Below are 142,477 nucleotides of genomic sequence, written 5' to 3' on the forward strand. Positions count from 1 at the left end.
ATTATTCGTATGATTTTTTTTTAAATGAGTGTATTTGTAAATTAAAGAATTATACCTTTCCAAGCCTTCTTAAGAATTTCCTAACTAGATATTAAAACCATCTTAATTAGGATATAATTGGTCACAAAATGAAATCCTCATTTTTCTTTCTGCTGGAAGAATGGTACTTATCTTTACTTAGAATTGGATGAAATTGGAGTCTTGACCAAAAATATTAAGAACTGAGTGCACATAGAATCTGAATAAGCATGAGAGTAGAGTGGAGTATGGAATTAGAATCACTTTGGTCGGCCTCTTATGAAAAGATATGAACTACTTATTAATACTCAAAAGAAGGCACAGTTAGAGTGTTAATGAAGACACGAATTTGTAACATATATCTTAAATATATATTATACGTTGTTGACCTATTATTGTCTTAAGATTCAACAAAAAGTATTCTTGAATTCCTTTTCTTAGAGAGAAAGAAAAAAGAAAAGAAAAGAAAACCCTCATCATGCTGGTATATGCATCACTACAAGTTGTAAAATATCTAGTTTATGGGTTGATATACTCAATTAGGGCAATTCTCCATGAATTATACTCCTGTTTTAATTGGGTTCTTTAATTACGTTACATGTGCTTACTTTAATCATTGAGTGATGTTATTCTCACCCCAATATCTTATCTTCCCACCCACCTTTTAATGAATTTTTAAATTACAAAATGACTGATAAGGACATTGATTATCTTGTTTTGCTTAATTTAAAATTAAAAAAAAATTGGGCGTGGGAGATGATTTGTCCACCTTAAACCCTAACTCACATTTTCATTTCCTTTCATTCAAAGAAAGTAAAAAAATATCAATGGACTTAGAAGATGACTTTTTCATTGAAGAGGTAGAAGATGATGCTTCTACGGAAGAGGTAAAAAATTATGTTTCCATTGAAAAGGTAGAAGAATAATTTGTGTGTGGGTCATTTGAATTTGTCGAACGTATTTTTGAATTTGTCGTTGTTGAATTCTTTTGAATTTGGATACCTCTGATGTTTTCATTTGAATTTGCAGACCTTAGTGGTTTTCATTTACATATTATTTGTTTATATTTTTTAAGAGACAATTTTATAATTTCATATGTATGTATATATTAAAGGTTATTTTGAGAATAATAGTGGGTGGGGAAATGACATTTTAATTTTTTAACCTTTTAAGATGAGTGGGATTATAACGTGGGTGGGAAAATAAGACAATGGGGGTGAGTCTAGTAGCTCTCTAATCATTTTGTCACACTTCTATTTGTTTGACACATAACAAAAATCATAAATTTAAAAAAAAAAATTGATGACCAAAATGGAACATAAGTACACATTCGGAAAGTAGCAATGTTGTAGTAAATTTTAATACGCGAGGGCTCCTCATCATCTCCAAAGTAAAGATTTTTAACCCCTTCGGCGACCCACCTGTTCCTGCTCGAAGGGGGCACCTTGAAAGTTCTAGATTTCCCCTTCAATTCCTAAATTTCATCAAATTATGCAATTTTTCAATCGAGTAATGAAAAACTATTAAAGTCATGAATAAAGAATGAACAATGCATACACAAGAATAAACTAGCTGTGTGAGTACCAAAATGTGTTGTGGCCCGCGACGCTCCCAAGGGACTTTGGCAGCGCAAAGATAGGCGGCATGGCCATTTTATTGCAAGTGAAAATTATATGACCATTTCACCCAAAAAAAATTATATGACCATTGGTACTATCATAGCAATTCTTGCTGCCACCTCCGTTGTGTCCAATATTTCACAGTATGATTATTGATGGTCCTAAATCGCGCAACTATTGTTTGCTTGAAGATCAAAGAATCCCAGTCGCTGATTCTCGAAAAAACACAAGCAAGTTGAAGGCCTCCATGCATGATCACTCCTATTACTACCACCCCTCTTGCAATCATCTATAAATACTTTATTCAGCACATAAGAACAAATTAATAATGTGAAGCATTTCCATTCGTGGGTTAAGTCAATTGATCAAGGCATTGACCCGCGTCATCCTCATTGAGCCCAACTTCGAATCCCTCTTCCCCATAAATCAAAGCATTTTAGAATATTTTTGTGAAAGAAACAAAAGCTGGAACTCATTTTCAAGTGAAAAGCACATTGCATATGATCAACCAAAGAAAAACTATTCAATCACGCCGCCAATAGGATCAAATAAATTTCGATTTAAGTCTGGAAGCGAATCGATTTCCATGATTGAATGTGCTTCAATGTGGCCCCAATTTTCGGCGTCGCAGTTTCCAATGCAACAATTCAAAATAAAATTACAATCCATGAGAATTTCTAATATATTATCTTGGTGGAGGACTCTAGTGTATAACTGTAGAAGTATTTGAACTTATTTGTTTAGATTTAAATTCTTTAGTTTAGGTTTTATATTGTTGTTTTTAGAGTGTTTAAACTTGAATTATAATATATTTTGCACCAAAAATTACATTTTGTGGAACGGAAAGACGAGTGTGGTGTATGGCAAGGAAAAAAAAATACAAATAACAAAACAAAAAAGGAAATTAAAAAAAAAAATCGAGATGGAGGGGATCAGTAGCGTAGATTTTCATGCTTGTAGCCCAGGTTTTAATCTAAGGCCCAAATTGGTACTTCTGACCCAAACAAAATCAATTTTCCTGCTCCTTTGCTTCATCTGCTTCAAGCTTTGGCTATGGCTTCTCTCTTCATCTGCTACTTTGCTTCATCTGCTTCAAGCTTCAGCTAATTTAGACACGTTACAAGACGGTGAGCAAGGTCATGCAATTGCGGTGATATGTGGACTAGAACTGACAACGAATTTCCGGAGTCCTCTTATGGATTTTTATTCCACGGTTGGTTTGATTGAGGATGCTGAATCGGTTTTTAATATGATGCTTCAGAAAGATGTGGTCACATGGAATTTGCTCATATCTGGGTATGTGCAAAATGGGGAGGTCGACAAAGCACTGAATGCGTGCCGTCTAATGCGACCCAAAAACTTGAAGTTTGACTCTGCGACTCTTGCAACCTTAATGTCTGCTTTTCCAGAAACGTGTGCAGTTTGCAATTGGGTAAGGAGGGACATTGCTATTGTATAAGTGTTGAGAATGAATCTCACATTAATGGGATGAGAGACCTTGAATGAGCTTATAAAAGGTTAGGGTTACGCCTCATATTACCAATTGGTTTTATGGTACAATCTCAACTTTTTTCATGGTATTAAAGTAGGTTGTCCCACGGATGAAGCTAAACAGTCACACATGTTCCACGTCATCCTGTTGTGTTGTTCATATGTTAGGCTTAAAATTCACCACACGTGAGGGGGCGTGTTGAGAATGAGTCACAAATTGATGGGAGGAAGGACCTTACATGAGCTTATAAGAGGTTTGATTACTCATCACATAGCCAATTAGTTTTATAGGAGAACCTCAACTTTCTTCATGATATCAGAGCAAATTGTCCAACCTGTGAAGCCAAACAGCCACATGTGCTCCACGACTTATAAGAGGTTGGGCTACTCCCATATTACCAATTGATTTTATTGTGAAACCTCAAATTTCTTCATAAGTAGCATCGTAGTTATGTATGCCGAGAAAATCGGTTGTGCAAGACGAGTTTTCAACACTTTGATAACAAGAGATCTTATTCTGTGGAACACGATGCTGCCTACTTTGGCAGAATTGGGTCACAGCGGTGAGGCCTTAAATTTGTTCCATCAGATTAGATAGAAAGTGTGCCGCCAATGTGATGTCATGGAACTCTCTAATTTTAGGGTTTCTGAATAATGGCCAGGTCAATGAGACTAAAGATATGTTTTAGCAAATGCAGTCTCTTGGAGTCCAACCTAAACTTGTCACTTGGACTACCCTGATCTCGGGTCTGGCTAGGAGTGGTTTTGGCTATGAAAGCGATTCTGAAATTCCAGCAGATGCAAGAATCTGGAGTTCAACCGAACGTTGTGAGCATCATTGGTGCACTCTTAGCTTGCATAAACATGGCATCATTACAGAATGGAAGTCTTACATGGATATTTGATACGGCACTCCCCCTACTTGCCAATTCCAATCACAACCTCTTTAGTAGATATGTATGCTAAATATGGTAATATAGATCAAGCGAAGAGGGTGTTCGATATGAATCCAGACAAGGAGTTACCTATCTACTCTACAATGCAATGATTTCTGGTTGTGCATTATACGATCAAGCTGTGGAAGCTCTTGCACTATATCAGCGCATAAAGGAGGAAGATTTGAAACGCGACAACCTTTACCAATGTGTTATTACGTAGCCATGCCATGATGGCGAGTGAAGGGCTGGAGCTTTTCGTTGATATCGTATCCAATCACAATATAAATCCCAGTATTGGCTGTATGGTTAGTCTTCTTTCACGGTGTGGAGATCTGGATGAAGCTTTTAGGCTCATTGGGACGATGCCTTACAATCCCGATGCACAGATACTGGGATCACGACATTCTGCTTGTAGAGAACACAATAAGATCGAACTCTCGAGGAATACTTATCCAATCAAATACTAAAATTACAACCAGACAATGCTTGTAACTACGTAGCAACGTCGAATACATATGCAGCTGCTGGAAGATGGGATGAGGTGCAAAAGGTGAGGCAGTTGATGAAAGAAGGGGGCTTGCAAAAAGTTTCGGGATTCAGCTGGATTCAAATCGGAGAACAATTTAACGTGTTTGTTGCTGGTGACAAATCACACCCTGAAACCGAAAAAATATAAACGACATTGGCATTGTTGCGAATGGAAACGTCTTTTAGCTGATGTTTTCCTTAAATCATACTCATTCGGCATTAATATTGCTGCTTTCCCTGGGTGGGTGGGATCTGTATATACTTACCGAACATAAAATTGTTGTTCAGAAGCATTGCATGCTCTGACTTGCAGAATGTAATACTGTCATTTTCTCGCTTATAAATCCTTAACATTTCATATAGATTGCGAATCTAACATCTAATTTACTCTCCAAAGTCAACTCTATACACTATTTCCTTATGAAAAATTACCAATCTACCCTTCAATGTGTACAACATGCAAGTAATATAACTTAAATTGATAGAAATTGTATAGTAGATTCGAATCTAAAATTAAGGATGTACTTGGCAGATTTTTATAATTCAATGACTGATTTTCTGAAAAAAAATAGTTTAAGAACCTAATTTTCATTCATGTGATAGTTCAGGGACTAAATTAATAGTTCACTCTATATATATAATTTTTTTTCTCGTTTTGCATGCGTGTAAATTGAACTTGACACTTCCTCCAACCATCCATGTGCCGATAGACCATCTAATCATCATATTTATTGATTATCTCTTTCAAAAGGGAGTTTGACGGTAGACCACCAACAAGTCTTTTTATTTATTTGTTTATTTATTTATTTTTATTTTTTTGGAGCAAAGGAACATACATTACCAACAACAAACAGTACAAACACAACACAGAAGCCCAAAATTTACAACACAGAGGCCTAGGAACGAAAAACACAAACAACCAACAGAGGCCTAGCCTAGAGTTGAGCCCAAAACAAAGAACACACAAAAACAACCAGAGTTGCTGCAACCTTCGCCAAAACCACCGCTGCAACCCCCAAAATAGCAGCCATGCATGTCGATCCAATCAAATTCAATGCCCAAACAAAGCCACGCCTCACAAACATCAGCAGCCAATTCCAAGCTTCACGGCCAGCACAACTACAAACCCCAGAGAACCTGCAGCCAAGTGAAAGAAGCTCATGGCAGTCCACGAGCAACACTACCAACAAGGGCAGACAGCAAAGAGAAGGTGGGGGTGCAAGGAACACCTAACCCAGTGCTAGCACCAAATCAAAGCACACCAACTTGAAACACACCAACAAATCGCGGTAAAGGGTGACGGAAGTTGGGAAATTGGATGAAAATGGATGAGAGACAGCAAAGGGGAGAGAATATGGCAAATCCGCCAAAAAACCCAAGGAAGAAAACAACGGATAGAAGAGGAGAAAGAGAGGGAGAAAGAAACAAAAGAAAACCCACCGATCCCAGCCGAAGCTAAGATCAGCGGCACAGGAAATGGACTCGATCAGGAACCACTCACACAGATCAGTGAGATTAACCCGCACACAGAGGGAAGGTCTCTCACATAGAGATAAAGGGTTCTAACTTCTATCTTATCCCCATTTATTTATTTATTTTTATTTGGCACTGTGAGCTCTACCAAAAACTGATCAAATGCTTGAATTGTTTAAGCAATAAGACCCGCAAGTCAATAAAAATGTGATGAGTTGGGTGTGATGCAGATTGTGTGATATCTAGTAGGAACCTTTCGATACTTGCTTTTTACGTAACTATTCTCAAATAATGGAGCCGAAAATACAACTGAAGAGCAAAGCAAGAATTGAGCAGTTGATTAATTTCCTTTTCGCGGGTTTGACTGACCTCTCTAAAACTCGATGAATGTGGAAAAACATGTGGAATAAATGGGTAGATGTTATGCTTCTTTTCAAACAGATAAAACGCGTTTCACTAATCATTCCGTCAAGTGCGTGAAGATGAGCAAATACACATAGCCCAAGGATCAAGTGATTAAGCGCATTCAACACTACATCTAAGCTTAGGCATTTGAATTTCCTTTTCCAAGCATAATTTCTGTTTTAGGGGGAAAACATGTGCTTTCTCTCAGTCACCACTCACTAGCACCTTGTTTCACGTGGGAACATGGGTAAGATGTCATGCTATCGTTTCAATCAGATCAAAGTTGTTTCACTATTTACTTCATCAAGTACATTAACAAGATCAATGACGTATAATTGAAATGATTAAGAATATTTTTTGTTGCGTTTGAGCTCCTGTATTTGATTTTCCGCTCCCCAAATTTTCCTCAATCTAAATTGCTATTCAATTTGGTTGGTGGAGTTGGATATGACTTGACACAACTTCTAATAAATTGAAGATTTTTGTTTCTTGCTAGATGACCTAAACATGCATATCATTCATAATTCATCAATCTGATGTTGTAGGTAGACAAAAATAGGTACACTTGATGTTACATTCAACTGTTAAGATGATTATGCATTTGAATTTCGTCGTTTACAGCCCAAATTTAAATTCGTACAAGTTACAACAGTACCTTCAAAATAAAACTTTGAAGGCAAGAAACTGTAGGTATATATATGATGTTGTAAGTAGGCAATGGTCAATCAGAAATTGCCATCCCACTTATCTTCTATATTTAATTGCTACATTCCCTTTGCTTGAGGAGCAAACATATGTAAACACAATTGGTTTTCTTTTATGTTTACTCTCTAATAAAGTATCGATTACATATGAGAGTTAAGTTAGTTGATAAATGCGGTGTGTTGGTCATTGGCATCTAAATTCGGATCTCTCTTCTCATATATAATTTAGAATATAATAATGTATTGTCAAAGATATGGTAAATGCAGTTTATCGTCTTTGCATTCAAATTTGAATTCCATGCCGAATAATTTAGCCATATCACCTAACAAAAATAAAGTACCAATCACATGCACACTCGCTTGCAGGTAGCTTTCTGGACCCACCAAAACCTTAAAATGGAAATAATTACTGAAGTTAAATGCCATCTGTGGAGCCAAAAATAATCACAAGGCGACACGTGAATTCTTGGGTAAAAGAGGACAAAAATACCCTTGAGGCATACTGGGATTCCTACGCGCGAGCAACAGACAATCATCCCTAAACCAAGTCAAAAGTGCCCAAAGGAAGGTAACAAATTCATAGTTATCTCATCCATCCACATTTTTGGTAGTTACTTCATAACCTACCAATTTTTCCACATAAATTGAGATAATTAACAAATTAATGGGATTATTACCTAATAAACTCATTAATTTGTCAATTAAATTAGCAATTAAACCAAAAACCAACCCTAATGGCCGGTTATCCTCCTCCATAAAGGGGGCCGGCCATTTCCTTTATTTTTTCCACCTTTTCCTTACTCCTTTTTTCCCTTTTTAAGCCAATTATTTAATTATTCATTATAACATTTTCATAACCACAAAAAACATTCCCCTTTGGTTTAATCAGTCAAATAAATGGGCTAATTAAACCAAATTCAAGCCAAAAACCCTAGCTATGGCCGGCCACCTTTGATCCCTATAAACGGGATCCCATTCTCACCAGAAAAGCCAATTCCAACACTTTGGCAAAAATCCCAAAATTCTCTAAACACTCTTTCTCTCTAAATTCTAACTTTGGCATCGGAGGTTCTTCGGCCAAAGCCCCCCCCCCCCATTCATCGTGGGCGCGTGAGGCTCTTGGCCTTAACCTAAGGTGTTAATTGTTTTGTAGGTGCAAAATTGTCCAAGATCAAGGAGGAAGAAATTTGCATCCACAAATTGGTGCTTTCATTGAGAGTTGAAATCCATACTCGTAGAAGACTCTCGCACAAAAAGGTTTTTTCTTTATTTTCTAGTCCATTTGAATATTTTTCATACGTTCTTATTATTAGAATTTTTTACTTGCAAAGGTTCTTTGATAAAACGTATAAGCAAAATATAATGGCTAGAAATTTAGAAAATTCTACAAGTGAAAATTCTAATGTTCAAGAAATGGGATTGCGGAGATCCATGAGGCTAAATGCGACAATAAGTGGAGCAGCACCACCACCATGAGTTTCCACCATGGGAACAACCACGGTGGCTACCTCGGTAGCCACCCGTGGCGAGGTCCATGGTGCCTTCACCACGGCTCGAGCTGTGCCATCCAAGGCTCACGGCACCAAGGCCACGACCCAAGTCGTGCCATCCAAGTTTGCACGGGCCCGGGCTCAAGCCTTGCATTCGTTTGCATCACATACTAAGCAGCCTGCTTCCGCCAAGCAACCTGCTCCCGCCAAGCAACCTGCTTTCGCGGCCTAGCCTGCTCCGGCCAAGCAGCCTGCTCCCGTGGTCCAGCCTGCTCCTGCCAAACAGCCTGCTCTCGTGACCCAGCCTGCTCCCGACGAGCAGCCCACTCCCGTGACCCAACCTACTCCTGCCAAGCAGCCTGCTCTCGTGACCCAGTCTGCTCCCGATGAGCAACCCACTCCCGTGGCCCAGCCTGCTCCTGCCAAGCAGCCTACTCTCGTGACCCAGCCTGCTCCCGACGAGCAGCCCACTCCCGTGGTCCAGCCTGTTTCCGTCGAGCAGCCCACTCCCGTGGCCCAACCTGCTTCCATCGAGCAGCCTACTCCCGTGGCCCAACCTGCTCCTGCCAAGCAGCCTGCTCTCGTGACCCAGCCTGCTCCCGACGAGCAGCCCACTCCCGTGGCCCAGCTAGCTCCAGTCGAGCAGCCCACTCTCACGGCCCAGCCAGCTCCAGTCGAGCAGCCCACTCTCACGGCCCAGCCTGCTCTCGTGGTTTTCCAAGCAGCCCAAGTCGGCCCAAGACTATCTCAACCATCCAGACCTACCATCGAGCCGAGGGCATTCTCACCATATTTTTTCGTGAATTTGACATTTCCCAACTCAAATCTCGCGCTCGGAGTCTACCACCCTACCACTGCCCAAGGAGGCGCATTCCTTCCAAGCTCTTCCAATCCAAATGGCGAACAACACTTGTCTCGACAAGTCATAGAGTTGACGAGCGCCCTTGTACAACAGACAACCTTGGTGAATCAACTTTTGCAACGCATTGGGATCCAACGTGCCCCAGACGAGGTATCCCAAAGTAGGATAAGGGCAGACATACCTTTCCAGCAGCGTCTCGGCAAGCAGCCACTCGACTAGCCACGAGCCGAACGTTTGGGCAGTGTACATTCCCGTCTTAGCGCGCGGAGGAGCATGCACTCTCGACTAGGCCCACGGATGAGCATACAATCACGGTTGGGGTTATACTTCGATAGTCAACATGAACAACCTTCCGGGCAAAGTGTCCATTCACGGCTAAGCCCACAAAGAGCATCCTTCACTTCACATCAGAGTAGGCAGCACGACGGACGGAGAGAAGCAGTCACTCAATCCCGCTCAAGTTCAACCAGCAGCCTGTAAAGAACTCGCTCGCCTGCTAGGAACGCACCACATGCACTGCATCCGCGACATAGACGAGCCAAACACATGGAAGAGCAACCTAGACCAGCAAGTCATGGCTGGGGGCAGTCGAGAGCTCCGCTACCCCAACAAAGGCAAATTCAAGAAGAAGTAGAGAGACTATTGACCAAGCGATTGCATGATTTCCAACGCAACGAGGTCACCGACGAGGCACTACGACGGAACATGACCAACATAAGCAGGTCACCCTTCACGGACGAGATCGAGCAGGCAGAGCCTCCACGTGAGTTCAGCATGCCACATTTCACATCTTTCAAAGGGGATGAAGACCCAGAGAGACACTTAAAGTGCTACCGAACCGCAATGATCCTTTATTGAAACAACGATGATCTCATGTGCAAGATATTCGCCATCACTCTACAAGGCGAAGCGCAAGATTGGTTCTACACCCTGCCGCCACAATCCATCAGGAATTTTTACGAACTTTCTTTGGTTTTCACCAAAGAATATTCATCTTATCGCTCGATCAAAAAGAAGTCTAACCATTTGTTCTACCATCATGCGAGAAGAGATGGGGGCCCGACTACCTGTATTCTACAGTTACCTGTATTATACAGTTCAAAAGCTCTCCTCGATGCTATTAAAAATTCAAAGGCTAACTTTGGCGATAGTTGTTGCAACCCGGAAGCATAAGTTTTACTTTCAAACGCATGCAGTCATCCTCATGACGTACTATTCTGCCCAATCCAGACGTGCGATGATAAAGGCGTAGACCCTGGCGGATGTAAAGTTTTCTGACGAACGCAACACTGGAAGGACACATTCGGAAGCAAGTTTTGTCCTCGTCACCCTAAAAGATTCTACATAGGAGCAGCATGTACCAGAAGTTGAGTACCACTTCTTGCTGTGCACCACACGGCCCTAACCGACCCTTACTCAATGATTCAATTCTAGAGTGGCCCAATACTGGCAGTTGAGCATCTCTTGCTGCGTATGACATGGCCCCATCTCCACAGCTCCCTACTGCGCATTCACACCGAGCCTAGGTGACGCAACAGAGTGGCTCAACGATGCCTTAGAAGTAGCCGAGCACACTCTAGCTACGCCTACTCCACCCGATGGAGATTTCTGGCATTTGCATGTCGACGGCACAGAAAAACCTCTATCACTGCCTGCAGAGAAGATTCCAAAAAGATGAATATCATCTGGGAAAGTCTGTACAAGAACAGCAGAGAATGCGGCAAGAGTAATTACACCCTCGCCACCATGAAACGGTAAAAAGATCAAAAAGCAGTGGATGGCCTACAATATGAAGAAGTACCATGTGTGACCTCCAGCTATATCAAAGCCCAAAGACTCAAGCAGCTCGACGGGCACTACCTCACCAACCGAGGATTATCCAGTTGTTATGCAGTTATTACCTTACATCTAAGTTCTCGTTCGTTTAACTCATTTTTCAATGAGGAATTTAGAAGTAATCACGACTTGGCTTGGCTGCATGCTTACAACAACTGATCACTCCTACACTTCAAAAGAAGATCGCGCCCTTCTTAGGGACTTATCGCAGGAATTGCACCCCCCAAGGGACCAACCATGCTCTCCAGTGCGAGAGGATAAACTAATTGCTCTCTAACACGAGAGGGTAAACCAATTCTCCGACACCCACATGGGTCAGCTTTCCAAGAACGGGAGGATAAACTCTACACTCCGAATATCCAGACGTGGATGAGCCGGGCTGCCCTAGTATAACTAGATGCACGATGGCTTGCGCTGGGATTCCTAGAAGTAGTCGCAATGGTCTTTTTCAAGGCTTAGCTAACTGAAGGATTTTGGGTCTCTTAGCCTAATCCGTGGGGAACCGGGCCCTAGAGACGGAGAGGGCAGTACATTCGATGGACGGCTGCCCTGGAATCCTAAAGCTGCTACCGAGTGCACTAAGGTAGCCTACGAATTCCGGAAGACTGCCTACGGCTTGCCCTTCGAGCAGTAAAGCCGCACTAGACTTATACAACCGCATATTCTTGTGAAAGGTTAAACAAGCTAGCACGCATATACGAAGTTTTATCCACTGCCGACATGCTACGTAGTCGATAAGCTTCGCCTCTGCCAAGCGCGGAACAACCTACACCAAGTCCTAAAGTGTTGTGATACTTGCTACGCAACCTACGGAATTAGAGAAAGTCAAGGTTAACAGCCTAGTGGTTACGCGGACTTGTCTGCTTCTATAAGTAAGGCATTCGGCTGCCAACCCAATGGCTAACAACTTTGCAAAGTTCTACACCAACACCTACGGCTGCATAGGCTACGCGAGCTTGTCTGCTTATAAAAAAGTAGCATGCTTGCCACTGGTCTATCAAGTCTAAAGGTTAGGGCATGAACAAAAGAAGCAAAAATGAAGAAAAGCTAAGGAAAACATGTTTATAAACAACTAGCAAAGGCCGAAGGAGTTCAAGCAAAACAAGAGCTACAAGGATAAACAAAGAAAATCTTAAAGGCTACCTAGATGACTACACTTTAGCAGCCTGGACATCCCACGACTATTCGGTCGCCACACCTTCAGCAGCCATGAAGCTCTTAGCAGCGGCATCACCCCGACTGCTCCAGCCTGAGCACCAACTTCTCCAACTACTTCACCAATACCAACATGGACGCGCTGCAGCTCATCCACTTCTTTCTCCAAACTTTCGTTGATATTCAGTACACCTTGAAGTTCAAACACTTGGGGTTCAAGCCTATCGACGATTCTCTTGAAGTGGATCACTTGATTATAAGCAGCAATAAACTTTTCATCCTTTGCATAAGCAGCAAAAGAAGTATTTGGTTTTTTTTTTCTTTCTCAGCCGGCATCTCTTGAGCAGGCAAGGAAGATCCCTTTTTCCATCTTCACTTGCAGCAGGATCCACAACGGTGATTGGACGAGCCAATGCATCCGCCTTGATCCTATTCACCTCTTATTTTGGGAGCAGCCCACGTTTATCCTAACGAAGAGAGTGAAAGTAGCCAACGCCATTCGTGGTACCCAGCAGGGGAGTTCAACCCAACATTCTAGCAGCCTATGAGACCCACAATCTCCTCATTTCTCTCAATCGCCAGCTTGGTCCGAGTCGGGTTCAAGAGCCCAAAGGACATGAGCCATGCGGCTCGCCTAGTACTGCGCCCCAACGCCACAATCCGTGACCCCAGCCGCACAAGTTGCCCTTGGCTCAAGCCAAGCCAAGCTGCCCAAGCAGTGGTCCCTGCCACAACATCTCCTCGGCCCATGCCGAGCCAACTCCTGGCCCCTGCCAGCCGACGTGCCGCACCACCCCGACGGCTGCCCTGCGATAGCACTATCCAAGAAGAAGGCAAGAAAAATTAATTTTTTCTTACATCGGTGCAGCACGAAGAAGACGAAGAAATCAACGAAAGACGGTCCTTTGCACGGGCAAGATGTAGAAGATTGCTAGAAGAGGAGGAACAAATATCCTCTAACTTTCTCTCTCTTGTTGGGTAGAATAAATCGCTCTCCAAAGTTGATTTAATAACCCACCTAAGGTGGACTTAAATAGGCTTCGAGAGAAATTTATTTCCCTTTCTTAGAATGATCTAATTTCCTATTAAAGAGAAAATCAACATCAAAATAGGAAGCAGTTTTAAGTTTCCTAAAGCAAGAAGATCTCTACATCTGCTGCCCTTTCTTGCGAGCAGCCCAACAGGTGTGGGGGCATTTGTGGAGCCAAAAATAATCACAAGGCGACATGTGGATTCTTGGGTAAAAGAGGACAAAAATACCCTTGAGGCATACTGGGATTCCTACGCGCGAGCAACATCCAATCATCCCTAAACCAAGTCAAAAGTGCCCAAAGGAAGGTAACAAATTCATAGTTATCTCATCCATCCACATTTTAGGTAGTTACTTCATAACCTACCAATTTTTCCACATAAATTGAGATAATTAACAAATTAATGGGATTATTACCTAATAAACTCATTAATTTGTCAATTAAATTAGCAATTAAACCAAAAAACCAACCCTAATGGCCGGTTATCCTCCTCCATAAAGGGGGCCGGCCATTTCCTTAATTTTTTCCACCTTTTCCTTACTCCTTTTTTCCCTTTTTAAGCCAATTATTTAATTATTCATTATAACATTTTCATAACCACAAAAAACATTCCCCTTTGGTTTAATTAGTCAAATAAATGGGCTAATTAAACCAAATTCAAGCCAAAAACCCTAGCTATGGCCGGCCACCTTTGATCCCTATAAATGGGATCCCATTCTCACCAAAAAAAGCCAATTCCAACACTTTGGCAAAAATCCCAAAATTCTCTAAACACTCTTTCTCTCTAAATTCTAACTTTGGCATCGGAGGTTCTTCGGCCAAAGCCCCCCCCCATGGGCTCTTAGCCTTAACCTAAAGTGTTAATTGTTTTGTAGGTGCAAAATTGTCCAAGATCAAGGAGGAAGAAATTTGCATCCACACCAACTGGTGAGTTTTAGTTCGGTAAACTGTCCAGTCCAACAAAATTATGGTTTCTTTAAATATGGACTTTATGTAAATAGGTTAACCATGTATTACTTGCAATGTACCTCGAATACAGTGTTTGAAGGTGTATAAATGAATTACTCGTTAATGAAGCTTATCCATCTTTTTAATATCGTCAAATGAAAAATCATTTTCCGACCATCAATATACCTCGAATATAGTGAACTATCCATTTGTATGTCACGTCATATACTCACGTGTCTGTCGAATGTTATAGCAAATACTCGAGAACCCCATTTTGACGAGATGGATACTTGTATGCATGCAAGATATTTTCAAAGTGTTGAGATGAACGAGAATCCAAGGAAAACGAAGCAAGAGTTGGGTCATATCTTGCTAGACAATTGGTAGTTGGTACACTACCTCACTGCAACCTTCACAATTAATTGGAATTAAGCAAAGTACTAAGAAAGGAGTCATGTCTTAAACCATCTTATTTAACTTTATCCACAATAACACAAGCATATAATAATTAAAGGTGGTAAGTCAATGTCATGTCCCAGAAGGAACTCCAAAAACATTAGCACAGATGGTCCACATTTATATTATGCATTAATGCATGTGATTATCAAGTTAATTATCACTTAGATGACTTAATCTTCTGATTAGTTAGTTACATTAACCTCTAGCAGACAAAAATAGAAGGAAAAAAGTCAAATTTTTGTGCGACCACAAGCTACTAGCGTCCAACTTTCGGTGCATCAAAACCATGAAAATGTGGCTTTTTGGAAGAAGGCACTTGCGTCGGTTTCTCAAGACCATGCTAGACCTAGATTTTATACAAGGTTTTGGAGGCAGTTTTCTCACGGTTAAGTTAGGTAATTGTATTTAGCGGGTATATTTTTGTTCAACTCCTTCAAGTAATATGATGCTCACCATATTAGTTATTATTGTTAGGTAAGTTTAAATTTCGAGATTGATAGACACAAATATCAAAATTTAAACTTATTAATTGATAATAAGTAGGGTGATTAGGGACAAAGTTAGAAATTCCTTTTAGTGAGAGCAACCCAAAAACAATACTACCAAACTTATTATGGTATGGCTTATAACCAAAATGATGATGCGAATGATTTCATAGTATATGATATACCACAATTTTAAAGTTACAAAAGTTTTAGTGTAGTAGTGGAAAAGTGTCTAAGTAGAAGAGAAATAATACATGAGAGGCAGGAGGACAACTTTCTCTCTCTATTTCATAATCTTCTTCTTCTTCTTCTTCATCTTTACAATATAAATATATTCTGTAAATAATATAACTGCAACTTATGATCGAAATTACTTGAATGGGAGCAATTGTCCTCAGTGAGCCTTCATTGGCTCTACCCATAAGAGTGATGAGCATTACTATCATGTGAGAATTGAGAGAGAAAAAACACCCATATTTAGTTCTCAAAAGTTGAGCAATTAGCAATTTAGCATCCTATTTTATTTGACAAAAGAAGATTAGGAGTTAAGGAATCTTTAAAATAATATATCAATGGATGCATTATGAATGAGTTTAGTAGTACAATCTCTTAAGGACACAAATGATGTGATTAAATCAAAGTCGTGGACGATTTAGTGTTCAAATATTAAGGAAACTTGGACTATCGAGCCTTATCAATTTAAGTCATGGCGTGTTGACAAGATCAAACACGTTTATTCACATGACAAAATAGTATTTATTCACCAAATATATTTAAATTTGAAGAACTTCCGGTCATGTATTATTGATTCATGCCCTTGAGTACGAATATGATGTCTCGCAAAGATAAATTACATAAGTATTATCGTTATTTTTCATTTTTTATATTGAATGATCAATACAACATACTGACGAAAGTTGGAAGTTGGAAATTCCATTAATTCGAAATAATTTTCCAATGAATGCAATGGTCTGAAAAAAATTTAATGTTCTTTTCTTTTTTAACAAACAATATTATATATGTTAAGGGGTTGTGAGAGTGGGCTAATCCTCATAATGAACTAGAAATAATGGGGTTCAATTTCGCCTTTGACGATAATTAAATTAAAAATCTCTTACTTATAAGTGAAGAGGAATACCATTAATTTTTTTTCGTTTTATGTCTTGAAACATAGATATTACAGTAGCGAGTAGGCGAGTGCTGAACACAAGGGGCGAGTGAAGCAGAATGCTTGTGGCTTCTAAGAGATTTTTAAGAGTGACATGAACACAAGTGGTACACCACGTGTAACTATATAAATGGTGGGATATGTGTGTTAAAAAATTAATAACTTAAAAAATAAAATTTATCACCACTTATATAAAAACACGCGGCGTACTACCTATATTTCGCTATTAATGAAAATTTTCTTTATCTGTAGGAAGATGTAAAAAGACGAAAATTAAAGAAAAAAGTTGGGTCCCCGTGTCCCTGGAATGGACGAATGAAAATTGACCCATGAGAGAGGTGGGGCCTCTCATGCGAATCAACGGCTGAGATTTTCCCTATAGGTCAAAACTCGCTCTTTTCTGCTCCTCAGATACTCAGACAATAAAAAGAAGGAAAATGAGAAAGCCGTCCAGGCTGTTCCCCACCCCACCATATCCCTTCACCGGACCCAAAGAACCAAAGATAAAGGGACAAATGCTTCGTCACGTGGACAGTGATCCCCCACATACCAACCCAAGTACATCCTACGCCGCTGATCGCGCACTTGACGGGGCTGATTTTCAATCATTGAGCTCCTTCATTAATTACTACTTGGTACACCCTAGTTGGGAACGGAAGTAATCACAGGATGTTATTGTGATAATATTTTTAGTTATTTGGTACACATTTTATATAGGATTTAACTTGAATTCAGCAGTGACTGCTGCTTACACCCAATTATGGCCAGACACGTATCCAAGTTTTGATTAAAAAATTCAAAACTTGAACAGTGTCCAGCAGGGATTGGGTGTAAGCGGCAGCTGTTGCTGAATTTGTAGCAACCAAGTCCAGTTCTTTTATATATGCTAGGATGTAACTGCAACAATATTTTTAAGTAACTATAAGATCATGGAGCACTTTCCTTAATCAACGCTTATGTAAGATGGGTACGATTTTGTAACGTTATTCAAAATCTATAATGCTCGAGAATGTGTTTTTTAACTCTTTTCACATAACAGTGTGTTATTGAATTAAAATACAGCCATTATGACATATACAAGTTTCTTTTCTTTTTAAGCACACTAACTGACTTTTTACATGTAAGAAGTTAGTCATTTTTTTGTAACAACACGATATTTAATTTACTCTATAAGAGTCATGTTTATGATATTTTTACAATTTACCAATTCATCATGATTATGTTATTTGTTATTATACTGTCGATTTGATGGACACATAGGTCACTTGAGAAAGTTTAAATTAAATTTTTTTAGAGATGATTTGTGAATCACAATAAAGATAATTAACAGCTCTAAGTCTGACGCTACCAAGAAAAGAAGAATAGCTCCTTGTAAGCAATTTGAAACTAAATATATTGTCGTTTTATGTTGTTTTGAGTAATGCGCAAGAATTTAATAAGCATTTTTAGGAGAATTTTTCAAGAACCCAGTTGGCTGCAGGAGCTGGATTGCAATAAAATCAAAAAGAGCCAACAAGAAAGTACACATAAACCAACAATAGCCATGTGTAAGAGATGGGAAATTCTGGAATTTATAAAACTAAAATTAATCAATTCCAATCAGCTCATGGAAATCCTCCAGTGAACCCCCCAAACCTTCATGAACAATTCAAACCCTTCCTCCCACATCCCACTTGTAAAAATCATTGGCAAATTTAAAAAAAAAAAAATTACAAAAAAATTAAAATTACAAAAAAACAGATATTGGACCCACCACAAATTACCCATATTGTCTTTTGTCGAGAAATTTTTTATTGTGTCGAAAATACAGTACAATACTCCAAACATAATAAAACAATTGGTTGAAATAAATTTTCAACAAATTGTATTATTATAGTTGGTGCAGCAAACCGTATTTTCGCACTCCCTTTTGTCCTTCCAATTTCTACCCTTTACAATTTTTTCTTCCTTTTTTTTTCTTCGTTTAAATTGAAATTATTTTCTAAGGAGTGGGTGTGACGCTGGGTGGGGTCCTCGACTCAGCGGCAGGAGTATGACCGTCGGATCCTTTCGATGGATCATCGGACGACTGTCTTAAAGCGTCATCTGTCTCAGCTCGGTTCATATCTTCGATCATGCGGACCACCTCCTGCATTGCGGGTCTTTGATCGGGTACGGTGGACACGCACGCCATGGCGATTTGTAAAAGCTGCACCATCTCCTCCTCAATGTTGTGGAACCTCATTAGCTCGACGTCGAACACCTCCGCCGTCCACTCCTCCCGGACCACCGACTGCACCCACCGCGGGAGGTCAATTCCCTCCTCCCCAAGCGACGCCTGATTGGGCGCTTTCCCGGTCAACAGCTCCAGCATCAACACGCCAAAGCTGTACACGTCGGATTTGAACGTGGCCTTTCGGGTCTCCACCACCTCCGGCGCGCGGTATCCCGCCACCCGGTTCGGCGGCGTGGAGGTTCCGAAGAGCGGGTTGAGGCCGAAGTCCGAAACGGAGGCGTCGTTGTCGGGCCGGAGCAGGACGTTGGATGACTTAATGTTGCCGTGGATGACCTTGCCTACGTGGAGGCGCGCTATTCCTCTCGCCGCGCTTAGCGCTATTTTCATGCGGTTGTCCCAGTCAAGTGGCGTTCGGCCCGAGCCCCTACTCCCTGCAATCAAATCAAAATCTTTTTGTTTAACCCGCCATAGTATTATCTGTTTTCTTATTAAAGAACGCTACATTCTAAAATACTCTAGTTCCCTGCTTAACTCAATCAATTAAGCACTGTAATAATATTTAAATTAATAACGTGCCGGGTATAAGTAAGTTTTCTCTTATAATTTTACTTTTGTTTAAATCAATTAATCACAAGAGCGCAGACCCGCATAACTAAACTAACTGATCTAATCTACATCAGCATCCAATTATTCATAATTTTAATGAAATGATTGTTTAATTTCGTTTTTTTTTTAATTTTGTTGAGTATCTTTTACCTTTTTCAAAAAAGAAAGTAAAAGCCTCTGCACAGAAAATAAAAGAAAAAGTGAAATGATGTCGGCGACCACCGACCACCGACCACCGTGGTGAATCATGACGACCAGTTCATCTTTTCCCTTTTATCTCCAAGTTTTAATTTTCCTTTTCTTTTTCTTTTTTTTTTTGCTCTGAAAAGAAAAAACAAAGACATTTATGCGTAGCTTGCACACTAAGAATGTTTGTACAGAAATAGCAATATCCCAGTGATTTCAGCGCACTCACCGCCGGATAGAAAATTCATAAATTTAGAAAGAAAAAGAAAAGAAATTATACCAAGGAGCACTGCGTTTATTCTCTCGGATTATACCAATTAAACTTTAATCATACTGAAAAATAATCGGCATTAATTTGTTTAATTAAAAAATGGAAAAATTAAGAGGAAAATGGGAAACGAAATCACACCGTGGAGAAGTGCAGACAAGCTGCCGGCGGACATATAGTCGTAGACGAGCAATTTCTCGTCTTTCGAGAAGTAAAACGCGCGCAGCGGCACCACATTGTCGTGCTTAATCTTCCCCAGAACCTCCATTGTCATCTCGAACTCTCTCTTCGTAACCACCACGTCCTTCAGCCGCTTCACCACCACAGTCGTCCCTTCTTCCAGCACCGCCTTGTACGACGTCCCCACGCTCCCCTTCCCCAGAACCTCCGCCGACGCTCTTAATAAGTCCTCCAAATCGAAGCTGTAAACTCCGCCGTCGAAGAACACAAGTTTGTTTCTCTCCGCCTCGGTGGACGCTCCCGTGATGTCGTCTTTCGATGATGATGTTCCAGCCTCAGCCGCCGCCACCGACCGTGTCGTTACAGGTGGCTTCGGGGGCTTCGCCGGCTGCTGACGCCGCCGTTTCCGGAGGCAGAGGAAGAGAATGAGAAGGAGCAGGAACAGGGCTAGAGCGGACCCCACGGCGATGGCGACAATGGCAGCTGTGGAGAGCTTTTTGGACTTCTTGTTGACTGGGATTATGGGCGGGGACTCGGGAGACGGAGTGGGCGGCGGAAAAATTGGCTTACACGGCGGAAGTGGGCTGCCGCAGAGATCTAAGTTTCCGGAGAATGAGGAGGCGGGGAATTTGGATAGCGACGCCGGGATTGAGCCGTTGAGTTTGTTGTTGGAAACATTGAAACTGGCCAGCTTGCCAGCTGGGATGCTGGGCAGCTTGTCTGAGAAACCGTTGTTTTCAAGAAAAAGCCCGGTCAGTTGGGTCAGGTTGCTAATGGCGAACGGAATCGAACCAGTAAAGTTGTTAGAGCTGAGATCGAGCCGGTTCAACCGCTCCAACCTGGTCAACCAAGTCGGAAACTCACCCGAGAATTGGTTCCCCTGAAGGTAGAGGTTGTGGAGCAGAGTTAGGTTGGAGAAATCGGTGGGAATTGGACCAGAGAGTCGGTTAGACCGGAGACTTAAAACCCGGAGCTGAGTCAGCCGGCCGAGTGTGTTGGGCGGGACCGAGCCGATGAGGCCAACGCCCGGGAGGCGGAGGGAGTAGACGTAGGACTGGTTGTCATCGCAGATGATTCCAACCCAGGTGCAGGCCGAAACGGACGCATTCCATTGGACCCGGTTCGCGTGTGGGGTCTGGGATAGAAATGCAAGGAGGGCTTGCTTGTCCTGAGTCGGCTCCGAGTTGACTGGTCCACCACTCAGTGCCAGAAGCGTAATGAGAACGAAACACACCATAGCATTAAAACTCACTGCCATTATATTTCTAAAATATAAAATAATAACAAAAGGGGAGAAGAAGAACAACGGGATTGTTCTAACAGAGGTTTGGACAGAAGCAATAAGTGGTTTCCCGGCCGGTCTGTAGACGGCGGCGAATGGGTTTCAGACGAAACCCCATGTGTGAGAGCGAGCAGTGGGTAATGTGAGGGAGGAGAGAGAGGGAGAGTGAGAGGGATTTGAGGTATCACGAGGGTGAGAAAAGTGAAAATAAAGCTGGAAGAAAACAGAAGCTCATATGGTGTGGTGTGGAGTGGTGTGCTGGCAGGGAGTGCTAACGTATTTATTAGTAATTTATTGGCCTGAATTAATTGATTATTTATTAATAATAACGTTTTTTTATTTATTTTGCTACGGTTTTCTGTAGGCGCGTGGTTTTGGCGGCAGTGACGAGTGGCAACTTTGGCGACAGTGTTCAGCGGCCTGCGTGAAGAACAAAAATACGGTGGAAGACAGTTGAAAATTCGTATTATTAAAAAAAAGTAAAAATATTAATACTTTTAAATTAACCAAAAATATTATACGTTCATCCTTCTTATTAAAAAGTCTCTTATTCGACTCCCATGATATAACTCAAACTCAAAAAACCTTGATAGTTGAGGATTTTTTTTGAAATTCCGTATTTATATTTTACTATTTACTTTTTGGTATTTTGTATTTACGGGAATTTATTTTATTTTCGTTAAATTTTAAAAGTTATTCCTATACTGCTTAGCTTGGCATGACTCTAAACGCTTCATAATTCTTATACTATTTAGTCCATGTCAAAGTTAGTCCAATTCAATCTCTGAAATGAGTCCAACTAAATTACAAGCTCAATGCAGTTCAATATTTTTTTTAAATTACTTAAAAGCATTCACGATATAAATTCAACCGACTCAAGCTATAACTTCGCATTAACTTATATAAATTGGTGGTTTCCTACTTATTTAGTTAAAAAAGTTGAAGTTCCACCACAAAATTTATTGGGAATACGGGAGTAACTCATTTTTCTAATAAGCCCAATACAACACCGCTCTTTTTTCCGATGTGAGATTCATTATCATAATTTAGTATCTTCAATTATTTCATAATGTATTATTTTCCTTGTACAATTGATAAATTAATCATAATTGTGAAAACGCATGCTCTTATGGCCAACTTAACTAAATTCATATATACATTCTATACTGCTTATTATAAATTATAGGTTGAGAAAGAGGTAGGATTTCACATGATTTTTTTTACCTCATCTGTTTTTTCATCTTTAAGAGTAGTTGCCATTTGACATATGTTTGGTATGGCAATCGAGGATTCCAGTGGCATTTTTAAATTAACATTTATTTTCCTTTTTATAATATGCTTCCAAGTTTCCGTAAATGGTTCATCCATCTCAACTGCCGATGCTCACCAACTCAAGGCAGGCACTTTATGCCTTTTGTTTGTATCAAAATAAGCTCCTGTTTTTTAACTAATTTCCAGCCCAAATATTAAAAAAAAATAGAGACTTTGGATACGGTTCCTAATTATGAATATTATTTGATTGAAACCTTGTTGGTTTTCAATTTTTGATCGAAGTCCTTGAAATTAATGTGATAATTTATTTCTATGTACGTTATTATATTTTTAAAATTAAAAATTAAAAATTATATAAATGAGATTTTAAATAAAAAACCATAATTTGTGGGATTAAAAATATTAAAATATAAATATACTATTGTGTGTGCGTGTGTGTGTATAAACATGGGTACATTCATCAAAATTAACCAAAAAATTATTGTATCAAAACATGGGTACATTCTTCAAAATCACAAAAAATATATATATATTAGGCTCAATAACATTAGTAAATTTCTTCGATTAAGATTGACATGGATACATTTTAAAATCAAAGAAAAAAGAATGTACCCATATAAGTTTAAAAATGGATTAGAAAAAAATTGAATAGATTTTATATCAAAAAAATGGTACATTTTACATATAACAATTTGGTATATTTAACAATGAGTACATTTTAAGATTAAAAATTTGAAAAAATTACATGAATGGGTATATATAATTAGCATGGGTACATTTGACAAGGAATAGGATTTTAATCAATGTAGTAGCAAAATGAAGGATGAGAACCTAATTTCTCCTTTAAAAATTATCAAAAACTCTTAACTTATATTATTAAGGGCAACAAAACTTTTATTATGTATCTAATCAGTAATAATGTGTCTTAAAAACAGATGAAATGGGTAGGTAATATAATAATATTCATACGTTTTGGCTATATGAAATGCTGGGTAAATTAATAACGGTATAGTAATATAACATTAATTAATCCTCTTTCTATTAGAATTTTTAGAAGAAAAACAACTTACATACAATGAGTTTAACGCGTCATCTATGTAAGTTCTTTTTCGGTAGAAGAAAAGGAAGCATGAGAAGGAATTATAGGGAAAAGGACATTAGAAACAAGAAAAAGAAGTTAATTTGCTTTTTGTATTAATCCTCTTTCAATTAGAGTTTTTTTTTTTTTTTTTTTAATTTAAGAAAAGCGACTTACATACAGCACGTTCACCACTCTCTATGTAAGTTCTTTCTCTGTGGAAGAAAAGGAAGCATGAAAAGGAATTCTAGGGAAAAGGACATTGGAAAGAGGAAAAAGAAGATGTTAATTTTGCTTTTTGTAAAGTGAAGTATTTAACTAATCACTTCATGCTAAAACGCAACTGGAGATTTTACCAGTACAGTGTAAGTCAAACATATCATGACCATGGCAAAGAAAGCTTCCACGTAAACCCTAATTTAGCCGGAGTTAACAGTTATAAAACAAATCTTCAAAGAGGTGCGAAGTACTTATACGAAAGTAGGGTTTTGCTGAACCTGCTTTATCAACAAGTGCTAGTGCATAACTGCATATATAACACATATTTTCAATATCCATGCAAATACAATTTCTATATAAGAGATGTTTTTCCCAGGAAATATATATTTCATTGACTTAGAAATGATTGGGAATAATTTTATTTTTTCCAAGATCATTAGAATATATTATAGTTTATTAATCCGAAAGAATAAACCAGTTAGCGTATGCATAAAAAATAGGGCCAACAGAGAGGGAACCGGATCCCCTCCGTGTTATGATCCAAGTAAGTCTTGAAAAAATATATATATAAGATTTGTCCTTGTTGTATCTAAAAAATCTTGTTTTTTTGAACATAAAGAGATAAAGAAGCCATTGCAATTGCCGGAAATACTAAGCCCACTAAGATCCTTATATCATGAGCCGGCTGAGCAGACGATCCAGATCGTTGAAATTTGATCCAACGGCTATAAACAAGGAACCCTCTAAAAATTATAATAATTATAACCGTTGAATCAAATTTTAACAGTACGAATCGCCTGCTCAGCAGACTCATGATATATGGATCCGGAGGGGATCCAGTTCCAGCAGAGAGCATACAAATATTGCAAGACCGAGTCCAGCAATATCATAATGTTTGCAGCCACTGAAGCCCACTTATTTATTTTCTTCTTTAATTAATTGATTTTTTTTTTTTTATCGTTGCGTATGAGAAAAGTTCATAATAAAATACAATTCCTAATGACTTGGGAGCTTCTGAAATGAGAGAATTTGAATTAGCCATCTGATTAGGTATCTTGTCCGACTATTTAATGTAACTAAATTATTAACTTATTCAAAATGATTTTTGAAATTGACACAATTCATCATGTTGGTTTCTGAAATTTAAAATTGATAGAAGTGGTACATGAGATTATCCACCGTCAATCATTTTGGTCATTCTACGAAAAACCTCTGTTTGACAAATCAACCCCTCCCTTTAATTAACTGGTTGTTTATTCAAGTTAGTGGAGATTTTCACAGAATGACAAAAATGATTAACGGTAGACAATCTCATGGACCACTTGTATCGATTTTAAATCTTAAAAATTAAAATAATGAGTTATGACAATCTTAAATACCATTTTAAATAAAAAAATTTAACTTATTGAAAATCGCAACCATCCATATTATTGATATGTTTCTCAATGGAGATTTTAAGTGAACAAAAATCTGTTGAATCTTATAAGATAGTCGAATACTACAGATGATCCGACCGCTTACCTAATATTTCCTCTTGAAAGATAAGCTTTATTTGGAAAAACAAAAATGATGTTCCTTTTGCCCTGGAATTAATCGGTCCCCAGACTCCCCAGTCAGCCATCAGCCATCACAAACAAGTGGTTAATATCATGACAGACAGGTTAGACGGCGAATTGACGATTGTCTGTGGCCAACCAAATGCCCCAGGCAGCATGTGACCATATGTATAACTCCATCGTAGAGATCAGTATAATCGAGAAAGCCATTGTCTCTTTTTATCTCTCTATTACGTCATGCCCCAATTCTTTTAGAATTTAGACCCTTTTGGTTTTGTGCTCTCAATTATTATTGAAATGCAATAGCAATTTGTAGAATCAGGTTAATTATACAGGATAGATTGCAAAATAATGCCTCTATGCTTTTGTAACTTTTCTATACCAGTTATATTCAATTTTGCTACGTCCAGATCTTTTTTTAGTTAATGAAACATATTATTATGTACACGATCGAAAGTATCTGCCATATAAAAGTTATATCTCATTGTGTCAACACCTAACAAATTTGCATATTCTACTAGTTTATTGAGAACAGACAGAAAATACGCATTTAGCTTCTTTTGTTTGAAGAAACCTTCCGGCTTTAGTTTTTACTTTTTCGTGAAATCAAACATGAGATAACAAACACAGTATATCGCTAAGGTTTCGTATAGCTTTCTCCATACGCTGGAGTCACATGTCAATGAACATTCATGCATATCTCACCAAACTTTCTTTGATTTTCCGTCAATCAGAAAAGATGGTGTCTCCATTTCTATGGAAACAAACCCTAATTGGTAAGAACATTATTTGAAAAGACCAGTGCTTACTTTTCTTATGGAAACAAACCAATTGGCAAGAAAATAGATCAAACATGCTTGCTCTGTAGTTGGCATGGATGCAGAATTATTTGTATTCTGTGTTACACCTATTTATGGGCATGAAACTGAAAGATGAACTATACAATCCTCCATTTGCAACCGCCAACTCCCAGCAACCAATATACAAAGAGTCAAGAAAACAAGTGTGTTTAAGGATCACAATCATCTCCCGATTCTTCCCTTTAATATATGTTTACTTATATTATAGGTCAAATACGATCAACTTGGATTAAACATAGTAAGAGTCAAGTCCTATGTTTAATTAGCAATTTCCCATTTCTAGCATAGATACATGTACTTAGTGTACTATATAAATGTTTTGTACCTAGTGATTTGATCAAAGAATGATATTTCTACGTGGTATCAGCCTCACTAGGTCCTAGGGTTTGTCTCACCAACGCTTCCCACAGTTGCTATCATGGCTTCATACATAGTTATGTATGCATCAACATGTATTTTCAAGAGAACAATCATTGATTGTAATGAGAGAAATTGAAGAATATAGTGTTTTCTAAGAAACATTGAAATTGAATTATGCATGAGAATAAATGAATCTAAATCTTTTTTTTTTTTTTTTTTTTTTTTGTGAAAAAATTAGAGAAAGAAGAATATATCAAATAGAGGTAGAAAATCTGATATCAGATAGAGATAGAAAAATGATGAGATAGAGTTTAGGTGGGTTGTGTTGTCATGGATTTGGAACAAATATATGGATGGCATGAGGGAGAATATTATATGTTTAACACTTTAACTTGGAAAACTAATTAATAATTAATTAAATATAGAATTTAAGTAGTCAGAGATTAGGTTGTTTGTTGGGTTGTCTTGGCACATGAACAAGTGAAATGCATGTGGTTATGTGTAGTTCACCACCTCACCACTCTAAGTTGTTTGTAGAAGATGAACCACCTATAGCAATGAAAATTAAGCAAAAAATGTAAGACCATGCCATATTTTGGTAGGACTTCTTGACTAGGATGATTTTCTCTCATCAAGTGGAAAATTGTACGGATTTTGTTTAATTAGCAAGAGCAATCGAATACATCCGGCTGTTCTACACAAAGTATTCTGGTAAAACTATAAAGTTTATTATGTTCTCGTGTGTTTTATACAAAGAAACTACTAACCGTTAAATTTTGATCATACTAGACAATCTCGATGAAAATGGTGGCTGATGTGAAAGAATAAGGCATGAGCAATAACCAATCAATATAAAGAGCCAACACGACAGCCGCTCAAAAGCTTAAAAAATCCTTGGCCCTGCAGTCTATCAATCTATGTCAAGTCTCGACCACATGCACCATCACTATTTTTCTCATTGGCGACACCAAAAAGGGAAAGGGGAAAAACTGGTCAATCTGGACATTGCATTGGTGTTTTGCTCCTTCTGGTGCTAATTTGTAGCCACTGAGCACTTGTAGTTTTGGCTCCATCTAATTGGACCTCAATCTTAACCCTTTACACCATTCAGGTTTTTAGTCGGCTTCAAAATGAGCCACGAGCTTACAATTTCTACTTATATAGTGCGCTTTGACGCTTTGACATTCAATTAATTTACATATGTTTTTTTTTTCTTGGATCAAAATTTATACATGTTTTTAGGTTGGTCGTTGTTAACTAATGACATTAAAGTGATGGACCCACTTCAGGATATCTTCGGTCGAATTTTTGTGGAACTATTAGTGAGTTCCAGGGTTAGTCTCATTACGACATATAAGTAATTAATAAGGGATGTTTTGAAATAAGTGCCTCAATTTTGAAAATTTTAAATTAAACATTCATACTTTTTAGAGATTTGATTGAACTCTAATTTTGGTGTCATATGTATTAGAATTAATATTTTTTGTACCAAAATTACATAACCTGCCATTGCCCCTTATTTCTTAAAACCTCACACTAAAATTCCCTATAATCTAGCATTTTGATTACTCTCTCCCTCTTTGGAGATAATTGTAAAAAAAAAAAACAAAAAAAAAGCGTAGTTAGATACAATCTATTTTCATAATACTTCCTACAATTTAGCAATGATAAAAAAAAAACACATCCAACAACTTAGAGGATAAATTCAGAAATTAATAATTAACATTTTATTTTTCAAAAAATACATAATGATATGTCATTTAAATTAATTGAAAATACTAAGGTGTTTATTGGTCAAAACACTTTAATCAAATTTTGAAAAGACACAAATGTTTAGTCCAAAAGATATAAAAAAAAAAATTGTAGGGGATTCTAATTTTCTCAATTGATAATTGACTAGACTATCAATCTAACAAAGTTTTATTTAGAATCTTAGCAGCACGAGGAAATTTATTAATAAAAAAAAATTACATCTAATGAGGGAGAAACATAAGCTCTACTCCTTTAAAAAAAATACAAAAAACGAGGGGCACTTAGGACCAAGCCCCCTCTAAAACAAAACCAAAAAAGTAAGAACCTACAAGATAAGCTGCAAAACAAAAAGAAAAATCCTAAATGATTAGGTAAAACAGAAAATCAAATATCAAGAAGAGGAGACAAAACTATAGGCCAGCATATCCAAAAAATCTGAATGCAAAAAAAGAAGAATCTCTATAAGAGAAGCCCGATAAAATGAATTTTGTTTAAAGGGCTCTTCCCACACTCACTAAGTCCGAAAAATTTCAAGTTTGATCCTTTGGCCATCAAATCCGTAGTCAAGAATTCAATGATGAAAATCTAACAATCGAAAATCATCGTGTATAAATTACACCGAAACACACTATTCTCTCCAACAAATTAGAGGTGATTCAGATGAATATGTTTCTATAGGATAAGACATTAAAAGAGGGAAGAGAACCCCCCCACCAGTGCTAATATGGGTCACTCAGAAATGTCAGAGGCCCATCCACTAGGATCAATAAGATATATAATCAAAGGGCCAAAGGCCCACCAAAACTTCATGGATATTTGTGATAGAGGAGTGGTCCTCCACCAGGCCCACATCCAAAGTTATTTTCGCCACTTCAAGAACTATTGACGACTAGAAGTAAAAGTTTCATTCACCACAACTAATGCGAATAAAAAAATTGTGGTAAAAGTTTCATTCACCACAATTTTTTTTTCTTTTTTTTTCTTCGTTTTGCTTGCCATTATCACTAAAATGAATACATTCAAAATAAATAAAAATAACAAATATTGCTTTATGGTCTTGAGAAAAATACGGGCAATTCTAGTTGAAAGTTTTGGAAAAACGTGTGCCATTTGACCGTGAGTAAGAATGAGCTGAAATGCTTTTAGTCTTTATGAAGTGTGGAATGACTGGGGCTTCCCCGTAAAAAAAAATAAAAATGAAAAACAATAAATACAGCTGGAGGAGGAAAAAGTGTGAAAGTCAACTGTAAATAAATAGTGCTATTTTTACCATCAATTGGTAACATCTATCTAATAAAAGTAAGGTAAATCAACATACATCGGTCTCAATTATATTATTAGAGATGGTCCAAACAATAGTACAAATATGTAACAAAAGTAGCATTTTTGATAAATATTTACCAAATCAAATCGGAATTATGGAAGCTATCAGCTCGGCCATTCAGCTATGTGTTCCACTTGAGCAGCTCAAAGTATGCATATATGTTAGTATATCTATGTGATCATGCACTAGAGTTACTGTTTAATTCTGGTCAGAACAATAGTGGGCTCGTAGTTCACTTTTGTAAAGACAATCGGAATAAGCTTATTTGGTCTTGGAGGAGGGTGTGGAAGAGCATGTCCTGATGTGCTATACACCGGGAGTAGAGATGGCCTGATGTAGGACAAGAAGAGTGGATAGGAATATAGTAAGAAATCCAGATTCACTCCGGCCTTTGGCATCACACTGGCGTTCGGGATCACACTGAAGGTGCCTCGGAATCACTCTAAGGTTGCTTGGCCTCACACAGAAGCATGAATTCACAGAACTTCTTTCCACTAACACTGATATTGAAAGAGGCTGAAAGACAACAAGCTATCAGAAAATTGCACTTATAGGGCAAATGGTACATGATTCTGGAAAGATCCACTCTAATTATGTGACATAGAGAGGCTCAAAGACTTCAGACATTGCATTTGTTACATAGGAAATTATAGAGACTCTCATTAACTAAACTTTTTTTTGTTTTGTCTTGATCCTGCATCAACTTCACTGTTTCTTCAATTCAGATTTCTATTCTGTTTTAACACCCGACCCCCAACCCCCGGTGGAATGTCTTACCCCTCACCCATCCCCAGAAGTTACCATTTACCGTCCAGTCTGTCGTCTTTTTAGTAAACAGTTTGTAAAGATGATTTCCCTTATCATGCACTTCCTGGTTATGAACACCCAAGTCTACATTCATCAGCTTGTTGACAACTATGCGTAGGAACTCCGAAGTCTTGTGCAAGGCTACAACAAATTTATCTGGAGACCTTCCTAGTAGTACTCCTAGCGGGATGAGCCAGTACGAGAAAATTATCGAAACTTTGACAACTCTATTTCCTGTGTGTGTAGGTGTTACATTTCTTTTAACCAGATTCTCATCATCGGTACTTCTTAATTGCTTACTTCTGTGTATATTTTATACAAAGCTTTTTCAAGAACAGTTGGAAGTTTTAAATCTACTTCCACGGACACGTCATACTGGGCACCATCCTTGGGATCTACAAGCCAGCTGCAGTAATATCTTTGCCTGCTACTTGATTGTGTGGCATATCAACTAGTGTATGGTTAGCTTATTTACATGGTTCCTACAGGTAACTTGGTTGGAGACAGACCTTTTCACGCTTGGCCTGGGTTTCCTCATGCTTTCTATGGGATTGACATTGACCTTTGAGGATTTTAGACGATGTTTGCGTAATCCTTGGACAGTCAGTGAGTAACATCCACTCACATTTAAACTGGTGCACACATCTAAAACAGAACTTTTAAATTATAATTAATCTCTCTGTTGCAGGTGGGTGTAGGTTTTCTTGCACAGTACATGATCAATTGCCCTCGTATTTCTTCATTGAAGTTTTTGTTATCTGTCGTGCAATTTAATATTGAAATGCATTATTTCAATAATTTCAAGTAGAGTTTGTCCTTTATGCTGTTCAAGATCATGATAAAAGGTAATAGGAAAGCATGTTTGACAATTATAATTAGATATCTATTCAATTCAACGTTCAGATGCAATTTAATATGAACATATTTTGGATTGTATAACGATGAACACAGCTTACGAGTGTTTAGCTGCAATAGTAACATTGACCTAAATGTATAGTTATCTAAAATTTTTTTCTGATATTTCAGACTCTAAAACTTTCTGCACCTATTGCGACTGGTCTCATCTTGGTCTCGTGCTGTCCTGGTGGTCAGGCGTCAAATGTTGCTACTTATATCTCTAAGGGAAACGTTGCGCTTTCTGTTCTCATGACAACGTAACTTACACGCCCTCAAATGCATGCATTTTCTTTGGTTGAGCAGGTCCTGGAAAATGTTTGCAGCACTTATTAGCGTATGCTGCTACTGCAGTACTATAAAACCAAAATCAACAGTCTTTACTTTATTGTAATGTTACATATTGAGACAAAGGTTATTTTGTGGTCTCTCTGTAGGTATTCCACAATAGGAGCTATTATTATGACACCACTTCTTACCAAGCTTCTTGCTGGCCAGCTTGTTCCAGTTGATGCCGCAGTAAGTTGAAACACGGTTCATAATTCCGTTGATAAGTAATGCATCAACTTCTGCAGTTGATAAGTAATACTTGACCGGCACTTCCTAGACTAATTGGAGAAATGTTACAGATAAAAGAAAATATACGGAAACAGTCTGTTTACGCTGACATTTCCTCCCCACCATCTTTGCAGGGCCTCTCACTCAGTACTTTCCAGTTGTTTTAATGCCAACAATTGTTGGAGGTAATAGAAGGTTTATAATTATCATTGGAATTCGAAAATCCTACCACAAATGATAGCTTATTTCCAATATCTGGACTTAAATTTATAATCAACACTCTCCACCCTTTTTTATGTAGCAGTACTGGCAAACGAGTTCTTCCCCAAATTCACTTCAAAGATAGCCGCGGCGACACCTTTAATTGGAGTAATGCTCACCACTCTACTCTGTGCCAGTCCGGTAAGTCACAAACATTAACTGAATCGACTTCCGTACATATACATTTTGTTTTCCACCTCGGTAAATTCATAGTAGCTACATTACGCATCTAGTAGAGTAACTGTGTTCTTATAATTGTTAAGATCGGTCAAGTTTCTGAAGTCTTGAAAACACCAGGAGCTCAACTAATACTCCCGGTGGCTGTTCTACACGGTGCTGCATTTGGTACTGGTTATTGGATTTCAAAATTATCGTTCGGTGAATCTACTTCTCGTACCATTTCCCTAGAGTGTGGGGTGCAGGTAAACATCGCCTCATCTAGTATTTTCTTACTGATTCTATCGCGGTGTTTGTCAAGGTTGAACGAGTTCATACATTTAAGTACCTGCTGATTACCTTCGCGATATTTCATTTGCAGAGCTCAGCACTTGGATTTTTACTAGCTCAAAAGCTTTTTACAAACCCCCTTGTTGCCGTCCCTTCTGCCGTCAGCGTTGTTTGCATGGCGGTACGATTCTATTAAAATCTCTTAATTTCTTGCTTAACTATTTTTTTGAGTTAATTAATCATGGGTGTTCTACCAAGTACAACCTTCTTTACTGTCATCATAAATTGTCCCTCCTAACAGCTTGGTGGGAGTGCTCTTGCTGTCTTCTGGAGAAACAGCCCAATTCCCATTGATGACAAGGATGATTTCCAGGAATGAAAATTGCTTGGCCCCCCTTTTTGTCTGGGTATTTTTTAATTAATAATTACTCATTATTACTTTGAGAATTGTTATTAGCATTGCAAAAATCTTATTTGGCGCTCCAAACTTTTTTGTAAGAGATGTAGAATGAGATTTTTAAAATGCTAATAACAATTCTCTATTACCATTAGAGCTAATAACACGGGGCTTGTCGCTGAAGTTGTTAAATGTATATCATTGCACCGAAGTTCTCTGTTCCAATCCCGTCTCTCCAAATGTCGCTTCTATCAAGAAAAAGGCTTTACACGCACATTGGAGGAAGTGCTTGAATTCAACCATGCGATTAATGGCAGATTTATGTACACGACTGGGTTCATAATTCATATATATGTGTTGGAAAGCCTGGAATCAGTTTCTTTTTTGTTGGCTTGTGATCTCCTATCATCATGCATCAGTTTTGGGATTAGGGTTTTTTAGGAAATTGGAATTGAAAATTAGTTCATGAGCTAATGATAATTATGCTCTACACTAATCTAGCCAACACAAAAAAGGTGAATAGTATTTTTGGTGTCATCAAGTTTCAACAAAAATAGTTGAACAAAAATACCCTTTAGACAAAAAACTTTAAAGGCATCCCAAAATAATGCATCAAATAAGGTAGGGGGCATTTTCGTCATTTTAATAGTGTTTTTTTAATAATTAATTTTGGGAAGTATTATTGGCATTCCAAAAATCTCATTATACACTCCTCACAAGTGTATTTTTCTTTCCTAATATAGAAAGTTTGGAGTGTAGAATGAGATTTTTGGAGTGCTAATAACAATTCCCTTAATTTTTGATACAATTTTTTTACTTATTTATTAGTGCTTCACAATAGTCTAGCAATAATGTGATTCAATTTCTCTATTTTTAAATACCTTCAAAACATCTTAAGAGACGTGTAATGCCGGTTATAAAAAAAAGTATTTCGCAAGCGGATAATAATGTGATTAAATAAGTTGTCAAATGATTGTCTTTTTTTTTTTAACAAACGATATTATCTACATTAAATGGAGCGGTGGGCTTAACCTCACAATGGGCTAACAATAATGTGATTCAATCAATTGTTTATTAAATATTATTTTCTCTATTTTTAAACACGTTCAAAACATCTTAAGAGGCATGTAATGCCAGTTATAAAAAATGTGACAGCCCGTCCCGGTATATTATTTATCCTCGAGAGCATGGGAATTTCTATCCCTTATTATTTGGACCAATAGGTTCTATCCCTTATTATTTGGACCTAATTAGAACTAAAGACTTAAAATTTTGGTTGGTTGACTGCAAATTGGACCACACGCACATACCCTCCTCTTATCCCGTTGACTCTCTCTCTTCCCTTTTGCATTTTCTTCCATGTCCGTACAATTGTACGGACAAACCTTGAACTCTCCATTTCACTCACGGATCGAGCTCGTGGTTAGCATCATCATCTTCATCTCATCATCACGCACTCATATATACCATTTTTAGAACGTGAAGACCTTATTTTCATGAAGACCCGAGAACCCAGTTTTGGGTCATTGTTCATGCAACTTGTGTTATTGAAGTTTTTAAGAGATTTAAAGCTACTAGTGCGCTTTAGGACATCTTCACGAAGCTCGAAGAAGAAAAACGAAGTGAATTAGACGTCGGGAAGTCGAGTTTGGGGAGTTTCAAGTTTGGTCGGATTATTGAGGTTCCTTCGGCGAAATCTCGCGGATTTCAAGGCTTGAAAGTGGTAAGGTTTTGTTCCTCTCGTCCTAAGCTTCATTTTGGTACAAATTTCATGAAATTTGGTTGAGAAATGAGCGGGAAATGACGATTTGAAGTTTTTCAGTTTTCTGGCGACAACGTTAGTCACCGAAGTTCGAAGGTTGAAGACGACGAAATATTCCGTGAAGTTTGACGGCGTCAGGTTAGTTTTAACGAAATATGCTGCTTTTTGACAAAATATTCCTTAACACCGTTAAAGATTCTGTTAAGTGTGCCAGGCACGTGGCCCTGCGTGGCGGTGCGTCTGGCCGTGCCCTTGCCGGTGCGTAAGGCATCGAAATTTTTTTCTAAAAATATGGGGGTGTTCCTGAGGTTGAGTAGGTCATCGTGGTATATTCAAATGCCCAATTTGAGCATTGTATGAGAAGTTAATTCCTAGCTTTGTGAATGTGCTTTACATAACGTTTATTCAGTTATTTCGCATATAGGTGAGACCTATTATGAGGACGAGCGCCATCAATTGAGGCTCGATGGCTACGACCCTTCGACATATCAGTGAATGGACTTTTGGTTTTCCGTATATACTATATACTTGAGATTTTTCCCAGAAAATGAATTTGAATGATTATACGTTTTGAAATGCCATGCAAAGTATCTGCCTATTTTATTTATGCATTAGTAGTTGCATATAATTATGATTGGTGATGCGGACGCACATGTAAGTGTCAGGTAAGTTCATAAATTAAAGATGTGAAATTACTTCATTTATGCGAGTTATGATGTGATGTGATGAGAGCTCATAAACTTGCACTAGGTGTTAGTGCTCCTGCCAAAGTTGGGGCACAGTCCTTCACGTGATGTTCACCTCCCGCACCGTATGCTCACCTTGGATCCAAGTTAGGTGCACAGTCTTGTCGTACATACCACTTTAGGTGGTTCCGACTCGTAGGTGACCCGTGATTATTCGCACAGCCTTCACGTGATCATAACACTAGAGCATATTTACTTTACACCTAGTCTTGTCATACAGACCACTATAGGTGGTTCCGACTTGTGTGCAGGATTTGATTTGATATGATTGAGATTGGTTATGAGCTATATACTCAACAGTGCAGTTTGAGTTAGAGAGATTTGACTGATGCGAGATTTGACATTTATATATTTTTCTTGGTTTACCTTTAGCATTGCATTGAGATACTTTGACATGGTATACTTTTATGGATTTTCATCTTGAGTATGATTTCTGATTCATATTATTATTATTATTTTCTGGGAAGTTATACAGGTTTTACGGCAAGGAGTTAGAACTTTTGAGAAATGAAATGATTTTGAAAAGCTTTGTTTTTGCCCACTCACACTTTATGTTTTGCGCCCCTCCAGGTTTTAGGTAGAAATGCTTGGTGGATCACGAGGATTTCAACGGGGGTTCTGACATAACATCATAAATGTAGGATCACCCTTGGGTGTTGTATAATTAGCACTTGTTCTGCTTGACTACACTTAGGCTATTTATGCTCTGGTTGTATATTTCACGTTTAATCTCGCACTAACACTCTATCTTAATTAGTTTTGCTAGTAGTTTGGTTTTTATTCCTTTGCAATTCCCTTATATCTTTATTGCTTCCGCATTGTGCACATGATTATGTCACTCCCATGTGACGGCCAGCATGCCCTGATTTAGGTCAGGGTGTGTCAAAAAAAGTCTTTCGCACAAGATAATAATGTGATTAAATTAATTTTCAAATGATTGTTTTTTTTTTAACAAATGATATTATATACACTAAGGGAGAGAGAGGATGGGCTTAGCCTCACAATGAGCTAGCAATAATGTAATTCAATCAATTGTTTATTAAATATTATTTTATATATTCTTAATGTAAATTATATAGAGACCGATTTTATTATGTGAATTAGTTTGCTTTAGGGGATGTATTCAAATGGAATTTTGAGAGAATTTTAGATAATCTAATTCCATGGAATTTGAGAGAAAAAAAAATCACTTTCCAGGAATTTTGAGTTAAAGTTTTATAGAATTCACATGAATTGTGAGAGAATTCTTTGCATGGGAGAATTTCAGAGAGTTTATTCATGAATTTCAAGAGATTTGTTTGACTTCCCATGAATCACAGTGATTATTTTATTTCAAGAAAATCCAAATTGATTGGTAAATTGGGTTGTCCCATAAGGCAAAAGATCCAATCATAGCACATGAATACGCATCAAAATATATTGTTCCAAAGCACAAGAGCATCATCGACCCTTCCAGCATTGAGCAACCCATCTATTAATGTTGTGTATGTAATCACATTTGGTTATCTGTCTTCACCGAACATCCTGGAGAGGCAAAGTATCACTTTGTCAACATAACTATTTTTACACCATCCATCTATTAGCAAATTGTAGGTTACAATTGAGGGAACAAGACCCTTCATCACCATCTAATCCAAAAGAGATCCGGCTTCTGAAACTCTTTACCAATATGTTATAAGAAACTACATGCATAGGATTGCACACAATAAAGATTGAACTACATGCATAGGATTGCAAAGAAGACAAATTGAACAAAAGAAATTGAACAACAAACTCGTCAAGTCTCACCCTAGTTACATTGACATTTTGACCGAATGCTAAAATCTCATCCTTATTTGACATAAAATCAACGGATGCTAAAAACATGATAACCAAACACATAATGAACCCCACATTTAGATCATCTTTCCTTGCAAACGGAAACAAAAAAATTAGGTCAAGTTTTTAAAAGACTTCTTCATAAAATATTTCAACAAAACACATAGCACGTTTGGTTGTGGAACACCACCGTGCAATGCCTTGGCCACCTCAGGCACAGCAAGTCATGGACATATTCATGTAAACTTGTTAAAAAAATAAAAGAAAACATCAATTTGATATCCTAATAAACCCTAGACCATAAACCCACACCAAACCATAAAGCACGAAAAACGTCTTTGACGCCTATTCGACATCAAATTAAAAGAAAACATCAATTCGATATCCAACAACAAGTTTCCATTCAAAATTCAAAAATTATATGGACCCCAAAACCATCTTTGTGGATTCCAGTTGATCTTTTTGACAATCAAAAGTAGAAAATATTTCAACAAAACACCAAACCATAAACCCACATGCATATTCAACAATAGGGTTTCAAATTCTGATAAACCCTGGACTAGAAAACCCTAACCCTAGAACAAGATTACAATATCCAAACAAGAAAAATCCAAAGAAAACATGTGCAAGGTGAAAAGTTTTACCTTCAAGCTACTTTGTTTTTGGAGCAGAAGGCGCCGCCGTCTCTGGAGAGGAGAGTGGCACACAAAGTCGCTCAAAATTTCTAGGGTTGAGGTGAGATTTCCCATGCTCTTTGCTATTTATAGGTCTTACCTTAAAATCCTCCAAAATCCACCAATTCACAAATTCCTTCAAATTCAATTCGTTTTCCAATACACCTAATTTTGTAGAGACTTTGAAAAATCACAATTAAATACACCTATATTTCTAGAGACTTTTAAAAAGTGTGTATAATTCTCAATTGAATACACCTAAAGTTTTATGAAGTCTTTTAAATATCTAATTGAATACCCCTAAAATTATTAATACCCTGAAACCGTCTCAGAATCTCAATTGAATACATCCCCTTAATTGGTTTATGAGGAATTTCTTCTAATTTAATCTAAAATTATTCATTTACTTCAAATATTTTACTTTTCTTTTGTCAATTTACGTATATAAATACATTTAAAACGTATAAATCATGCATAGTATGCCGTGATTCAAAAAATATATTCTGCATAAATATGAGCGTGTGCATGAAGACTAGTAGTAAATTAATCAAAAAATGAAGGAATAAAGGGTCATGAATGATAATATAAAAGATTTTTTTGCCGGGGGGGGGTTGGGGGTTGGTTGCGTGGGTTAAAAAAAAAAAAGAGAATGGGATTGGAATTTTGCCAACACCCTATCTTTGACTTTTTGTGACCCTTTGGCAGCAAAATCTGCAAAAACCTGTCCAACTTTTTTTATTCTTTTCTCTGGCACCATTGAAGACAATTGGCAGGTAGTATGTTTAGAATGATCATCACACACGGATGATACATAATATATTTTTATATAAGTGATGAAATTTTTTATTTTTTAAATTTTTTAACACACATATTATACTATTTATATAATGATATATAATGTACTACTTCGTGGTCTGATCGTACCAAACAGTCTCTCTTGCATTGTGATGTGATATGATATGGATGCTTTAACAGCCACAGATTTCAAAAGGGTGAGGTATCACTCCAAACTTATTCTCATCTCTTTGACCTATTTGTGTGTAGTGTACTACTATTTGGAGGAGAAATGCTAATGGACCATCTGAGATTTTTCTTGGACTCTTTTATTATTTCGCAGGTTAGCTTTAATTTAAGGGTGTTTTAATGAAATAATTTTAATATTGTTTATTTTTAACAAAAATGAAATTTTTATTTTAAAAAGTCATTTATAGTATTATTCACTTACAACACATTTTTATCCTTTTAATTAAAATTCAAAGTTTTTTAAGTCATTTTCATTAATTTTTCTTTAATTTAAACTATTTGCTAAACAGTATTTTTTGAGTAAGCTAGATATAATTTTCTAACTTGGAGAAGGAATGGCTGACCTTGGGATGTTTATGAGGTCAGTTGATAATTTTTTAATTTGTTAATTGAGTTATTATTTTCGGTGGCGTTGTGTTTTTCTACGTGGCATAAGGAATCTAACTTTATTATCTAAATGCTACATCCCTTTGAGATGCTCTTATGTTATCATACCATTATAGAACGACTTTTTAGCTAAAATGATCATTGAGATTTGCATAACACATCACTTTGATGTCTGAGATTCAAAATCAATAGAAATGGTCCCTAAGATTGTCCATCATCCATTATTTTGGTCATTCCGTTAAAAACTCCTTTAGGTATTCCTGAGCTCTTGGCCGGAAGTTTGGGCAATTTTCAATACTTCGTAACTCAATCGTTTCTTAACCAAATTCGATCCATAATATATCAAAAGGAAGATAGGAAAGTGTAGAATAAGATTATACTTATTTGAAAGCCCAATGGTTGCCGGAGATGGACGGAAAATAACTTGAAAGGTGACTGGTTCACGGGAAAACTGGAAAACTTGTCGGAAACTGGGTAAATTTTAAACGTTCATAACTTCTTCAATACTCAACGAAATCGAGTGATTTAAAATTAAAATCACACTTCTTAACAAGACAAAGAGAATGATACATTTCTTGACTGCTAATTCGCCGTGGTTTAGCCGGAAAACGTCCAGCTAAAATAGTGCTAGTGGTCCAAAAAATTCATTTGTAAAAGTTCAAACTTGGTGGTTCAAAATATCAAAATTAATATCACTTAGTACTACGATCTAATGATTTTCTTCTTTCTTTATAAATGAGAAGTTTTAGATTCGATTATTGCTAAAAGGGAATTTGAACGATATTATTGCTAGTCTATTACACGGGTAAGCCCACCCCCTCTTCATTGATGTTGATAATATCTTTGATAAAAAAAAATATCAACATTAATAATATACAAAATGATAAATAAAGAAATTATATAAAAAAGAGGAAGAAGCCAGAAAAACCAGAAAAAAATGGAAATCATTATTTTAGTATCGACTTAGTGAGGAGGTTATCGTCTTCGTTCAACATACCTTTATACGCTTTTTAAGAGCGAGAAAGATAGAATATAAAAAAACAACAAAAAAAAAAAAACTCATCTGCTTCCGTATAACAGAGAAAAGACGGAGGCTCCGACATTCTACTTCATCATCATCTGCTAAGTGTCCAAAGTTTCGGATTTTCCTGCAGATTAGACTTGCTGCGAATTTCTTAATCATGTCTCAGAGCCAGAACAGTTGGGAAGCTGATAAAATGTAAGTAATTTTGCACCGTAAAATTTTCATTTCTCTTAATGTTAGGTCTCAAATTTTCTGGGTTTTTCCTTGTTCTTACTGCCATGGCAGCAGCTTTAACTTTGGGTGGTTTGAGTGAGTTTTTGGTTGTAGGGTTTTGGTGGGTTCTATTGTTTTCTTATCTTTTTCAAATGGGTATTTTATGGTTTTTTTGGTTTTGCCATTTGGGTTTGTTTCACTTGTGTTCTTTCATTTTTTTAACATAATTAACCGTTCTTTCTTTTAAAGATTGAATCTTTGCTGTTGGGTTGTTGTTAATTTGTGTTTTTCATGTTTTGGTGACCTTAATATGTACTGGGTTGTTTGATTTTTACATGTTTTTGGAAGCTATGTCGAGATATCTTCCATGTTTATGTGTGTGATAAGGGTGTCTTCTTGTTGTTGATAATTCCCAATGTTCTCGTGCTCCGGAAAAGAAGGGGAAAAGAGGGAGGAATTTAACTTTTCTTCTATGAGGACATTGGGGATCCAAAAAGTTGCTTTTCTTACATTTTCTTAGCAGTAAATAAAGCACCATGTCTTTTGATGCTGTGGATTTTCTTAAAACAACTTCAAAATTTTGTTTCACGTGTTTGATTCAGTTAATTCTAGGAACTAAATAATTCGCTTCAACTAAACCTGACACTATAAAGATAATTAGTGAGAAGATTTGAGTTTTCGGGCTCGAAGATTTTCACTTTTAATAGTTCCATTCATTTTCTTGGCACCGGATTGGTGGATTAGCGTTGTGTCGGATGTTATGTTTTTGCATTTTTGTACCTTCTGCCAAAGTTATTTTCTGCAGATTCTCAAATATTAAAGTTTTTTTTGGATTTCTGACATGTGGTAACCTTCTAATCTGTTTGGATCACAGGTTGGATGTGTATATATATGATTACCTTATGAAGAGAAAATTACATGCTTCTGCAAAGGCATTTCAAGCTGAAGGAAAAGTTGCTACGGATCCTGTAGGTGAGAATATACTTAAATCTGCCGAAGAAAAGAGATTCAGTGTTATCTGTGAATTTATATCTGAATTTAATCAAATTTCTTTGATTTTACGGTTGCTCCAGCTATTGATGCACCTGGCGGCTTTCTTTTCGAATGGTGGTCTGTCTTTTGGGACATATTCATTGCTAGGACGAATGAGAAGCACTCAGAAGCAGCTGCATCTTACATTGAGGTGTGAACTTATATTTGACTTCAGTCCTAGCTCTATTGTTCGTAACATAGATGGTATTTTTTGAATTTCTCCATTTTCAGTTGTTTCTCTGTTTGTCTGGATGTGTTAGACTCAAGCGATAAAGGCTAGGGAGCAGCATCAGAAGCCTCAGCAGCAAGAGCAAATACAAATGCAGCAGTTTAGATTACAGAGACATGCTCAGCAGCAGCAGCAGCAGCGACAGCAGCAGCAGCAGCAGCAGCAACAGCAGCAACAGCAACAGCAACAGCAACAGCAGCAGCAGCTTCGAGATGGGACCCAGCTTCATAATGGCACTTCTAATGATTCTCTTTTGAGGCAGAACCCTGCAACTGCAAATTCTATGGCAACAAAAATGTACGAGGAGAGATTAAAGCTTCCAACTCAGAGGGATGCTATGGACGATGCAGCTATCAAGGTAATGAGTTTTGCCATATATTCCGAGGGACTTTCTTTCTATCTTATATTCATTTAATCTAGTTACAACCTCACAATACAAACACCATGCAGCAAAGGTTAGGAGACAATATGAGTCAGCTTTTGGATCCCAATCATGCCTCGATGATGAAAGCAACTACAGCAGGTGGCCAGCCTCCTGGGTATTTCTCTTAAGATTCCATAGTTATCATGACTCAGCTTTACGGCGTAACACATGCTCTTTCCTAGCAATTGATACTTTAAATAATATGAAAGTGGTTGAACTCCTTTACAGTCAAATGCTGCATGGTACACCTGGTGGTGTGTTGGGGAATCTTCAACAACCTCACAGTCGGAGTCAGCAACTTCCTGGTTCTTCACAGGTGATTATCATCAGTGATCTGTTTCTTTGTTTGTTTATCCCTACAATTTGATTTTCTTATTTTGGGCATGTTTTCTATGATGAAACAGGACATAAAGAGTGAGATGATGAATCCCAGAGCTGTTGCTCCAGAAGGATCATTGATTGGTGCTCACGGTACTGAATCTACTGATTGATGTTATTTCTTTTCATCTGCTAGAATGTGGGCTGGTTTTTAGATATGAAACTTGGGCAGTTAAATAAGAACACTAGTACAATTTCTTGTGTATCGATAGCTCATTGGATTTATTAAGGCAAGTGTTTTGGTCAGGATCCCTTGTCTTGTAACGAAAGGGACTCATATTATAGATGCCAATACCAAATTGAGTCATAAAATATCATCAATTTGGACTCATATTTAATTAGAATTGAAAATGCAATTCTCATTTCAGAGTCTGTTGCATATTTCATTGCTCGTTTATGTGTTGAAATCATTACTCATATTTGTATTGGATTCTTCTCTTACCAATGATTCATATTTTCATATTAGGATCAAATCAAGGCAGTAACAATTTGACTCTGAAAGGATGGCCTTTAACGGTAGAACTGAATACCCTTCCACTCTATATGATTGTAATGTATTTTTTCTGTGTGTTTCTTTCAAATTAGATAAGTGGTTTTCTGATAGAGTTCCACCTTTTTAGGGATTTGATCGGCTTCGATCTGGGATTCTTCAGCAGCAAAATCCTTTGATGCAGTCCCCGCAACCCTATAATCAACTTCTGCAACAGCAGCAACTTATGCTGGCACAACAAAATTTACCTTCTCCATCTTCCAATGACTTGGACAGTAGAAGGATGAGAATGCTTCTCAACAATCGAAGTATGGTTCTTGGGAAGGATGGTCAATTAAGTTCTGTTGATGTACCTAATGCTGGATCACCAGTGCAAGTTGGTTGCCCGGTCTTACCTCGTGGAGATGCTGACATGCTTATGAAGGTATCATTTCCTTCGTCTACACTGGATTTTTTGGAAACTCATAATTTTAGCTATTATCACTAGATCTTGTCAACTTCATGCTTCCTGTATGTATTTCCTTATATAGCCAGCTTATCAGTTACAGCAACAGCAGATGCAAAGCAACAATCAACAGCAGCAGCAGTATTTGCAGCATCTGCTTTCAAGTCAGCACTCTCATAATTCAAGCCAACACCTCCAGCAGCATGAAAAAATTATGGGTTCTGGTGGCATGGCACCAGATGGTAGCATGCCTAACACCTTTCAAGGGAATGATCAGGTTTTCTATTACTGCCCATCAAATTTTTGTCTTCTGTAGCAATGCCTTTTTCTTATCTCTCTCGCTTCAACAAAAGAAAATTCAAAGAACTTAGCGAAGAAGGCTTTGGTGTATTTAACACAATACGTTGAAATGAAGGAAAGCTTATTTATTGATATCCCCGATAAGCTACAAATATGTACATATACATGAGTCAAAATAAACACACAAGAGGGAGCCTTCACAAAGGTTGCTTAGGAGAAGTCTCAGCAGTCGGTAGAGTCCCAGAAAGAGAAGGCACCGGAGGAGGATCATTTGGAGCCTCAGTACTGGACAGAACCCTAGAAGGAGGAGGCATCAGAGGTTGATCATTTGGAGCTTCATTACGCGGTACAGCCCCAGAAGACGAAGGCAATAAATGCCTTTGGAACAAACCCACAAATCTCTGATGATCAAGTAAAACCTGACCATCAGTTTCCTTCATCTGGTCAAGCTTCCTCTTCATGTTTGTAGCATAGTCATGTGCGAGCCGGTGCAACTGTTTATTCTCATGCTTGAGCCCTCTAATCTCCTGTTTGAGACTCATCACTTCAGCCGCCAATGATTCAACTTGGCGGGTTCGAGCAAATAGGCGTTGGGCCATATTAGACACAGAACCTGCACACTGAACACTGAGAGCCAGCGAATCCTTAACAGCTAACTCATCAGACCGTTTGGAAAGTAGTCTGTTATCTTTGGGAGTGAGAAGGTTCCTGGCCACCACCGCAGCGGCCATATCATTCTTCATCACGGAATCCCCAACGGTAAGAGGACCAGTAGGGGAGACGAAGGATGGGCGCCATATGTTGTCTGGAGAAGGCGGGGCTGCCTCTTCAACAAGGTTCAAGTCAAAACGACGGTCGGAGGGGCCAGACATTTTCAAAGGTGTTGAAGAGAGAAGAGGTCGGACAAATCAAGATCTTAGAAGTGCAAGAATGAAGCTTCTACTGGTGGAGATTCAAGTGTGCTTTGGAACTTAATGCCAACCCTTATAAAAATCTGCACTCGACGGAGCTTCAGAAATCGAAGAGGCGTTTGCTTTCTCAAAAGCTGGGCTGCTTAGAGATCACGAGGGTTGATCTCAGAAATCGAAAAGGCGTTTGCTTTCTCAAAAGTTGGGCTGCTCAAAGACCACGAAGGCTGATCTCAGAAATCGAAGAGGCGCTCGCTTTCTCAAAAGCTGGGCTCCCCAGAGACCACGAGGGCCGATCTCAGAAATCGAAGAGGCACCTACTTTTCCAGCCTTGTCAGCACCTGTCACACGCACACTCAGCTTTGCGGAAATTATGGGCATTCTGTCGAAGACTTCTGGGGAAGTAGAAAACACATGAATCTTACTGTTCAATCACCCACTTCCCACACGCAACAATAGCTCATGGGTACCACAGAAAACTTTGCCAAAGTTCTCTGCCAAAGTTGAGCACGTGAAGCTTGCAGCTCCCACTACATCGCTCTGACCAAGAAGGGTAAAAGAATAGCAAAGAAACAGCACTAACAAAGTTTAGACCCATAAATTTTGAAGGTCTAGCTACCATATTATTACCCACAAGGGTAAAGGAACAGTACCACTGCTGGATAATTGGAAAGTCCCTGTGTGTCAACCTCTGTGCTTCGTGGCAAGGTAGACTAGCAAACATGCCCAACCTTTACTCACATTCGAGAAAACACTCCCAATAAGATTGCTTGCTCCAAAATCGAAGAGGCACCGTCCTCCGAATCTCGAGAGCCAGACTCCCAACATGACTACTTTCTTAAAAATCAAAGAGAGGGTAAAGGAACAGTACCATTGCTGGATAATTGGAAAGTCCCTGTGTGTCAACCTCTGTGCTTCGTGGCAAGGTAGACTAGCAAACATGCCCAACCTTTACTCACATTCGAGAAAACACTCCCAATAAGATTGCTTGCTCCAAAATCGAAGAGGCACCGTCCTCCGAATCTCGAGAGCCAGACTCCCAACATGACTACTTTCTTAAAAATCAAAGAGAGGGTAAAGGAACAGTACCATTGCTGGATAATTGGAAAGTCCCTGTGTGTTAACCTCTGTGCTTCGTGGCAAGGTAGACTAGCAAACATGCCCAACCTTTACTCACATTCGAGAAAACACTCCCAACAAGATTGCTTGCTCCAAAATCGAAGAGGCACCGCCCTCCGAATCTCGAGAGCCAGACTCCCAACATGATTACTTTCTCAAAAATCGAAGAGACACTGCTCCCCGAATCTTTGAGAGCCAGACCCCCAGCATGATTGCTTTCTCAAAAATCGTTGAGGCATCGTTCTCCGAATCAATCGAAGAGGCGCTCGCTTTCTCAAAAGCTGGGCTGCTCAGAGACCACGAGGGCCGATCTCAGAAATCGAAGAGGCACCTACTTTTCTAGCCTTGTCAGCACCTGTCACACGCACACTCAGCTTTGCAGAAATTATGGGCATTCTGTCGAAGACTTCTGGTGAAGTAGAAAGCACATGAATCTTACTGTTCAATCACCCACTTCCCACACGCAACAATAGCTCATGGGTACCACAGATAACTTTGCCAAAGTTCTCTGCCAAAGTTGAGCACGTGAAGCTTGCAGCTCCCACTACATCGCTCTGACCAAGAAAGGTAAAAGAATAGCAAAGAAACAGCACTAACAAAGTTTAGACACATAAATTTTGAAGGTCTAGCTACCATATTATTACCCACAAGGGTAAAGGAACAGTACCACTGCTGGATAATTGGAAAGTCCCTGTGTGTCAACCTCTGTGCTTCGTGGCAAGGTAGACTAGCAAACATGACCAACCTTTACTCACATTCGAGAAAACACTCCCAACAAGATTGCTTGCTCCAAAATCGAAGAGGCACCGTCCTCCGAATCTCGAGAGCCAGACTCCCAACATGATTACTTTCTCAAAATCGAAGAGAGGGTAAAGGAACAGTACCATTGCTGGATAATTGGAAAGTCCCTGTGTGTCAACCTTTGTGCTTCGTGGCAAGGTAGACTAGCAAACATGCCCAACCTTTACTCACATTCGAGACAACACTCCCAACAAGATTGCTTGCTCCAAAATCGAAGAGGCACCGCCCTCTGAATCTCGAGAGCCAGACTCCCAACATGATTACTTCCTCAAAAATCGAAGAGACACTGCTCTCCGAATCTCGAGAGCCAGACCCCCAGCATGATTGCTTTCTCAAAAATCGAAGAGGCATCGTTCTCCGAATCTCGAGAGCCAGATACCACATACCACTTTTTCAAAGTGCTCTGACAGAGTTAAAACATGTGAAACTGGCAGCTCCCACTACCGTGCTATGACCAAGCAGGGTAAAGGAATAGCATTACTACTTGTTAGGGAGACTTCTATATATGTCGACCTCCATCCCCAACGGACAGGCAGACCTGCAAAAATGCTCAACCCTTCATCATATCTGAGAGGGCACTCCCAACGAAGCCTTTCGAAATATTCAGCTTTCTTTCCCCCCGATAATACCTCTGCAAACAAGCTATACTAGAGCAAGAATATCTCATATCATCAGGGTTAAAAGCAAGAGTATCCCATATCATGCTTTTTCCCTGTCTTTTCCTTTGGCCTTGTTTTTACCTGCAAGACAAGGAGAAAGAGAGCAATCAGTCAGCACTTGGAATCAAGCTTCCAGCCAAGAACTGACTGCCTGGAACCCCTTACCTGATTACTTACCTGGCATTGCTCTCGAGTACTCATCTTCAACATCTTATGTTTCCAGGGAAGATTCCGCATTTGCTTGAGGAACAGATAGGGCAAGTGCGAAGGATACAAGGAAGCATGTGGAGACAAGCGTAACAGCACACGTGCCGATACATCCATTTCTCTGTCAAAAGCAAAAGTATCCCATATCAGCAGGGTGGAACGTACTCTAGATTTGATGGACTTGTTTTGACCCTCAAATTCTTCAGTCGGCCTTATACTCTGGAGGAAACTAGAAAACCCTCCAGCTCAGTTCAAGAATAAGCCTGTGGAAAGTTACTTCTTCAAAAGCAAAAGTATCTCATATCATCTCTTCTCATTTTTCTTCTCTTTATCCTTCATGCTGCTGCAAGATGGGGAGAAGGTGAACAATCAGTCGGAGCTCTGATTGCTTACCTTGTCTGTCACCTCTTTCAGCAGACCCCCTAGCTCGGCGACTTGGGGGACTCCTACTACATGGTTTGTATCGCGCTTGACCAAGCCTGAAACTACAAGTAAGCTTCAAGTGAAATTGATACATTACCTTGTGCATCTCCACCAGTTAAAGATACCACCCCTGGATGGAGGAAGAGTACTTTCAGAGAAGATGCCACATCTACCTATGAGACAGATAAGGCAAGTTAAGACGACTCCACACTCCGATACTTAGAAGTTTCGTGATTACGAGATCATTCTCCCACAATATTTCCTAATGTCATTTGTACTAAATCATTCACTTGTACTCACTAAAGGAGAGCTTGAACCTATGTACTTGTGTAAACCCTTCACAATTAATGAGAACTCTTCTATTTCGTGGACGTAGCCAATATGGGTGAACCACGTACATCTTGTGTTTGCTTTCCTATCTCTATCCATTTATATACTTATCCATACTAATGACCGGAGCAATCTAGCGAAAATCACAAAAAGCGACCGTTTTCGCTACCTAGGATCTATCTTGCAAGAGAACGGAGAATTAGATGGAGATCTCAACCATAGAATACGAGCTGGATGGATGAAGTGTAAGAATGCATCCGGCGTGTTGTGTGACCGTCGTAGGCCACTGAAGCTCAAGGGAAAATTTTATAGGACGGCAATAAGGCCAGTGATGTTGTATGGCACAGAATGTTGGGCGGTGAAGCATCAACACGTACACAAAATGGGTGTAGCGGAGATGAGGATGCTTCGTGGGATGTGTGGGCACACGAGAAAGGATAAGATTGGGAATGAGGATATCCGAGGTAAAGTAGGAGTAGCCGAAATTGTAGGAAAGATGAGAGAAAATCGGCTCCGGTGATTTGGACATGTGCAAAGAAGGCCGAATGACGCTCCGGTTCGAAGATGTGACTACGGGACAGAGGTTCAGGGCCGAAGGGGTAGAGGAAGACCTAGGAAAACTTTGGAAGAGACTCTAAGAAAAGACTTAGAGTACTTGGATCTAACGGAGGACATGACACAAAACCGAGCGCAATGGCGTTCTAGGATTCATATAGCCGACCCCACTTAGTGGGAAAAGGCTTTGTTGTTGTTGTTGTTGTTGTCTCTTTTTCTTTTTTTCTTTTTTTCCAACTTGATCATTGCAGTAAAAACGTACTACAAATTTATCGTGTACTAACTTTCCATTCTACATAACTGGTTTTTTAGTACTAAACTCAAATTTCATCATATTTCTAGAGCCAACTGTTTTGTGATCTGTATATTTCGTTGTAAACTTGATTAGTGTTGAATACTGCTATATGAGGTTCTGACTTAGTTTTCCTTGTTCAAGGCTTCAAAGAATCAACTTGGGCGAAAGAGAAAGCAGCCAGTGTCATCTTCGGGTCCTGCCAATAGTTCAGGGACAGTTAACACCACGGGACCATCTCCCAGTTCACCTTCAACACCTTCTACTCACACAGCGGATGGCGTGTCTATGCCGACTTTACCCCCTAATGGTGGTTCGTCGAAGTCTGTACTTATGTTTGGCTCTGATGGCTTGGGCTCAATTGCATCAGCACCAAATAAATTGGTTAGAAACTTGTCATTATTTTATCTAACTTTGTATTGATTGCATTTGGGATGACTTGTATTACCCTAAATCACTTGTAGTGGGTACAACATGCTCGTAGAGACTTGCCTCATGTGATTTTCTTATTATGGTTAAATGTGCCCTTTGCGAGAAAGCATATAGTGCTTACTTATCAGGGGTTGTTTCTAGGACTACATTGGCAGTCAGTAACTGAGCTATATATTGCAGACTGATGTAGACCGTTTTGTGGATGATGGATCTTTGGAGGATAATGTTGAATCGTTCTTATCGCATGATGATGCTGACCCTAGAGGTAGAGTTGCTCGGTGTTCAGATGTTGGCAAAGGTATGATGAATCCCGACTTTCATATTGGTCCTAACTTGTTAACCTCGTTAATTTTCTCAGAAGATGTATATCTTGGTTTATTTATACTAGAAATATAACAAAAGGCTTTCTACATCTTCTTGATGAAATAGGCTTCAGTTTTACGGAAGTCCAGCTTATTCCTGCAAGTAAAAATAAAGTTGAATGTTGCCACTTCTCTTCAGATGGAAAATCACTTGCCACTGGTGGGCATGACCGAAAGGTAAGCCTAGGCAGATCAAAGTTTAATATAGGTTTTAGGGGCATGACTGGCCTAAAATGATATCTGCTCTTTTGAAAAAAAAACTTGTTACCAATATGAATAGTTGAAAGAAACACAAAATACTCAGGATTACTTTGATTATTTTATGATGCAGGCTGTATTGTGGTGCACTGAAACCTATAGTGTCAAGTCCACACTTGAAGAGCATTCTCAATGGATAACTGACGTTCGCTTTAGTCCTAGCATGTCAAGGCTTGCTACATCTTCTGCAGATAAAACCGTCCGGGTTTGGGATGCTGATAATGTGAGTCGATGTATGCATTTCTTAGGTTCATGGCATGTAGTGTATGCTACCATGATGATTTTATGTTTAATATGAAAAGAGTATAATGAGAACTTGAAACCGACATGGTAACAGCTTGTCATGAACACGAAATTGCAATCTGGAAAACCTGGCAAACGACCTATTGTTCCATGCAATTGATGATTTGATTTGATTTCCTGTAGCCTGGATATTCACTTCGTAATTTTGTGGGACATTCTGCCACTGTTGTGTCAGTGGACTTCCATCCCAGTAAAGAGGACCTTCTCTGCTCTTGTGATAACAACAGTGAGATGCGGTACTGGAGTATCAAGAATGGTAGTTGTGCTGGAGTTTTCAAGGTATACAACACGGTGTTAATTTGTCTACTCTGTATAGGGAGTACCAGAATTCTGTTTTTTCATTTAGTCAACCTATTTGTATTTAATAATGTTACACTACTTTTTCAGGGTGGTGCAACTCAGATGAGGTTTCAACCTCGTTTTGGAAGAAACCTTGCTGCTGCAGCAGATAATTTTGTATCAATCTTGGATGTTGAGACACAAGTTTGCAGGCTTAAATTACAGGTTTCTTATTGACTTTCCGTTACATTTTAATAGTTTTACTATTGATTTGAAATCGTTAGAAATGGGTAGTGGTGGTGGTGTCCACATTTTTGGGGTCGAATGAAATGCACGTACAAACAAGATTACTGTCTTTTACCTGGACGCTTTTTCTTGACAAGTCCAATTAATATATGAATCAAAATCTTACGACTACGTTCCGTGGTTTCTTAAAATTTCGTAACCATCATGTCATCATGAACGCGTTGTGATTTGTTTCTTGCGGTATTCATGTAGGGACATAAAAGCCATGTGCATTCTGTGTGCTGGGATCCTTCTGGCGAGTATCTAGCATCAGTGAGTGACGATTTGGTTCGAGTGTGGACAGTTGGTTCCAGCTGCAAAGGGGAATTGATTCACGAGTTGAGCTGTTCCGGCAACAAATTCAAAACGTGTGTGTTCCATCCGACTTATCCTGCATTGTTGGTGATTGGCTGTTATGAGGTAAGTCATAACTGCTCTCTACGTTTTGTTATGCTGATGCCTTTCTCTCATCGAAGATGCTAAGCGGGTTTTAATTTTGATGTGAAATTGGTGCGCGAAATCAGACTTTGGAGCTTTGGAACATGGCCGAGAACAAGACAATGACTCTGCACGCTCATGACAAGCTAGTGTCTTCTCTGGCGGTGTCAAATGCTACGGGGCTAGTTGCTTCGGCCAGCCACGACAAGTGCGTCAAGCTCTGGAAGTGACATGGTGGTATCTTTTCCTCACCGCATCTTGAAGGAGTCGGCATTTAGATGCCTTAGTTGTTTATATGTTTACTGTGCACGAAAGAAGTGACATGCTAGCGAACTGATAGAAGAATTTTGTTGCGTCGAGCCTAACTGCCATGTCAAAACAAACTCGATCGAAAGAATCTCCTTCTTCAACTTAAAAAGGGGCTTACAACGTAAATATATTTCGGCCAGACGAAGCGTAAATGAAGGCGTCTTAAAGATTGCCCAGGTTGTGAGTTATGATATTCCAAACCTGCCATTTCATATCAGCATCTATGTACAATTGGGCCATTGGCCGAAGGCAAAATCATCAGATGTACGCTGGTACAGCTTCTGGGCATCTGTCCGGATTACTTCAAGCGCCTGGTCGAAATGCGTTGCTTTGTAATCGAGGTACTCCTTCCATGTTACCGGCTGATAGAGTGGATGATTGTGGTCAATCAACGGCGATATCTTCACGTCCATCGGCGGGCCATAGAAGTACGCCATCGAGATGCGATGGTGTACTTCGTTGACAACCGCACGATGCGCCGCACTTTTGAATTGTCCGTTCGACAGTATGTGCATTAAATCACCGACATTGACTACAAGGGCGCCGGGGATCGGGTGCGCCGGCACCCACCGGATCCCGTCCACAAGGACTTGGAGGCCGCTTATGCTGCTTTGGTTTAGCAAAGTGAGCAATGAGGAGTCCGTGTGAGGAGCGAGACCCATTGCCCGGGTCGGGTCTGGGCAGACCGGGTAGGAGTTCAGTTGAAGCACGGTCTGTGGCCTGCTGCTATTTTTGGGCTTAAGCCACTTCACATCTTCGTAGTTCAGGCCCAATGATCCAAGCATGAGCCCAATTAATTTTAGGGCTAGGCCCTTCATCTCCTTTTGGTACTCTTCCATTGCATCGCTGCATGAACATCGATGAGATGATTAAATTGATGCAAATATTATGATGACCAATAACACAAATCTGTACTAAAATGGTTGTTTTCAATCTGAACCGTTAATAAATGAACTTTTGTTTAATTGTATGTAATTCAGATTGACATTCCGATACCATAAAAATGTTTATTGTCGAGTGAAAGAACTTAACTGCAAATTCCGTGTTCGTAAATACAAGATCACAAACTGATACATACACTCAAGCGACTTGGTAAAATCACAAAAAGAAAAGTTTATGTTAAAGTAACAAATTGTTATTTGTATGTAAAAAACCAATGATCCTCAACCAAATATTTTTCAAAATAATTTTTTTTTTTAAATTGTTTTGAGCACAACCCCAAAAAAGAAAAGAAGTCCGTTCTTGTTATTGAGAGATTTTCAGTGTGATCGGAACAAGAAGCGGTACACTATATATCCTTATACGGTTGGAGAGAGATTTTTTTTTCAAGTGTCGTTCTAATTGTAATATGACATATAGTGTACTACTCCATTTATTTATATATATATAAATATCACTCTAATTGTAAAATAACATATGGCCTACTACTCTATTTTTCGGTGACACTGAAAATCTCTCCATGTTATGGGTCTGGACTCTGGATCATGAGCAAACGGACTACGTGAAGAACAAGGCAGATGGTGTATGTACCAGTACGGACACGCGTACGCTAAGCTTAGTTCTAAACCACTCATATTCCACCACGTCATATTTGAAACGTGCTCCTCAATCCATCGAGTCATCGACCATAAGGATTAAGGAACATAATCTAATTAAAGAGAAACGATACTAAAGTGACAAGCAGGTCGTGCATTATTTATGCTTTTGTGCACGTACCAGAAGTTGGCATGGTGACGTGGCCAAAGTTGAAGAGCATGTTCCGCCGGAGACCCCATGATGGTGAAGCCCTCTGACCACATCAGCTTCGGGAAGTTCTTCGAAATGCGGGCCAACCCGTACCCGGTTACTCCCTCGGGTGATCGGAGGGCCCGGAGCTTTTGGTCTCTCGGGAGAGCGAATAAGCGACGGGTTTGGAACTCGGCTTCTTTCATGAGGTGCATGGGAATGCCGTGGTTGGTGACTTGGAAGACACCCCATTTCTCGCATGCACGGCGTATGAGAGAGGCGGCGTTCGAATCGAATAGGTCAATGACGGGTACGCAGACTAAAGACGGAGTATTATAAGGTGTTGGAATCTCAACCTCCTTCGTATGAGTCCAGACGTGGGAATCGGGTAGGGCATGAACGGATTCGAAATCGAGTGGGATAATGTGGGAGAGGTTGATAGGGTTTGTTTTGAAGGATTCTGAGATTGATGAGTTCATGTTCATCATATGAGAGAGAGAGAGAGAGAGAGAGAGAGAGAGTTTTTGTACGGATATGAACTAGAAGAGAGAGCGGTTGACCAAACAGTTTCTTATTTTGTCGGTTTTCTGGGCAGATTTTGGAGGTGTAATAAACTGAATTAAAAGGGGTTCAGTTTCAGATATATAATTTCTCTCCTCGTAGAGGGTGCGGCATGCGTGCATGTAGGTCCAACAGGGATTTTGATCCTCTAAGTTCCGTTGAATTTTCATTTAACGGCCATAATTATTATAACTTTAAAGGGATCTCTTATTTGTAACTGTTGGATTTGATTATATTAGATAAAAATCCAACGGTTCACAATGCTTGATCAGGAGGATCCTCTCTATTAGCTCAGGAGAGGATCCAAATCCGTCCAACAGGATCCTCTCCGGATCTTTTTAATGAAAATTTAAATTCATTCGGAGTGATAATATGTAAAGTGATGACCATTATCACCGTTTGAGAATGATGAGCAAAAAGAAACCCTATCATTGTACGAAGATAATGATGAGCAAAAAGAAACCCTATCATTGTACGAAGATAATGATATCATCGTACGAAGGTTAGTTGGGAATTTAATGATGACGTTTGACTTTGAAACAACATGCCTCGTAATACTTTTATCAGTGGCCCAAATTTCTAATCTTTCCTGGATTTTTCCCTCTTTGAGAAAGAAAATGTTGAAAAATGAGTGGCCTAAAGTTCCTACAACGCACAAATCCAGTAAGTCGTACTGCACTGCACTTGTGAGGTTAAAAAAAAGTCCCATACATGCCCCCTTCATTCTCCACGGACATGAACATAGACAAGGATTGTCTGCCCTTTCACTTTCGGTGCTCTTTCGTACCCTATTGTTTTGTATGGTCATGGTTAAGTCACGTTTATATTTTATATTATTTTTTTATAGAGATAATAAGACAAAAATGAATAGTAATATAAAATGTTGACGTGGCTTAACTGTGACCACATAAACAGAAGGGCACGGGAGGGCACTGGAAGTGGGAGGGTAGACAATCCTTGTCCCATGAACATATCACTATATGTCATGTTTACCATGCTTCCGGACGTACGATATATCAAATCGTTTACAAGTGTCCATAACCCGAGAAAAATTATTTAGATTCTGACAAATACTAAAAAATCACTAACCAATACCATGAAACTCGTTAAATACTATGAAAAAAATATGAAACAAATGAAAGTTTTTTTTTAATTTACTTTAGCCATTAGTTTTAAATTTGGACTGTTAAATTTTTTTTTTTACCGTTGAATTTTATCAATGAATTTATAAATATAAAACTAAATAAAATATACATATATGGTGGGCCAGCCTCACTAATCCTAGGCTAAATTTGGCTTCCATTTGAGTTTTAGGTTTTAAACCACACTTTAACCTTGGGTTGGATTGAGTTTTGGAGGAGAATAGAAGTGGAAATTTGAGTTTTAGCCCAGGGTTAGAGAAGGTCTAAAAGCTGGCTTCGAGGCCATTGGATCTTTCTTGAATTTTTCTTATTGTCAGTCGCGTATGATTGACAAGCCAATATATATAGAGAAATGAGCACAAAATGTTATCAGCCGGGTCCTTAGAAAACAAAAAAGACGATGACATTTTATTCACCAATTGGTTGAAGAAGCGTTCATACCAAAAATATGGAACTTTACAACAACATTTTTAAGTTTTGTAAAGTAAAACATACAATATATGTAAACCTTGTAGCTATACACCTCAACTGTTCCTTCAGGAAAAGCTGATGTACTAGTATTACAAGCAATAATCCCAGAACCAAAGCAATGCGGTATAAAAATTGGACTTATCATCTCCTCTGGAAGTTGAATGCTTTTATTGCAAAGGCAAAAACAAAGGCGAAAAACACGCAGAAACCGACCACCGCAATGCCGGCTACACCCAGAAAATCATGCTTGTAACCAAACCCTACTTCGAGCAACTGCCTTACAGGCATCTTATGGATTCCGTCAGCTAGCTTCACAAGACTGTCATCCTCGCCGTACTGTGAAACAAAGAGGCCGTACAGACTCCAGGCGATAGGGTCTGCCCAGTAATACCATCTCCACCAGATTGGAATTCGCTGCACAAGTGCGTGTTAGATAGCTAGCTCAATGAATCAGTATTTTCACCTATAAATCAGGTTTTCGTGCTAGTTTCGTGTCTGAAACTAGCATTATACATCCGAGATGTAGCACAGAACGCAAGTGATTAAATTAAGCAAACTGAGACGAAAGAAAGCAGTCACTTTCCGTTACCTTGTGAGGAATCATAAAGCCGCTGAAGAGGTTCCACAGCATGTAAATCGGAGCAGCAATTATAGCAGCGACATTATGATTTGGCGTGACAGCGATTGTCATCATTCCGTAGAAGGTGAAATATAGCATTGTGAAGTACATAAAGAATATGTACCAAAGAAACTTGAAAAGAGTCCACTCAAATGAGGCCGTGTAGTAAAAAATTGCGCAGTAGATAATCGCTTGTGCAAACACATAAGGGAGCTCTATTACGACCTGCAAACACCCCATCAATGCATTAGATGGCTTTCAGGAGTGTCAGGGTATTGTGAGTGAGCATAGCGTAATAAAGGCAAACCTGAGCAAATGCAAATGGTAAGGCCGAGTACATCCCAGCAGCTCTCTCTCGATACGAAACAAATCGTTCTACAGAAATAACAGGTTGAACAGCACTGGCATTGGTGATTCCGCTAAATAGGATTGCTGCATACATGGACCCCATAGCGTTTAACAGATCCTGCTGGGTCTCCCTGTAAGAGAGAAAGTAAAAGTCCTGTCATAGAACCTAAATTGCAGAAAAATATCTAAACTCGAAATATCTTAAGAGTTGCAACAAATTCAGAAGAATAAGAAAAAAGAGGAAACCTCTTATCTCCGAATTTCCAACAAATTGTTCCCAACATAAACGAGATGATGACTGTATAAAAAAAGCGAACTGCAGTGTACTGAGGGTTTCGCCAGTAAGACAGATTTTGCTTCCAAAGACAAGTGAGAAATTGTTCGACAAATGACTGAGAGTACTTGCTTGGAAAGTTCAAGTCCTTCGAATTGGCGCTTGGTTTGCTTAGGTTTTCAACCAACTCTTTATTACGTCTGAAACAAAGGAGGATAGGTTGTTAGTTAAGGAAGCTGATAGTTCTCCGAACAAGCAACACAGCCAGAATTCATTAAGCAGTCATACTGAAACAAGTTAGATCTTCGGTAAACTTCTGCAAAATCCACCCCCAGGCGACTTTCTTCAACTGTAGAAGTAACATCAAGCATCCATGTGGCAGGATTATATCCAGGCCTGATCTTTTCTACTCCCTCGACTGCCTGCAGAAGGAAATATTTATATTTTAAGTTGACAATCGTCACCATTATGCAATCTCACATTTTCTAAACCAAATACTGGCGTGCAAGATCCAACCTCAAAGTATTTAATGAGTTCACAAGACCTGGGACCAAGTGGACCAGCATATATGAGCTCTCCTCCGCGCTTCAAAAACAGAAGCTGCAATGACAGATAAGATTATAGCACGACGAATCAAGACATTATATCGGTATAGATATACAGGGGGAGAGAGATGGAGAGAGAGAGAGAGAGTACTTCATCAAAGGATTCAAAGATGTCTATGCTAGGCTGGTGGATTGTGCACACTATAGTGCGTCCAGTATTGACTATATTCCTCACAGTCCTCATCACAATAGCTGCAGACCGTGCATCCAACCCTGATGTGGGTTCATCCATGAACACTATAGAGGGGTTGGCGACCAGCTCAACAGCTATCGTTAGCCTTTTTCGCTGTTCTGTCGACAAACCATCTACCCCCGGTAGACCAACCAATGCCCCACTTAATGGGGTGAGCTCCACTAGTTCCATCACCTCTTCTACAAACGCCTGAATGTTTTTTTAAATTACGTAAGATGATGGATTAGTTGATCCTATAATGAAGACATACACAAGCAGTAAATAAATTATGAGCATACCCTCTGTGTCTCCAAGTCAACATCTGATGGTAATCGAAGCCAAACAGAGAAGAGAAGTGATTCCAGAACAGTCAAGCAGGGGGAATGAATATCGGACTGCTCGCAGTAACCAGAAATTCTCGCAAAAGTTTCTTGTCTTTTTGGGTAACCAGATATATGAATGCTCCCTTCAATCATCCCACCGGTTTTTCGACCAGCTAATACGTCCATGAGGGTGGTTTTCCCAGCACCACTTACTCCAACCAATGCTGTAAGCACCCCGGGCCTAAATGTGCCAGTGACATTACTCAACAACTGCAATTTCTCTTCTTGAATGCCCTGCTGCTTCAATTCCTGCAGTTGTACTTCGATCAGAAAAGATATCTAGTCAACATGTTTCCAAGAATAGATGGTGCGAGTAGTGTTAATGTCTCACCTGAGGGACATCGACATAGTAATTGATATTGCTGAAAGACATGGAAAGTTGTTGAAATGGGAGCACCATTCCTCTCTGCTTCAAATATTTTCCTGCGCAGAATATGAACAAGAATTTCGGAAATTAGACTAATCCATTGTTAAGTGAAAAGATTTGTTCTAAAACATAATCAATTTTATGAATTTCTTTACGAACCATTTAATGACTCTGAATGCTGCAAGTACTGTCTCAGCTCAATAACAACAGTGTCTCCTTTTCTTCTCCTTTCTCTGTCTTGAAGCTCGTCCTTAGTGACTACTGCTTGTCGTTTCCCCAAGGCTGTTGTATATATCGTACATCAACTTAATTAGCTTTCTTTCTTTGAGTTTGTTTGGCTACATGTAGCACTCGAGCAAAAATGAAAATTAGGTTATTCTTACGAGCAGAAATGACTTACGATTAAGGTAAGCTAGGAAGAATGTGAAGAGGACGTTGAATAGAACTGTATATCCAAGCAAAGCACCAGCACCAATCCAATACCAGTAGCTCTGTGGAAACAAACTGCGTGCTCTTAGCAATGCCTCGCCTAATGGAATGGTCTCGTTTCCAACTCTCTACATAAATAACAGAAAAAAACGAATTAGAAGGTTCCCAAATTAGAATCCTAGATATTAACTTGATATATATATATAGAGACTAACTTGATATATGTATATATATTTATCATGAAATAAATCTGTACAGTGTGGAATTTTGTTAATGTCCATGTGATTCAGCAAAATTAATAGATAATTATAATCCATTAAGCAAAATTGAATAGATAGTGAAATGGAATGTCACCTTATCCCATTTATGTCCAAGGAATTCATTTACGGAAGCTGCATTTTGAGCATACATCAAGGGAGAAACCCAGAAACCCCATATCCACCACTTTGGTACACGATCTGTCACAATCAAATAAGGAAAACAATAAAATTGTAAACTCAAACTGGAAACATAAGCATTGACAAAATGTTAGTTTACCTCTTGAGATGACGTATCCTCCAAGACCCATAACAACTAACATAGCAAAGGATCCAAAAGTGTTAGCAACTATCATATTTCGACCCAAGGATCCAATAAGACGGAAGAGAGCCACTGACATCTGGTGTAGCAAGAAATATATCAAGAACTGCCCACAGAATCTGCAAATTCAACAAATTAACCTAAGAATTTCATCCCAATTTTCACAATGTATGCGGAAATCCAAAGGAACGAACAATTTACCTAGTAATTGAAGGATCAAATCCAATGACATAGTATGTGATTGCCACCCACAAGCCAGACTCTATGAATGAATTTGGAACACTTAAGGCCCAGGACGGAATGGTATAGACCCAGCTAGGGTAGAAGTGCAAGTCCCTATGCTTGTAAAGTACCGGAAGCTTGGCCACCAACATTGACACCTCCATGAAGCCATTGAAAAGAATAATAACCATGGAAAAGTATAGAGCACCGAGATATAGGCCTCCATCATCAATTGTATTGTGGTGTAATGTTGACCGGAAAAAAACACTCATTGTGACCATAGCAACCAAAAGAAGCTGGAAGGCAGAACATAGTACTTGGGAAATCAGCACCAGATAGCAAAAAGAAGCCGGAAAAAACACTCATTGTGGCGCAACGTAACAATTTCATCTTTAATTGGATAAGAATAAAAAGATACTAAGGTAATCTACACGCTAACTCAGAAGTGAACTGTTACCTGAATGAACTTGAAAGCATAGATAAATGCATTTCGCTTCATGAGTAGAAGTTGCCAGTTAAAGCTTGTTTTGAGAAGCTCACACCTCTTCATGCCATAAAGAAACGTTGCTAAAGCTGCAGGATGGTTATAGCGTTTATCAAAAGGAACTTCTAGTTCTTCAGACAAAGTGTTCCCAGCTTGAAATAAACGATAAGCGTCAACAAACTTTGCCGGTGGAACATAGCAGTACGGGAGATCAGGATTGGACCAATACTGCTCTTGGTCCTTCTCTGATATAACCTGCGTAAAAGGAAAACAATTACCAACCATTCCATGTAACAGAATACAAATCCACGAATCAAGCTCTCCATAAACTTACTTCTTGCAAGAAGTCTGCCACATTCTTTCTCTGTGGACATCTAAATCCCACATATGAAAAAAAATCAAGAGCTGTTTCGCGGGGTCCCTGATACACAATTTGGCCCTCACACAAAAGTATAACATCATCAAACAACTCGTAGGTCTCTGGAGCAGGTTGAAGCAAAGATATGACAGTGGTTGCATCTAGTGCCCGAGTTGAATGCCTTAGATATTTGATGATTTGATAAGTAGTTGAACTATCAAGACCAGTCGAAATATCATCCATGAACAGAACTCTTGCCGGACCTACTAATAATTCACCTGGAATTCACATTGGAGTTATTAGCAAACAGATTTACCTTACTAGTGCACAAGAACTCCCTCCCTCGTCAAAAAATTTAAAAACGAATGAAGTATGCACCTGTAGTAAGCCGCTTCTTTTGACCCCCTGAGATTCCCTTGAGCATTTCATCTCCTACCAAGGTATCAGCACATATGTCCAACCCTAAAATCTTTGACAAACATATTTTAGTACCAAAAGAGAATCTAAGAATAAATCTAGGGTAGATCTGACATACTATACACGTCAGTGATATCCAAACAAAAAACGGATAAATGAAAAAACCTAATATAATCTATCTACTGAAACCAAGCCTAATACCCTGACCCTACACTTCACTTTGTGAAAACAAAGTCTCCATAATCTCTTTTCTTTTCGTTTGAACTTATATCACAATTTGCCCATTTTAACAATGTGATCCAGAATGTTGTGAAACGAGATTTTTCTGCTTTTGGGAAAATATAACCTCACAAACTATTTTCATTCATTCTTAAAACGAAAATAAACAAACATAGACTCCATATGGTATGTATTCGAAAATAACAAGCATCGAACAAGTACCTTCATGATGTACTCCACCGTAAGGCTTGTCTCCTGCCCCCCAAGAGCTAATGACTGGAAAACAAATTGTGTCAGCAATTATTTCATATACAATGGAATCGACATATCTAACAAGTGCAAGTACCTTCATAAATATATCAAGATCTTCATCGGGTTTTATCCCGTCTCTCTTTTCCCTTCTTGCAAGTTCTATTAACATATCTATGATGACAACTATTCATGTCAGCATATAAACAAGCACGATTCATACCCAAAGACATGACTATGTAAAGCTTACCATATTTGAATCCAACACCTTGACATCGTCCTGCAAACTCAAGAGTTTCCCTTACAGTCATCTCTGCCGCGTGCCAATCCTGTTGGCTGACGTACGCAGATGTCCGCTGAGGAACAAACTCCTTTAAGCGATGTCCATTATACGTGACGTTCCCTGACGTCTTCAAAATAATCAAAGTACAAATGAGCAAAAGGACTTGTCTAACGGGGCGAGCAACTAGTAGAAAATCTGTCATTAAATCTGAAAAAAGCGGTAATTTCACAACACGAATATTGTCTCATCCCTTCAAACATTTGCTCGATAGGATGATCAAAGAATCCATGATTTCATGAAAACTAAAAAAAAGTAACGGAATTACCTGCAAACCTGCTCCCAGGCGTCCGGCAAGAGCCAATAGTAGCGTAGTCTTTCCGGAGCTTGGTGCACCCAATAGTAACGTCAACCTAGAAGACAATACCAACAGGTTGTTAGGTGTAAACACTGACAGACATTCGGATGCCACTGTGCCGGTTTACCAAGCCAATGTAACACTAACGCGCCAGAAAAATGGCTTGAAAGACCGCCGCAATGGTATCCGAATTATAAATAGGTCCTTCTTGTAAACACTGGACTGAAATTGAGTAACAGAGTACTGACTGAAGTATTTTTTTCTAACATAAGATAGAGAACCTACCTTGAAGGTCTTATTATCCCGCTAACGTTGTCTAAAATCGTTAATTTGTGTCTCTGCCCCCTGTATATTCGCAATTGCCTAAAAAGGGCCTAAAACGACATCCGAAAAATGCAAAAATTGCAAAATTTTCAAACAATTGTGTAATTTGAAGAAAATTAAAGGAGATTTTGAATGAGTTTATACCTCCGTCATATTAAAAACAAAATTGGGAATAGTCGGCAGCGCTCTGCTTCCCACGTGGACGAAAGTTTCAACCTTCATGTTCTGAAATCGGACCTCGATTTTCGGAAAGTTCAATCTTACTCTGCACACCCAAATAACGAACACCATAACAAATTAAGCACAAAAGAAAAGTTCCGGAATTGAAAAGGAAAGGAAATTCTGTTTGGTTGCTGAGAAAACAAAGACTCTTCAATACTTGCAGTCTGGCGCCAATTTCTTAGCAGCCAAACAGATTCAAATTAAATACAAAAGAAAAGTTCCGAGATTGGAAAGAACAAAAAGAAAATCCGTTTGGTTGCTGGGAATATAATCGCATTTGGCACTAATACTGAAATCATTGATTTTCTCAGCAGCCAAACAGTGTCAATCAAAGTATCCAGTAAATTTGAAGAGGATTACGCGTCAAATCTACGGCGCATGCGATTGAAGAATTGCTCGGGGTCGTCGTCAGCGGAGCTAATGAGACGGTCAAGGAGGAGCTTCTGCTCCTTGGCCTCGAGCTCGCCGACGTCGATCTCCATAGTGCCTCCGGCGACGTTCCTGAAAATGCCGCGGCGGGCGCGGGCGTAGGTCGGGAGCCTCTCCAACGCGGCCCACCGCAGCGCCTCCTCATCCTCCCCTACCTCCCGAAACGACGCCGATCTCGCGAACACATTCTCCGCCGAGTTCCACATCGGTAAATCCCTAACAAGCCCCTCCTATCCACCGAAAGTTGCAGTCTTTGGTTGAAGAAAGAGATTAGAGAGAGAGCAGCTAATAAAAAGCAGAGTGTGAACGTAAGATGGACAGGTTTGATTGCTGAAAATGGAGGTTGGAGCTCTGCATTTTATCTCTCTCTCTAAATAATTTTTGGCGTCTGTTTAGACGGATGAGAGATAGAGCTTCCAAACTTTCTCTCACTCAAAAATTTCATGTTTCTCTCTCTAGAATGCAACGTTAAAGTGTTTCACAGTATGTGCAGGACGACGGAGGAATAGAGCGAGAGGTTCATTTATGGCCGCGGGAAAGACAGAAAGCATGAGGCCTCTTTGAAACCACGACTCGCTCGGGTGTTATATCAACTCCATTCGCTCTACAGATGAAGCTTCTATTTCATCCAACGGCTGGAATTAATCGTGATATGGAAAATTTGAAAACAAGATTTTTCTAGGGGTCCCTTCTTACACATTTCTTCTTAATTTTTGTTATTTGATCATCTTCAATTCATTTGATGCAACGGTTGAAAATTAGAAAGATGTGTGAAAAGTAGAAATAGATGTGTGAATATCACACCTAGAAGTAAAGGCTTAAAAAATTGATGCCCTTCTTCTCTTTTTTAATTATGAAACGAACTATGGGCTAGTTTGGAAGTATCTTTAAAATGACTGAAACCGTTTTTGGAGAAATTGATTTTGGATTTTAAAAGCACTCTAAGTGCGTTTAGAAAAAGCACCATAGAAGCACTTAAAATGTTTTTTAGGATCCACTTGAATTTTCACTAAGGATTAGTTTAAAAAATATTTTCACCAAAAGCATTTTGAGTTATTTTAAAAGTACTTCTAAACGAATCATAACTTTTTGTTTTTGGTTTTGATTCCTTTGCTTGAGGCTCTTCAAGAACAATTCGAGCTCATTTTAACATCTTTTAAATATCAATATAACATTTGAGACAAGAAAGATAACTCGACAAACACTCGAGACAAAACAGTTGGATCTTTGAGTGCTATTACTATAAGGCCGATTAAATCTTTTTACATACAAAAATAGAAAAATCTATGAATAAAAAACAAAAATCCTTTTGGCCCACTAAAAATACATGTTTCCAACATTCCAATAGTGAAAGAAGAACCGTTGGTGGATTATACGTATGGCGCGTGTGTAGTTGGGTTGGTGCCGGTGCGTGTGTGGGGTTTTTTCGTGGGAATTTGAATGAAACGGCTGGGAATGTGGGATTTACTGTATTTCTACTTTGTTAGAGATTTTTAGTATGTCAATAACACATGTATACTTAAGTGTAATAGTACATTTAATTAAAAAATAAAAAATAAATCAAATAATTTTATTATAATATACCGATAGTCACTTAGTATTATGGTTTAGTGATATTCCTCTTCAAGAGATCTTAGGTTCGAATATCGTTGATGACGAATTCGATCCCAAATTAAGCTGCCTATTATGTGACTTAACCGAACTCCTCATTTCCTTAATATAAAAATATCGATCTATTAAAAAAAATTAATATATATACCGAATCATATTTCTACCATTTTGAAAAAAAGTTCTCCATGTCAATAACGTGGGGTGATTTGGAGTTGAAAAAAAAGGCGGGTAGAGGGGAGTTGGTACTGCGACCTTTTTCGGGGAAAGGTTTACTAGGCAAAACCAATAACGTTTCATCTCTTCGGAAAGGTGAGACATTCTATTTTTTGGAAGCTTCCATTGCCATTGCTCACGATACTTATGTGTCTTGCGAGAATTGCTACGGTTAGTTGCTTGCAATTTTTAATTCACAATGTATTGTAAGTGAGAGTTGTTATATTCAGTAATTCGTAATTGTTGATTGTTGATATATAGTCCAAATTAATTCATTTAGTTGTGCACGATTTTTAATTGTTGATACATGGTAGGTCATAATTGATTCGATCAATCACCTACCTTTAAATGCATAACATGGCAGGGTTGATTCAGTCGGTCATCCATAGTTTTTAATCGTTGATGTCCAAAATTCCTAATAGTTAACGTGTTGTAGGTCATGAATGTTCCAATAGCCCATAATTCCTAGGGAACTTTAACGAAAAGCACTCGGTACTGTTCATTTTAATGAAAAATCACATTTTTACACTAAAAAGTCAATCATGGTACTATTCACTTTACCCTTTATTTTGTCCTCATCATTAAAACTCAAAGTTTTCAAACTATTTTCATTAATTTTCCTTAATTCCTAACCATTAATCCATTTTAGGTAAGAGATGCTTTTGTCGATCGTCAACAATTCTTAACTGTTAACACGTTGTGAGTTAAGAATGCTCCCGGCTATCACCTGCAATTCCTCACGGTTGATGCATTGTGTAAACTTATAATGGCACACACGTACGAAACGACGGATCATATAACATTTTGTGTTTCAGTCCATAATTATCTATATATGATCGTATGGCTACTTAGATATGTGGAGGGTAAATGCAATATCTTAATTTCATCAAATGGCACGGGAGTTGTTGAGCCTATAGAAAGTGACATTTTCATCATAATAGCTTCTTGCATGTACCAAAATCTTGCAATTTCGATGAACAATATTTGACCTACTCAAACCAAAATCTAGAAAAATTAATTTATTACGCTCAACTAATACTTGTGACGTTTAATATAATGCTTTCTAACATAAGAAATGAATTAATTAACAAACTGGTAGATAATTAAGTTGGATTAGTTCTAACTCCTAAGTCTAACCGATTGAGACGTATTAAGCAAAATGCACTTCAATAATTTAATTTTGTTAACTAATGCTTGATGAGTAATTTAAGTTATACTAACTTACATTGGCAATGGCATATTTTTCACCTCTAAGTCCAAGGTGGGTGCACCGTAAGTAGGTAACATATTTACCAATTGTGTAAAGTTAAACATGGAAGTCAAATCCATATAAGATGTGTGGAACATTAATTTTTCAAGCCAGAGTACGAGTACATTGGATCAGAATACAAGCATTTTTGTAATCCGGACCAACGGTGCCACCACACTCAGTTGGGCTCCAAAATGGTAGGCAAGATCCGCAGGTCTTGTCAAGAATGACCATGCTTGCTTTGCAAGACACGAGATATGGTCCAATGACCTAGCTTCCTATTGTATTGAATATTTGTACAATCTAATGATTGGCTTAAGCCTCAAGTAATCACAGTCCTACACGGAAAGAATATCTATTACTATATATCATTTAGAATTCTTCCAATTTTATGAGAATTCGCTATTCTAAAAGGTATCTTTCTCGATCATTATAAATACACTCAGTTTAGGGTTTGTCAAAGGTATTCACATTCTGATATTGTGCACATTGCATGCATATCGCTCTCACTCTCTTGCTCATTGCTTGAGCTCCATAAACCTTTACTGACTTGACCGTCGGAGGTCCTTTGGCCGGTACCGCAGCGATGTCATAAGGAATTCATAGTTTGTTTGCTCCTTCTTGCAAGTCGCTGCTCAAGCACTCCTCCCTAGATGGTGGTGTGCGAAATTAGTTTCAACAAGATGCAGACCGAGTCATAGTCAAGTTGATTAAAATAGTGTGTAATATAAACACAAGTTATGACCCTCATTCATATAATTTAGATTAATTTATAATGTCACTCGAATATATGAATACTCAATTGTGGAAGTAAATGAATGGTTAATGAGTGCCAAAAATGCTATCCTTTAGAATATTTCCATTGAGTGTCAGTTTTACAATTGAGCTAGAAGAAGTCTCTTTTTTCTTATACATTGAATTGATCAATGATTTTACACTTCTCTTTTAGTCTTCTATGTCTTTAACGTGAGTATAAACCCAAATTGCGATGTGCTCAATTTTGAAGTACATGAATAGTTAGCAATATCATAAAATGCTTTTGAGAGTGAATTTTACATCGGAGAAATGATGATCTTATATGTACTTATTATAAGTAAGTTTAACTACTTTTTATATTGTCAATTAATTTTATGGTAGAGCCTTAATTTTCTTCAAACACCATCTTTTAGACTTTCTCATTGACTGAGGTTAACCTAGCAGAAAAAATGTGGTAGCTTTTACAATCGAGCTAAGAAATCATCTCCTACACCACACATATATGATAAATATCTCCGTTATGGATTAGAATTTTGTTTATATGGAAAAAAACAAGTGACAAGTAAAAAAAATATTCAGAAAAAAAAAATCAAACTAATAAAAAACTTAAAATAGCATGCATACGTATGCATTTGGAAAATGAAAGGATCCAAAATGGAAAACTTTTCCCTGCCAACCGCATATTATTATTATTCCTTTGCCTTTAGTTGGCAATGACGTTGGGATATTAATGGGAAAACTTAATGCCCAAGGCCCAATTTTGGAAAAAAAAATTCAGTGAATAAGACCCGGTACACTACAAATAGTTAATTTTTTTTTAAGTATTCAAAAACTTGTATTATGACATTTGATGTACCAGATCGTATTTTCAATACATTGAAAAATCTCCTAGCATTGAAATATGTAACACCACCACTGCTGGTTCATATACAGTTGCAAAAATCCAATAACGCCTCTTAATCTACCAAATAAGTGGGGGTGCTACATAGATGTTTACATAAGAGTGGTGCTATCAACACACAAATTTTTACTTCACACACATCCTTCTTAATTTTCAACCATTGAATCAAATGAATTGAAGAAAATCGATAAACAAAAAATAACAAAAGTGTGTGGGAGCTAAAAAAGGGTATGCAAATAGCACTACTTTTTATATAATTGAAAATGTTTTTAGAACAATGTGATTGTACGTATATCATATGTCTGGAGTTTAAAAATGCTAACCATAATTGTACGTGAAGAATATCTTTAAAATGTAAAAAATAGCGATGCATGCATGGTTGAGATTATGGCACATGCATGTTTTGACTCAAATCGACGTGACTTGTAAGTAGTTTAATTACTCCATCCAGAAAACCTAACTTGATTTTCTTCATCTCCTCCTAACGGACTGGAGGACTTCCTTCTCTCGTTGTGTACTGGTTGGTGAGAGTAGCTCACAATATTGGTGAGCGACTGATGAACCATAAGAATTAGAAAACAATAAGCATGTTTATATACATAATCAGCTATATATATATATATATATATATATATATATATATATATATATATATATATCGATGGTAACCTGCAGGTTAGCTTCTTTTTGGTAATGCTTAAAATATGGGTTATCAATAATTTACCTACGGCCAACAAATGTCAACATTATATGCGGTTTATATTTGAACCAGAACTTTATAACACGATTGCACACATACTGGTTATATTTGACAAAAGAACAAGAAGCGGTTTCTGTACTCTCTTACTGTCCACCTGCACTCTTCAAGTTTGTTATATTCTTTATATTGAACACAATAAAGGAGAACTAATAGATGTAAACAATATGCGGAGTGTGAAAATCATTACCATAATCCAATTACATTTTTAGCCTATGAGAATTAATATGTCAATTACCATTTAGGTATCAATAGCAATTGATGTAATAATTGGACTTCATCTGTAGAGATAAGTGTGGTTTAGTTTGATTCGGTTCAAGTCTTAATACATCAATCAAATGTGATAACACAATTCAAATTAGTTTTGATATTACTTATTAGCAGTGTTCTAAAAAGCGGCTTAGGCGGCCTCCTAGATTCTGGGCACTAGGCTTCCGAGATGATTTGGAGCGAAACGTTAGAGAAAATCAGTGATGGCTTAGGCGGGCGCTAGACGGTCTAGGCAGTTGCCATACCTTCGCCGGCATCGATGGTCCTGAAGAGGAAGGAGATCGACCTCCTTTCTTTGAACCCTAAACAAAAATTTAAGACAAAACCCTAACTTTATTAAAATAATTAAACAATCAACGAAGAAGGTAGTGGAATTTCGAGCTAACCTTGGCCCTTTTGGCTTTCTTTGGGTTCTTGATGCATCTGGCCATTTCTGGTTCTTTCGGTTTTGCATAAGTGGCGACTGACGAATGAAAGGCGGGGAAATGGAGAATGCAAAAGTAAATAGGGTTTTGGTGGGGCTAGAGAGCATATTGGGCTCCAGCCATTTATGATCATAACTATTTTTTTTTGGGCCCAAAATAATATATGATTATAGTTAATGTGTTTTTAAACTATAAACTTGTTGGATATGGTAATTCATTGTATATCTTATAATCGCAGCATTAATGATGTGTCATGTAGGACTGGATCCTCCTATAGCCATTTGGTCATGCATTCGGCCCACCCAACCTGCCGTTGTCCGTTACTTTGTAGCCCTTAATCTTGGGCCATTGGCCCTCATTCTCAGGACGCCGTTTCATGATCCATTTGGGACTGTACCGTACATTTGCCGTTTTCTGTCGCAAAGTTCAGAAAAGCCCCAAAAATCAAACGCCGCGGCAAACAGGCGCTGAAAAATGGATGGGGGGAGTTCCGGCGCTGCTTCCGACGCTGCAATCGAAACCCTAAGAACCAGAGGATGGTGCTTCGGTGACCTCGAACAAGTGAAGGCGATGATCCTGATCCACTCCGCCTTGTCCGACGACACGCGTACGGTGGTGGATTCGGTGGAATCGGAGCTCACCAACGTGGACCTCAAATCCATCTCCTCCAGGTCCTTGCCCGACCCGCATACACTCCGAAAGTCCTCTCACCTCCTCGGCCCCAAAGTCCTCCAGGTATTGACACCTCTCCGTAATTTCTCTCGTGAATTTTCTGGGTTTTGTTTGGTTGCTGAGAAAATGGATAAACAGAAAGAAAAATGTGAGCTTTCGTTTGTTTGTTTGTTTATTATCAGATAGCTTGGGTGAGAGACGTTACCAGATGTAGTGTGGAGGATTTTGCAAGGAATTCGAATAGTCGGCGTCTTTTGAAACTTGGGCTCACAGACGGCCACAGTGAGGTAGCAGCCGTGGAGTACTCTCATATCCCGGCAATCCCCGACGACGTCGTTCCGGGTACTAAGGTACTCTTTCTTGCTTCGTGCTTGCTCAACTTTCAGCTTGCGTTTTTTATATTGTATAAAACTTGGAGTTGTAATTTTTGTTTTTGAACATTGTTTGGATTTTGTATTCAGATTAGTATTAAAACCCATACGGAATTGAGCTACATAATGAAAACCAAGGGGACTACATTACAGAACTAACACTTATTCAGAAATTAGTAACTGACACTTTCTGCCTCATGGATGCGATGGTGAATTCCATTGGAAAACTAATGATTCACCTATCTTCGGCTTTATTTTGTTGTGTGCTACTTCTAGGGTATTTTAAATTCTAGGAACAAAGGCTTAAATTATTGCTCTTGAGCTCATAAATTACCTCTCCCATTTGTTAAGTGCTCAACACTGCAATGAAGATCCTAGGAACATTTTGTAAATTTACAACTAATTTGTAGGATAGAGGTCGCACTTGGTGCGATGGCAAGTGCCTTCGCCCATGAGCGGTAGGTCTCGGGTTCGAGACTTGGGAGCAGCCTCTCCATAAATGGGGGTAAGGCTAGCCGGCATTCACCTCTCCCAGACCCTGCGTAAAGCGGGAGCCTTGTGCACTGGGTACGACCTTTTTTACAACTAATTTGTAGGATACCAGTGTGGCAGGACATAAGTACTTTTTCATGAGATGTGTGGTGCTCGTTTGAAGAAACTATCATACTATTGGGAGTTCCCTGTTTGCTACTGCCTATTGTATGTTATGAACCCCGATATAAATTTCACTACAAGTTTTTGGTGTTTCTCTAACCCACTTTCTTAAGTGATTCTTGAAAACTGGTGCATAGATAAGGTTGCATCATGAGTTAACTGAACGTCTTTAGTTTTGTCCTGCTTTTTAATTGGCAGGTCCGTTTGGAAGGTAAAGCTACTATCCGTAGTGGAATAGTATGTTTGAATCCTAAAGTTGTGACTGTGTTAGGAGGTGTTGTTCAATCACTTTACGAAGAATGGCAGATGAATAAAAAATATTCTGGGTTCTCACGTTCATCTTTAAGGCTTTCACAGGAAAGTGATGGTAAAGGCCCCCCTCCATTTGAGAAATTGCAAATTGGGGCAGCTAAAAGTCGGTTTCCTCAGCAGGACAAGTCTTCAAGTCAGTATTCTTGAGCTATTGATTTCCTAATATTTTATCAGTATATGTCTTTTACCATAATGTTTAACCAGTCATTATTTCTATTGCATGCGTAATTCATGAGAAAAATGCAATCATTGGCAGATTTCTTGGATGTTAGCTCCAAGATTAGTGGGCCTATTGTCATAAATACTGAGGTTAGACCAGTTGGAAGGCAGCAGAACCTTCAATTGAAAGCAAATGACGAGGATAAATCTTATAAAAAAAGTGAGATAGATAACACTCGTAAGGCAGATTTCCTTGATGAAGGAACTCAAGACAAACCTAGTGGCTCTGCAACGACAACGAGGCCAAAAGAAGGTGGATTTTCATTTATGTCCAGCTTTCAACCTTTTATTAAATTTTACTTATTATCTTATGCTGCACCCAGGTTTTGTGTAATATTTAGTTTGATTTTATGTCACTTAGTTGTGGGGAAGAGGTTGAGAGGAGACCGATGTTTTTACACTTGGATTTGTTCACTGATTATTTCTAGTGGCACATATATAGTTGTAGATAGGACAGATGTAAGGTGGCAGAGTAAAACTTGAATCATTTGAATGGAGGGAAAACCAAACCAAATTTCTGCTAAATTTTGTCGGTATCAACGATCATGTAAATTAAATAACCTTCTACTTGAATCACACAAGAAACACATTTAGTTAACTTATTTATTTATTGTAAATGTGCAACAATTTTTATTTGTAATTTCATATTGATATGTTCATGGCTTCCACAGCAATTGAAGCTGTCCCTGTTCAAAACCAAGCGGCTGCACAAAAACTCCTTCAAACAATGAGTTATCAAAACCGGGATGACAAGCATTCAAGAGGTAGGCAGTTTAGGGGAAAGGGGAGGCAAGAGGAAGAACCCGTGCTGTACACTCTGGATGAATGGGAAAAGATAAAAGCTGGGGCAAAGCCTTCAATAGGAGGTGCCTTTACAAGTAGCAGTCGTGATGAGGAACTTGCACGGCAGCTCCAAACTCAATTTGATTTGGAAGATTATCATGTCAGTATCTCTGCCTCTTCTAAGCATTCTTATTGTCATGGTTGTTGTGTTCCAATTCTTTGATGTTAATATGCTGCAACTCCAGGTACAAAAGGGTCCTCCTGATGTGGATGCAGAGAATATTAAAATGAGCATGTTTAGCTACCAAAAAGACGATGACAGGGATTATGAAGGGAGGGGAAGAGGAGGGAGGGGACGAGGAAGGGGACGGGGGAGGAGTAGAGGGAGAGGAAGAGGAAGAGGAGGATTTTGTTGACTTTGTCGTTTCTTTTATTCTCATCACGCTTTGACTCTGTCAGGTAAATTTGGTTCTTGATATGTATATGGATTTTGATGGTGAAAACGTATCATCCAGTCTTTGAATTTTGGTGGTTTAGCTGCATTTGCACTGATTGCAGAACAAGAGTTTTTCTTGTTGTGTTGTAATAGATACTCCTTTTGTGAGTCCGATAGAGTTTGTTACCGACGATCATGCTGTACTTGGTTTTAGTTGTATTTGATGGAATGCAGGTTCTAAATTATGGAATACAGAGTCGTATTCGCCCAATTAACATCATAGTTCGGATTATTGAAGAAAAATTGATTATGTAGAGCTGCAATGGCGGAAATTAAACGTAAAGTTTTGGGAAAAATAAGATGATTGGTAGCAAAAATATTATTCTCAAAACATTACTTGACAAGGCTAGGTGGGATTTGCATGGCTGTTTAAATTGAGGATCCTCTCTATATCCTTTTTGTGAGCATCCTCAAATCATGTTCGTACATCGTGTGATCATAAATTATTTTAAATATTTTTATTTAAAATTAAACAAGAACAATACCTGACGAAAACTGATTATACGATGAACGAATACGATTTGAGGATGTTTAGGATCCTCACAAAGAGGATCCTCATTCGCTTAAATCAACTTTCTACCCGACTAATTGATATTTATTCTTTATTTATAAGACAACTTACTCAGCAACACTTGGCGGGCGCCGACTTTAAATCATTGTTTAAGTGAGTGTCATATGTAATATGACGGTATGACTGTTAAAATAAAAATAATATTAAGAATATCAAAATTTTAAATTAAATTTGTAAACTAAATGATGAGGATTCAATAGAATATAAATACTTTAATTAACATTTAAGTGATAATTTAATCATGAACATTCATATCATTTGATTTAAAAGATTTAGTTCAAAATTTTGATATTTTTAGCATTACTTTTAAAGTAATAAATGGACTTATTTCGTGAATGGAAGAAACCAATGGACTGAATGAATGAATGATGTGAAGAGAGAGGGGTACATGGCAAAAAGCCTCTCTTTTTTAGAACTTAAAGCCAACTCTTTTTTTAGGAGAAGAACTTATTTACTCTCGGACGCAAATATGGTGGCTTTTTGAATCGATAACGTTGCTTTGTATTTAACTTTTGTTTATTAGAATCACTTGCTACTACAATTTAGTATTATTTTTATTCATCGATAAATTAGAGGTCTTAGGTTTAATTATTTTGTATTTAATTTTTATTTATTTGAGCTACTCAATACTACGGTCTAGTAATATTTCTATTCGTTTATAAGTGAGAGGTCTTAAGTTCAATTCTTACCAAAGATGAATTTGAAACAAATTATTGCTAGTCCATTATGAGACATTAACTCACTCTCCCACTTCCTTATTGTAAATAATATCGTTTGTTAAAAAAAAAAAAAACATTTCTTCATTGGAGTACACTTCTTTTTCAGGAGAAGAAGAAAATAACATGTTTACTATGTGAATTAATCTTAAAATACCATGACATCGATGTATGATTATAATAAATTTATCCCCAGATGCAAAGTCTAGGCCACCAGAAAATACAAGAGATGCCAAAAATTATTAGGCGCAGTGCACGGTGAACAGACATTCTTCCCATTTCTTCCATTGTTTCCTTACCTTCCTTCCCACCATAATCCCGAAAATTAATCCAAAGTTTAGAGCGATAAGCATGGATAAACTCTTAATCCAACCGCTAATCGCGGTCCTAGTCTCGTCGTTGATCGCCGCGAGATCCTACCGAAGAAAATCACTCAACCTCTCAGGGGCAATCGCGGGTTTTGCCGTCATGACCATCCACATTGCAGTCGGATACAGGTGAATTTTCTTTCCACTTTCTTTTATTTTCTCGGCATCCAAACAGCCTTATTGCCCACAAAGTTTGCTCATCGAAGGTACGGAGCTCTGCTGCTGATGTTCTTCTTCACATCGTCGAAGCTGACCAAGATCGGGGAAGACAAGAAGCGGCGCGTCGACGCCGATTTCAAAGAGGGTGGCCAGAGAAATTGGGTGCAGGTGTTGTCCAACAGTGGGATCGCGTCGATGTTGGTTCTGATTCTGTGGGCAAAATCGGGATTGCAGGAGAAATGCTTGGACTCGAACGACTCAGTTCTCGTTACGGCGCTCGTTGGTGGGGTTATTGGTCACTATGCTTGCAGCAATGGCGACACCTGGTCTTCTGAGCTCGGAGTTCTCAGCGATGCTCAGCCTCGGCTGATCACGACTCTTAAGGTTCGTATAACCAGCTCGATTTAGTATTTTCCAACTTGGGCTAAGCTTAGATTTTGCCGAAGTTTCAATTTTTCGCATCTTGTTCTTCCTGCAAAATTGCAAATGCGTGCACTTCTGTATATATCTTGAGCTGGAGAAAGAACTTCCTTACAAAGGGATGCCATTGTGGCGGTATCCCAATCTAGTGACGCATTGCCATGTGGGGAAGTTAAAAATGCATTTCTATGCGTGATTAAGTTGGGTTACCTGGCATCCCGGTGTAGGTAAATTTCTTATTCGTACCTAATCATCAAAGTTCTGTCTAGAATACGCGTCCTTAAACTCGATAACCAGTTGAATTGTCGTATGAACACACATAAAAGTATGTATCATTACATTTTCGCAGTTCCCTGTCGTCTCCCATCTTCCTTGTAAAAGCCTAGTTACGTTCATGCTGTTGCTTATGAGAGTTATTTGTGCATCTTTTTATACTTTGAATTGAACTGTTCTAAAGAATTACCGATCGCCTTATAGACTAAGGGTATAAAGTATTTTTTCTGTCATGATTGGCATTTATGGTGTTATGGGGAATGTATTTGTCTAGCTCAAAGAAATCGAAATTATCTGGCTGCTTGAATATGTAGATACGGATATTAATTTGGGTCTCCACATTGTGTTGGCAGCCTGTTCGGAAGGGTACCAATGGCGGAGTTACAAAAGCAGGACTACTGGCAGCTGCGGCTGCAGGCTCCCTTATCGGACTGACATTTGTGGTTATTGGATTTCTCACTACAAAATGCGCATATGATGTAGCACTGAAGCAGCTGTTGGTGATACCTATTTCTACTCTTGCCGGACTAGGCGGTAGTGTCATTGATTCTCTTTTGGGAGCAACGCTGCAATTCAGTGGATTCTGCACTGTTCGTAACAAGGTGTGTTAAAGGCATACGCGAATCTGATGTTATCATCTTTAAGGCAACAATTGAATCTGCTTAACTAATCTCATTCCAACTTCTTTTGTTTCTCCAGGTTGTTGGAAAGCCGGGGCCAACAGTTGAGCAAATTTCAGGTCTTAACTTTCTTGACAACAATGCTGTGAATGTTGTTTCGATACTGCTGACAACAATTCTCACTTCCATTGCCTGCGTTTACGTTTTTTGAGATCGACCTGCTCAACAGAATGATCTTTCCATTATCATCTAAGATGGCGACGTGGTGTAGATGCAATCGAAACTGTTTCAAGTACGCTAGCACGATAACGGTAATCTGTATCATTGTAAACCATGATTTGGATAAAGAGTTTAGTAAATGTTAACCTTCTAATAAGTGTGGTTTGAGGAAATGATACTTGTAGATGGCTAGCTGAGTGGTGGTTTGAGGAACTGATACTTCTAGATGGCTAGCGAGTAGCGTTGTAAAATTTTCAGCTGCAAAACAGGTAGCAGGAAAATCATTTCACTTTACACACGGCTTGAGGAGCTCACCCCAGTGGCTCCGCCCTTAGATGCAATGTGTTAGAGCCGGTACTGAGATTTTTGAGGCCATGGGCAACGTTAACAAAGATGCTCTATTATTAATGTGACATAAGTATTTTTGTACTAAACTTATAGTTGTAGGGTGTTTTTTTATTTTCCTTCTAATTTACTAACCTTTTACCAATTGGAAATATCGGTCCCATTAGAAAAATGTTTTGAGTTTTTTTCGTTTTTGTATATAAACAATGAATGAATACCAAATTACAGTAATAATTTTTAAGGTTCTTAATATCCTTTATCCAAAAAAAAACATATATATATATCGCTATAAGACTATGAAATTGTGAAAATTAGTATACAGAAAACTACTATTTTTTTCTTCCATACAATATATTTAATCTGAATTTGTTGCTGGGGAGATTTGAACCTGCGTGCGTGGTATTTAAATGAAATGAATATGTGTCCAATTACACTATAACCAATGCCTACATATAAAACTCAAGTTACAGATTTAAAAAGAAAAGAAGAAAAGGGGCCTCTTATGCAACAAAGCAGCGAAAACCAACACTGCTGCTTGTATTATTTTGCTAATTTATTTGAGTTTTAATTATTTTTAACATTGCAAAAACACAACCGCATACCCACAGACCAACAAAATGATTTTGGTGCCCCCGAGTCCTTGGGCCCGTGCAGTTACCGGGTTAGCCCGGCTCATTCTATACTAGGATTGGCTTTGCTATGTGTATATTTCTCTTTTTATTACGTGTCTTATTAAGTAAAAAAAACGACAAATACAATCAGATATGCAACTAGTTGCACTAAAGATTTTGCCAACTTACGTAATTGTAGGGAGATCATCGTGTAGAATACAAAAAGATTACGGTGGAAGTTGATTTATAAAATAAACTATGATTTTTACCAGATATCAATCACTTTCAATATACAAAATGAACTATGATTTTTACCAGATATCAATCACTTTCAATATACAAAATGAACTAGTTGATATATAAAATAAACTTCGATTTTTACTAGATATCGATCACCTTCGATATACAAAATGAACTTGTGAGATTCCTTTTAATGATCATAAATGGTAGTTCCGCATGGGTGGATGCATGCGCGCATACATATATACATATATAGATAACATAAATCCAAGGCCTACAGTGCAAACAAACAATACCAAAGGCAAATATTTCACGAGATCATGACGAAATCTCGGTCTGATCTAATAAACAAACAAGGAGTTACATATATTTCACTAGATCATAAGCATTTGCAGCTATTTAGTAAGAATCGAGATCGAAAATTAAATCATTATGATACTTATCAAGATAATCATTCGGTTGGGAGGATACTAGGTTAACCTAAACACAGATTCTCCTAAGAAGATCATGACTTAGGGTTTGCTTGACAACCAAGTAAGAACGATCAGCATAAATAGAGTGAGATAGATGCATTTCTTCTGAGTTCATCATACAAAACCCAATCTTGTTTTAAGCACCGAGCCTGCATTTCGAAGCACCTACGCTACTTCAAAGTTAGTTTTGTTTTTAATCGCTTAGCCTGCCGATCTTCTTAGTTCATAACATTTGGTAAACTTTTTGTTTCTTGTTGTTGTGTAGTGTAACTTAATTTCTAGTTATAATTTTTGTTTTTTCGACCAAAAAAAGTTACATTTGGTCGGGGGACATAAACCTCTTGTGTTTATCTTTCAATTCTACGGCTGCTGAGTTAATTAATGTGTTATGCATTTGACTGCAGAGTGGCATTCAAGTTATCACTTGAAGATGTTGGAACAATTGTTCATATTTACCAGGGGAGGACTAATCCTGTGGACATATAAAGAGCTTCAAAGTGCTCTTAACGGCCATGGATCAGAAGTACTTGGAAACTTCATCGAATCCTGTCTTATGGAGGAACTGTCTGGCGCAGCAGCAGCGACATCATCTTTGGATTATAATCGCCCAGGGGCTGCTTACACACTCAAATGGACCTTCCATGACGAGCTTCGCCTCGTGTTTCTCTCTGTTTATGATCAGAAAACCTTCCATGACGTCTGGTATGTGGATGAACTGCTTTCGATGGCAAAGCATAAGTTCTTGGAGATTTATGATCCGACGAGGAGGGACGTCTACAATGATTTTGATGAACCTTTTAAACAACTTATGAACTACGTTAAAATACCAATTCAGTACCCTTCCCTTGACGAGGAGTTTGAGTCCGTCAAATATCCTATTGAATACCCTCGCCTTAATAAGGAGTATGATCAGTCCGTTAAAATTCCAATTGAATACACGTCCCCTAAAGAGGACTACTTTGAGTCAAAACCCGTGCAAAAGGCTGGACATGAAGGATACAAAAATAACGGGTGGTTTTCGTGTATGTTCCGGAGGTAAGTCATTCTATGTATCTTGATGCTTTATTATCTTTATCTGTATTCCTACTCTAAGTTGATTAATTACTAATTATGCTGGTAAATTTCTTAAAGAATGCCATTGGAGAAGTCGGACCTCGAACCAGCTTTGAAAGCTCTCAAAGAGAAGCTGATCATGGCCAAGAATGTGGTATATATTTTGTTTCTTAATTTAATTAATACTTAATCTTATGCTGCCACCTTGATCATCAAGTTTCTTAATTAATTTATTTGTAATCTGTCTGTGCTTTTTCGTAGGCCGAGGCCGTAGCTGAGGAGCTTTGTGAATCAGTGGCTGCTAGTCTTGAGGGTAAAAAGTTGCCGTGGTTCACAACAATATCTTCTGCTGTGCAGGCAGCAATGGAAGAAGAATTTGTTCGTATTTTAACTCCTACCGCGGACTCTTCTCCTATACTGAATCTGCAGAAGAATGTGCCAAGGAAACCCTGTGTTTTCGCTTACATTGACACCACGGGAGATTGGAAAGCAATCAGTTCAGTTAAGGTAATTAACCCGATTGATTTATTTCTTGTGCTTAAGTCAAGCAGGCCTCTAATTTACTAAATGGTTCTGTTTAATCATACATTGTGATCAACTTGCTGCAGGCTGCTTGTCGGCTTCAGAAGGAACGGAAGAACAGCGTTATTATGGTGGCTGACTGTAATACATTCCGGTCAGAGACTGTTAAGCAGCTGCGTAGAGATGCCTGGAAACTCCAGGTACTGAGCTATATAGATAGTTTCAATTATAGGATTCACATTCACTTAAGAAGATTATATTTCACAGACGTGATTTTGGTTAGTTTGTTGGGGCAGTGTCCCACCCCTTGCACCTAAGTTTGAGTCACCTTACTCGTAAAGATTATTACTTACTGTCTCAGCCTGATAATTAACTTCCGATTATTAAGAAACCACTTTTGTTCCATGTCAGCGGATTCCTATTTTTGAGAAGCGGTACGAGAAAGATCCTGCAATTTCCATAAAGGAAGCAGTCCAGGAGGCCAGAGACGACGGTTCAGATGTGGTTGTTCATGCAGCCAGTCCAAAGCAGGTATATCGTGTTTTCAAGTTTTTTCTTTTGCTTTCGCTGATGCTATGATCATGTGTTATGTGAACTAATGACTGAATTTGATCATGCATTGTGTAGGCTGCAACTGTGCTGGCGACGGCATACTTATCTGGAGCTAAGGTTATTTTCCGTGGAGTTGGGAAGCCGTACACAGGAGAGAAGCACACAACCAGAAAAATTGTCAAGAAACTCTTCAAATGACACTCAACTGTGCCGGCTTCTTAATGTCGTTAGTTAATTTGTTTGTCGATTACATAATCCAGTATCATTATCGTGGATTTTCGAAACTTGAAGGTGAAATAATGAAATTGTTTGGCACTAGTTTAATATCAAATCTAATTAATTTTATGTTGTTGAAGAGCTTCTCTTTCTCTAATGTAATTAACATTCAAGTTTTCAAGTCCATATTGCTCACTTGTCTTCTTGTACATCCTGCATATCTTCCTCGGCCTCTAAACGAGTAATGAATCGAAAACTTGTCAACTATCAAAACAAAATATTTCATCGACATTCAACGATCTGTTAAACATTTAGCAGCAAGGGCATAGACTTGAATCGATTTTATTCCTCCTTATGAAGAATTGTTAGAGAGATTTTTGTTGGGTTCTTTTTGTGAGGATGCATATCTCTACCGGCAAGATAACTAGGCATATAGGTGAAAGTGAAACTAACCAACTTGTAGCTCATGAATTTAATTTAATACTGGATTACAGAAGGGTGGGAAGATATATGCGAAAAAATTTACACGTGAAAAGACATATGCTTGTTAAAAAGATATTATATAATCCAAATTACATGGGGTTGACTCTTATTAATTTTATAGTTGTTAAACATGTTAACTCACAGTTTTTCTGTTTATGCTTGGTCTAAGACTGTTTTATTACAAGTTTGCAGCTGGGTTCGCAATTTTATTTCGACAAGTAGTACAATTCTCGAACCTATTTCTCTGTTTCTTGGAAGAAATGTTGTGTCCCTTTAAAGGAAAGGGGTCTTGGGGTGAGGAATTTTCAAGCTCTTATGGCTTTCGCGCACAGTGCCGGTCAGTTGCGCTATTAATATAAAAGGGCTTCTGTTTGGCCTGGTTTGCGGCCTGATTTACTTTCATTACAACTGTCATCCATAAAATTGGAACTCAAAACCTCACAAATTCTAAGTGCAACAACAAAGTACATCTAAAGAGCACTCACAAGTCATAGCAGCAGAAATGGCAACAAACTGCACCACAATTCACATATCACAAAATTAACGAAATTGAAAGGATAATCGAGTAAATATATACGAGTAAAAACTCTAAAAATTATTGAGAATGAGGCCCAGATTGATGGGAAGAGGGATTTTGCATGAGCTTAAGGTTGGGTTACTCCCCATATTGCCAATTGGTTTTATGGTGGAACCTCAACTTTCTTCATGGTATCAGAGCAGGTTGTCCCCTGTGTGAAGCCAAACAGCCATATGTGCTCCACGTCACCCCGTTGTTTTGTTCACGTATTAGGCTTGAAAATTCGCTACACGTGAGGGGGCGTGTTGAGAATGAGTCACACATTGATGGGAAGAGGTTACTCTCCATATTATCAATTGGTTTTATGGTAAAACCTCAACTTTCTTCAAAAATTTCTTTCTTACTAACCAAGCATAGAGGCAGCCCTTCTCCTCGTGGCGCCTTCGAACGTGATCAACCAGCGACATTTCTTGGTGCCCCGATGGTGCATACATTTTCTCTTCTTCCTCCCATCACAAACTAAGAGAGTGCTGAGTTTTCTGTGCAACTCTATGCTTTTTTAGGCTTACAAATTTGAATAGAAATACTTAATGATAAAAGCTGCGTGTGATAAGCAACTAATCAGATTTGGTACTAAACCCTTCCAGTAGTGGTGGACAGGTGGGTGAGGGAATGAAGCTGAGAGATCCTATCCCGCCACAAATTAGTGGGTAATACCAGAAGTAGTCTAACTCTTTATAAGTACGTACAGAGTTTCTTAATCTTCGATGTGGAATATACATTTTCAACATAGTCCCTTACATATAAGATCATTTAAGCCTAGCACATGTATGGCGTCATTTAAGCCTAGGACGTGACATTACAATTGGGTAACGTGAGAGCACGCGAGTTGTAGTTCAACACGTGGGTAATGTGCTCTAATACTATGAAGAAAGTTGAGGTAAAAAACTAATTGCTAATATTGAGAGCGGCTCAACTTTTATGAGGACATGCAGGATCCTTCAATTCCTTGACGTGGAATTTACGTTCTCAACAGCATACATACATATACACATGTTTATGTGCATATATATACGTATAGTAGGTGCATGTATACGTATACATATGTGCAGGCCATGTGTGGTCACCGTCCAAATGAAGATGAGAAGTCAAATTCCAATGGCATGAGTCATGGCACCATCATCAGGGCTTCCCGTGATTCATATCCTTGTCAATCACAGGAAATCACTTGTTTCTTTATCAATATTAAAGACGAGACTCCAAAACCTACTCTCCTTTATTCTTTCAGGTATGACAGTTGTATGATTCTAACATGGGTTAGTTGACGGAAAAATATGGGTAATGGAGTCCAACCAGGTCATCCGCAAAGGACCTCTCAAAATATCAAGGATGGCGTATGATTTGGTCTTACTCGATCCCAAATTGATTCTCACCAAATGCGAGAGTTGCCCTGTTAGTCTGTCCTACCGAAATTCAATCGTTTTTATATGGCTACTTCAGCCAAAATCAAAACACCATACCAAAATAGAATCTCATATATTTTGATCTCATCCGATTTTGCACTAGTCTCACCCCCATAAAGTTGTCCTAATCCGTCATCCCCACCAAAATTTCTCCCGTTTGTATGTAGATGACTCTTTTAGTAGAAAAATAACTTTAAACTCAAAATTTGTGAAACATAAGCAAGACCAAAACACTAACATAATAAACAGAGATAACGCGTAGAATCCTTGAGTCAGATGTTGTTCAAAAAGTCATCATAGCAACATTTAGATTTATGAACTTCACCTAGTACATGTGAATCCATACTAGCCAAGGTCAAACATATTTGTTCCAAAAAAAAAATGAGGACATTCATTTAGCTATACAAATCTTCTTTTGACATTACAAAGCCAATGGCTTTGAGCATGATCACCATCTACTTAATAGGGATAGACTCAGAAAAAATTACAACTTACAAAAGATAGGCCACAGCAAACCAACCTTTCTGTAAAGATACAAAGATGTGTCAACAAACATAACATACAGCAAGGAAAACAGTCCTTTAACGAATCTTCAGCGCAGCGGGATCATCCATCAGTACAATTCCAAAGTACAACATCCAATCACTAACATGATCAACCCCGTTTTCTATCTCTGGTTCCGTTCAGAACCAATTTTTGATACTCGATTAGAGCTGTCACAAATGCATGCCAAGTTCTGGTACTTGAGAAATTAGCAGACAACAGGACACGCGGGAGGCTTTATGGGAGATAAAAAGTTACAGGCTACAGGTTGGACACCAGCAGCAGTTTCCAAGCGTTCCCATGTTAACCTTCGCTTCTCAGCTGCGGCGCTTGACCTTATATTTTCCTCCTCCAACTTAAATTGACAGGCAAGTACCAGCTCCTCATCCATATCGCAAAATGTCTTCTTCACATTGAGGGTCAGGTTCAGCACTGCTTGATTCCAGTGGTTTTGGGTGTTTCGCTCAATAGCTGGGAAGACAAGAGGAAAGATTACCTGGCGGTTATGTGCGATAAGGTTAAGGATGTGTTCATTGTTCCACAGCAAGTGGGCTCGTTCAGCCACCTGAAACAAAAAAACATGTCATAGAGGGAAAAGAGAGGCATGAAAATAACATGAATTAGAAGCTTTATCGGTTGAATGATCAAGATCATGCTAATGTGTAGTTCTTAGTGTCAAGCAAAGCAAATTTTCAGTCAAACATATAATCTGAAAACTCAAGATGTACTAAGAATTGCAATTTGGCCGCCAATCTATGCAGTAGAATATTACCTGGTAATGAGAACTATTGAGGCAGCATCTTATGCGCCGGAACAATGGAACCATGATCCTTTGAAACTCATCCATGCTAGTCATTTCCAAAACCTCTTCTAACTCACTTAGAAACATCAACTCCTTCTGGCTATTTGTTACAGGCCAGAACTTCAACAAACCCTTTATTACAGTACTTGCCAACTTCGGATCCTTATCTATGAACTGTACAACACAATATGTCAATTGCTGATGATAAATACCCACTGACTTTGGTTTGTGTAGAGGAATAAGAGCCCTCCACAAAAATATCTTGTGTTCCTCCTTCAATGGCAAAGCAAACCCACTAATTACACTTCCAAAAATTTCCAACAGCTCAGAAATTCCATTATGCCTTTCAGTTTCGAAAACAAAACGATATATGATATTGCTGACAGCTTTCCGAATAAAGGGTCTGTGTACCATGAACTTTCCATAAATCCTATGCAGAATGGTTTTCAAACAGTCTCTTTCTCTTGGGTCCTCAGAGTCAAAGAGGTCAAGTAATTTTACGATAAAAGAGTGATCCACATGCTTTTTTGCCACCTTTATGTCAAGTGAAGTATAACTGATAAACCGAACCAGAAGATCATACACAATTTGCAGGTATGACCAAGAAGGATCAAACATTGGTTCTTCATCATCTGTTTCACCCCCAGTAAAATTAGATCGGTACTTAGGTGGAAAAACTCTAAACAGGTTGACTGCACACATTTTACACACAGCAGAAATTGCTGGTTCAGTGAACTTCACAGTCCCAGAAGAAACATAATCAACAAGTTCTATCAATGTTTCGCGTTTGAGATCTTGCTTAACTGGATCACTGGAATCAACAAACTCACAGCAAAGGTTCAGCTTACTGATAAATAGACTATGCTTCTGAGGGTTGGAAACCTCCTTGAAGGATAGATGGGGCTCCACTGCCTCAGCTCCAGCTGCAATGCTTGACGGGAAAACTGCTGAAGACACTCGCTTGACAACATTTAATTTGCTTGTAAGAGAACTCCCACCAATTGTACATTGGAACCCACTCCCCAAATTGGGAGTATTGTTGCCAGAATCACTCCCTGCAGAATCTAGTGAATCAGATTTTGACGACTTGCGAGGAAGTTTGCTTAGAATTTGCTTCAGCATGGTGGAAACCCTGCAAATTCCAACCAACATTCAACATGGCAGAATGACGTAGGAATCAAATCACTCCATCAATGCATAAAACTTTCACACATAATAGGTCATCATGACTTGTGAAGCTAAAAGACAGCGAAACTGCGATGAAGTTGAAGCCTTTGATCAGACAACTTCGGTTAGTCCATGGACTGTTAATCAGTAATATCTACATGACCACATTTCTTCAGTAAAATCCCGAACAAAAGCATAAACAAGTAACAACTGAAATGAATCTTTCAACCCCTTCAGCAGTACAGTTGCCAAAATAACCAATGCCATTCTTCAGCAGATGGTAAATCCAGATCAAACTCAAAAGCAATCAATTTAAAACATGAAGAATTTATACACCAATAAAAATCTAAGAAATACTTCAATCTGACCAAAAAAGAAACGCATACTACAGAAAGAAACAACTTTAAAACAAGTCTCTAATTAGCAACAAATCATAAGATAATAAATGCATATAAAGTAATTAGATTTTGCTAAAACAAACAATGGAAACTCAGATCTGGAACAAAACAGAAGCATAACACAGATCTACACCAACCCGAGATCACAATTATCATAAAACCCTCTTAAAAAGGAAAATTTGGGCATGATCTACGCAATGCACAAACAAAATTCATCAAAATCAAGAACTTGAAGTCTATCCAAGTTAGCTAAACTGGACACAAACATTCAAGGAGAGAGAAAGAGGAGAGAGAAACCTGTTTTGGAGCTTCTGGGTGTGCTTGTGAAAACAACACAGAGAGACCCTTTTTAGCAAATGAGAGGAGCAGAGGAGGAGCTCTTGGTATCCACAAAACTACCCAAAATTACATTTTGGGTGAGAAATGAGAAAGCAATTTACTTTGGAACAAAAGGGAAAGAAAAACATGTAAGGCAGGCAGCAGAGAGAGAGAGAGAGAGAGAGAGAAGTAGAGAGAGAAAGGCAGTGTTTGGCGTGAAAAAAGTGATGTATTGATCCACTATATCCTTTTATGTAGTACTAAAAGCTTAAGCTGGGGGGGCCTCCATGGGAGATCAATAAGAGGTCCTCGATTGAAGAGAAGAGGCGGTGTGGCATTTTCTGAGAACTGCAGGCACCGGTCTCCACCCAACAAAAATTAAAGTTTAAAACTTTTGGGTTCAGTTGGTAGAGAGAATAAAAGAAAGAAAATAAATTATATGAAAAAATAGAAAAACAATATGAGAAATATTTCTCATATTAATCTATGCTTGGCTGAGCTGAATAAGATCTGGATTGGATTTCCATTTGGTAAAAAGTTATGCTATTATTGTACTTGTGGGGCACCGAAAGGAGCCTTGTTGTGTACCAGGTTCGTTGGCTGGAGCACCAACCCAAACCTTTGTGTGTGTTGTTCCCTTTCTTAACTGATTTTTGCTGGCCCATTTGGTTAACTTGTGTTTTATTAGCCCTAAACAATCAAAGGGTAGATGGACATGACTAATAACCGACCCTAGTTATGTTAATGTGACAGTATTATTCTAAGTTCAAGTCGCAACTTGTGTTGCGGCATCTAGATGTTGAATGCGGCATCGAGACGATAGATTTTTGTCCATTGTCCTCACCGCGAAGGGTTTTGTTTCAATACAATTAGTGCGACAAAGCCTAGTTTGTTGTACAAATAAGTTTATTTTTTCATCGCTTAAGGTCTTTTTTCATGACCTATGCATGAGGACTTGTGCACGATGAAGATTTCGTCGCCTTATTATTATTGCGACGGAAATTCTATTTGCGCGACTAAATGTTGTTTGTCGCGAAAACTGTTAAATGTAGTAGTGCATAGATTAAGTGCAAACATGTGTTATTAAACTTAAGATACCGTTATATTGCTATCCTACGTATAATTTGGCGAGGCATCGTCTAATTCTCCAACATGTTGCATATACTCTTTTTAACTTAGTTGGATTATTTAGGTAACTTGACTTTTATAAAGCAATATTGTAAGAGAAGAGTGTTCAATCCGCAATCTTCAATGCAAATAATGAATTTTATTAACCAATTTCGTAAGAGGTTATTTTGAAAAAGAAAAGATAAAAGAATCATAATGCATGTTGGCGAATTTAACTAAAGGTTGATTTGTTCAATTGTTCCCCAAGACAAATGATGGGATCGACATGATAACTAGATGACAAAATATATTGCCAATCCTTTTTCTACCCCACAGGCTGCCCATTAATTAGTCGGTAAGCAGAATCATGTATATTAAACAAACATAAAACAAAATTAGAAGGTCGGAGTTTGCTTATTTGGCTTTGAAGAAGCAAAGAAGACCAAATGATTCACATAACAATAAGTTTGTTTTCCAATAACTTCAATCTTATCCCTTATACTGAACTTTCTTTGCAGAATTATGCTTGCCTGTAAAAGATGACATTCTAACAACATAAATACATTTTGGCTCCTTATACGCGATGATTTATTTTTAATATTATAAAGGTCATATTGTGATATGCACTATGTTTCTTTTATTCGAGTAGTATTTTGATTAATCTAATCTACGACTGAAGGATTTGAACATGTGTGTAAAGAGAGTATCACACTGATATTCTAACTACACCGAATAAAGGGTGATTAGAGTGAAATATGTGAGTTATACCAATTATTCATATCATTGCCGTCTTTCTTGTATTCAAGTTTGAAAATGTTATTTAGTTTTAAATGAAGGTATTGATTTGGGGGAATTTAATAGCAAATTGCACATGACTTGTGATTCAGTACATGTACTTATCCATGACACGATGATGTTGTCAAAAAACAAAAGAAGAGATCATTTCTGGATCTCTTCTACCAAGATCATCGAATCAAGTGATCCGGACCTTTAATCATCGAATCAAGTGATCCGGACCTTTAAAATTTCATCCAACGGTTAAAAATTATTATAATTTTTAAGAAGTCAAAACAAATGAGTTGTTGAATAAAATTTCAAACGTTCAGATCACTTGATCTGATAACCTTAATAGAAGAGATCTGAAAATGATCTCTTCTCAAAAAACAAAAGCTAGTGCACATTTCTGCCATAAACTATGGAGCTATTATTACTAACCAAAGGATCAATTTGCAGCAAAAGTACTATGGCAGAGTTACTTTTACTGGTACAGCTGTAATTAAAATCAAATATCCACTGAAAAACATAAGGCTAAAAGCAGAAAAAGGTTAAAAAAAGGTTCAGTCAGGTTAATTTCTCTCTTATTTTTCTGACCAAAATGGTTTTAACAAGGAAATAGGGACCCCATTTATGTGTACATGATGAGCAGTACCATTTGTATTCATGGTCAGGAAGGAATCTGAGCCCTTGGAGCTGCAAAATAATTACATCAAATATTATACGACTACCTTTTAAAGAAATAAATAAATAAAATGAAGAAAATTAAAAGGGATTACCTATCCCAACAGCTTCTGAACTTTTCATCAACCGAATACGCTTGCATGATTCCATAAACATCCTGCAATTAATTGGAAGAAAAAAAACAACGAAGAAAGTATGGTTATAGATTTAGGTTGGACAAGTCACATGAAAGCAATAGCATAACCAAACTTAAATCCAAAGAGAAAAAAAAAACAAAACCTATGATGAACAAAGAAATAGACCAAACCCTTGTCACCCAAACCGGCTCTACATTAATTTACACAACAGTGTTAAATCAAGACTTGCATAGCTGGTGGAGAATCGACCAAGTTATGTTTGAATTTACAGTTTATCATATAATCGTCCTACCAACCAAACTCTACTAACACCTCTTTTGGAGGTTCCGTGAGAATTGAATTTGGATCGCTACTATTGACATCACTTAATTTTGAGTTGTCAACCGAACTATCTTAATTTTGAGTTGTCAACTCAACTATATATAACCTTGGAGTTTAACATGCAGACTTACTCTATTCGCTTGCTACATATATATCTAAACACATTAATATTTAATTTTATGAAATGTTTTTGCATATTTGTGACAACGTTTTCTTTACATGCATATGTAACTCAGTACTGTAGTAATTAACTTACTTCCAAGGGACGTCTCCAACTAACATCCAGTCTCCATCCTTGTCTTCATATGTCAACACATATTGATCCATTCCTTTCGCTGCAGGTTTCATAACCTCATTGCTATCCTCAATACACTTACCTAAAACATTACCAAGATTAATTACTAACCTTGTATCTATTAATTAGTGCTTGTATCACAAATTTATATTGGTATAACAACTAGTTAATTAACGAGAAATTTTTAATTGTGACGGGAACACGAGTGGTACACCACGTGTTTTTATATAAGTGGTGAGAAATTTTATTTTTTAAGTTATTAACTTTTGAACACATATATCCCACCATTTATTTAACGACACGTGGTGTACCACTTTGTGTGACGGTCACATCGAAAAATATCTCTTAATTAACAAGTACTAGCTAGAGTTTAGCTTAATTATAACTAAGTAGGCTTTTTAGCTAAAAGGATCTTTGATACTGGCATAACTTTTTACTTGGGTCCTTGACAATGAAAATTGATAAAAGTGGTCCTTGAGTTTGTCCACTGTAAATCATTTTGATTATTCTGTGAAAAATTTATCAATATCCTCGTTAAAGTGTCACATGAACGATCATGTGACCACATTTTTAAGGGTGTTTTTGTCAAACCAAGCCCTCCATTTAATGATTATATTGACATATTTTTGTAGAATGACCAAAATAATTGACGGAAGACAAACTCAAGAACGACTTCTATCGATTTTCATTGTTATAGACCAAAATGAAAAATTATGTCATACCATAAACCATTTTGACTAAAAATCCTAACTCTATATAATACTGACCACTTATGGTTAAGGAAGGGAACATTCGCTCTAATGCTCTCAATAGCTCTTGATAACTTCTGTACATCTCCAAGTCTAGTTTACGTAGATAAGGAGCTCCATCTGCGCTCACTTTAACATACTTTCTGATGCTCCGCACCACCACCAACGCCTTCTGTCTCATCGATCTTACCGGCGGCCACCCAACTATTCTTGCTCTGAATATAACACGCAGTTCGTTAGATAAAGCTGAAATGAAAATGTCGACAGTCAAGCGGCTAAACAAGTACTGATGGTTAGTCAACTTTTGACATGGATATATAATTCTTGAAGTACAAATTGAAAACTGAACTATTTGATATCACACGTCGGAACTACTGCATGTCCGAAACAACATATACAAGTTAAAACAAAATCTTAACTTTGCAGCTGGGGCTTTGATGACGGAGGTAGTTGTTGTACAACTACTACTAGATGATGAGCTGCCAAGTGGTTCGCTGGCTGCAGAGCTTTTCTGCAGGCTAATTTGATCAACGGTATCCATGAAACCACGTTTCTTCGAACTGCTATTACTACTACTTATCTTGAAGTTGAACCCTCCAAAGACACGAGGATGGTTGTAATCTGACGTCGTACCAGGTAACCCTAAGGTGAGCTCAGTGTCCTTAAACTCCATGCTTTCATTTGCTGACATCAATTTTCCGGCCGTTCAGCACTATGTGAACGTGTGCAGGTCGTTTGCTTCGCTGTTAAATATATAGAGAACAGGAGGGGAGGCGGAGGTATAAAAATTCAATGGCACGAGGGGTGGCGAATAAGGCCACGTGGGGTCCGGTGCGGGAGCATTGCTTGCGGTTGAATGCATGGCTTGACAGTAGCAGCTTAAAAGTTTGTGCCGGCTGTCGGTACATCCAATCCGATTCTGTTTCTGTCACTCTCTCTGAATCGGCATCCATACATGATTACTAAATTTACCATATTGCTTAGCCTGTCTATTTCTTTGTATGGTTATATGGGGAAATTTCACATCATCGTCAGTACTTGCTGGCAGAAAATTTTGTAGGCAATATAAGGATAAGTTACAAAATCTTGCAGGCAATATAGACTAAAGTTACGTGGTGTACTCTTCTATATATTATAAAGACACGTGTTATAATTTAAATAAAATAACAATATTACGTAGTCATGTTTTAAGTACATGAAAAATTATTCATGCTAATTGTTGTGCAGACATATATAATTCATCAAGATCCTCCAATTAGCGTATCCTATAATCCTCTTGTTTTTATTTTAGTAGATATAATACGGTATATCACTTAGATTTTGATTTATAGAATCACAATATTTCTCTAGGGAAAGGTATTTGAATTTGAGACCTCAAACATTCGGAGAAATATGTAACTAGACGAAATGTTAGTTCAATTCATAACATCATATGAATTAGAGTTTTCAACTCTTCTGGGATCTAGCCAAACATACGGAATACTAGAGTGAAACCAATATTTATTGAGTACAACATATTGTTAGACATACATATTTTATATATCACATTTATATACTAACTAATGTGACAGTTGATGTGGTCGTTCATGTTATCTACCACGTCATAAGCTCGTTTTCATCAAGTTCAAATAAATGATCTAATTGAATCCAAGAAACCGACACATTATTTACGCCAACTGTTCTAAACCAACACCTTTGCCTCCTTTAAAATTTGAACACGACTTATAAAATATATGTTCTAAAAGCAACAAAACATATATACAGCCGTTTTCACATCCACTCTCAGAAAAACCCCATACAATATGTGAGTATCTGGTCAAAAGAAAGATGGTTTGGAAGTCGAGAAAATTATAATGATAACAAAGTAATTAATTAGCCGTTTTATAACCGTTAATCAACTTGGATCCATGAACTCAACTCTCAAAGTGTAAATAAAATTTTAAAACCGTGGGGGAAGTCTGGAAGATGACTCATCCACCCGCTAAAGTGTTTCAATTTCAAGTTCCCAAATTAAAGGGTGAAATAAGTCGACAAGCATGTGGCAAGTGTTGGAATGTCGACTACGTGTTGCCTTCCGATTCGTTGAATCCAAATTCAACAAGTGGCAGCCGCGAAAAGGAAAATGAATATGCTAAATTGCTAAACCAGCACCCAGATTTACACAACCAGTTTTGACTTTAGATTAGTTGTTAATCTTCTTTATTTTTCTTAATCCAGTTAATATTTAATTAAACATTTACTTAAACCCTTGTTTACTGCCGAAACCTCACTATATAAGACATTGACGAGATTCAAAGGATTAGACATCAATCATCTAATTCATAGCGGTGGATTCAGAAAAAATTTCTTTTTTAAAGTAAGATAAAGTTCACACACTATTTTTACAAATTGCTCAACCACTGGCGGAACCAATGTGGGGGCATTGGCATCACTTGACCCCAATAACCTTGTCAAGTTATCCCCTTGAAAATTTTATGCACCTGTATAGCAACACTGCTTCAGCACGTTGCTTTGTTAACTTATCCCAAAAATCTTTTACTTCTAAACTTATCCTTAAGAAAATGAAAATTAATTTTTAATTAATACTTTTTTAATTTAACAAAGCTACTACGTTGAAAGGAATTAGTAACCTTGTACAAAAGTTGGTAGAGACAAAGAAGGATAGACAGTATCCCTTGGTGCTTGTTAGTGAAATTAGCATTGATTTTACCTGTTGCAACTATTTCGGTTGAAAGAGTTTTTTGGTGATGAAAATTGTGGAGAATCCACATCGTAATAGGATGGGTAGATCAATAGTTGAATGATAGTTGGTTGTGTACAATGAGAAAGATGTATTTGATTCTACTGATAATGGTGTTGTAAGACGATGTTTCGAAAATATAAGAACATGTCGTTTACAATTATAAATGAAAGTATGATCGATTTTTTAAAGCTATTTTTTGACCCCATTACTTTAAATTCCTGGCTCCGCCACGGCTCCCAACCCTGCCTCGGCCTCTTAGAGGCATTTAGTTAAACCATTTGAGCCATACTCAAAGGATACCATGAAATGAATATTGGACAACTTCATGTATAAGATTAGTGGGAAGTGAGAGCATTTGCATGCTTGGTTTTGATGCATAATTAATGTGTTAAATATTTTTTTTTTTAACAGTCAATATCTACACTAAGGGGAGGGAAGTGTGCTTAGTCATACAATGAGCTAGCAATAATGTAGTTCAAATTCTCCTTTGACGAGAATCGAACCTAAGACCTCTCACTTACCATTGAAGAGTGAAGAAGAATACCACTAAACCGTAGTACTAAGTGGCAAATAATATTTAATATTCATAATTTCTTAGCCATTGTACCTAGGGGTGGGTTCGGTACGGTTACCGTACCAAAACCCTCGTACCAATTACCGTACCAAACTTTCGGTTTTGTAAAATCTATTACCATTACCATACCAAATTTTCGGTATACCAAAGTTCGGTATTGCCAAATGTTCGGTTGGCATGGTATGGCAATGGTAATTGCCACTTTATTTTAAGACAATTTGTTTTTGCTTTGTTCAACATTTCATAATTTATGCCTCTGTAATAAGACAAAGGTATATAAACCAAATGCATAGACGGAAGAAAATTCTCATAACAAGTGCCCAAATGGATTTCGGATTTACACCTTCAAATGGATTTACAGCCGCATAAAATGTTGATGAATTACTTGAAAATTATAAGCTTGAAACAAAAAATGGAAACATAAAGCAGTACTATAGGTCTACTTCCTCACCTTAGCAGTACCGGTTGATTATTCAACAGAAGCATAAAGCACCACTATGGCACTACTACAAGACTCACCTCTTTAACTTAAACCTCACCTTAGCTGCTGATATCTCATAAATTGTAGCCTAAATTCATCTATTATTCACAATTCACATACACAATAATTTAAATGATACATCAAGATTCATAATGAAAATTAAGCTTACAATCCATATAGAAGTTACAAACCAAAACAAATAGAAGTTAACAATCCAAATAGAAGTTAAAGTTTCAAACTAAATGAAAATTGAAACTAAACTTCAAAAGGTAAAATTCATTGATCAATTCTTCAAGTTTAAGATGTCGAAGCTTTTGGAGAAGACATTGAACTTCTAGAATATTATAAATATATATTATAGTTTATAAATATGTGTTATATTATATATTATATTATATTTTCGGTACGGTACGGTAATACCGTGGTAATGGTATTCATTACCAATACCGTACCACGAACTTTCGGTACGGTACAATACCGTACCATTACCGTTGGCACAAAAAATTTGGCACAAAATCGGTATGGCACGGTTGGCAATTCGGTTGGCATGGCAATTTGGCAAAAAAATCCACCCCTAATTGTACCTAGTCATCGTTCGTCTATCTTTTGTTCGTCATGGCCTCCTTCTCTTCGTCCTCTACTCCAAATCCCAGCGTCACGAACTTCGTCAAACTATCCGATTCTAACTATATTGAATGTGATGTTATGTTATAATTTATGTAATCAATGTACTTGGTTTCAATTAAGCAATTGGGGATTGGTGCCTAATCATGTGAGGGTCACATGCTGGGTTTTGAGCTTTCAACCTATTCATGTGCAATTGTACATGCATGAGTTGTATTAAGAACAAAACACAGCCATTAAATATGTGTTTTTTCCTCTTTGGTTTTTAATAATAGCATCTTAATTTGGGATTAATAGTGTTTTTTTTTTCTTTCTTTATAATATGGACTTTAATCAAACACCAATTTGAAGTTTCATAAGAGGCCCATTGGAGAAAGTCTCGGCCACAACTTAGGTAGAATACCCAACCCAATAACCTCACCACACAATTCATCTTTCAGCCCAAATGTGAATTACTTTTCAATTTATTCATTTTCCAGCTGAAAAGATCAATACAAATAAGGGTTTTTATCACAAATGATCTTTGAAATTAAGCCTCACCATCAAGATGATTCTTGAAATTAAAAATCAATCAATGTAGTCCCTAAAAATAGGTGTCGCGAGTCAATGTGGTTCTTCCGTCACAATTCAGTAAAAAAAATTTGTTAAGTGTTGATGTGGCACATAAATAGGTCCCATAAGTTATTTTTCTCACAAATGGTCCTTGAAATTGACCCGCGACATTAAAATGGTCTCTGAAATTGAAAATCGATCAATGTAGTCTTGCAAGTAAGTGTCCTAAATCAATGCTCAGTTTCAAGGACCATTGTTTTGGTTAGCCACTTTCAAACCGTTTTCCGGCCAAAAAAGGGCAAGTTAGCCATCAAGAAAGGTATCATTCTCTTTGTCTCATCGAGAAATATGATTTTCATTTTTGAATCACCCGATTTCGTTGAGTATTGAAAAAGTTATGAACGTTTAAAGTTTACCCAGTTTCTGGCGAGTTTTCCAGTTTTCCCGCGGATCAGTCACTTTTCAGGATATTTTCCGGCCATCTTTGGCAACCATTAGGCTTCCAAATAGGTATAATCTTGTTCTACACTTTCCTGTCTTCATTTTGATATATTATGGATCAAATTTAGTTAAGAATCGATTGAGTTACGAAGCTTTGAAAATTGCCCAAAGAGTTTTTAACGGAATGACCAAAATCATGGATGGTGGACAATCTCATGGACCATTTTTATTGATTTTCAATCTCAGTGACCATTTATATTGATTATGCAAATCTCAGAGACCATTTTGGCTATTTAGCCAAAAAAAATTACAAATAGGTTTAATAATTTAATAGTTAATAAAAAGTTGTAAACCCAAAAACGTCATGCAATCACCTCTTATCCCAATCCACATTCCTCTACCTCATTTGCTGTCCATTCTCTAAATCCTCACAACCTTAATCTTGGGAAGCTTGTTCGGCGCTTCCCTGGTGGTCTGGTGACTCAAAGAATAGCGAGGTTTGCCTCATGATAATGATGTTATAACCAAGGTGCATATATTGTTGGTTGAAAACTATTTCTAAACCCCCTCTTAGGCCTTTAAAAATTTATGGAATGGATCTCTCTTCGAAGTAGGCCCTACTATAAGAAGAAAAAAAATCATTGTGGCGGAATGATTATATTGATTTGTGACACCTATTTTCAAAGACTACATTAATCGATTTTCAATTTCAGAGACCATCTTGATGGTGTGGGTCATTTTCAGAGACCATCTTGATGGTGTGTGTTAATTTCGGAGACCATTTGTAATAAAAACCCATGAATCTTGTGAGGCCTGTTTAAGTGTCACATTTGCACTTAACGAAATTTTTAACAGAATTATGACGGAATGACTACATTGATTTGCAACACCTATTTTCAGGGACTACATTGATTGATTTTCAATTCCAGAGACCATCTTGATGGTGAGAGTCAATTTCAAGGACCATTTGTGGTAAAAACCCTAAAAATAAATATCAACGGAGCCTAGGACATTTAAGGGTGGGTACAGATCGGTTTGATACAGTTGTTTTTTTTAAAAAATGCAACTTTTAATTTTCACACCTTTTTGCAGATGCGGTAAGGATAATATTCTAAGTCATTTAGAAACAATAATACCATTTGTTGAGTCAAATTAGTAGTTTTTTATTGAATTTTTAACTTGAATACTAAAAACTACTAGCAGAAAGCCCACCCCTATCCTCTAACTTTTTGATTGAATAAATCAAATAAAAACCAAGAGACAAACAAACAGAAGCATACGCAAGAAGAAAATGTGTTCGACAATCATCTCCCGCCGAAAAACTGGGGCTTCTAGTTTGAGAAATAAAATAAAAAATTGATGAAGCAAAGAATGCAATACAAAAGAAGGTCATTATTCATTAAGACACCAATCTTCCAACTAAACGATCTAAATGTGAACCAATGAATAAATTTTGCCATATCTAACCAGAAAAGTGCCAAAAATATACAGTCTTGTTGTCTTTTGCCCTGTGTTTAACCAAGGCAATTAACCTGGAGTCAGTCTCCCACACAGCGAAAGGTTCCGAGTGGCACAAATCAATAAAATTACAGGCAAAAACCACCATGGGCGAGCAAAGCATAACGAGAGAGACTATTAGTGCGGAGAGAGAGAGAGAGAGAGAGAGAGAGAGAGAGAGAGAGAGAGAGAGAGAGAGAGAGTGAGAGAAGAGTACACAAGGGCTAATTACAAAGGGACTACATTTTTATCCTTTTTGCAAAGATGACAGATGGGAGGGAATATATATATCTATAGGATGAAGAAACATATATAAATCCGAGAAACATGAGCATGTTTCTACACAAGCAATGGGCACAGGCCGAAGGGACCGATGTAGTCCCAGCCACAACGAACCCAATGTTTTGCTATGCGCTTTCCCCTGGAAGATGACCCACAATCCCAAGACTGTTGGCGTATTTGGGCTTCCACTCGGTCCTTCCCCTCACAATCTCGGCCCCCTCCTCGAGCCGAAGCATGTGCTGGCACTCCACCCCGCCATTACTTCCCAGGTTGCCGATATCAGCACCTGAGACTGCAGTCAGCGACTGAAGCACACTGTCCCTCCCACACTCCCTCCTATACTCCAGAGTCATAGAAGAGAGCTCATGACTCTCCAGAATTGGCAAGGGAGCACTCTGCATCAACCAAAATCGTCTTTCAGTTAAAAAAATGATCATTATCCATCCAAAATCTCGATGTAAAACACCGGCTAATTACTTTCCGGCTTGGTATATAAGTTCAACTTAAACTCAGAATCTGCAAACCTACTGGTACAACTTCAACTAATGAAAAAAAAAAAAAAAAAAAAAAAAATTCACCGACAGAAGTCTACCTCGAGGATCCAGCCAATGTACTTCACGTTATTAACGTGCTGATTGACATCTAAATCACTCCACCTTGGCTGCAAATAGAGGGGAAAAGAACATAAAAAGAAAATCCTTCATAGTGAGCAAGCAGCTAAAAGAAACGCATTAGAATTCTGTGCAAAGATGATAGACTTACAGTTAAACCGGAGCGAACAAAGTCCGCTGTTTTGTCGTCAAGTTTTGGCAGTTTCCTGCCATCTTCCTCCACAACAGGAGGAGAATTCATAAAAAAAGACTCTATTTCACCTCGAACTTCATCAGGCATCTTTGATAATCTCCTCGTCACTTTATTCATCATCACCCACACACTGCAAAAGCCACAGCGAAAACAACGGCCGTACCAATCCCAGTCAGTTACTCTTCAAAACACCATTTAATTGTGAAAGAGCGCTAAATTGCTGACTGAATTGTTAAAAGCTACCTTGGATCTGTAATATAGAAAACACTTCTTAGATCTAACTGTAACTAAAGAAAAGGCATAACAATTACCTGGAGGCTCTTGTTAGAATTTGGCCAGTTTTCAAATCCTGGATTATCCAATCACGACGCATTCCATTCTTCCCAGAGGCACTAACCCAAGTGTCAACTTGAACAACGTCACCCCTGCAAGAAAGAAACTATTTGAGTCTATCACCATGATATTCCAATCAAATTAATGAAATAACAAATTCTCCCATTCAAAGATAAATATAGTCATCTGCTAAAACAGATGGTATACAACTTGTCAATTTAACCTAGTTGGGCATAGAAATGGTGTATTAGTGCAACTTAATTATGTTCCCAAAATCGTCGATACTTTAACACTCATTCTTGTATTGGAAATTTGAATAGTTGGCTTCTGCCTCTAGCATCTTCCTCTTCTAAAACCAAAAATCAACTTGCCAGAATCAGAATGCAAATGGATATGAATACATCAACTGGCTCATAATACACAACCTTTGTGCCAAAAATCATTACAACATACAAAGACGAGAGAAAATAGGTACCCTTCAGACGTTGAATGCACAGTGAAGAGAACAGAAGAATATTAATACAAATTAGCTCCACATATCTACTAATAAAATTTTGAATTACTGTGATAAACTAATAATGCATCAACAGCGTGCTTGTGTTTTTTACGAATACCAAATTGAATAGTAACTTTTGAAGTGTCCCCACCGCTATTCAAGCTAATCTTAAAATTGTATAGAATTCAAACAATACATAATAGCATGGTAGCACCAATAAAAATTCCAAAATATTGTTTAGTTATTAAAGTCAAAATCCATAAATGAACAAGTGACCAGGCAAAATAAAACTTGAATGACTTTTCTAGTAGAAGAGCAAAATGCATGTGTGATGTTTTGACTTACCAAGTAGGATAGCGGTCTACCACAACCTGCATTTTCGTTACCACCCATATCAGGTTTCTTACAGTCATCTCTGGAGTTGAACCAAAGCCATCTCCCAGAAGCCCAGCAGTCTTAACATGATTAAGCGCTGTTTCCTGCAGCCCCAAAAGAAAAGTAGTTAATGACAAAGCTAGTCAAGAAAAAATGCACTCAAGCTCAAGAACGTGAAACCAGTCACAGAACATGCATTCTGTGCTTCAATCTTTTTAGCTACAAACTGAATTTGAATTTGTCAAAAACTATAAACAGAGAAATTGAATTTGTCAAAAACCTGTAAATGATTCATTAACGTCTCTATTGAAGCCGTACGATCAGCACCTATTTCATATGATCTAATTGAGAAGTTCTGGCGAAAGACAAGACCATCCTGAACAATTCGTCCTAGACCAAATGGGTCAATGAGCATGTCAGGCCGCTTGGGTTTCCAATCAAGCATCGTCCATTGCTTCTCTGCTGCCAAGAAGATTGTGGTAATAGCAGCAAGGAGCACACTCCAATCAGGTAATTGGTTAATGAAAGTCCGCGCAGGAGGGGATGAGATGTCATCCCCATGCTTCCCACTTTCCACAGTTGCCAAACCAACACTAGTTCCATTTATCTTTGGAGGGGCTTGAGCATTTGCCTTTACCTGCAAACCACCCGATGCAGATTTCGATTTGAGTCCTAAATTGGCTGACCCAAGCTTGGCGTTCTTGGAGCTAGAGCCTGAGTTGGGAGAAGAAACCGGAAAGAATGACGCAGTAGCGGCAGTGGCAACCATGATGACAATTGGACCAGAGCAAAGAGTCACGGATCAGAGCACTGTAACAGTAAAATTCCAAATTTGTCAATAGTTTACAAAAATAATGAAATCTTCAGAAATATGCTCAGAATGCCAGCATGTTACTACTGCAGTGCAGAACACCATTGACACAAGAACACCGAAGTTAACGTAATTACAACAAAAACTGAGAACAATTTCCTTCCTTGACAAATTATAGGCCAACAACATCACCTGATTCCGTTTCCAGATGCAACGAAAAATACAAAAGAATTTGTGCTGTGCACTTATCCATGTTTGGTTTGTTTGTTAGGGAAAAGCAGTCTAGAAGACAACCCAATTCAGAAACTTAAAAAAGACTCTACATTCACAATTTGAAAAACATATTATCCCTTACAGAACCGAAAAACCAAGGAACGAAAAATAAAAAATATTCAAACCCCATAAGATATTAGCAATTTTCAGCATACGTTTCAATCATCAATGATTGAGTATTACCCGAAACGAAAACACGAAAATTTAACCTAAAATTATGGATAAAAAAAGAGGATAAGCAGCTCAAATTATAAAACTTAATCAGAAATTAATCCATCTCCGAAAAATATAATTTAGAAAGCACAATGATTGATACAGCTAATGCCCACAAAATTGAAAACTTTCGGAATATATGCAGAGAAAATCAAGGCAGATCTGAGCTTTTGCATCAACACACATCCAGTGAGAAATGACACAACCATTTCATATGCCATACAAATGTTTTACAACACGAAAAGAGAACCATTTTTCCACTTCGTTTCTTCAAGCAAACAAATTTTCTTCCTTGTCTGTTTGGTTGCCGAGAAAATGAAGAAACGAAAAGAAAAATAATCAAAATTTCAAAACTTTTTCATGTAGATCTCCGTTTTTAACGGCCGGAGATAACACGTCCCCCTCAAACCAAACGAAAAAACACAAAAAAAGGCGGCAACAAACAACATTCACATTCATTCATTCTGTCTTACCTCAACTTTCTCGGCAACCAAACAGACCCCTCCGGGAAAAATTGAAAAGCTTTCTGGACCTCCTTCTGCCCTCACCTTCAACCAAACAAACTCGAATCTAGAGCACAGGGAAGGGCAATTGCGTCATTCCGGATCGTCGAAACCTCTATTTCAGCGTAATTTCTAGGGTTTCCGATTCTCCTTCGTTGGCGGTGGTGGCGTTCCTTTTAGCTTTTGAGGGAGAAAGTGTAGAGAGAGAGAGAGAGAGAGGGAATTTTAGGGCCAGCGGCTTTGTGGGTGGTGGGGAATTGGCTTCCAGCGAGGGACTTTAATATATAGTATCCACCTGGCTCTGATTGATCCCGCCTCATGCCAGTTCAACTTCCAAGCTTCTTCCCCCAACACTAATTTTCTCCTTTTTATTTACGTCTTTGCCCCTCCCTCCCTCCCTTTTTTTGTTTTTTATTTTTATTTTTGTTAATCGAATTTATTTAATTTGCCAACAATTATTGTTGAGTTCGTTTTTGGTTCATAATAATTGTTGTGTTATTTGGGGCCAACATTAATATTGAATATTGTTGGGTTCAGAGCTGCCCTTAAATTAACCAAATTGCACGAATTATCGTGATGGTGATCTTTTATGTAAATGTAAGACTTATAGCGATAAAATAAACTATTGATGATATACTTGTGGTATCTTCGCTGTGCATTTAAAGTACAAATTTATTTTATAGATAAGTTAAATTGAATATAAAATATGACTTATAAGGGCAGACAAACTTTAATGTTTTAAAATGACATTTTCACACTTGCATGTGAAACGTAGATGATCTACGTGAAAGATAACAATTGCAATTCTCTTATTACTTTTTTGAAATGCTTCACTTTTACAGTAATTGTATAGGAAATAATGGATGCATTAGGTAGTACTATCTATACACCCATTTTATCTCACACGTTTCTCTTAATTTTCGACCATCAGATTAAGTGATATGAAGAAGATCAATGCATAAAATCTAACAAGAATATGTGAGAAGTAAAAAAATGATGTGTTAATAGCACTACCCACACATTATTGAGTAGTTTAACATCACCATCATTTTTGTTCAAAATTTGTAACATGTCTTTTTTTTTCAAGGGTGTAAAAAGAGCAATTTGGACCCTCCCCTCGAATTCATAATTTGAAACGATAGCCGTCCTTTCACAGTAGAACAACGTTAAACTTGTATGACCATCCATCTTGTAACTTCCAAAAGTTAACAAGAACATGATCATCATCATAGCCTTGTAGTATAATATTTTTTATTTTAAAAAAAACTCAGAATTTGTATTTTGGAATATATATTGGTTGAACTCCGTATTAGGTCGATGCCAAATTTGAACACTACATCCATGATATCCATCTCTGAAATTGATGGTAGTAGCTCAACCATCAATTGTTTAATAAATTAACACTTGAATTGCCTCCTCAATTTGCCCTTGACCTCCTCGTTTGGTGTGCTGGATAAGAAATGTTGTGATCAATTAAAATGGATTTAAATTCAATCCGTTGTTTGTTATGTCAAAATGTGAGATGAACATAACTGGACATGATGAGTTATGAATCTACAATAGACTGAGTTATCTAACCTATTCTTATACGTGAGTTACAACTCATGTCATACAAGTTTATGCCAATCCAATACTATATGTAAGGCCCAATCTCATCCAGCCTAACAAATGTGCCTCCAAAGTGTTGTAGACTAAAGGAATAACATTCACTATGAAATATGTATATGTATATGTGTGTGTACATATATATAAACATCGTTTTGACTTGTGAAATGATTATATGTGTCATGTTATTTGAGGTCTTCATCGGCCATCCTCCATCAGTCATCCCCTTAACCCCACCACATTACTCATTTTGTCATCCTGGACATAAACTTCAATTTAAAATATGTGTATTGTTGAAAAAAGTTGATGTATTTATGTTTGACAAGCTCAATGAACTTTTCTTGTTGGCTCAAGTTTGACTCTCCAATCTTATTGGCTCTCATTACTTTTTCATGCAACCATATTCTTCAAGAAAGTCAGTTTAAACAAGTTATTCTGGCTCAATATAGCCATATTTGTGACATAGAACTTGATCAAAATAAAATAACTCTTGATTCAACTATAACTTTAGTCATTTAAATTTGAATTCAAGGTTTCTTTCCGATAAGATGGAGCGATTCTATGCACATATGTCACTAAACTAAATGTTCATCCAGTATGCGTGCATGTTGAATAACTTTTAGGCTGTAGGGTTGGCTCTAAGAATTTAGAAGCCCTAAGCGAGCTTTTAGAGTAGGGTTCTAGAGTTTTCTGACTCTGGCTCTTTTTACATTGATATGTATAAAAAAAATTTGCTAAATACATTCTACATAAAAATTATTAAAAAATTAATATAAAAAAAAGAAAGATACACAAACATTACTTAAATATTACATGTCTCATGTTTTTAGATGCAAATGTACTAATTAAGTTTACATAATCGAATTTTTCAACCAATTCTTTTTCAATTGATAAAATAGTTAACACATTCTACCTTTCTGGTGACATAGTTAATCGAAGATAAGATTTGATCAACTTTAATTTTGAAAAACTTCTTTCTGCAGAGGCAATTGTAACTTGTATGGTTAACAAAATTCTATAAGCATCCCTTGCATTTGGAAAACAGCCATCCATTTGTCTAGATAGTTCAACACTTCCATTACCCAATTTATTTCATTCGGTAAAGTTTATCTCAAGATTCTTAGCCCAATAAACAAGTCTTACAAACGTTGGGTTTAGCCACTCAGCCTAATGGACTATTGTATTTAGACAAAAACTCCAAATTTGTAAACTTCTTATTTGAACATACACAAAATTTGTAATATTGATATATATATATATATATATATATATATATATATATATATATATAACAAAATAAAATTAGGGGCCCTTCAAAGTGAAGGCGAGTGGAGGCCTTAGGCTACTAACCTACTCCGACTACCCTCAGATGACATTGAGATAGTAAATCAAGTGGTGTTACCACTTTTCAATCCACCTATATGAAAGCGCATATATCTATCTTTTGATACTATACATTATGTCTATAGTATAGCAATACCATAAACACAAGAATTAGCAACATCGAATGAAATGTACAACATTGAAACTAAAACATTTCTTTTTTATATTATGAACTTAGGTGTAACGATCGATTCCTCGTGCGTATGTTGTGAATTTTTTTTTTTTTTGTTAAACGATAGATTTTATTAGATTAAATGTTAGATTAGTCACCGACAAAGTTTGACCTCACGTCATCGTACAAAGACTCAACACATTTTCACTACATATATTTGTTGTGAACTTATTTGTGTGTTTTGAAATAAAAAAAAAAAAGCTAATTAGACCAGTAAACTACATATATATATATATATATATATATATATATATATATATATATATATACAGACCCTTTAAAGGAAGGGATCCTCATTTTTTTTTAAATGGGAACATCTTGTTTATCGTTTGATTTGGCTTTAATGAAATTTTGTGATTGAGATAAAATCACAGACCACAGAATCTCAACCACAAAATTTCATTAAAGCCAAATCTAACGGTCAAGAGGATGTTCCTATTTTTTTTTTTTTTTGAAAAATAGGAATTCATTCCCTTAAAAGCTTCCTATATATATATGTTGTATTTTCTGCGTTTGTTTGACGCCGTGAACGGTAAGGCGTTTCCTTGTTTTTAGACTGTGACTTGTGTGAAGGTAGTAAAACCTAGCCGTTTCTTTTCCACTAGTCAAGGGCGGAGAAAACAGGAGTGACAAGACATACAACGGGAGAAATTTTTCAGTGTTCCCGTCATACGAAGTGGTACACCATGTGTCTCTATATAAATAGTAAGTTATGTGTGTTAAAAGGTTAATAACTTAAAAATTAAAATTTTCCATTACTTGCATAAAAACACGTGATGTATTATCCGTATTCTCGTCACAATTAAAAATTTTTCGTGCAACGGACGTGTTGTTAGTGGTAATTTTGTGAACTTCAGTGCATGGAAAAGGTAGCTTGGTCAACTCAAAAACAGTTAGCTAGCCGTTAACAAGCGTTTTAATTCGTTAACTTTCCTCAGCCTTCTTTTTTGTGGTCCCCATCCGTTCACTTTCACAACCTGGCAGTGGCATCCAGCAATTAGGGCTTTCATTTGAGGCATACAACCTGGATACATGAAAAAAAACTTTAATAATTACGATAGTGTTGTAAGATTATTTTGTGTCTTTATTTCTGGTAGTAAAAAAATAAAAGATAATATATAATCCTAGATTTTTTAGCATAATATAATTACAACTCTAATTGGATAATATATAATCCTAAAAATATGGTAGAATTTAATAAAGATATCTCAAATACTTTATGATTCACACAATCACATTTCTATATTAAATATGACAGCAACACTCCTCTTGAGTGTGTAAATAGTCAAACAAAACATCGCATCAAGTCTTCAATGGATGAAGTAGATTAGTTAATGAAGTTTTAGCACAATGGGCGAATGCAAGTCTCAAATTAAAGAAAGTATGCATTGGTAGTAAAAATATCCGCCCAATATCCTCTAGGCCTCGCCTAGGCGCTAGTTGGCTGGTCACACCCCTATTAACCTCTAGGCTTTTGAAAATAAGAAAAATAGCGCTTAGACCTGTCTAGGCACTCGCCTAGGTCGCGACTTTACTTATACATAAAATAGATAACTTTTATTTTATATTTTTTTTCCTTCAATAAATTGTAAGAAACTTATTAAATATTTTAATGCACACTCATTAGCTGTTTATTCCTATGTTTTCAATATTTTTATAATACTTTATAATCTATATGTCATTATATTTTGTAATTTATGTATCACAAATAAAATTATGTATTTTTTTAAAGCACTATAAGTAGACATTTATTTATATGTTATGTAATTTAATTAAAAAATAAAAAAACCATCCAGACCCTAGGCCCCTCTACCCGTCATCCAACTTAGGTCTTGATTATAATCGACTAAAAAAACTCTGATGTTTGTGTTTATAATTTTAAAAATATTAACAATGACTTTATTTTCATGGAAAAAATATTTTCCTAAACATGGCGATAGATTCATTGGGATAGTGTATCCAACAACCATGTGAGACTGGATAAGGTGGGGTTTCCATCCAATTACTACGTATTAGAGAAGCAATTAGGAATTTGAATTTGTTTTTTAAACAAAAAATATTTCTACACTAAGACCTACTCCAATTTTTTTGAGTAAAACTCAAATTTTAGGTTCTAAACTTACCTTAACTTGCTCCAACCTTTTGGAGCAAATATGAGATAAAATTCAAAACTCATTTCTGAGTCATTCCTCCCTGGGTTAATGGGGCTGGCCCACCATATATGTATATTTTTTTTAGTTTTATATTTATAAATTCATTGAATCAAACAGTTAAGATATAATTTGATCAAATCCAACGGTAAAAAAATAATATCTAAAGGTCCAAATTTAAATCTAATGGCTAAAGTAATTAAAAAATTTATTTTATGTGTTTCATAGTCTTTCGTAATGTTCCGCGAGTTTCATGGTGTCGGTTTAGTGATTTTTCAATATTTATCGGAATCTAAATATTTTTAAGTTAAAATGTTCATAAAATTAAATTAGGATAGTCTACATAATTTTTTTTAAATGTTACATTAGGAAAAAAATTATCCTAAATTCATTCTTAACTAATCTCAGGCTAAAAATTTAACCCAAAATGGTTGGAGGAGAAAAATTGTTTCTGGATTAAAAATTTTAGATTTTAACCCAAAGGTAGGAGATGGTCTAAGGGGGAGGTGGTGGACTTAGTCTCACAATGATCTAGTAATAATGTGGTTCAAATTCGCCTTTCATCAGAATCGAACCCAAAACCTCTCAGTTACACTTACAAGTGAATAAGAATACCACTAGACCGTAATACTAAGTGTCAAACCACCAGTTCTAGTTAAAGTTGAATTTTGAAATTGAAAATTTCTTCTTCATACCAAAACCTTAACCCTAGTCTAGGTTGGAGAATTTTGAAACCGAAGCCTCAACCCTAGTTTAGGTTTTTACTATGATGAGTTTTTATTTTTATTTTTTTAAAAGGGACTAGTTGGTGGCTTTGCAACTCTAGTCTACTGATCACTTTCATATAGAATTACCAAAGACAGAAGCCTTAACAACCCTAGCCTAGGTCATTCTCTTATCAGATGTCACTTTCATATATATGCTGACATGCATATATACGCTCCAATACTACATGAACTCAACGACAAAATAAACTAAGACATAAATCGAACTTGGAAGGGAGTGGCTGTGAATATGCATGTAAGAGGCTCGATCAGTAGTACTGATCATGAGGATCAGACCGCTGGAGTTATGTTAGACCGCACCACCAATCGGTGTGGATTAAATTTTGGGTTGGAGCTCTAGGTTTTCTGCTAAATAATGTGCCATCATATTGTTTCACATTCTTCCAATATTTTTGTTCCCACATGTTACCTTTTAGTAAGAGTTTTATATATGCAAATATTAGTATTTTCTTTTAGAAAAACGAAATGATGGCCAAAATCGACTTAAGCATCAGCATAAAAATTTACGTCTCTAAAAATGTGTTTAAATAGAATTACAAGCAAAAGATTTGGCTAGATGGATAATATCTCCATACAAATTGAGTCCTAATCCTCTGAGGAACTTGGCATTTCCCATTTAAGCAGCTAATAAGGATGAAAAAGTCCACAAGGAAGTTTTTGGAACCTAGCAGCACGCCTAGCTTGGACTAATCCCAGTCTCAAAGCAGCAATTGTTTTTTTTGTGTCAAACATAAGCTTTGTTCATAGAAGAAAATGTTACAAGTGATAAACTTATAGAAAAGCTTCAAGTGGCCAAGTGGACAAAGAAACCTAAGCAAGGGACATGGTGACCAACTAGACTTCATTTGCTTAAGCAAGTAGTCAATCAACCTTACCAATCCGCCGTTCGGGTCATCCGATATGCGATCAGTACCAACAAAACACATGGTGTTCTGCTTGGTTAGCGCAAGCAATAGCCATTAGGATAAAATATTTGTAGTGTAGGTACCATTTATTGATATTTTCATTCAAAAATCAAAAGTAGATATAATCAGTTGAATTATATAGTAAAATTGGCTAGTTCTGTATAGTAAAATTGGATCATAACATACAACTATGTCTAATTTTTGGATAGGGGAGGGGAGCTTTGCTCAAGGTTGAGCTTAGCTTTAGTTAATACAACCACCTATACTTACCTTTAATCAAATCCAACAAAGCAAACTGAATTTTCACTCATATATGTTCTATTTTTCTCATTATAATTAAGCTAACTGATAATATATTTATTTGTTACATTAGAGCGTTTCAAATCTTGTACTTAACTTACACTCTTATCATTTTATATTCACTCTCACCATCGAGTTAAACCCAAGTAGTGTAAGAAATTCTTTATTATCACATAAAATCCCAGCTAATTATTACTAATTGACTATTAATAAGAAATCACAATTACGGAGAATAAAGGAAAATCAAATGAAAAGACTTGTGATGGGCACATGGATATATTATTCTAGGAATCCAGGAGCTTGGATGTTATTTTATTCTTCTGAAACAATTTGAGCCAGCCACGTACAGTGCATATGCTCCACAAAAGATTATGGAGTGTGATATCCACACACCCCTTTTTACTTCTCCCACACCTTTTTGATTTTCGGCCGTCGGATTGGATGAATTGAAGAAGATTAATGGACAGAAATTAACAAGGGGTGTGTAAGAAGTAAAAAGAGGTGTGTGGATAGCACACCCCAAGATTATTGAGAGATGAAGGCCACATTATGCCAAATTCAATTAATGTCACATTAAACACATTTTACTTTCTCTTATACCAATCAATTTCTCTAGTAATCTATTTAATATCGTTTTTATTTGAATGACTTGTACGTGTATGTGTATATATATGTCATCTTTTGAGTGATGAATCATAAACAAGAATAGTGCTTGTGTTCCCAATGACGGAATCTATGTGATGCCCCACTTACTATTAACGTATCCTCAACGTACGAACATTATAATCAAAATTGTTCATATTCTTTATCATCATTTAAATATCATATCTGCAAAAAATTATTCATTTTAATAACGTGTAGCCATCCATATATGCCAATCCCATAATTTATATATTTAAAACAAGATTTGTATATATAAACAAAATCATTCGCATGTCTAGGTCATTTTTTTTAACAAACGATATTATTTACAGTAAGAGGAATGAGGGTGGGTTAAACCTCACAATGGGCTAGCAATAATATGATTCAAATTCACATTTGACGATAATCAAACCTAAGACCTCTTAATTACAAGTGAAGAAGAATACTATTAGACCGTAGTGCTACGTGGCGTGTCTAGGTGTCAAAACTTGTTTTTATATTATACAAAATCGTCGACAACCATAGGGCAAGACCAAATCAGAGGGAAACATATATAAATGTTAATGGTAAATTGTACCAAAGCTCTTGACATAAATAGAAGTTTAGAACGTAGAATCTAGTTCCAAGTTACGAGTCGAGAGTGATATAAGCCATATAAAATCTTCTCAGCAGCAAAGCTCTTGACATGATTAGAAGTTTAGAACGTAGAATCTAATTCCAAGTTATGAGTTGAGAGTGATATAAGCCATATAAAATCCTCTCAGCAGCATCATCATCATCAATGAGTGGGGACTCGCATCGAATAAGAGGAAAGCGTCCCCGAAGCTCATGGAAATTTTGTTTCACATGCGAATCATTCTTCTTTCTTCGTTCATTGTGCCTTTTTATTTTTACTTTTATTTTTCTACAGAGACAATTCGTGAATCTGTATTAATAGTAATACTGGATGCAGAGATAATTTGAAAGTTAGGGTTTGCATGCTGTTGGCCCATGAATTTTTTATTTTTTCAGTTAGTCTATGATACTCTTTAGAGAAAAAAGAAAAGAAAAGAAAGTACCGGTACTTTTTAATTTGAACAATGCTTTTGTAATGCAATCACGTCAATGTAAAAAAGTTTACTTTAATGGTGTAAAAGGATGTCGACAACGTAAATGCTAACCTTATTATGGTAATAACAATGTTGTTCTAAATCATTCACTATAACATTTTTGTTATTATACATGTAACGTTTTGGACTGTGAACTTTGATGATTAATATAGTTTAAACTTATATTTTTGTTATTCAAACGTTGAACTCTTAACTTCATGTTGTGATGCTGTTAAACGTGAAAGTAGAGAATTCAAAAATAAATAACAATAAAAGATAATTGTATTATAATCACTAATAATTTTATTAAACAAAAAGTACCATTACTTTAAGGTACCGTAGCGTTTTTTTTCCTTTTTTGTTGTTAAAGAAAGAGGAAAGCAAGGCTCGTTATGGGCTTTGCATTGATTCCAAACGGTTGAGAGTTGCAAACAAATAAATACAAACTAAACCACCAAAATGATCATGACTTATGTGGTGCATGGCAAAGTGACTTGTCAATGTTGCACAACTAATACATATATAATAAAACAGATTTTGACGAGGAAATCCAAACTTTTCCATAGATGCCGTGCATTAGGGTTAATGTGGGTAGGTTTGAGTTTGTTCAGCTATGTATATATTAATTCTCTTCTATATATCTAACACTACACACGCAATTATATCATGGAAAAATTAGGTTCACATCCTTATTTTTAAGGAAAACTAATGAAAAAGGTTTGAAAACTTTGAGTTTTAATGATAAGGACAAAATAAAGGGTAAAGTGAATAGTACCAGGATTGACTTTTTAGTGTAAAAATGTGGTTTTTCGTTAAAGTGAACAGTACCGGGAGCTTTTCGTTAAAGTTCCCTTATTTTTATTACTTCATTGATTAAAATCATATTCATTTTTCAATTTTTGATCAAAGTTCTTGGGTATTAATAACATTATTAATTATTTGAATAATAAAATATTTTTATTTTTAAATATATTCCTTTAATGTTAAAAATGTTACAATTAGTATATTTATATTTATTGCTAAATTTTTTATCATATATTTTTATTTTTTGTTTGTACCTACTTTTAATTTGCAAATAATTTTTAATTTGTACCAATTTTCTTTTAATTTTTAATTTGTACCCATATATTAGTTTCTTTTTGTGCTCATATTTTTAAAGTTTTATTTGTGTTTGTACCCATGTGTATACCGTCACGTGATATTGTATATTTAATCAATGATATAAAAATTACATACGGTATATTTATGTTTTATGCCTAAACTTTGAATCATATATTTATATTTTTAGTTTGTATTGTCACAGCCCGTCCCGAATAACTAATTTTCGTTGATGTGAAATGATAATTTCGCCCTTGGACGTTAAAGTGCGTGGTGTGTGATTTGATTTGAAATTGGATTAATTGAGTTTCCCTAAGTTTTTGGAACCACTTAGGAACTAAGAAACTTTGGTTTGATTGAATGTTGTCTAGTTGTGGACCACACACATCACCTCTCTCTTCTCTCTCTTCTTCCCATGCTCTTTCTCTCTCTCCCTCTCGGCATTATGTACGGACAACACCAAAACCCGTTGAATCGTGACAGATCGAGGACGTTGAAGGTACCATCGTGTTCCTTGCAAGTTCAGGAACACATCTAGACCATTTTCAGGTAAGGACAGCTTCGTTTTCACGTCGAAACCATAACCCCGATTTGGGGTACTGTTCATGCAAACGTTAAATCTCATGTTTTTGGAAATTTCAAGCTTGTAGGAAGCTTAGTGAGGTCCCAAGGAAGCTCGGAGTGCTTCGTTTGAAGGTTTTGGACGTCGGGATCGTGTGGACGAAGTTTGGCCGGTTTTCTTGGAATTCTCCGGTGAGATTCCGTGACTTTTAGAACTTTAAATTATTATGATCGTGTTCTACAAGTTAAAAGCTTCAATTTGATATAAAATATGTGAAAAATTGTGCAAAAACGAGTGAGAAATTGGCAGTTGCAGGTCTGCCCAGAATCCAGTGCCGGTGACACAGTTCCGGCGTCTGGAGGTTGAAGGTGATGCGCGTGGGGACGCGTGAGGCCGTGCCTTTCCCGGCACGTGAGGGTGCGTGATCCATAGGAAAATTATTCTAAAAATATCACGATGTTCATGAGGTTGTGTAGGTCACGTTGGTATATTCAAATACCAAAAATTGAGCAATGTATGAGAAGTTATTAGCTAGTCTTGTCTATGTGCTTTAAAATAACGTTTTTATAGTTAATTCGCATATAGGTGAGACTTATTCCGAGGACGAGCGTATCCAGGGACGACTCGGGGGTTACGACTCGTCAACATATCAGTGAGTGAGCTTTTGTTTTCAGTATATACTTATATACTTAATATATTTCCCAGAAATGCGTTTTAAGGAAAGTATGCCTTAAATTTATATGCCAAATACTTTTATATCCTGAACATACATTCCATGGTTGTATATATATATATATATTTATATGGTGCTGTGGAGGCACAGGTAAGTTACGTTTGGTTATGTAAATCATCGATGATGTGATATGTGATTAAATAATGTTGAGCTCATAAAACTGCACCTAGGGTGAAAATGATTTAGCCAGATATGAGAAGTACATGCTTGTTTATTTACGTCACCTCCTGCACTATATGCTCATATTGGATCCAACTTAAGTGCACAGTCTTGTCGTACAGACCTTATTCATAGTTCCGACTCGTAGGTGACTAGCGATTTATCGCCCGGCTATTATGAGAGAATAGAGTTGAGTATAATTATATTACACCCAATCTTGTCGTACAAACCCTGTCTAGGGGTTCCGACTTATGTGTAGTATATTGCCGTATAGGTCATAGTAGTGACTCCGGCTAGATTGAGTTTGAGCTATGAATTCAGCCATACAAACTACCATAGAAGTTCCGGCTAACATATCATATTTCTATGAAATTATTATTACATGGATTGTTTACTTTGTTACATTTTGGCATGGCATACATATGAAAATGATTATGTGAAGCATGAACTGAATTGATATGATTTCAGATATATATATATATATATATATATATATATATATATATATATGTATATGCTTATATTTTGATTCTGGGAAAATTATACATGTTTTACAGCGAGAGGTTAGTATATTGATAAATGAAATGATTTTGTAAAACATTTATTTTTGCCCACTCACGTTTTCTGTTTTGCGCCCCTTCAGGTTCTAAGTAAGTTTGTTGTTGGTAGCTCGGGATCGTTGGCAGTTCTGACCTATTTGATTAATAGTAGGACATTCTTGGTACTGTGTAACTAGTACTTGTCCTACTGGACTGCACCTGAACTTTTTATGCTCTAATTATGAGTGTTTACGGTTATAACTAACGCCTATCACTTCCTGCTAATAGTGCACTCTAGAAATGTGGTTTTTAATTATTCATATATTTTTTATCTTTATTGCTTCCGCATTGTGCACATGGCTACCTCACTCTCACGTGACGGCCAGCATGTCTTGACCTTGGTCGGGGTGTGTCATGTACCCACTTTTAAAGTTTTAATTATTTATGCATAAATATATATTTATATTTATGTTTTGTGCCCATATTTTTTAAAGTTTTATTTGTGTTTGTACCCATATGTATATCGTCACGTGACATTGTATATTTAATCAATGATAGAAAAATTACATATGGTATATTTATATTTTATACCTAAACTTTGTATCATATATTTATATTTTTAGTTTGTACTCACTTTTAATTTGCAACATTTTTTTTAAAATTTGTATTATTTTCTTTTTAGTTTTATTTTGTACCCATGTATTAATTTCTTTTAGCGCCTATATTTTAAAAAAATCATTTGTATTCATAATTTTTAATCTTTTATCTGTACCCTAATTTATTTCTAATGTACCCATTTTTTTTATTAATGTACCACTTTGTTATATGTGAAATGTACCAATTTTTTGAACACTATGGATACATTCTTTTGCCATTTATTATGGGAGTTTTAACCAAAAGTCTGCGGTACTGTTCACTTTAACGAAAAACCATATTTTTACACGAAAAAGTCAAATCTGGTACTATTCACTTTACCCTTTATTTTGTCATTATCGTTAAAACTCAAAGTTTTCAAACCATTTTCATTAGTTTTCCTATTCATTATTTCTTATTTTTACATAATTTTTATCCATTTATTCAATCAAAATGTTTGAATTTTTTTATTGTAACTGTTTCTAATAGTATTATAATTAGGGATTTTAAATTTATAGGATTATAAATCTCATAAAATATTAAATAATTAATGTCAAAACTATAAAACTATAAATATTAATAGTAATATAATGAAATGTACAAAATCAAGGAACATTGATCAAACTTTGAATACTATTAAGATTTTAATCAAAGAATGTTAAAAATTAGAGACCACATCCAAAATATCTCTTACATTATTTACAGTGCCCAAATGCCAAAGGACCCGCCTCAGCTGCCAGCCCTGCCTGGCCTCATGGCGGCGTGGTCCAAATATTAATCCACCGCCTCTCTCAAATCATGTTTCATTTGGTATCCGCCGACATTACTGTTTTCATAGCCTACCTATATATACGTAGAAGGAAGGAACTAAGTGAGCCCTCAAGCTAGCTTTGATCAATTACCTGGTTATCATTGATCATGAAAAAATGGATGAGAATCTCATGGTTACCGTTCACATGTCGTCCAAATCACAAGAAACAAACGTTTTACCTTTTCAAATCAATGTGAACAAATTGGATTTATTTTGATCCGGTTCCATATAAGTGTAATTTATGCCCAATAATGTGGGTAACTGTGAAATTGACAGAAATGCTTTGACAGAAATGTCTTCTGAACAATTTTTGTAACCCAATAATACTTAGCAAATATTATATTGGGGTGTGATATCTACACACCCATATTTTACTTCTCATACACTTTTTTAATTTTCGACCGTCAGATCAGATGAATTGAAGAAAATCAACGGACAGAAATTATCAAGGGGTGTGTGAGAAGTAAAATGGGGTGTGTGGATAGCACACCCCATTATATTTACCTTCATTGATAACATTTAAAAATATCGTCTGTAAATTATTATTTCAATTATTGGAATGATATAAGGACTTTAAAAATTAAAATATGGAAATGTATGATAAATGTACCTATAATGGTGTTTAATTGTCAAAAAAAAAAGAAAATTATGACAATTTTTTTTTTAATTTTCATGTTGTTAAAAAACATGTAGACAGGTGAAAAAAGGGTAATGGTAAAAAAAAAAAGATAAACGGGTTAAAAAGGATAAATGGGTAAACGAGTATTAAACTGTTACAGTTAAATGGGTATGCGGTTATGAGTATGGTTAACCGTTTATAAACGGGTATGAGTATGGGTATAACCGTTTATGCAATTACCTAGCGGGTAAACGGTTATGTGGGTATGAGTATAAACGGTTATGGGTAAATAACCGTGGTTACCCGCCCGCCATAACCGTTGCTCATCCCTAATCATAACCATATCCTTTGTTTGGAGATATTGTTCATAATCTTATCTTGTACAAGTGTAATTTATCAACTCTTTCATTCATCCATATCAAAATAAAAAGAATAGTACACCTCGTAAAATTTGTTCTTCATACCCATAAAATTATCTGTTTGGTTAGGGAGCTATCCCGGACTCTAAGGCCATCTCCAACAAAATGGTTCAGAGGGCCAGAGGGTCAAAAATAGCACGAAAATCGTCTCCAACTGAGGGCCAGGCCAGAGGGCTTGTGGGCCCCATTGGACAAATAAAGGCCAAACGGTCAACCGGCTAGCCCAACCCAGCCAGCCCCGGGCCAGACCAAAAATTTGAATGCAATGGCTAGCTGACGCCAGCTAGCCGTTATATTTTATATCTTTTTGGGCCAAATTTTTTTTAAAAATATTTAATTATAGGCCCGAAGGTGATTTATTCAAAGCTAGGCGTTGGGATATGGCTTTTATAAGCATGTTTGGTTACTCAAATCTCTCCCACCCACTTCCTTTTTTTTTTCTTTTCTACTTCCTCTCCCACAGCCGATGTGGGACTCTCCCACCCACTTCCCTTTTTTTTAATACTCTAAACAAAACCTCTCACATTTGACTTGAAATATATAAGTTGTATTTTTTTTAATTTTAGTTGTAGTTTTTAAATTTAAATCATAAATTATGTTTGGCCCTTTATGTCACAGCCCGTCCCGGAGGTACTTTTGACGGGAATGTGAAATGACAGAATTGCCCTTATTGGACATTAAGGTACGTAGGTACATAGCGTTATTTTGAAAATAGCATTGGTTGGATGGGATTTTATTGGAAATTGATTTTTGGTATGTTTGGTTAGGATGAAATGGAGGGTGTGGATTAATTTGGACCACACATGACCTTCCTCTCTCCCTCTTCCTTCCCCGTGCTTTCCCTGTCTCTGTCTCTCTCGAACTCACACCCACACACACCCATATCGTACGGACCACCACCAAAACCCTTCAAAACTCGACGGATCGAGGCAAATAAGGTATGCATCTTCATCCTTTCGTCGTCCTGAGTTCATTGGTGCTAGTTTTAGGAAGTGAAACCTTCGATTTCATGTGAATCCCGAACCTCCACTTTCGAGGTACTGTTCATGCGAACGTAAAATGTTGTGTTTCAGGAGGTTTCAAGCTTGTGGTGAGCTTTAGGAGGTCCTAAGGAAGCTCGGGGACATTCGTTGGAGAGTTTTGGACGTCGGGATCGTAGGTTTCAAGTTTGGCCGAATCTTTGGTTTTTGCAGGGTGAGATTTCGTAGTTTTTAGGCCCTAAAACTAGTCCAACGTGATTGTACACTCTTAGGGCTTCAATTCGGTATAAAATACGAAGAAAATAGGTGAAAAACGAAGGAGAATAGTGAGTTTGAAAATCGGCCGGAGTTCGGCCGGAGTCCGGCCACCGGAGAACCAGTCCGGCGAGACCTGCGAAGAAGACGACACGTGCGCTGCACGTGCTGCGCGTGGCCAGCGCGTGGACCCGTGCCACGTGTGGCGCGTGGGGGCGCGTGGGGCTTCCAAAAATTTTTCTAAAAATTTCTCGACGCTCGTGACGTCGAGTAGGTCGATGTGGTATATTCATATACCAAAATTGAGCATCGTATGAGAAGTTATTTCGAATTATTGGTGATATGCTTAAAATTAATGTTTTTATAGTTGTTTCGCATATAGGTGAGACGTATCCCGAGGACGACCGCATCCAGGGACGCCACGGGGGTTACGACCCGTCGACTTATCAGTGAGTGGGCAGTTTTGTTTTCGTATTACCTATATGCTATTGTTTTCCCAGAAAATGCATTTATATGAGAAAACGTTTTTAAAATGCCATGCATAGAATTATTTGGAAAAGGTGAATTTCACATGAGTTATATGATTGATATATGATGCATACATGTTGCATGGTGCTGTGGAGGCACAGGTAAGTCAGGTGAGTTCATTTATTCATTGAATTGTTGTTGTTGAGATGTGTTGAGCTCATAATCTGCACCCTAGGTGTTAGTGCTTATATTATTCACCACACCGCACGCTCGCCTTGGATCCAAGTAGGTGGATGTCGTACAGACCATGTGAGGGTTCCGACATGCTAGTCGTACAGATCACTAGGCGTGATTCCGACTAGTGGGTGACCTTAGTTATGCGCGCTGATGATATGATGAGAGAAGCACTAGAGCGTATTTTTACACCTTTCATCGTATAGACTACCTTACGTAGTTCCGAGTGATGTGCAGAGTAGGGCCGTATAGGTCACTGTGGTGACTCCGGCTTAGTGAGATATTGAGCTATTGAATTAATCGTATAGGACCAACTGCAGGGTCTCCGATTGATTCCTTATTTCACCTGATTTATATTTTGATTTATGGCATGGCATGTTTCTTGAAAATGTTAAAGATTTGAGATTTAAGTTTTGAGATTTTATATGGTTATATATATTTCTGGGAAAGTATACAGGTTTTTACGGCGAGGGGATATAATTGTTTTAATGAAATGTTTTGGAAAACTAATTTGTTTTACTGACCCACTCATTTTGTTTTGCGCCCCTCCAGGTTCTAGTTTAGCGGTGGTTGGCTCACGAGGTCCTTTCCGGCTTTCTGACAGATTTGGGACATGTAGGACTCACCTGAGGGTGATGTATTCTTATTTTAGTCCTACTTGACTGCAGATAACCTATGCTCTGAACTTATGTGTTTACTTGTAAACTCGTCCGGTTATGTCCGTATGTGGTTATGTTGAATTTGGTTTGAAATTCTGTTGATTTATGTTGCTTTTCCGCTTCCGTGTTGTGCTTATGGTTACGTCACGCCCACGTGACGGCCAGCACACCTGGATCCTCCGGATCGGGGTGTGTCAGTTTGGTATCAGAGCCTAGGTTGCAGTCCTGTAAATTTGTTAATGTCTTAACGATCTTTTGATGTTTTCTGTCAGAATCATGCCGCCTCGTAGAGAGCGTAGAGAGTCCCGCCGTACTTCTGAACCTAATTTCCCGGATATTACTCAGTTAGGGGAAGCGATGGCCCAGGCTTTACAGAATGTGATTCGTCCTCCCCCTCCTCCGAGGACACCTCTGGAGACCATGTACAACTTGAAGTTAGATCGGTTTATGGGTAATGAAAGTCATGAGGGGGCAGAGAAATGGCTTGATCATATTGAGAAAACTTTCCAGGTGATGCAGAGTCAGGGGAATCTCCCTGCTAATAGGTGGGTGGAGACCACCACTTGGTTTCTGGGTCGTGAACCAGCAGCATGGTGGATGAATCAGGCTAGGTATATGTCACCTGAGACGGCAGCCGACTGGAAAGTGTTCAAAGAGCATTTTATGAAGAGATTTGTCCCTCCTGAGTATATTGACCGTAAGAAGCAGGAATTCACCAGGTTGAAACAGAGAAATATGTCGGCACATGAGTATTATAGAAAGTTTACTGATTTGTCTCGTTATGACACTGATACAGCTGGTAATCAGGGAGAGATGCTTCGACGTTTCAAGTTGGGATCTAAGAAGAAGTGGCGTACCTTTGCCAATGCACTCCCCTGCGCTGATTATCATGAATATTTCGAGATTCTGGTTAGGATGGAGGACTCTGATAATCTCCCTGACAGTGAGGATGACGAGGACAAGAATGAGGGTCAGAAGAAGAATGACAAAGGTAAGGGTATTTCTATTCCTGGACCTCGACAGACTCAGAGTTTTAAGAAGAGTGGAGCGAGTTCGAGTTCTTCTAGTGGGGGATATAGTTTTACTGGCCCGAGGAGAGGTGGTGGAAGATTTTCTGGTGGACCCAGATTTCAGGGTCAGAGGGATGCTGGTGGATCTGGCGCTCCATGGTGCCGCCGTTGTAACTCCCGTCACCATGGTGAGTGTAGGAGAGGTTCTGGGGCTTGTTTTACGTGTGGGCAGATGGGACATCGGGCTTCTCAGTGCCCCCAGGGTCAGCAGAGACCGCAGCAGACTAATATGCCACCTCCAGCACCAGTTCAGCAGAGTTTTGGACCGGGTGGTTATGGCCAGCCGAGTCGTGGTGGTGCCTACCACTATCAGGGGGATGCTGCTCCGTATGCTTCCGGACCTTATCAGTATTCTCAGGAGCCTTATCCTCAGGCAGGGTATTCTCAGGATTTTAGAGGTTATTCTTCTTATTCCTCTATGCCAGCTGGTGGATCGCAGTGGCATCAGGGAGGCCAGCCCCGTCAGGGGGAAGTTGCTACTGGTGGTGCAGGATCATCCAGGCAGCCTAGTCAGCCAGGCCAGGGACGTAATCCTCAGGGACGAGGTAATCAGGGCAATAGAGGCCGAGGTGGACGACAGCAGGCTCAAGGGCGAATTAATCATATTTCTTTGCAGGAGGCTCAGAACCATCCAGACTTGATTATGGGTACGTTGAATGTTCTTGGTCATTTTGCTAAGGTTTTGATTGATTGTGGTGCTACGCACTCTGTGATTTCTCATACGTTTGCTCAAATAACCCAACCTCACCCTTCACCTCTAGGATTTGATTTAGAGTTTGCCATGCCTAGAGGAGATAAATGTATTGTGGATAGTGTGTATCTGGGGTGTCCAGTGATGGTTGAGGGCGTGATTATGTCCGCTGATCTTATTCCGTTAGATATTGTGGATTTTGATGTGATTTTAGGGGCCGATTGGTTACACCATAATCGTGCCCATATTGATTGTTATGGTAAATCAGTTACTTTTTATCGTCCTAGATTACCCGAGGTTACTTTTGAGGGCGAGAGAAGTGGGGTGAGACATGGAGTTATTTCTGCCATAAGGGCGAGGAAATTATTATCGAAGGGTTGTCAGGGATATTTGGCACATGTGGTATTAAATGATGTTGCTCCTACTAGTATAGAAGAAGTTGGTGTGGTCAGACATTATCCGGATGTTTTCCCTGATGATTTGCCGGGATTGCCGCCAGACAGAGAGGTGGAATTCTCTATTGATTTGCTTCCAGGTACGGACCCTATATCTCTGACTCCTTATAGAATGGCTCCTGCTGAGTTGAGGGAATTAAAAATCCAGTTGCAAGAATTACTTGATAAAGGTTTTATTCAACCTAGTTCTTCACCTTGGGGTGCCCCAGTATTATTTGTGAAGAAGAAGGATGGAACTCTTCGATTGTGTATTGATTATAGACAATTGAACCGGGTAACGATTAAAAACCGTTATCCATTGCCTCGCATTGATGATTTGTTCGATCAGCTGAAAGGTGCGTGTGTATTTTCTAAGATTGATTTGAGATCTGGGTATTATCAATTGAAGATTAAAGAAGATGATGTACCTAAGACGGCTTTCCGAACTCGGTACGGACATTATGAATTTTCGGTTATGCCGTTTGGGTTGACTAATGCACCTGCAGCTTTTATGAGATTAATGAATGAGGTATTCCAGAAATATCTTGATAAATTTGTTATTGTTTTTATTGATGATATTCTGGTATACTCTAAGTCCCAAGCAGATCATATCCGACACCTTAATTTGGTGTTAAGGAAATTAAGGGAGCATCAGTTGTATGCCAAGTTCAGTAAATGTCAGTTTTGGTTGACTGAAGTGGCATTTTTGGGGCATGTTGTATCAGCTCAAGGTATTCAAGTTGATCCTCAAAAGATTGCAGCAGTGGAGAATTGGGAGCAACCTCGAACCGTCACGGAGGTACGAAGTTTTCTTGGCTTAGCAGGTTATTATCGACGGTTCGTTCAGGATTTCTCTATGATTGCTTTACCGTTGACAAAGTTGACCAGGAAGGATGTTAAATTTGAGTGGGATGAGAATTGTGAGCGGAGTTTTCAGCAATTAAAGTATTGCCTCACTCATGCACCGGTGTTGGTACTTCCCGACGATAGCGGTAATTTTGAGATATATAGTGATGCTTCATTAAATGGTTTGGGATGTGTTTTGATGCAGCATAATAAGGTGATTGCATATGCTTCTAGGCAGTTGAAAAATCATGAAAGGAACTATCCTACTCACGATCTTGAATTGGCAGCAATTGTTTTTGCTTTAAAAATTTGGAGGCATTATTTGTATGGTGAGAAGTGTAAGATCTTCACTGATCACAAGAGTCTTCAATATTTGTTTACTCAGCATGATCTTAATCTTCGTCAGCGAAGGTGGATGGAATTGTTAAGTGATTATGATTGTTCTATTGAATACCATCCAGGTCGTGCTAATGTAGTAGCGGATGCGCTGAGTAGGAAACCTCAAGGTAGACTTAATGCCCTATATGCTAGTCGTGTTCCTCTTCTTGCTGAACTGAGGGCAACTGGAGTAAGATTGGAGTGGGAGAATCAAGGTGGAGCTTTTCTTGCTAGTTTTCAAGTCAGGCCAGTTTTGGTGGATCGTATTCTTGCAGTTCAGATGGTGAATGAAGAAATTCAGGAGTTGGTTCAGTTAAGAAGTGAAGGGAAAAAGAAAGACCTCAGAATTCGGGAATCAGATGGTATGCTCATGCAAGAAAACAGAATGTATGTTCCGAATAATGAGGAATTGAAGAAGGAAATTCTGGATGAAGCACATTGTTCAGCTTATGCGATGCATCCGGGAGGAACAAAAATGTATCATACCATTCGACCATTTTATTATTGGCCGGGTATGAAAAGAGAAATTGCAGAATATGTGAGCAGGTGTATTATTTGCCAGCAAGTGAAAGCAGAAAGGAAGAAGCCCTTTGGGCGAATGCAACCACTTCCCGTTCCCCAGTGGAAATGGGAAAATATAACCATGGATTTCGTGTATAAACTTCCTCGTACGCGAAATGGATTTGATGGTATTTGGGTGATTGTGGATCGACTCACCAAGTCTGCGCATTTCATTCCAGTGAGGGAGAAATACCCTCTGAATAAATTGGCTAAGTTGTTTATTTCGAAGATTGTCAAGTATCATGGAGTCCCAGTAAATATTATCTCCGATCGAGACCCGAGGTTTACTTCTAAATTTTGGGTGGCTTTTCAGGAAGCTCTGGGTACTCAATTACTGTATAGCACAGCTTATCATCCTCAAACTGATGGGCAATCAGAGAGGACCATTCAGACGTTGGAAGATATGTTGAGATCTTCGGTATTACAATTTGGTGATTCTTGGCATGATCGTCTGGACTTAATGGAGTTTGCTTATAATAACAGTTTTCACTCGAGCATTGGTATGTCCCCATTCGAGGCACTTTATGGTAGGGCGTGTCGAACGCCATTGTGTTGGTCTGAGGTTGGTGAACGGGTATTAGAAGGCCCTGAGATCGTGGATGAGACGACTCAAAATGTTCAGGTAATTAAGTCAAACCTGAAAGCAGCCCAGGATCAACATAAGAGTTTAGCGGATCGGCATACTACTGATCGAGTGTATGATGTGGGTGATTGGGTATTCTTGAAATTGTCGCCTTGGAGAGGTGTGGTACGATTTGGGAAAAGAGGGAAGCTAAGTCCGAGATATATTGGACCTTATGTGATCATTGAAAGAGTTGGTGAAGTTGCCTACCGGTTGGAACTGCCTCCGGAGTTATCTAAGGTCCATAATGTGTTCCACGTCTCTATGCTTCGGCATTATATTTCTGATCCTTCTCATGTGATCCCTCCTCAACCGTTAGAGATTAATCCGGATTTGACGTATGATGAGGAACCGGTCACTATCTTGGATTGGAAAGATAAGGTTCTAAGGAACAAGACGGTGAGTTTGGTCAAGGTGTTGTGGAGGAACCATTCTGCAGAGGAAGCTACTTGGGAGACGGAAGACCGGATGAGAGAGGTGTACCCAAGGTTATTTTACGAGTATTAATTGATTTATTTGGTTATGGGAATTTCGGGGACGAAATTCTATAAGGAGGGGAGATTGTCACAGCCCGTCCCGGAGGTACTTTTGACGGGAATGTGAAATGACAGAATTGCCCTTATTGGACATTAAGGTACGTAGGTACATAGCGTTATTTTGAAAATAGCATTGGTTGGATGGGATTTTATTGGAAATTGATTTTTGGTATGTTTGGTTAGGATGAAATGGAGGGTGTGGATTAATTTGGACCACACATGACCTTCCTCTCTCCCTCTTCCTTCCCCGTGCTTTCCCTGTCTCTGTCTCTCTCGAACTCACACCCACACACACCCATATCGTACGGACCACCACCAAAACCCTTCAAAACTCGACGGATCGAGGCAAATAAGGTATGCATCTTCATCCTTTCGTCGTCCTGAGTTCATTGGTGCTAGTTTTAGGAAGTGAAACCTTCGATTTCATGTGAATCCCGAACCTCCACTTTCGAGGTACTGTTCATGCGAACGTAAAATGTTGTGTTTCAGGAGGTTTCAAGCTTGTGGTGAGCTTTAGGAGGTCCTAAGGAAGCTCGGGGACATTCGTTGGAGAGTTTTGGACGTCGGGATCGTAGGTTTCAAGTTTGGCCGAATCTTTGGTTTTTGCAGGGTGAGATTTCGTAGTTTTTAGGCCCTAAAACTAGTCCAACGTGATTGTACACTCTTAGGGCTTCAATTCGGTATAAAATACGAAGAAAATAGGTGAAAAACGAAGGAGAATAGTGAGTTTGAAAATCGGCCGGAGTTCGGCCGGAGTCCGGCCACCGGAGAACCAGTCCGGCGAGACCTGCGAAGAAGACGACACGTGCGCTGCACGTGCTGCGCGTGGCCAGCGCGTGGACCCGTGCCACGTGTGGCGCGTGGGGGCGCGTGGGGCTTCCAAAAATTTTTCTAAAAATTTCTCGACGCTCGTGACGTCGAGTAGGTCGATGTGGTATATTCATATACCAAAATTGAGCATCGTATGAGAAGTTATTTCGAATTATTGGTGATATGCTTAAAATTAATGTTTTTATAGTTGTTTCGCATATAGGTGAGACGTATCCCGAGGACGACCGCATCCAGGGACGCCACGGGGGTTACGACCCGTCGACTTATCAGTGAGTGGGCAGTTTTGTTTTCGTATTACCTATATGCTATTGTTTTCCCAGAAAATGCATTTATATGAGAAAACGTTTTTAAAATGCCATGCATAGAATTATTTGGAAAAGGTGAATTTCACATGAGTTATATGATTGATATATGATGCATACATGTTGCATGGTGCTGTGGAGGCACAGGTAAGTCAGGTGAGTTCATTTATTCATTGAATTGTTGTTGTTGAGATGTGTTGAGCTCATAATCTGCACCCTAGGTGTTAGTGCTTATATTATTCACCACACCGCACGCTCGCCTTGGATCCAAGTAGGTGGATGTCGTACAGACCATGTGAGGGTTCCGACATGCTAGTCGTACAGATCACTAGGCGTGATTCCGACTAGTGGGTGACCTTAGTTATGCGCGCTGATGATATGATGAGAGAAGCACTAGAGCGTATTTTTACACCTTTCATCGTATAGACTACCTTACGTAGTTCCGAGTGATGTGCAGAGTAGGGCCGTATAGGTCACTGTGGTGACTCCGGCTTAGTGAGATATTGAGCTATTGAATTAATCGTATAGGACCAACTGCAGGGTCTCCGATTGATTCCTTATTTCACCTGATTTATATTTTGATTTATGGCATGGCATGTTTCTTGAAAATGTTAAAGATTTGAGATTTAAGTTTTGAGATTTTATATGGTTATATATATTTCTGGGAAAGTATACAGGTTTTTACGGCGAGGGGATATAATTGTTTTAATGAAATGTTTTGGAAAACTAATTTGTTTTACTGACCCACTCATTTTGTTTTGCGCCCCTCCAGGTTCTAGTTTAGCGGTGGTTGGCTCACGAGGTCCTTTCCGGCTTTCTGACAGATTTGGGACATGTAGGACTCACCTGAGGGTGATGTATTCTTATTTTAGTCCTACTTGACTGCAGATAACCTATGCTCTGAACTTATGTGTTTACTTGTAAACTCGTCCGGTTATGTCCGTATGTGGTTATGTTGAATTTGGTTTGAAATTCTGTTGATTTATGTTGCTTTTCCGCTTCCGTGTTGTGCTTATGGTTACGTCACGCCCACGTGACGGCCAGCACACCTGGATCCTCCGGATCGGGGTGTGTCACTTTAACCCTCGGTTGGAGATGGTTTTATGTGACAGGGCTAAAACGAGCCATATGGCTCTCAGTTGGAGATGGTAAGAAATATAGTCATGCACTGTTCATTAAAATATTAATTTCTTGAAGGGTCAGATGGCTAAAACGAGCCATTTGGGCAACCGTCGGTTGGAGATGGCCTAAATAGATAGATAAATTGAAAAGTCCATGTTTGACGAATTTTTTTAAAATTTTTTTAAAGAATTAAAGTTAAGAGTAGTGTAAAATAAATTTTGGGTATAAAATTCATAATCGCGCCGCCGGGGGGGGGGGAATTCGAACACAAAACTTTAAATGCATAGTCTTTTTTTTTTTAAAGAATTAAAGTTAAGAGTAGTGTAAAATAAATTTTGGGTATAAAATTCATAATCACGCCCCTCCGGGGGGAGGAATTCGAACACAAAACTTTAAATGCATAGTCTTTTTTTTTTTTTTTTTTAAAGAATTAAAGTTAAGAGTAGTGTAAAATAAATTTTGGGTATAAAATTCATAATCGCGCCCTCGGGGGGAGAAATTCGAACACAAAACTTTAAATGCATAGACAAACCCTCCTAACCTCTTAAATTACAAAACCAATTTAAATACAAATTTGGGTATAACTATTAACTAGGACTAGGGTTATCCGACTTGGTAATAAAACTTGAAAAAATAAGATAGGATTAGGATGAGACAGAAGACTACTGGAGATAATGCAAAAGTAAAAGTCCACTAAACAATGGTCCAATATATTGCATGGTTTTTAACAAACAGTTATATTTTGGGACAGTATTGACTTCATTAGACTCGAACAATTAATGTTGAGCTAATATTTTGTAAAAGATTTGTGAGCAGCCAGGAATGAATTACGGAAGAGAAATTTTATTTAAATCCATGTAACATATTTTTACATTCAATTTAAATTTTAAATGTTAATTGTCTTTTTTATACAATTGATAATTACCATCAAGTACAAGATGAAATTAATAATAAAACAAAAATTTATCAATAAACCCACACACTATAATTAAACTCTAGTATGACTTCTTGTTTATCCCTAATCATAACCATATCCTTTGTTTGGAGATATTGTTCATAATCTTATCTTGTACAAGTGTAATTTATCAACTCTTTCATTCATCCATATCAAAATAAAAAGAATAGTACACCTCGTAAAATTTGTTCTTCATACCCATAAAATTATCTGTTTGGTTAGGGAGCTATCCCGGACTCTAAGGCCATCTCCAACCGAATGGTTCAGAGGGCCAGAGAGTCAAAAATAGCACGAAAATCGTCTCCAACTGAGGGCCAGGCCAGAGGGCTTGTGGGCCCCATTGGACAAATAAAGGCCAAACGGTCAACCGGCTAGCCCAACCCAGCCAGCCCCGGGCCAGACCAAAAATTTGAATGCAATGGCTAGCTGACGTCAGCTAGCCGTTATATTTTATATCTTTTTGGGCCAAATTTTTTTTAAAAATATTTAATTATAGGCCCAAAGGTGATTTATTCAAAGCTAGGCGTTGGGATATGGCTTTTATAAGCATGTTTGATTACTCAAATCTCTCCCACCCACTTCCTTTTTTTTTTCTTTTCTACTTCCTCTCCCACAGCCGATGTGGGACTCTCCCACCCACTTCCCTTTTTTTTTAATACTCTAAACAAAACCTCTCACATTTGACTTGAAATATATAAGTTGTATTTTTTAAATTTTAGTTGTAGTTTTTAAATTTAAATCATAAATTATGTTTGGCCCTTTAACCCTCGGTTGGAGATGGTTTTATGTGACAGGGCTAAAACGAGCCCTATGACTCTCAGTTGGAGATGGTAAGAAATATAGTCATGCACTGTTCATTAAAATATTAATTTCTTGAAGGGTCAGATGGCTAAAACGAGCCATTTGGGCAACCTTCGGTTGGAGATGGCCTAAATAGATAGATAAATTGAAAAGTCCATGTTTGACGAAATTTTTTTTTTTAAAGAATTAAAGTTAAGAGTAGTGTAAAATAAATTTTGGGTATAAAATTCATAATCGCGACGCCGGGGGGGGGAATTCGAACACAAAACTTTAAATGCATAGTCTTTTTTTTTTTTAAGAATTAAAGTTAAGAGTAGTGTAAAATAAATTTTGGGTATAAAATTCATAATCGCGCCCCTCCGGGGGGAGGAATTCGAACACAAAATTTTAAATGCATAGTCTTTTTTTTTTTTTTTAAAGAATTAAAGTTAAGAGTAGTGTAAAATAAATTTTGGGTATAAAATTCATAATCGCGCCCCCGGGGGGAGAAATTCGAACACAAAACTTTAAATGCATAGACAAACCCTCCTAACCTCTTAAATTACAAAACCAATTTAAATACAAATTTGGGTATAACTATTAACTAGGACTAGGGTTATCCGACTTGGTAATAAAACTTGAAAAAATAAGATAGGATTAGGATGAGACAGAAGACTACTGGAGATAATGCAAAAGTAAAAGTCCACTAAACAATGGTCCAATATATTGCATGGTTTTTAACAAACAGTTATATTTTGGGACAGTATTGACTTCATTAGACTCGAACAATTAATGTTGAGCTAATATTTTGTAAAAGATTTGTGAGCAGCCAGGAATGAATTACGGAAGAGAAATTTTATTTAAATCCATGTAACATATTTTTACATCCAATTTAAATTTTGAATGTTAATTGTCTTTTTTATACAATTGATAATTACCATCAAGTACAAGATGAAATTAATAATAAAACAAAAATTTATCAATAAACCCACACACTATAATTAAACTCTCGTATGACTTCTTGTTTATCCTACGTTCATTCTGCCTAAAAACCTAATAACATTTATAGAGAAAAACAAATTTCTTTTTTACTGGATAGAATTTTGAAGTTTTGAATCCTCCAATTAAGGTGGGAATCAATTTATTAAAATTTTTTATTGGTTTGATTTCAATTTTTTTTAGAGTTTAGAAAATGAGTATTTGAATTTCAATTGTTTTTCGTCAATCCAGACTGGGCATAGTCTGAACTTTCTGCAACAGCCGTAAGCAGAAAAATTACGACTTTGTTGATGTTTGTGGGATTTTCTAAAGCAAATCTTTATGAATGTCGTGTTTGTTTCAATATTAAGTTTAACTATTGGCGTGTTTGTTTCAAATACAAAATTATTAGAGATTAATTCCAAGAGTTCGGACCAACCAGGTCCATTATCTCTAAACAATCACAATCTGAAGTCTTTGAGAAGACATAATTAATAGTTTGGAACTGCTTATCCAACAACCACCTATGAAATGAAAATGAAATCAAATACTGATCAAAACTAACTAAGATGAAAACTGGATGGGGCAATTAGAATGCAGAAGGTAGATTACCTCATCAGAATTACAACTTCTAATAAATTGGTTGGGGCAACAAGAAATCCGGAAGGTAGATAACCTCATCAAAATTACAACTTCTTGAAATATTTAAACGAATAATTAAATCACAGTTATAATCCAACAAACTGTAGAAAAAAATTAACCAGAACGTAAGGAAAAGATGAATTGCTTAATCCCAAATAATACGTTCCAGAATTAGGAGCACTTCGAATTTTTGTGAAAACAATTAATCAAACAAACAACGACAACTTACGCTAACAGTGGAGTCGTTCTTTTTTGAAAGAACAAAAATTTGCAGAGAGGAAAGTTGGTATGTGAAGAGAAGGTGATGGGTTATTATTGTGGTAGTCTTAATAGCAACCCAAGTAACTCGTTTGGCTGAGAGAGAGGGCATGGGTCTTGGTTTGGTAGAGAGAGAAAGCAAATGGGTGTAAAGATAACTATAGATTTTGATGTGGGTTTGGAATGGTAGTTTAGGTAATAAATTTGAGTTTAAAGAGATACTAATTCTTTAATGAAAAATAATATAGGTGTAAAGAGTAAGTTGAATGTAGAAAGATATTACATGAGTTCAAATAAAATTTTCCATTACCGAATGTAAAACTAAAAGGAAGGAGCAGGAAAGGCTCATACGATTTTGCCGGAATCCTGGCCTCTAAATTCTAATGCGTTACATTAGGGCTGTTAACATGCAATATCATCTACAAGTTCGGCACAATTAATGGTAATTACAATCATTTGATGTTTATTTTGTTAAATAAACAATGACAGATATTGACTACACAGAGAGAGAGAGAGAGAGAGAGAGAGAGAGAGAGAGAGAGAGAGGAAGGAGCCTTGGATGGAAGGGAAGGGATGGTGGATGTAATATTTATGGTAATTACAATCATTTGATGTTTATTTTGTTAAATAAACAATGACAGATATTGACTACAGAGAGAGAGAAAGAAAACAAACAATGACAGATATTGACTACAGAGAGAGAGAGAGAGAGAGAGAGAGAGAGGAGCCTTGGATGGATCATGAAGGAAAGGGATGGTCCATGTATAATTTATTAATTTGTTAGGTCAACAATGGCCATAGTGTTATAGCCTCATAGGACATATGACCATGCGAGTGGGTGTAAAAAATATAGTACATGTTGTCACACAGGTCTCCGTCTCATACCAAACATAAATTAATATCAAGTTTTAAACTACATGGTTTATGCCCTTATTGTTCTAACTGTTAGATTTCATCTGAACAATTCAGAATGTGATATGCAAGTAGTTTGAAGATTGTTGTTATACTCCTCTTATGAAGCAAGAACTTTTAGCTCATGTAGTTGAATAAGAATGTTGATCCATATGTCGTAAAGTCTTTTGTTCGAAGTCTCACTCTCCCACTATCACTTCCACATTAGAAACAAAAAATCTTCTTTATGAAAAAAAAAAATAAAGAGAAGTATTTTCACAAATTTGATGATATAAGCAAGCATAGACACAATAATAAAACAAATTTAAATGACATATTATGTGATGTTATTAATTTACACCTTATAATGTCAATGAAACGAAATTTTATATTTAAAAATAAGTGGACCAATAACAACACAAAACAATGCTCATCCTAGAAGACAGCCTAATAAACCATGTTTAGGAGGGGATAAAGTTTGGTAAATGGGTTAGGCTTCAGTTAAGCACATCTCATGGACCCAATATTACCCATATTTGAAAATATTTGAGGCCATCACCAATGGGACGCAAGTGCAAAAGGTTTTTTTTGAATTACGGTGTGCTACGCGCGACTTAAACGTTTTAAATGTATTTATATGCATAAATTGACAAAAGGAAAATCAAATATTTGAAATAAATGAATAATCTTAGATCATGCTAGAATAAACCTCTCATAAACCAATTAAAGCAACTGAATTCACATAATAAAATCAGTCTCTATTGAATTTATATTAAGAATAGAGGAAATAATATTTAACAAACAACTGATTGAATTATATTATTGATAACCCATTGTGAGGCTAAGCCCACCCCCTCCTCATTAGTATAGATAATATCGTTTGTTCAAAAAATAAAATCATTTGACAACTAATTTAATCACATTATTATCTACGTGCGAAAGACTTTTTTTTTATAACCAGCGTTACACGCCTCTTAAGATGTTTTGAACGTGTTGATAAATAAAGAAAATAATATTAAATAAACAACTGATTGAATCACATTATTGTTAGCCTATTGTGAGGTACTAATTATTTTAAAAAAAAAACTGTACAAAAAAATTTAATTATTAAAAAAACATTATTAAAATGACGAAAATACCCCTACCACATTTGTTGCATTATTTTGAATTGCTTTTGAAGTTTTTGGTTTGAGGGGCATTTTTGTCCCTTTATTAGTGAAGCTTGTGACACCAAAAAACACTGTTCATTGGGCTCTTGGCTTTATATATAATGATCAATGACTAAAATATCGATAATATCGACGAAATATCGCTGATATTATCGTTTTTCATAAAGACCGATATTTTCCTACGTATCCCCCTAATTGTCGTCAAAATATCACGATATTATCGATAATATCGATAATATCGTGATATATTCGATATTATCGAAACAATCGTCGTGGCTTCGTCGTCGGAAAGGCAGCTGAGGCTGCGTCGTCGTAGCTGCCCATATCTCTCTCTGCAATCCAGGCTCAGACCCAAGATCTGGTCCTCTGTTGTCAGAAATGAAAAATCCATTTTCTCCGGATCCCAAAACCTGCTCGGGTTTGAATCAAATCGTTTGATGGATCCTCTTGCTTGATGGTGGTCGCCGGAAGGTGAGAAAGGGAAGAGGAACAATCCACAGGTGGTGATGGTGCTCGCCGGAGTGTGCGCCACTGTGGTGCTTGGCGGGTATAAGTGTGGTGGTCTGTGCTCTGGGGGAAAAGAAACAAGGACATGAATGAGAGAGAAGGTTCGAGGGATTGAGGAAGGGGGAAACACGGGGAAGTGGGGTGTGTGTGTGTCTGTTTGCTCTGGGAAAAGGACTTGTAGAGAAGATATAGGGGGAGAACCGGAGATGAATGAGGAGAGGAATGAGGGAGAAGGAAGTGGTCTATGTGTGTGTGTCTGTGCGTGTGTGTGTGTGTTATCCGAGAGAAGAAAAAAAAATCCAAACCTGCTTTCAAAATATCCAAAATTTTGTGAAGATAGTCAAAATACACATAGAGATGATGAAGATAGTCAAAATTTTGAACCTTATAGGAACTCTATGTGGTACTAAGTCACTCATGTATCTTACCATGCAATGTATAAAGTGTAAAATATTGTACTGATTCATTATATATAAATGATTATGGTGTGTTTAAACTTCTTTCATTAATTACTACATATTTTCTACACTTACAATGTTTGCCAGCTCGTTTTATAATCAACTTAAATCCATCATGCAATGCATTTCCTTCCAATTTTTTTGTGATAAACTAATAGATAATTGACTAAATAAACATTCTACAAGTTTCAATAAAAATTTTCAAGTTTTTCTTACAATTTCCGTGGTTTTTATTCAATTTTTATCAATATCGATAATATCCCGATATTTCCATCGAAATTTCCGTATTTTTGTACCGATATTTCCGATATCATTGATATTTAATACCTTGATAATGATTAATAATGTTGATGCACAAAATCAGTGAAGACTTTGGTACAACAGAAAGTGTTAAGTTTGTGACCTTCGCTAGATTGCTTCGGTCACTAGTAGGGATAAGTATGTAAATGGATAGGGACAGAGAAGCAAACACAAGATGTACATGGTTCTCATTAATTGTGAAGGGTTTACACAAGTACATAGATTTAAGCTCTCCTTTAGTGAGTACTAGTGAATGATTTAGTATAAATGACATTAGGAAATATTGTGAGATAATGATCTCTATTTATAGAAGAAAGTTTCTAGTTTCATTCTGACATTGACACGTGTCGTGTTGTGATTGGCTTCTGATGTTGACACGTATCGTGTTATGATTGGCTTCTGATGTCGACACGTGTCGCGCTGTGATTAGCCTCCTGGTTATAGGGAAACTTTTATGGGTCCTTGACGGTATAACGTTGACCGGTGCTCAGTAGTTTCGGGATTGGTCAAGTATGGTACAAACAGTGCTCCCCTAAGTTCCCGAGTAAGGGAAGCTCCTCGGTTGGGGACTTGCAAGATCTAAGCCATTGAGTAATCACAAAACTTCTAAGTATCGAAGTGTGGTATCATTTTCACTTGCCTTATCTGTCTCATACGTAGATGTGGCATCTTCTCTGGAAGTACTTTTCCTCCATCCAGGGGTGGTATCTTTAACCGATGAAGATGCACAAGGTAATGTATCAATTTCACTTGAAGCTTACTTGTAGTTTCGGGCTTGGTCAAATGCAATACAAAACCCTATAGTAGGAGTCATCTAAGTCGCCGAGCTAGGAGATTTGCCGAAAGAGGTAACAGACAAAGTAAGCAATCAGACTTCTAAGCAAGCAACCTGGATCGGAGGTTCGACTTCAGCTTCCGGTTGATTGTTCTCATTCTCCTTGTGTCGTAAACAGCAACAAGGATAAGGAGAAGCAAATGGAGAAGAGATGATATGAGATACTTTTGCTTTTGAAGAAGTAACTTTCCACAGGCTTATTCTTGAACTGGGCTGGAGGGTTTTCTGGTTTCCTCCAGAGAATAAGGTCGACTCAAGAATTTGAGTGTCAAAACAAGGCCATCAAATCAAGAGTGCGTTCGACCTTGATGATATGAGATACTTTTGCTGTTGACGAAGTAATAGATGAATCGGCATGTGTTCTATTGCGCTTGTCTCCACATGCTTCTTTGTATCCTTCTCACTTGCCCTATCTGTTCCTCAAGCAGATGTGGTATCTTTTCTGGAAGCATAAGATGTTGAAGATGAGTACTCGAGAGCAATGCCAGGTAAGTAATCAGGCAAGGGGTTCCAGACAGTCAGTTCCTGACTGGAAGCTTGATTCAAAGTGCTGACTGATTGCTCTCTTTCTCATTGTCTTGCAGGTAAGAACAATGGCAAAGGAAAAGACAAGGAAAAAGCATGATATGAGATACTTTTGCTTTTGACCCTGATGATATGAGATACTCTTGCTCTGGTGTGGCTGGTTTGCATAAGTATTATTGGGGGGGGGAAGAAAGCTGAGTATTTCGAGAGGCTTCGTTGGGAGTGCCCTCTCAGATATAAGGAAGGGTTGAGCATTTTTGCAGGTCTGCCTGTCTGTGGAGGATAGAGGTCGACATATATAGTCTCCTTAACAACAAGTAGTAATGATATTCCTTTACCATTCTTGGTCATAACAATGTAGTGGGAGCTGCAAGTTTCACGTGTTTTAACTTTGTTAGAGCACTTTGAAAAAGTGGTATGTGGTATATGGAAAGCTAATGTACGTGTGAAGATTGCAGACAAGCTTTATCCAAGGAAATCTGGCTCTCGAAGTTCGAAGAGCGATGCCTCTTCGGTTTTCGAACAAGCAATCATGTCGGGGATCTGGCTCTCGAGATTCGGAGAGCGGTACCTCTTCGATTTTTGAGAAAGCAATCCTGTTGGGAGTCTGACTCTTGAGATTCGGAGAGCGGTGCCTCTTCGATTTTTGATAAAGTAATCTTGTTGGGAGTCTGGCTCTCGCGATTCGGAAGGCGATGCCTCTTCGATTTTTGAGTAAGTAATAATATTATTCCTTTACCCTTCTTGGTCATAGCAATGTAGTGGAAGCTGCAAGCTTCACATGTTTTAACTTTGTCAGAGCACTTTGAAAAAGTGGTATGTGGTATCTGGAAAGCTGATGTTGCGTGTGAAGATTGCAGACAAGCTTTATCCAATGAAATATGGCTCTCGAAGTTCGGAGAGCGTTGCCTCTTCGATTTTTGAACAAGCAATCCTGTCGGGGATCTAGCTCTCGAGATTCAGAGAACGGTGCCTCTTCAATTTTTGAGAAAGCAATCCTGTTGGGAGTCTAACTCTTGAGATTCGGAGAGCAATGTCTCTTCGATTTTTGAGAAAGTAATCTTGTTGGGAGTTTGGCTCTCGAGATTCGGAGAGTGGTTCCTCTTCGATTTTTGAGCAAACAATCTTGTTGGGAGTGTTTTCTCGAATGTGAGTAAAGGTTGGGCATTTTTACCAGTCTGCCTTGCCACGGAGCACGGAGAGCACGGAGATTAACACATATTGGGACTTTCTAGTTATCAAGCAGTGGTGCTGTTCCTTTACATTTGTGGGTAATAATAGGGTAGCTGGACCTTCAAAATTTATGTGTCTAAACTTTGTCAAAGATCTTTGGCAAAGTTATCTTTGGTACCCGAGGAGCTGATGTTGTGTGTGGAAAGTGGTGCCTCTTTGAAATTCGGAGAGTGGTGCCTCTTCGATTTTTGAACCAACGGTCATGTTGCCCTTTCTTTTATAAGGGTACCAATTGTGTGCAAGGAGTACATTCAGAGAGTTATTACTTGTAGGAATTTTCCTCTTACTTCAGAGATTTATTGCACCTCATTTCTTCTTCATCATTTTTTAGAATGTCTGGCCCATCCGACCGTCGTTTTGACTTGAACTTTGGTGAAGAGGCAGCCATGCCTTCTCAAAACAACATATGGCGCCCATCCTTCTTATCCCATACTGGTCCTATTACCGTTGGGGACTTTATGATTAAGAATGATATGACCGCTACGGTGGTGGTTAGGAACCTTTTCACTCCCAAAGATAATAGACTACTTTCCAAACGGTCTGATGAGTTAGCTGTTAAGGATTCTTTGGCTCTCAGTGTTCAGTGTGCATGTTCTGTATCTAATATGGCCCAACGCCTATTTGCTCGAACCGGCCAAGTTGAATCATTGGCGGCTGAAGTGATAAGTCTCAAACAGGAGATTATAGGGCTCAAGCATCAGAATAAACAGTTGCACATGCTCGACTATGTTACAAACATAAAGAGGAAGCTCGACCAGCTACAAGAATCTGATGGTCAGATTTTACTTGATCAACAGAGGTTTGTGGGTTTGTTCCAAAGGTATTTATTGCCTTCATCTTTTGGGGCTGTATCGCGTAATGAAGCTCCAAATGATCAACCTTCGGTGCCTCCTCTTTTTGGGGTTCTGCCTAGTACTGAGGTTCCGAATAATCATCCTATGGTTCCTCCTCTTTCTGGGGCTCTGCCAACTGCTGAAACTTCTCCTGAGCAACCTTTGTGATGGCTCCCTCTTATTTGTTTATTTTGATTCATGTATATGTACATATTTGTAACTTATCGGAGATATCAATAAACAAGCTTTGTTTTATTTCAACGTATTGTATTAAATACACCAATGCCTTCTTCACTAAGTTCTTTAAATTTTTCCTTTTGTTGAAGCTTGTATGTTGAAGCTTTGTGAGTGAAGCATGTAGGTTGAGGTAGTGCTCCCTTAATTTCCTTAGTGAGGAAAACTTCTCGTTTGGAGACTTGAAAAATCCAAGTTACTGAGTGGTCGTGAGACTTCCAAGTATCAATGTGCAGTAGCATATGGTAGGAGTCCCCAAAGTCTCCGGTCGAGAGAGTTGACGAATGAGACATTTCCTTTCTAAGTGGTAGCCCAAAACTCCTTCTTCATATATATTTGTTATGAAAGTTGTTAGGCCCAAAGAAAAAGAGGCCTAGACATTTTTTTTTTCGAAATTTTTTTTTAATTTTTTTTTTCGAATTTTCAAAATTTTGAATTTCCGAATTTTTGAATTTTCGAATTTTTGAATTTCCGAAAAAATAAATAAATATATTTTAAAGCTTTGGTGTTGAAACTTTGAGGTTGAAGCTTTGTTGGGCACCATGAATTGATTTTGCTTTACACTATCTTGATCAAGATAGTGTGAAGCTTTTGAGAATTTGTAGTTATCCTCCATTGATGAAGCTTTTGTTGGTGAAGCTTTTGTTGGTGAAGCTTTGGAGTTGAAGTTTTGTATGTGAAGCTTTGGAGTTGAAGCTTTGTAGGTGAAGCTTTGGAGTTGAAGCTTTTGTTGGGTACAATGAATTGATTTTGCTTCACACTATCTTGATCAAGATAGTGTGAAACTTTTGAGAATTTGTAGTTGTCCTCCATTGATGAAGCTTTGTTGAATTTCCTTGTTTTTTTTGTTTTTGTTTTTTTTTTTGAGAAACTAGAAATTTGAAAATGTGGGAGAGACAACATATACAAATTTTGCTTCCACACTGTTGAGCAAGAGATTGTGATGCAAGCCACACCTTGTAGTAGTCGAAGGTTTGGATGAACCATATAAATTGAATTTGCTTCAAAAGTCTGAGAATTGTAGTTGCTATCCATTGAAGAAGCTTTTGTTGGCACCATAAATTGGTTTTGCTTCACACTGTCTTGATCAAGAGTGTGTGAAGCTTTTGAGAATTGTGGTTGAACTCCTTTGATGAAGCTTTTGTTGGCACCATAAATTGGTTTTACTTCACACTGTCTTGATCAAGAGTGTGTGAAGCTTTTGAGAATTGTGGTTGAACTCCTTTGATGAAGCTCTTGTTGGCACCATAAATTGGTTTTGTTTCACACTGTCTTGATCAAGAGTGTGTGAAGCTTTTGAGAATTGTGGTTGCCCTCCATTGATGAAGCTCTTGTTATTGACACCATAAATTGTTTTTGCTTCACACTGTCTTGATTAAGAGTGTGTGAAGCTTTTGAGAATTGTGGTTGCCCTCTATTGATGAAGCTCTTGTTGGCACCATAAATTGGTTTTGCTTCACACTGTCTTGACAAAGAGTGTGTGAAGCTTTTGAGAATTGTGGTTGAACTCCTTTGATGAAGCTCTTGTTGGCACCATAAATTGGTTTTGCTTCACACTGTCTTGATAAAGAGTGTGTGAAGCTTTTGAGAATTGCGGTTGCCTTCCATTGATGAAGCTCTTGTTGGCACCATAAATTGATTTTGCTTCACACTGTCTTGATAAAGAGTGTGTGAAGCTTATGAGAATTGTGGTTAAACTCCTTTGATGAAGCTCTTGTTGGCACCATAAATTGGTTTTGCTTCACACTATTTTGATCAATAGTGTGTGAAGCTTTTGAGAATTGTGGTTGCCCACCATTGATGAAGCTCTTGTTGGCATAAATTGGTTTTGCTTCACACTGTCTTGATCAAGAGTGTGTGAAGCTTTTGAGAATTGTGGTTGAACTCCTTTGATGAAGCTCTTGTTGGCACCATAAATTGGTTTTGCTTCACACTGTCTTGATCAAGAGTGTGTGAAGCTTTTGAGAATTGTGGTGTTTGCATTGTTACGGAGGGGAAATGTTTGAAGCAGATGCAAGGGGGCTGAATAGCTTGATCTTCGTATGCCATGCATTGAAGTTATTATTGGCTTGCAATAAGACTTTGTTGGTGACTATTACTCTTGTTGGGCATAAATGCTCCCCTAGTTGAGTTGTCAAGCTTGAGGGTTTTTGATTATTTGTGAATGCTAGGAGTTCACATGTATAAGTTGTACCACTCGTCTTCTGGTAGGTGGAATGAATGGTGAGTTGCATTTATCACTTGGTTGATGGTACGAAAGTGAGTTCCTTCTTCCCCTGGTTGGTGGCATGAATGGTAAGTTGCCAAATGATATTAGAGTACGGGTTGTACATTTCATCACCTGGTTGGTGGCATGAAGGAGAGTACAGGTTGTACATTTCATCACCTGGTTGGTGGCATGAAGATGAGTTCCTTCTTCACCTGGTTGGTGACATGAGTGGCAAGTTGCCACATGATATTAGAGTACGGGTTGTACATTTCATCACTTGGTTGGTGACATGAATAAGAGTACGGGTTGTACATTTCATCACCTGGTTGGTGGCATGAATGGCAAGTTGCCAAATGATATTAGAGTACGGGTTGTACATTTCATCACCTAGTTGGTGGTTTGAAGATGAGTTCCTTCTTCACCTGGTTGGTGGCATGAGTGGCAAGTTGCCAAATGATATTAGAGTACGGGTTGTACATTTCATCACCTGGTTGGTGGCATGAAGATGACTTCCTTCTTCACATTTCATCACTTGGTTAGTGAGAATAAGGGCAAGGTGTCTAGGCACATTGTAGCAAGTGTCGAATGACACAAAATATGTTGAACCCTTTCAAAGCACAGTTGGCTTATGTATGAATGTGTTGGAATGTATGATTGAACAAATATACTGTGAATCTGTTCGTTTATTTGTATAGTCTTGTTGACATATACTTAGACCTTGTTTCATGTTGGAAGCATTCATGTTGAAGTTTTGAACCCGAGTGTTTCATTGCTAGGAATGTAAAAGGATTAGGTTCAAGTTGTCTAAATCACCTCTTTATTAAATTCATGCCAAATAGTCTTCGTTACATAGGATGCCGAACGACTGAAGCTTAACACTTGTACAATGTGAGTTTACTTGTAATAGTACTTCAAGTGATCAGCGTTCCATGGATGGCCAAGGGTCTTGCCATTGGTGCTTCTAAGCTTGTAGGAGCCAGGGCGACTGATGCCAACAACTTCAAACGGTTCATCCCAGTTTGGACTAAGTGTTCCTTCATTCGGGACTCTGTCGCAGAGTAATCTTTTCTTCAATACCCAGTCCCCCACTTTGAAAGAACGAGGTTTGACCTTTGAGTCATAGTAGTTGGAGATGCACTGCTTGTAGGCGACATTCCTTAAGTGAGCATGGTTTCTGTGTTCCTCGACTAGATCTAAGTTGAGGATAAGTTGTTCATTATTTTCGCTTTGCACGTAGTTCTGGACTCAGAATGTTGCTTGTTCAAGCTCAACTGGGACAACTGCCTATGTACCAAAGGCAAGTGATAATGAGGTTTCTCCTGTTGATGTCCGATACGAAGTGCGGTATGACCAAAGAACTTGGGGTACAAATTCTGGTCAACAACCTTTAACCTTGTCCAAGCTGATTTTCAAAGTTCGCTTGATTGTTTTGTTGATGGCTTTAACTTGTCCATTAGACTGGGGATGAGCTGGGGAGGCAAAACATAAGTTGATGTTGAACTTAGAGCAGAACATCCTGAACTTATTGTTATCGAACTGTCGCTCGTTGTCAGTGACTATCGCATTAGGAATGCCGAATCCTCAAAGGATGTTCTTCCATACGAAGTCTTCTATTTTTGCCTCAGTAATGGTTGCCAAGGGTTCTACTTCGGCCCATTTTGTGAAGTAGTCAACTGCAACGATTGCATAGCGAACCTTGCCCTTCCTTGCAGGCATTGGGCCAATCAAATCAAGTCCCCATTGGGTGAAGGGCTAAGGGCTGATCATAGGAGTGAGCGGCTCGGGAGGGGAGTGATGAATAGTTGCGTAGCGTTGACATTTATCACATGAGCCGGATATTCTGATGGCATCTTGGTGGAGTGTTGGCCAGTAATATCCTTGGTGAAAAGCCTTGTGTGCTAGGGATCGAGATCCAGCATGATCTTCGCATACTCCTTCATGTATTTCCCGAATGATAGTTTCCGCCTTTGCGAGCGTAAGGCATCTTAGGTATGGTAGGAGGGCTTCCTATTCGGCTTCATTGTTCGACGCTTTGAATTTGAAACGAAGAGCATACTCTATCGCCACTTTGTCAGGGGTCGTAAGGACTAGTCCTACTTCACAACCCTGTTGGTTGGACGAGTCATCAACATATAGACTTCATGCTGGGGTTGTTGGTTTTATTTTCTGAGCTTCCGAGGGTAATAAAACCACTTCTTTAGGCATAGAAACAATGTCAACAGGGTATGTGAAGTCGGCAATGAAGTCTGCCATTGCTTGGCCCTTCTCAACTGGCTTTGGTTGGTAGGAGATGTCAAACTCACCCAATGCTATCGCCCATTTGATCATTCGCCCAGAAGTGTCAAGACTTTGGAGAATGTGTCGAAGAGGATGATTGGTAAGTACGATGATGAAGTGTGCTTGGAAGTAAGGGCGAAGTTTTCAAGCAGACATGACCAATGCTAAAGCCAATTTCTCAATGTTAAAGTATCGTGTCTCCGCATTTTGTAAGGCTTTGCTAGCGTAGTAGACAGGCCGTTCGACATTACCATCATTTCGAATGAGAATGGAACTTATTGCTGAAGCCGATACCGACAGATAGATTATGATAGTGTCACCAACCTCATGTTTGGAGAGCAGAAGGGCTTTACTCATGTAGTCTTTGAGGTTCTTGAATGCCTCAGCACATTCATCAGTCCATGTAATGTACTTCTTACTTCCCTTAAGTGCTTTGAAGAAATGAGCACATCTGTTTGTGGCTTTAGAGATGAACCTAGTTAAGGCTGCCATCTTGCCAGTAAGGCTCTGGATGTCTTTTGAAGTTACCGGTTCCATCATGTCGAAGATTGCTTTGATCTTTTCAGGATTAGCCTCAATATCTCGTTGGTTTATCATGAAGCCTAAGAATTTACCAGAGCCTACACCGAAGGCACATTTGTTGGGGTTCAACCTCATTCGATACCTCTTCAGAATGGTGAAAGTTTCAGATAAGTAGATGATGTGTTGGTTAACATGTTTGCTCTTGACTAGCATATCATCAACGTAAACTTTCATGCTCTTCCCAATCTGTTTGGCAAACATTGAATTGACCAGTCTCTGATAAGTCGCTCCTGCATTCTTTAGGCCGAAGGGCATGACTTTATAGCAATATAGTCCCCTGTTAGTAGTGAAGGCTGTGTGTTCTTGGTCCGGAGGGTTCATGAGGATTTGGTTGTATCCTGAGTAAGCATCCATGAAGCTCAGGAGTTCACACCCTGCCGTAGAGTCTATAAGTCTATCTATGAGAGGAAGAGGAAAGTTATCTTTCGGACATCCTTTGTTTAGGTCGGTGTAATTGACACACATTCTCCACATGACCTTTTGGAGTAGGAGACTTTCCTTGGTCGATTTTTTTTTAACAATGACAACATTTACTATCCACGTTGGATAATTGACTTCGCGGACGAAGCCTATGCTTTTGAGTTTTTCAACTTCTGCCTTCATTGCCTCGTACTGTTCAGCGTCATAAGATCTTCGCTTCTGTCTCACTGGCTTGGTCTTGGGGTTTATACTTAAGTAATGACAGATGATATTGGGAGAGATGCCTGGCATGTCCTCGTATGACCAAGCGAAGACCTCAATGTTCTCTTGCAAAAAAGAGATCAATGTTAACCGAATGGGTAGTGACAAGGTGGTGCCAATCTTCACCATGCGATCCGGATAATCTTTTGAGATAGAGACATTCTCCAACTCTTCAGCGGGTTGTGCTTGCTGGGTGAAAGAGTCATCTCGAGGATCGTTAGGTTGACTCTTGCCACCGTGAAGATCCAAGTTGGCTTCGTTTGGGCTGGTCTTTATGACTTGGTTATGTATAGAAAGGATTACGTTGGGTACATGCAGATGTTGTTGCTTGACCGAAATGTTGTAACATGATCGTGCACTAAGTTGATCTCGTCTGATGTAACCATTGCCATAGGGGGTTGCAAATTTCATCAATAACATATGTGTGGATACCATGACCTTGAGATCATTGATGCAT

General features: G+C 37.9%; 11 protein-coding genes, 1 long non-coding RNA gene and 2 pseudogenes across 17 annotated transcripts; 8 read left to right on the plus strand and 6 right to left on the minus strand.

The window, feature by feature from the left end:
- The first annotated feature begins 2,555 nt into the window (after positions 1-2,555).
- Positions 2,556-4,784, plus strand: LOC126602696 (pentatricopeptide repeat-containing protein At5g55740, chloroplastic-like; annotated as a pseudogene).
- Positions 4,785-18,158: 13,374 nt separating this feature from the next.
- On the minus strand, positions 18,159-21,605 carry LOC126605050 (probable inactive receptor kinase At2g26730). Its single transcript, XM_050272400.1, has 2 exons — positions 20,027-21,605; positions 18,159-19,256 (listed from the first exon to the last, which is right to left on the minus strand). Exons 1-2 carry the CDS (start codon positions 21,321-21,323, stop codon positions 18,592-18,594), a joined length of 1,962 nt encoding a protein of 653 aa, XP_050128357.1. The 5' UTR covers positions 21,324-21,605; the 3' UTR covers positions 18,159-18,591.
- Positions 21,606-30,685: 9,080 nt separating this feature from the next.
- Positions 30,686-33,114, plus strand: LOC126602697 (sodium/pyruvate cotransporter BASS2, chloroplastic-like; annotated as a pseudogene).
- Positions 33,115-40,515: 7,401 nt separating this feature from the next.
- Positions 40,516-52,163, plus strand: LOC126603148 (transcriptional corepressor LEUNIG-like). 4 transcript variants are annotated; one of them, XM_050269892.1, is made up of 18 exons: positions 40,516-40,761; positions 41,654-41,751; positions 41,853-41,962; positions 42,072-42,398; positions 42,491-42,579; positions 42,693-42,780; positions 42,869-42,935; positions 43,309-43,358; positions 43,463-43,756; positions 43,863-44,054; positions 49,516-49,755; positions 49,984-50,101; positions 50,233-50,342; positions 50,497-50,646; positions 50,850-51,005; positions 51,114-51,230; positions 51,504-51,710; positions 51,815-52,163. In XM_050269892.1, exons 1-18 carry the CDS (start codon positions 40,724-40,726, stop codon positions 51,956-51,958), a joined length of 2,595 nt encoding a protein of 864 aa, XP_050125849.1. In that variant the 5' UTR covers positions 40,516-40,723; the 3' UTR covers positions 51,959-52,163. The 4 variants fall into 4 exon arrangements, with proteins under 4 accessions (XP_050125849.1, XP_050125852.1, XP_050125853.1 ...); XM_050269895.1 differs by having other exon boundaries at positions 43,881-44,054; XM_050269896.1 differs by having other exon boundaries at positions 43,890-44,054.
- LOC126602698 (gibberellin 3-beta-dioxygenase 3-like) lies at positions 52,063-54,241 on the minus strand. The gene is made up of 2 exons (XM_050269598.1): positions 53,754-54,241; positions 52,063-52,883 (listed from the first exon to the last, which is right to left on the minus strand). Exons 1-2 carry the CDS (start codon positions 54,239-54,241, stop codon positions 52,259-52,261), a joined length of 1,113 nt encoding a protein of 370 aa, XP_050125555.1. The 3' UTR covers positions 52,063-52,258.
- Positions 54,242-55,846: 1,605 nt separating this feature from the next.
- LOC126603147 (ABC transporter G family member 32-like) lies at positions 55,847-63,828 on the minus strand. Its single transcript, XM_050269891.1, has 24 exons — positions 63,206-63,828; positions 62,768-62,888; positions 62,585-62,673; positions 62,270-62,354; positions 61,912-62,071; positions 61,759-61,835; positions 61,635-61,688; positions 61,155-61,245; positions 60,753-61,054; positions 60,392-60,673; positions 59,914-60,230; positions 59,671-59,831; positions 59,488-59,591; positions 59,105-59,261; positions 58,864-58,986; positions 58,669-58,760; positions 58,254-58,586; positions 57,874-58,164; positions 57,694-57,777; positions 57,466-57,599; positions 57,150-57,377; positions 56,863-57,034; positions 56,526-56,780; positions 55,847-56,350 (listed from the first exon to the last, which is right to left on the minus strand). The coding sequence occupies exons 1-24, from the start codon at positions 63,478-63,480 to the stop codon at positions 56,078-56,080; spliced, it is 4,260 nt and encodes a 1,419-aa protein (XP_050125848.1). The 5' UTR covers positions 63,481-63,828; the 3' UTR covers positions 55,847-56,077.
- Positions 63,829-69,857: 6,029 nt separating this feature from the next.
- On the plus strand, positions 69,858-73,153 carry LOC126601587 (uncharacterized). The gene is made up of 6 exons (XM_050268315.1): positions 69,858-70,191; positions 70,311-70,478; positions 71,352-71,598; positions 71,722-71,937; positions 72,356-72,627; positions 72,713-73,153. The coding sequence occupies exons 1-6, from the start codon at positions 69,931-69,933 to the stop codon at positions 72,881-72,883; spliced, it is 1,335 nt and encodes a 444-aa protein (XP_050124272.1). The 5' UTR covers positions 69,858-69,930; the 3' UTR covers positions 72,884-73,153.
- A 1,292-nt stretch (positions 73,154-74,445) lies between these two features.
- On the plus strand, positions 74,446-76,482 carry LOC126601589 (protein PGR). The gene is made up of 4 exons (XM_050268317.1): positions 74,446-74,747; positions 74,825-75,161; positions 75,824-76,072; positions 76,170-76,482. The coding sequence occupies exons 1-4, from the start codon at positions 74,602-74,604 to the stop codon at positions 76,299-76,301; spliced, it is 864 nt and encodes a 287-aa protein (XP_050124274.1). The 5' UTR covers positions 74,446-74,601; the 3' UTR covers positions 76,302-76,482.
- A 2,449-nt stretch (positions 76,483-78,931) lies between these two features.
- Positions 78,932-80,516, plus strand: LOC126601591 (signal recognition particle receptor subunit alpha homolog). Its single transcript, XM_050268318.1, has 6 exons — positions 78,932-79,013; positions 79,110-79,185; positions 79,293-79,538; positions 79,640-79,753; positions 79,965-80,084; positions 80,181-80,516. The coding sequence occupies exons 1-6, from the start codon at positions 79,003-79,005 to the stop codon at positions 80,301-80,303; spliced, it is 690 nt and encodes a 229-aa protein (XP_050124275.1). The 5' UTR covers positions 78,932-79,002; the 3' UTR covers positions 80,304-80,516.
- A 2,547-nt stretch (positions 80,517-83,063) lies between these two features.
- On the minus strand, positions 83,064-86,442 carry LOC126601586 (serine/threonine protein phosphatase 2A 57 kDa regulatory subunit B' kappa isoform-like). Its single transcript, XM_050268314.1, has 3 exons — positions 85,992-86,442; positions 84,100-85,261; positions 83,064-83,892 (listed from the first exon to the last, which is right to left on the minus strand). The coding sequence occupies exons 2-3, from the start codon at positions 85,249-85,251 to the stop codon at positions 83,536-83,538; spliced, it is 1,509 nt and encodes a 502-aa protein (XP_050124271.1). The 5' UTR covers positions 85,252-85,261; positions 85,992-86,442; the 3' UTR covers positions 83,064-83,535.
- Positions 86,443-88,460: 2,018 nt separating this feature from the next.
- LOC126601592 (auxin-responsive protein IAA1-like) lies at positions 88,461-91,053 on the minus strand. The gene is made up of 5 exons (XM_050268319.1): positions 90,499-91,053; positions 90,098-90,294; positions 89,292-89,412; positions 88,673-88,734; positions 88,461-88,589 (listed from the first exon to the last, which is right to left on the minus strand). Exons 1-5 carry the CDS (start codon positions 90,768-90,770, stop codon positions 88,564-88,566), a joined length of 678 nt encoding a protein of 225 aa, XP_050124276.1. The 5' UTR covers positions 90,771-91,053; the 3' UTR covers positions 88,461-88,563.
- A 6,163-nt stretch (positions 91,054-97,216) lies between these two features.
- LOC126601588 (palmitoyl-acyl carrier protein thioesterase, chloroplastic-like) lies at positions 97,217-101,360 on the minus strand. Its single transcript, XM_050268316.1, has 7 exons — positions 101,052-101,360; positions 99,562-100,091; positions 99,252-99,385; positions 98,389-98,502; positions 98,036-98,207; positions 97,866-97,934; positions 97,217-97,668 (listed from the first exon to the last, which is right to left on the minus strand). Exons 2-7 carry the CDS (start codon positions 100,048-100,050, stop codon positions 97,399-97,401), a joined length of 1,248 nt encoding a protein of 415 aa, XP_050124273.1. The 5' UTR covers positions 100,051-100,091; positions 101,052-101,360; the 3' UTR covers positions 97,217-97,398.
- A 10,234-nt stretch (positions 101,361-111,594) lies between these two features.
- LOC126601599 (uncharacterized) lies at positions 111,595-112,201 on the plus strand. 2 transcript variants are annotated; one of them, XR_007615769.1, is made up of 3 exons: positions 111,595-111,758; positions 111,853-111,962; positions 112,081-112,201. It is a non-coding gene; the product is annotated as an uncharacterized LOC126601599 (long non-coding RNA). The 2 variants fall into 2 exon arrangements; XR_007615768.1 differs by having other exon boundaries at positions 112,087-112,201.
- Positions 112,202-117,303: 5,102 nt separating this feature from the next.
- Positions 117,304-125,481, plus strand: LOC126601664 (uncharacterized). 2 transcript variants are annotated; one of them, XM_050268406.1, is made up of 5 exons: positions 117,304-117,368; positions 118,174-118,236; positions 118,553-119,997; positions 124,437-124,518; positions 125,324-125,481. In XM_050268406.1, the coding sequence occupies exons 3-5, from the start codon at positions 118,557-118,559 to the stop codon at positions 125,328-125,330; spliced, it is 1,530 nt and encodes a 509-aa protein (XP_050124363.1). In that variant the 5' UTR covers positions 117,304-117,368; positions 118,174-118,236; positions 118,553-118,556; the 3' UTR covers positions 125,331-125,481. The 2 variants fall into 2 exon arrangements, with proteins under 2 accessions (XP_050124363.1, XP_050124364.1); XM_050268407.1 differs by having other exon boundaries at positions 124,452-124,518.
- The last annotated feature ends 16,996 nt before the right edge of the window (positions 125,482-142,477 follow it).

The sequence above is a fragment of the Malus sylvestris genome, chromosome 15 (genome assembly GCF_916048215.2).
Source record: "Malus sylvestris chromosome 15, drMalSylv7.2, whole genome shotgun sequence".
NCBI lineage: Eukaryota > Viridiplantae > Streptophyta > Magnoliopsida > Rosales > Rosaceae > Malus > Malus sylvestris.

What these genes read in the sequence shown, in the direction of transcription:
- LOC126605050 (XM_050272400.1), bottom strand. Translation starts at nt 21,323, where the DNA reads ATGGCAGTGAGTTTTAATGCTATGGTGTGTTTCGTTCTCATTACGCTT. An exon ending in CTTGTCTGCACTTCTCCACG is followed by an intron (nt 19,257 to 20,026) that starts GTGTGATTTCGT and finishes ATTTGATTGCAG; the next exon opens with GGAGTAGGGGCTCGGGCCGA.
- LOC126603148 (XM_050269892.1), top strand. Translation starts at nt 40,724, where the DNA reads ATGTCTCAGAGCCAGAACAGTTGGGAAGCTGATAAAAT. An exon ending in AACTTCCTGGTTCTTCACAG is followed by an intron (nt 42,781 to 42,868) that starts GTGATTATCATC and finishes ATGATGAAACAG; the next exon opens with GACATAAAGAGTGAGATGAT. An exon ending in GGGTTTGGGATGCTGATAAT is followed by an intron (nt 50,647 to 50,849) that starts GTGAGTCGATGT and finishes GATTTCCTGTAG; the next exon opens with CCTGGATATTCACTTCGTAA.
- LOC126602698 (XM_050269598.1), bottom strand. Translation starts at nt 54,241, where the DNA reads ATGAACTCATCAATCTCAGAATCCTTCAAAACAAACCCTATCAACCTC. An exon ending in CGTCACCATGCCAACTTCTG is followed by an intron (nt 52,884 to 53,753) that starts GTACGTGCACAA and finishes ATGTTCATGCAG; the next exon opens with CGATGCAATGGAAGAGTACC.
- LOC126603147 (XM_050269891.1), bottom strand. Translation starts at nt 63,480, where the DNA reads ATGTGGAACTCGGCGGAGAATGTGTTCGCGAGATCGGCGTCGTTTCGG. An exon ending in CGGTGGAGTACATCATGAAG is followed by an intron (nt 61,246 to 61,634) that starts GTACTTGTTCGA and finishes TGTTTGTCAAAG; the next exon opens with ATTTTAGGGTTGGACATATG. An exon ending in TGGCAGACTTCTTGCAAGAA is followed by an intron (nt 60,674 to 60,752) that starts GTAAGTTTATGG and finishes CCTTTTACGCAG; the next exon opens with GTTATATCAGAGAAGGACCA.
- LOC126601587 (XM_050268315.1), top strand. Translation starts at nt 69,931, where the DNA reads ATGGATGGGGGGAGTTCCGGCGCTGCTTCCGACGCTGCAATCGAAACC. An exon ending in TCGGCCCCAAAGTCCTCCAG is followed by an intron (nt 70,192 to 70,310) that starts GTATTGACACCT and finishes GTTTATTATCAG; the next exon opens with ATAGCTTGGGTGAGAGACGT. An exon ending in ACGTCGTTCCGGGTACTAAG is followed by an intron (nt 70,479 to 71,351) that starts GTACTCTTTCTT and finishes TTTAATTGGCAG; the next exon opens with GTCCGTTTGGAAGGTAAAGC.
- LOC126601589 (XM_050268317.1), top strand. Translation starts at nt 74,602, where the DNA reads ATGGATAAACTCTTAATCCAACCGCTAATCGCGGTCCTAGTCTCGTCG. An exon ending in CACATTGCAGTCGGATACAG is followed by an intron (nt 74,748 to 74,824) that starts GTGAATTTTCTT and finishes TGCTCATCGAAG; the next exon opens with GTACGGAGCTCTGCTGCTGA. An exon ending in GGCTGATCACGACTCTTAAG is followed by an intron (nt 75,162 to 75,823) that starts GTTCGTATAACC and finishes TTGTGTTGGCAG; the next exon opens with CCTGTTCGGAAGGGTACCAA.
- LOC126601591 (XM_050268318.1), top strand. An exon ending in GAGATGCCTGGAAACTCCAG is followed by an intron (nt 79,754 to 79,964) that starts GTACTGAGCTAT and finishes GTTCCATGTCAG; the next exon opens with CGGATTCCTATTTTTGAGAA. An exon ending in ATGCAGCCAGTCCAAAGCAG is followed by an intron (nt 80,085 to 80,180) that starts GTATATCGTGTT and finishes TGCATTGTGTAG; the next exon opens with GCTGCAACTGTGCTGGCGAC.
- LOC126601586 (XM_050268314.1), bottom strand. Translation starts at nt 85,251, where the DNA reads ATGCTGAAGCAAATTCTAAGCAAACTTCCTCGCAAGTCGTCAAAATCT. An exon ending in TCAATAGTTCTCATTACCAG is followed by an intron (nt 83,893 to 84,099) that starts GTAATATTCTAC and finishes TTTTTGTTTCAG; the next exon opens with GTGGCTGAACGAGCCCACTT.
- LOC126601592 (XM_050268319.1), bottom strand. Translation starts at nt 90,770, where the DNA reads ATGTCAGCAAATGAAAGCATGGAGTTTAAGGACACTGAGCTCACCTTA. An exon ending in ATCAAAGCCCCAGCTGCAAA is followed by an intron (nt 90,295 to 90,498) that starts GTTAAGATTTTG and finishes TGTTATATTCAG; the next exon opens with AGCAAGAATAGTTGGGTGGC. An exon ending in TTCAGAAGCTGTTGGGATAG is followed by an intron (nt 88,590 to 88,672) that starts GTAATCCCTTTT and finishes ATTATTTTGCAG; the next exon opens with CTCCAAGGGCTCAGATTCCT.
- LOC126601588 (XM_050268316.1), bottom strand. Translation starts at nt 100,050, where the DNA reads ATGGTTGCCACTGCCGCTACTGCGTCATTCTTTCCGGTTTCTTCTCCC. An exon ending in CGTTAATGAATCATTTACAG is followed by an intron (nt 99,386 to 99,561) that starts GTTTTTGACAAA and finishes TTGGGGCTGCAG; the next exon opens with GAAACAGCGCTTAATCATGT. An exon ending in ACATTGGCTGGATCCTCGAG is followed by an intron (nt 97,669 to 97,865) that starts GTAGACTTCTGT and finishes TGGTTGATGCAG; the next exon opens with AGTGCTCCCTTGCCAATTCT.
- LOC126601664 (XM_050268406.1), top strand. Translation starts at nt 118,557, where the DNA reads ATGCCGCCTCGTAGAGAGCGTAGAGAGTCCCGCCGTACTTCTGAACCT. An exon ending in CCATCCAGACTTGATTATGG is followed by an intron (nt 119,998 to 124,436) that starts GTACGTTGAATG and finishes ATGTTTTTATAG; the next exon opens with TTGTTTCGCATATAGGTGAG.